This window comes from Bos indicus x Bos taurus, chromosome 25 (genome assembly GCF_003369695.1).
Source record: "Bos indicus x Bos taurus breed Angus x Brahman F1 hybrid chromosome 25, Bos_hybrid_MaternalHap_v2.0, whole genome shotgun sequence".
NCBI lineage: Eukaryota > Metazoa > Chordata > Mammalia > Artiodactyla > Bovidae > Bos > Bos indicus x Bos taurus.
This window is the reverse complement of record NC_040100.1, coordinates 1,785,233-1,903,802: the sequence shown is the minus strand read 5'-3', so window position 1 is coordinate 1,903,802 and position 118,570 is coordinate 1,785,233. Positions and strand designations below refer to the sequence as shown.

The 118,570-nt window shown below is 60.8% G+C and overlaps 4 protein-coding genes and 1 long non-coding RNA gene across 26 annotated transcripts in view; 2 read left to right on the top strand and 3 right to left on the bottom strand.

The window, feature by feature from the left end:
* Positions 1-22,372, bottom strand: part of AMZ1 (archaelysin family metallopeptidase 1) — a 22,836-nt gene extending 464 nt beyond the window's left edge. Inside the window, exons 1-7 of the mRNA XM_027527743.1 lie at positions 21,962-22,372; positions 8,749-9,230; positions 8,396-8,563; positions 5,218-5,346; positions 4,787-4,962; positions 3,955-4,131; positions 1-2,570 (exon numbers count right to left, since the gene is read on the bottom strand). The exon at positions 1-2,570 is cut by the window's left edge and continues 464 nt beyond it. Of these exons, the coding sequence (XP_027383544.1) occupies positions 2,025-2,570; positions 3,955-4,131; positions 4,787-4,962; positions 5,218-5,346; positions 8,396-8,563; positions 8,749-9,052 (1,500 nt within the window). The 5' untranslated portion in view covers positions 9,053-9,230; positions 21,962-22,372 and the 3' untranslated portion in view covers positions 1-2,024. The remainder of the gene's footprint in view (positions 2,571-3,954; positions 4,132-4,786; positions 4,963-5,217; positions 5,347-8,395; positions 8,564-8,748; positions 9,231-21,961) is intronic.
* A 3,045-nt stretch (positions 22,373-25,417) lies between these two features.
* On the bottom strand, positions 25,418-41,520 carry BRAT1 (BRCA1 associated ATM activator 1). 5 transcript variants are annotated; one of them, XM_027527900.1, is made up of 15 exons: positions 41,324-41,520; positions 34,825-35,007; positions 34,597-34,739; positions 33,192-33,346; positions 31,239-31,386; positions 30,411-30,783; positions 30,008-30,124; positions 29,710-29,801; positions 28,864-28,982; positions 28,602-28,788; positions 28,321-28,394; positions 27,683-27,785; positions 27,465-27,563; positions 27,141-27,316; positions 25,418-26,838 (listed from the first exon to the last, which is right to left on the bottom strand). In XM_027527900.1, the coding sequence occupies exons 3-15, from the start codon at positions 34,721-34,723 to the stop codon at positions 26,164-26,166; spliced, it is 2,445 nt and encodes an 814-aa protein (XP_027383701.1). In that variant the 5' UTR covers positions 34,724-34,739; positions 34,825-35,007; positions 41,324-41,520; the 3' UTR covers positions 25,418-26,163. The 5 variants fall into 5 exon arrangements, with proteins under 5 accessions (XP_027383701.1, XP_027383703.1, XP_027383700.1 ...); XM_027527902.1 differs by lacking the exon at positions 41,324-41,520 and adding an exon at positions 35,606-35,858 and having other exon boundaries at positions 25,418-26,835; XM_027527899.1 differs by lacking the exon at positions 41,324-41,520 and adding an exon at positions 35,606-35,857.
* IQCE (IQ motif containing E) lies at positions 37,455-77,970 on the top strand. Of its 17 annotated transcripts, none has more exons than XM_027527904.1 (24): positions 37,456-37,604; positions 44,800-44,847; positions 45,724-45,769; positions 49,627-49,755; positions 50,283-50,417; positions 51,529-51,599; positions 53,742-53,855; positions 53,954-54,004; positions 56,473-56,543; positions 57,751-57,823; positions 58,064-58,113; positions 59,888-60,051; positions 61,567-61,622; positions 62,753-62,931; positions 64,557-64,661; positions 65,756-65,846; positions 66,663-66,836; positions 68,079-68,102; positions 68,287-68,383; positions 69,151-69,261; positions 69,883-70,004; positions 70,594-70,694; positions 71,519-71,605; positions 74,728-74,969. In XM_027527904.1, the coding sequence occupies exons 1-24, from the start codon at positions 37,569-37,571 to the stop codon at positions 74,879-74,881; spliced, it is 2,289 nt and encodes a 762-aa protein (XP_027383705.1). In that variant the 5' UTR covers positions 37,456-37,568; the 3' UTR covers positions 74,882-74,969. The 17 variants fall into 17 exon arrangements, with proteins under 17 accessions (XP_027383712.1, XP_027383721.1, XP_027383705.1 ...); XM_027527905.1 differs by having other exon boundaries at positions 37,457-37,604; positions 74,731-74,969; XM_027527910.1 differs by lacking the exon at positions 50,283-50,417.
* LOC113883843 lies at positions 75,955-82,775 on the bottom strand. The gene is made up of 2 exons (XR_003508750.1): positions 82,429-82,775; positions 75,955-80,131 (listed from the first exon to the last, which is right to left on the bottom strand). It is a non-coding gene; the product is annotated as an uncharacterized LOC113883843 (long non-coding RNA).
* An 8,390-nt stretch (positions 82,776-91,165) lies between these two features.
* Positions 91,166-116,463, top strand: TTYH3 (tweety family member 3). 2 transcript variants are annotated; one of them, XM_027526483.1, is made up of 15 exons: positions 91,208-91,434; positions 104,993-105,162; positions 105,329-105,440; positions 105,581-105,801; positions 106,098-106,193; positions 106,350-106,422; positions 106,707-106,782; positions 107,783-107,838; positions 108,475-108,567; positions 109,219-109,311; positions 110,083-110,219; positions 110,668-110,841; positions 111,278-111,353; positions 112,005-112,105; positions 113,509-113,599. In XM_027526483.1, exons 1-14 carry the CDS (start codon positions 91,312-91,314, stop codon positions 112,071-112,073), a joined length of 1,569 nt encoding a protein of 522 aa, XP_027382284.1. In that variant the 5' UTR covers positions 91,208-91,311; the 3' UTR covers positions 112,074-112,105; positions 113,509-113,599. The 2 variants fall into 2 exon arrangements, with proteins under 2 accessions (XP_027382283.1, XP_027382284.1); XM_027526482.1 differs by lacking the exon at positions 112,005-112,105 and having other exon boundaries at positions 91,166-91,434; positions 113,509-116,463.
* Positions 116,464-118,570: the final 2,107 nt, after the last annotated feature.

The following is a 118,570-nucleotide window of genomic DNA, read 5'->3' as shown; positions in this document are numbered from 1 at the left end:
CCTGCACTGCAGAGAGTGAGAGTGAAGTAGCTCAGTCATTTCCGATTCTTTGTGACCCCACGGGCTGTAGCCTACTAGGCTCCTCCATCCCCGGGATTCTCCAGGCAAGAATGCTGGAGTGGGTTGCCATTTCCTTCTCCAGGGGATCTTCCCGACCCAGAGATTGAACCCAGGTCTCCCTCACTGTAGGCAGACGCTTTACCATCTGAGCCACCAGGGAAGACATTCCATTGCAAGGTGGATTCTTAACCACTGGAAGACCAGGTAAGTCTCTCCAGTCATTAATTCCCTGCAGAAGGAAAGCAGGTGAGATTGTGTGGCAGGTGTGATGGCCAAGCCGGCAGTGTGTGCTCACAGGGACAGGTTTCCACAAGTGTTTTCCTACTGCCCATGCTCCTCCAGAACCTCACCACTCCCCCGTGAAGAGGCGTGAGCCCTACTGGAACCGGCTGTCCTGAGAGGCCACACCTCTCCCACGGGACTCCAGGAAGTCCCGCCTTTGGCCGCCAGGGACCCCAGCCCTGGTCCTCAGCAGCCACGAGACAGCTCCCCCCACCACCATCCCTCCCCAATTGGGCCATCCCACAAGCCAGACTCTCCAGCCCAGGACCGGGGCACACCTTCCCAGCTCCCTGACCATACCGAGCCTCCTGAGTGGATAGCTACTGGGGCTTTACGCCCCCAGGTGTGAATGGTCTGCTCAGAGATACCCGGACCGCCTCCTGTTCTTGTGCCTTGCTCTCTGGGGGGGTCTGCCCCAGCACACTTCTGCAAGCCCGGCTCATCTGTCTCTCCATCAGGTACCTCCAGGTCCTCGTGCAAAACAGAATGGAGGTCTGAAGAGCTGCGGCATTGTTGCTGCTCTGTTTCCAGGGTGGAAACACCCCTTTTATGTCTCCCTGGTCTGGGACTTGCCTGGTCAGGTTACAAAGAGCCTCGGGCTTCGGTGCTTGTGGGACCACCCTCCTGATTATGTGTATCTTGTACTGTTGTTCTTAGAAAGCCTCCCCCAACTAAGCTCTGTGCAAAACGTAGGAGCTGCCCCGTTCTTGTCTCTCCCCAGACGGGAAGATAGCTGCCCCCACCTCCCGGGCCCCCCAACCCTCCCCGCTACCCATCACACCATGGGAGCCCTGCTGTTGGGACCGGAAGCATCTCCGCAGGACTCGTGAGCCACAGCCCAGGGCAGGTGAGAAGGAAAACGGTCAATCTGTCACGAAAACATATCAGATGTGTGTGTACAAGAAGGAGCCTTGGAGAACCGGGAGCAAAATCTGACAGAATTAAAGGCAGACAGATGCCTCTACTGGGGCGGTGGGTGTTTTAACATCTAAATCGCTTGTTCTCTGAGCAACTGGCAGAACTAGACCAAAAAACAGACACGGATGTTCTGAACAAAACCCTAATCCCCCTGCCCTCGTGGATGTGGGGTCCAGGCCTCCTGTGTCCAGCTGTCCCAAGAATGGAGCTGGGGTCTGCTCTGCAGGCCCCAGCGGGGCCACACCATCCCGCCGCACCTGGGACCTTCCCCACCGAGGGAAACGGCAGGTCTGTGGGCACAGGGTCCCGTAGCAGTGGTGACCACCCCGAGCTTCAGGGAGACGCCCGCGGCAAATGTCAAGGGTCAGGATGCAGTTAGACTGCAGCAGAGGACCCTTTCTATGGGCTCGTGGGGGGGGGGGGGGGCGGGGTGGGAGGGGTGGGGGTGGTCAGTTTAGAAAGAAACACAACGGCCGTGACTTCCCCTCTGAGTGGAGACCCCGTGTGCGGGCTCTGGAAGCTGAGTTTGCGGTAGCTGAGACCCCGGGCTGCAGAAGTGAGTACCTGCCGCCCCACCCACGTCGGATGGGATGGTCCTCTGCCAGCCACGTCGTGAGGCCACGTTCGGGACTGGGGGTGCAGCTGCGTCACCCTCTGCTTCCCGAGTCACCGTCCCTCCTGCCCCTGCCAGGCCTGCGGCACCCCGGCGGCCGGGCAGCGGTGTCTGGGGACAGGTAGGCACTGGACGAGCCACACTGGCCGTGCTAGTCGTCCTCCGCCTTCTGGCGCCGGAGGGGTGACTCGGCCCTGGACGGCCTGCGAGCGCTCAGCCTCCTCCGGAGGGAGGAGAACGTGTCCCCCAGGACCCTGCGCAGCCCCGCGCCGTCGCGGCCACAGGGCAGGTCCTGTCGGGAGGCCGGGAGCTGCCCCGTGAACAGGTCCCAGGGGGCCAGCGCGTCCACGGCGCCATCCACCCGCTCCAGCTCCCCCTCGCTCACGTCCCTCTCCAGGGCCTGGATGCAGGCGGCCAGCCAGCGCCCGTGCTCTGCCAGGGCCTCCCCCGGGCCCTCCGCGGCTGCCAGGGAGCCCAGCCCGTCCTCAGCATCCAGCTCGAGGCCCGCGGGGAAGGCCTGGCTCCAGGCGTCGGGGGACAGGGGCTCCGACAGGCTGCTGCCCGGCTCCGAGTCGCTCTCACAACACAGCCCCGAGTCTGCACTGCAGGGAAGGGTGTCCTCCGACACAGACGGTTCCCCCACCGCCGCTGGGCTCGGCTGCGTCCCTGCTGCCGCTTGTGTCCAGGCGTAGAGTCTCTACGAGGGAGAGACACAGGCTGAGCTGGCCTGACCGGCCACGTCCCTTGCCAGGGAGCCGCCAGGAGACCCACTCGAGGAGACCCCACCATGCCCGTGACCCCGGGCAGATGTCAGACTAGAACCTCTAAAGACAGCAAACTTGCAGGAGCTTTGCAAGCCTGACATATTATTCACAGTTTTCATGATGAATGGATAAGGATGTGTCACATATATACAATGGACTGTTACTCATACAATGGAATATTACTCAGCCATTAAAAAAAGAATGCCATTTGTAGCAACATGGATGCAATTAGATTATCATACTAAGTGAAGTGAGTCAGAAAGAGAAAGGACAGAGGCCATATGAGATCACGTATGTGTGGACTCTGAAATACGGCACTAATGAGCCTATCTATGCAACGGACTCACAGAGAAGATTTTCCATTGCCAAGGGGTAAAGGGTGGGGGAGGGAAGCAATGGGAGTTTGGGATTAGCATATACAATTATATATAGGATGCATAAGCAAGGTCTTGCTGTATAGCACAGGAAACTCTAGTCAGTGTCTTGGGATAAAGCATAATGGAAAAGAATATGAAAAAGAATACATATGTATATAACTGAATCACTCTGTGACTCAGAAATTAACATTGTAAATAAACTATGCTTCCAATAAAAGAAGAGAAAAAGAAAAGGAATCACCACCTGCCTGTGACCTGTGAATTCAGAGCCCCGTCCCCGGGTCTGCAATGGGGCCGATGACCCTGGCTCCCTGGGCCCTTCCGGGCCCCGCTCCCCGCGGCTCCTCGAGCTGGCAGCAGAGGGCAGCACCGCCCGCCGGCCCGGCCCCTGCCCGGGTGGGCGGGATTACTCGCTGCCCGCCCCTCCACGGCCGCTCTGGCTTCCTCCGCTCCCTTCTCCGCCCAAGCAGGGAGAAAGCGATGCTGCGCGGCCCCTCGGTGAGGCCGGCGCCGCCCGCGGACAGCCGTGCAAGGACGGGTCTAGCACGCGGTCAGTGCCCGGTAGAGACCGGCTCTAATTAGAGTTGCTGGGAAACAGAGGAGCCTGGCGCCCCCGATCCCCCTCCGCCGCGGGACAGCCACCAGCACCCGGCCAGGCGCCCGGCCGAGGACTCAGCCGGATCCCGAAAGTCGCCGGAGTGACAGCGCGGGCGTCCACACCGCGCCTTGCCCACTCACCGCGTACCGTCCCCGGCCCCGCCCCCTCACCTCGTTCCCGCCCCGGCCCCGCCCCCTCACCTCGTTCCCGCCCCGGCCCCGCCCACTCACCTCGTACCCACCCCGGCCCCGCCCTCCCACTCGTATCTGCCCGGCCCCTCCCACTCACCTCGTTCCCGCCCCGGCCCCGCCCATTCACCGCGTTCCTGCCCCGCCCACTCACCTTGTACCTGTCCACCAGCCTGAAGCCCAGCAGGTGCTGCAGCTTGCGCAGGCAGATGGGGCAGAGGTCCAGGGGCCGGCGCAGGGCCTCGTCCACGCGCAGCGCGCCCTGCATGAGGCACCGGAGCCAGCGGCAGTTTCCCAGGCCCAGGAGGTGACACAGCTCGTGGCACGTGACCTGAGGGAGACGGGGCCACCGCCTTGCAGCCTGGAGCCCGCCGCCCACCAGAACCCCGGGACCCCTGGGGAGGGGCACACGCTGGCAGAAAGGCCAGCTCTGGGGGCCTGGCAGCATGGAGGTTTGGACATCAAAGAGGCAAGGGCTCAAATCCCAGCCCTGCCTCTTGAGAGCCGTGTGACTGTGGACAGAGCACTTGGCATCTCTGAGCCTTAGTGTCCATACTCCCTAAAGTGACGGGTGGTCAGCACATTGTGAGGACTGGCTGTCCATGCACGTCCTTCTGTCCGACTCCACCTCCCAGCCTCTCCTGGGAGCTTGCCGAGCCCCCAGCCCTTCCCCCTTCCTGTCCCCCGTCCTCTCCCACCACCTCAGCAGCACCTGGCCCCCGGCCTCTCCCACCACCTCAGCAGCACGGCCCCCGGCCTCTCCCACCACCTCAGCAGCACGGCCCCGGGCCCCTGTCCCCCGGCCTCTCCACCACCTCAGCAGCACGGCCCCCGGCCCCTGTCCCCCGGCCTCTCCACCACCTCAGCTGCATGGCCCCCGGCCCCTGTCCCCCGGCCTCTCCGCCACCTCAGCTGCATGGCCCCCGGCCCCTGTCCCCCGGCCTCTCCACCACCTCAGCAGCACGGCCCCTGGCCTCCACACCCACCTTGCAACACTGGACCATCCCCAGGGCGCTGAAGCACACGGCCTGGCCTCCATCCTGCAGGGGCACCTCGGGGCCATCTGCAGCCACCTCCGCCTCCACCTCCACCAGGTCAGGCGTGCTGGGCCCTCGCGGCAGGAACTCCCCCGAGAACCGGGCAAAGCTGCAGACGCCCACTTCTGGGGGAAGGCAGAGAGGCGGGGGTGCCAGGCGTGGTCTCAGCTCAGGGAGCCCAGGGGCAAAGCTCCCCGCCAAGGAGCACAGGTCCTGAAGGCCCCGCCCTGCCAGGTGTCCCCATGAAGGCGGCCTGGGGCAGACACCTCCCCTCCCGGGGAGGGGCCCTGGGAGCCACAGCGAGGGGCCGACGTTCCCGAGAGCTCCAGGCCTGTGCCCAAGCCACAGGGCGGAGGCAGGGGCCCCGGGCGCTGGCTCACCGTGCCCCGGAAGGAACGTGCCGAAGGTGAAGGTCCAGGCCTCGCAAGGGTACAGGTCGGACAGCGTGAGGCCCAGCACACACAGAGCATCCCCCGGCTTGCTGCTCTTCAGGAAGGACAGGATGCCATCTGTGGAGACAGGGCCAGAGGGCACAGTGAGGCGGCAACTGGGCGCCCCCGCCCTCAGGCCATTCCCCTCTTCCCCTGCCTGGCACCACCAGCTCATCCCAAAGTCAGATATGCCAGTGACATCCCGTGAGGAACGGTCAGAGCTCAGAGCAGCCAAGGTGCACGACGTGAAGGGGGCCAGGGGCCTGGCCTCCTCAGGGACAAGAGAGCGCTCAGGGTTTCTGTTCCCAAAAGTGCTTCACAGGAAGAGCCGCGGCAGCCCTGCGCAGCTGACAGACGGCCCTGGAGACGCTGCCTCTCGCCCCCGGGACCCGCGCCTGTGGTCCTTTCGTGGCAGAAGGGACTTGGCAGATGTGATTAAATGAAAGGTCTCCCAGAGGGAAGGTGATCCTAGATTATCCAGCTGGACCTGCTGTAAGACCAGGGTCCTCCCGGGAGCAGCAGGAAGGTCAGAGAGAGACCTGGAGGGGCTGCAGGGCAACGAAGCTGACCTTGATTTTAATTCAGGGAGACTCTGATCCTCGGAGCTGTTAAGAGAATGCGTGTCATTTAAGGTGTTAAGTTACTGCTGAGTAACTACGCATAGCGGGCGTAGACAGACGAGACGCCAGAGATGGAGCTGGGACTGGTGGGGACGTGGAGGAGCCCAGAGACAATGAGCAGAGCAGTGGCAAGTCTACAACCAGGAGACGGTCTTGGAGTGATCAGAGCGAGAGGGAGCGAAAGATCCTTTCCATGAGGTGTGGCTATAAAAAGGGGCAGAGAAGGGGGCAGAGGTGAGTCAAGAAGTAGCAGCAGCTCCTCTCCGGGAGAGGGCGGAGGGCTCGGGCAGGGCCGTGATGTGGAGCTGGGCGTCCACCCGTGGACAGGGGGCTTGGGGCTGCAGGCGAGCAGCCGTGCCAAGGGGGCGTGGAAGTTCCCCTCTGCCTGCATTTCCTCCGCTGGAAAAGCAAGGTCAGAAATAAGAGGAAGGCGGAGACGTGAGGGCCCCAGGCACAGGCAGGAGGCAGATCTCGACGGCCAGAGCGGGCATGGAGCCAGGGGCTGGGCCTGACAACCTGGGACCCGTGAGCCATGCAACAGGGCACGTGGAGCGGGAAACCCCGGGGGAGGCGTTGCGAGGGAGCTGCTTGAAGCCCCAGCTACAGAGACGACCCTGCTGTCGGTACTGACGAGGCCTAGCCCGGCGCTGTCCACAGGAACACAGTGTGAGCTGAACGTGTAGCTAAGACTTGCTGCTGCTGCTGCTAAGTCACTTCAGTCGTGTCCAACTCTGTGCAACCCCAGAGATGGCAGCCCACCGTCCCTGGGATTCTCCAGGCAAGAACACTGGAGTGGGTTGCCATTTCCTTCTCCAATAGCTAAGACTTACGTTTTACTAATTTTAAAGTTGATCAGGGCTTCCCTGGTGGTCCAGTGGTTAAGAATCCACCTTGCAATACAAGGGACGCCGGTTCGATCCCTGATCCAGCAAGATCCACCATGCTTCAGCACAACAAAGCCTGTGTGCCCCCACTACCAAGCCCACACGCTCCAAGTACTGAAGCCCACACGCCCAGAGCCCGTAGCCCCCACTCGACAGGACTAGAGAAAGCCTGCATGTGGCAGTGAAGACCCAGCAATGCCAAAAAAAAATAAAATCTTTAAAAACTAAAAGATCAAATGGATTTTAGCATATGCATTTTAACCTAACATATCCAAAAATTTAATATATCAAATACTAAAAAGTTAGATTGTTTACGTCGTTTTTCACGCCGAGTCATCAACGCAGGTGTGCGTCTGTGTGCTCAGCAGCCACGCGTGGCGGGCGGCCACTGTCCGGACAGCCCAGGTCCAGGTGTGACCTGAGGCGAGTGGCCGAGGCCTTGGAGGAGAGACCGAGAGGTGTCAGGTCTTGGGGTGGTGCTGACAGTGATGCCTGTTAGAGGTTGAGCTGTGACCCCCAGAACGGGACGCGGAAGTCCTGACACCCGGTACCTGAAACCTGACCTTATCTGGGCCCTGGGTTTGCAGACGTGATGGCTTCCCTGGTGGCTCAGAGGTTAAAGCGTCTGCCTCTAATGAGGGAGACCTGGGTTCGATCCCTGGGTCAGGAAGATCCCCTGGAGAAGGAAATGGCAACCCACTCCAGTATTCTTGCCTGGAGAATCCCATGGACGGAGGAGCCTGGTGGGCTACAGTCCACGGGGTCACCAAGAGTTGGACACGACTGAGCGACTTAACTTTCAAGTTAAGAAGTCGGCGGGGTGGGTCTGATGCAGTTTGCCCGGAGTCATTATTAGACAAGAATAGACACACACAGGCTGTGAGGCAGCTTCAGGCGAGGGACATCGAGGACCGCGGCCACCACCGGGGGTGACCAGGAGGGGGCGGGGGGGCTCTGGAGCCGTCAGAGGGAGCAGGACCTGCTGACCCGGGCCAGGATTCTGGCCTCCAGGCCATGAGATGATGCAGTGCTGCTGTTCTAAGCCCCCTGGTGCTGTGCTTTGTCACAGTGTCCCCAGGAAACAAACGCAGCCGCGAAACCATGGAATCTGCCACAGGAGTTCAGCCCCTCACAAGCTCTGCGCCCCACCTGCCCCGAGCCTTCCTGGGTCCCCTTCCTTCCCTGCAGTCCGTGCAGTGTGGGACTGGGGGTGATCTATTCACCAAGCAGAGGGCAGACTTCTGGACCCCTGCATCTCGGCGCTGGGATCTCCAAGGCCCCTGCGGTGGGTGGGCGGATGCTGGGTTCCTCCCAAGTGGGGCAGAAGCAGCCACAGGCGTGAAGACGTCGTGCGGGGCAGGGAGGGGCTGGGCCAAGCCAGTCAGTGCTCAGGCCCCACTCAGACGCTGGGGGGCGGGGGCGGGAGGGCTGTGCCCAGGAAGGGGCTGAAGCTACAGCCGGAACACAGAAAGGAACACACCCCCTTGGGGTGGCACCCGCCCTGAACGCCCTGCAGCGACCGCCGGGGTGGGGGGCCCCCCCACCCCCCGGCCCCGGCCACTAGAAGACGCCGAACGAGCCGGGCTGTGGGGCCTGACCGGTGCACACATCACACGCACTCACCCGTGTGGAGCTGGAGCCTGTCGGGGTCCTGACCGGGGCGGGACGAGCAGTGGATGGAGGCGGCCGCCACCGAGGGCAGGCATCTGACCTGCAGGCCCAGGAAGAAGGCCTCCGTGCAGCTTCGCAGCTGGTCCAGAAGCACGCTGCCCGCTGGACCCTCGCTCAGACCTGGGGGCAGAGCAGCACCGTCAGCCCTGCCCAGCCCCTTGTCCCCTCCTCAGAGCCCCCACCCGGGACACCGACCCAGGTGGGAGCCAGGAGACCTGTGAGAAAGCGGCCGCAGGTACCCAGGGGCTGCAGGTTCCCATGGGCTGCAGGTACCCACGGGTGCAGGTACCCATGGGCGCAGGTACCTATGGGCTGCAGGTAAATGTGCTTCCGAGCGAGGCTCTGCTTCCGGGGCGGCAGGGCGGCATGGAAGGTCTGGAAGTCCTCAGGGGCCTCGGGGCGGCTAAGGAGCCAGTCGAAGGCCGTGCGGATGAGCAGTGTGCCAAAGAGCGTCCTCTGGGGGTTGTAGGCCTCGGCCAGGAAGAGCCTCTCGGCCGGGGAGAAGGCGGCTGTGTAGAGCTGCCGCAGGGCGGGGTCAGTGGACAGCAGCGCGTCCTTCAGGGCCCGGGGCCCGAAGCTGAACTCCTCGGCCGGCCGGCACTGCAGCATGATGGGCCTGGCCTCGCAGGGCGGCTCACGCACCGCCCAGGGCCTGGCCACCGGCTCGTCTGCAGCCTTCCTGGGGGCCGAGCGTGGCGGCCACGCGGGCTCCCCGCTCACAGACCGGGAGTCGAGGACCCGCGAGGCCTGGCTCCACCTGGCGCTGGGCCTCCTGGCCTGTCGGCGCCTGCAGGGATAGGGATGTGCTCCACTGAGCCCCTGGAAGTTCCCCAGCACCGTGCCAGCAGGGGAGCCACCAGCAGGGAGAGGGGAGGCCCTGAGCCCCTGGGGAGGCCGGGGGGTCGGACGGCGGGGAGGCTGGTGACCGGTCACTGCACTGAGAGGGCTTCCCCCAGACCAGAGGTGCGGGCCAGCGCCTTCGTGTGGATCAGAACACTGCCCCCTCCCACCGCACACCCTGCAGAGCGTCCAGGAAGGGCCCAGCTGCCTGCGCTTGACTGAGTCTCCCCAAAGACGCAGGGGTGGGGCGGGGGGAGCCTCGCCAACAGAGATGGAGGGGGAGTCGACAGAGAGAACAAGCCGGAGGAGCCGCACAGAGAACAGATCGGGACTGAGGCCAGAACGGCAGAGTCCTGATTTAGAAAGTCAGGCAGCGACGCAAACCCGCAAACCCTTCTCTACAGAGCAGAGTGGCGAGGCCTCCCAGCCCGCGCTGGAGAGACAGCAACAGCCTTGCTCTTGTGGGAAGAAAGAAGAAAGGAGCCCACACTCCTCTATGCATGTATGCTCAGTCGAGCCCCACTCTGTGCGACCCCAAGGACTGTGGCCCGCCAGGCCCGCTGTCCGAGGGATTCTCCAGGCGGGAATCCTGGAGGGGTTGCCATTTCCTCCTCCAGGGGACCTCCCCGCCCAGGGGTCATCCCCTCCATCTCCTGCACTGGCAGGTGGGTTCTTCATCACACAGACCGCCCACCTTGTTAACCCCGGTTTAAAGTGTTGATCCAGAAAAGAAACTCACACGTACCCACTCATATATGTACAAATAAATATATATACATGTATTCATATAGAGAAGAAAACTAGGTGTATGTATAATTTATAAACCTTCCTCTGGAAAATTATATATGTATGATTTTTTCCAGGGATGTTATACACATGTGTGCATATATACACACATACTCACACATACGGGTGTATTCTCTTCAGAGTTACTTGCTGGCTTAGATGAGGGGAAGGGAGCCAGGACTGAAGGCTTACTGAGATTCCTGCCAGTGGACAGCATTGCGTATTTCTCTCTGCACATACATTTTACAAATGTAACATCCAATTGTGTGTGAAATCTTACATCCTCTTGACTTAGTGTATGATGAGTGCTCTCCCAAATCCTTAAACAGCCTATTTTTTTTTAATGTCATTTTAATGGCTGGCTAAAAACCCTGCAATGTGTACCTGGGTGTGTTTCCATCTCCTCAGGAGATGTTCCTGGAAGATGCTGTGTATGGATGTTTAAGGGCTCTCCGTCTGTGCCACCAAACTGCTTTCCAGAAAGGTCACGCCAGTTTGCAGCCCCACCACCCGCCAAGTTTCTAAGTGCTCAGCAGCAAATAAAAATCATCACCAACAGCACTAAATACCCAGCTCCGCTCCAGACAGGGGGCTGGGGACAGTTACCCTCTTTTTCAAGAGGGTGAAACTGAGGCAGAATAAGGTTAAAACCAGCAACCGAAGCCATGAGCTCCACAGGCAGTGCCCCGGTGAAGAATCCATCTGCCAATGCAAGAGACATGGGTTTGATCCCTGGGTCAGGAAGATCCCGTGGAGGAGGAAATGGCAACCCACTCCAGTTTTCTTGCCTGGAGAACCCTATGGACAGAGGAGCCTGGAGGGCTACAGCCCATCGGGCTGCAAAGAGCTGGACACTGAGTAACTGAGCAGGAGCGAGCAAGCAAGCAAAGCCACACCACTCACAAGAATCAGAGATGAGACCGGGATGCACCCATCTTCAAGGGCCACAGCTCCTGTTACCCGAAGCTGCAGAGCGCCACCTTCTCCAGACCCCTGCCCTGACCCCGCTCCGTGCCGCCAGACACCAAGGCGACACTGACGGTCTGTAATGGGGTGGACAGCCTGCTCCCGGGCTGTGGGGGAAAACGCCAGGCACCTGAGGACCACAGCGCCACAGCGGCGAGTTCTCCCGGGCGTGGACAGCGTGTGAGGAGGACCCCGTGAGGACGGACCGTGTGAGCAGGAGGACGTGGTCAGCATCCCCAGGGGGCCGGGCAGGCTCCCGGGGTGGAGCCCCTGTGGCACCCTCCCTCCAGCTGACCGTCACTGAGTGGGGCTTGGCCTACACCTGTGGACAGAGCAGAGGGCCCTGGCTGGGGGGCTTAAACTCTAGAGATCCGGGGCAGACAGGAAGAGAAGATAAAAATTAAGGATTGTCTGGTGTGTTGGAAGGTGATAAACGCTACTGGCGAGGAGAGGCTGGCCGGGGCTGGGGCTCAGATGGCCGTGGCTGTGTTGCCTTTGCAAGAGGGTGACCAGTGTGGGTGTCCCTGAGGAGGCACGGCCTGAGCAGACTGGAGGGAGGAGCCGCATAGAGGGGAGCCTGGGAGAGGTCCCAAGTGGAGGGGCATGTGCAAGGGCCCTGCGGCACACGCCCGCGTGTGCACGCACAGACACACAGGGGACTCAGGGCTCTAGGAAGCCCTCCTCCCCTGTGTCCTGGGGGTGGAGAATAGCCCTCCAGGAAGCTTTAGGCATGGTCAGCGGGCTCCGGGCTCCTGGCTGTCCGGGACTCAGGGCCACAGGCACAGAGGGGCTCTCGGGAAACCCTGAGGAGGGAGTGCTCTGAAGGCCAGCAGGGCTCTGGCCTGAACGTGACCCTCTGAGCTTCAGCGCCACTGGGCCTCATTTCCTCGCAGGCACACAGGCCTGGTCCCACTGGCCTCCCTTGCCCAGAGCGAGGCTGGACCGGGCAGAGAGGAGGCAGTTCCAGCTCGCGTCCAGGGCCAGCCTGGAGCATCTGACACCACGCGCACCTCACCGACCTGCTCTGGCTTCTGGATGCAGGTCGTGGGCTCTGCACGGCTGCCCCGGGCTCTCCCAGACCCTCCGCTCACCAGTACCCGCCCCGCACGAGCTGCAGCCGGACGGGAGGCCTCGCCGCCGACCGTTGCGGCTACCCCACTGCCTGGTGTCACGGGCCGTTCAGAACTATGCTTTCTGTAACTGAGTGACTATAAACTCCTCCTGTGGGGCCGCGGGAACCTTCCGGATGCCCGGAGGGTCTGCGTCTCAGCCTCCCCCACGGAGGTGAAAGCGGGACCGAGGGCCCCCAACAGAGGACACCCCTCCTCTCAGCTCCACCGTGCTGCAAACCCCAAGGTCACTTCTGGACCCAACACCTCCTCTGAACCCACCGCTTCATGAAACAGAGCTCTCAGTAGTCACACGTCTTACAGGCGAGGGTACAGAGGCTCAGAGAGGGGAGGCCACTTACCCAGGGCCGCACAGCTCACAAGACACGGAGGCTCAGAGAGGGGAGGCCACTTACCCAGGGCCGCACAGCTCACAAGACACGGAGGCTCAGAGAGGGGAGGCCACTTACCCAGGGCCGCACAGCTCACAAGACACGGAGGCTCAGAGAGGGGAGGCCACTTACCCAGGGCCGCACAGCTCACAAGACACGGAGGCTCAGAGAGGGGAGGCCACTTACCCAGGGCCGCACAGCTCACAAGACACGGCGCTCCAGGCTCCGACAGAGGTGTAAGGCAGACAGTAAACGGCAATAAATACTGTCCGTGTCACTCTGGGACTCCCTGCCAGGACCTCCTCCCCCGAAGGGTCTTTCCTATGGCGCCCACTGCCCGTCACAACCCACGGACCCCGCTCGAGGACTTCGGTGCCAGAGAGCTCCGCAAAGCCTCAGGAAGTGAAAACCGCCTGCTTTTCACCAAAAATTCAAGGGCCAGGGGTGACTTGGGCCCACACTGTAAACCCCAGGCTCCTCCCAGGTGTGCAGAGAGGGCCAGGTCGTGCGGCCCACAGCGACCCAAGGCACAAGCGGAGTTTCCACCCCAGGAACCGGCTACAGCATCACACCCCGCGGGGGATCCCGAGAACGTTGGGTCATCCGGTTACATCAACCATCTTCTGCATCTGAACTTAAAACCAAGAACCGTGTCAAACGCAGGAACACGGCGTCCTGCCTCCGTCGGCAGCGCACACCTGGCACGCACATCCGCGCCATCGTGAAGGCGGTTTTGACCTGAGGGTCCCCTGCAGGGTCCCTGGAACAGACTGTGAGGACCACTATCGCACTGAATTCTCTACCTGGGACAGCTGATCACAACCCACGAGAACCACGTGGGCACGCCTGTGCCTGGAGCACCCACATGGGAAAACCAGGCCTGGCATGAGCCAGAGACACCCCACAACACCCCTGGGGCAGAGCCGCTGCCCTGCCAGCCACGTAGAAGAGCCTGGAAGAAACGGGCCTTAGCTGCGGACTAGTGCGGGCTGGGGGTCCAGGGGACAGGAGGCTCCAGGTCGCGCCCCAGGGTGTGTGAGATCCTGTCCGCTCACTTGGGTCCCACTCTCTCTGGGGTCCGTCCACCCATCTGCCCATACAGTGTTTCCTCTCAAGAGCCCCGGGCGGCCACATTCCCTTCCTGGGTCGCTAAGCGAAACCCTCGTGGGACGCTTCAGTCCTGCCGGGTCATCTCTGCACAAGACCACCCCTTGTGCAGAGGCAGAAGCTGAGCGTGGGCAGAGATGCAGCTGCAGGGCACTGACGGAGGGAGCTGCCACCAGAGCAGGTGCTTCCCCGCCCTCCCCACTACCTGCACACTGTTAATCTTGGCAACAGAGAATGTTCCGGAAGGGAGACCTCCAGAAACACCGGCTGTCTTTCCTGCTCTGCGACATCCATGGCTCTCCTCTGTATACACTGTCAAACGGGACCCCAGCCACCTGCCTGAGCCCCGCCCGCACCGTCTCACTCAAGCTGCACAACGCGGGGCGGCTGGGGGTGCTGATATGGTGCCCATGTCTCAGATGGGGACACTGAGGCCAGGCCCCATTTCAGAGACTTGCTTCACAATGGAGCTGAAACTTTTTTTTTTTAACCCCAAATCAATGACCTTTAATTTTAAAAAGTAACATGCTCAAATCAGCAAACTTAGGAAAGAGCCAGAACTCTTAACTATCAAGAGTTAACCTGGTTAACTCTTAACTGTCAAGAGTTAACCTGGTTAAGTCTTAACCAGGTGGGATCTCTCTGCCCTGCCCCTGTTAACACTGGGACTGTGGCCACACTTCTCAGCCCGCCTCCCCTCTCCCTGAGGCACCCACGTCCCCCTCACCTGTCCATGGTCCTGCTCAGAGGCCAGGGAAGGACATGTGTTGATTCCATTCCCACAGGAGGGTCTGCCCCAAAGCCTTCGGCCAGGCACCCACTCCCCTGCCCCCAACCGGGCAGTGCCTTAGAGTCAGAGGCAAGAAAGCACGCTCTGGTTCTTGCTATTCTGAATACGCTTTGCAAAACATCCCGGCAGCTGCAGCGAGCTATTCATCACCGCCTGCCTTCCGAGCAGCCCCGTGCTGGAGCCATGTAAAGGCTTTGGGGTTTCACACTTCTCAGGCTCCCGCCTGCTCAGAGGGGCTCCGAGGGCTTTGACTGCAGGGGCCTGGCTGGGCGGCAGACCCCTGCTTCCTGCAGCTGCGCCCACCTCCCGTCCACCCCACCACCAGGCGGACGGCTTCCTCCCTGTGACGGGCCGGCAGGACCTGTCCTCCCCAGCCCAGCCCGAAGGCATTCCCCAGTTCTGCATCTCCGCGGAACCCCATGCCCGGCTTTTCCGGCTGGAGGTGTTGCCTGTTTTCCTGGGGAGCAGCAACTAAGCCTCCTCCCCACCAACACCGAGCCGATCAGGGGGCCCCTCCCCACCCCCAGGCTCGGGGGGAGGCACTCCATGCCCACCTGGGCCGGCCAGGCAGTGCCCTCTTCCCGTGCCTGGCCCCGGGCTCTCCCACAGCCTGTGAGCCCCCATCACCAGGATGGAAGACAGCCCGCGGGTCGCCCTCCCCCGGGAGCCGAAGGCCAGGAGGGGTACTCCGAGCCCTCTCTTTCCACCGGCTCCCCTCTGCCAGGACCAGGCCGGAAAGTTCCCAGGCGGGCGCGGAGCACAGAGCGCAGCACTGCACCAAACCCTCCTGGGCGCCCCGGTCCGCGCCTCACCTCCCGCGGGCCCCGCGGACCCCGCTCAGGAGCGCGCCCGCCGCCGCCAGGCCGTCCTCGGGGCTTGCGCGGCTGCACCCGGCGCTGCGCGTTCCCGTCCGCCCGGGCGGTCTCTTCTAGGTCCTCGGGCTCCCCGCCGCTCCCCGACCTCGCTCCCGGCCAGGCCCAGGGCGCGTGGGCCACCGGAATGGGGAGGGAGGCCTCGTGACGTCAGCACCGAGGGGCCGCCCGTGGGTGCCGCCCCCCTCCCGCCGCTCTGGGGCATCACGCGCGGGCCACAGTGGGCAGGGTGCTGGCAGGGGTCCCTGGGCCTCAGACGTGGGCTTACAGGCGCTGACCTCTGCTGATCCCCGTACAGCCGGCCAGGGACGCCCCTGCCACTCGCAGAAACACCGGGGGAGGGGCGGGGCCTGAGATCTTAGGGCCACACAGATGAGAGGGCTAAACCAGAGCCACCCAGAAGGGCCCCTGGTGAGACAGGTAAACCGGATCTGCCCAGGGAAGGTCCCCAGGTGAGACTGGTACGGCGCTGGCATCAGGGTTACCCAGCGCTGCACGGCCATAGCTCCAACCAATGCCTCACAGCCTAGCCCGGCCATTACTACCCCCCACCGCACCCTGGGAACCTTGTCTGGTGGCCTCCCTATTAAAATGTAATAATGATTTTTTTTTTTTTAGTATATATATGCCAGGCATAATATATACACTAAATGCTTTAAATGTATTATCTCAGGTCTGTGAGATAACTATCCTTTTTGTCTCCATTTTATAGATGAAAAACTGAGAAAAAAAAAAACTGAGGAGAGGGCAGGGGAAGGGGCAGGCCCAGCCAGAGGCAGAGCAGCGGGGCTGAGCACCCCCAGGGGGGCGCAGGCGGGGACCCACCCAGCAGCCTGGGCTCCGTGTTCGGTGCCCCTTTACAGCTGAACGCCATGGGCCCCCGACATGGTCCAGTGGGTGTGTGTCCTGGGGGCTGAGAGCAGGGCACCCCAGGGTCACCTGGGTGACCGGGAAGAGCCTCCCGCCTCCTGGAGGAGCTTCCCCCTGCATTTTGGGAGGCGAGGAGCCGCCTGCCCGGTTTCCATAGTCTCTCCCCAAAAGGGTCCTGTCTGCGGGGGCAGGCCCCCCGAGGGAGGGGCCTGGTCCTCAGGACACGTACCTTGAGTGAGGGCCGCCATCTGTCCCGTCTCCGGGTCATCGTGGCTGGTCAGCAGCCTCCTGCCTGGTCCCCAGAGCTACCTGGGGCCACCACCCCAGGGTGGGAAGAGCCTGGCCGTGAAGGCCGGCATCATCACGGGCCCCAAGGGGGAGACGCTCCCTCCAGCTGCCCTTTATCTCTTTGGAAACCTTTACGATAAGGGCTTCCTTTGAGGCGAATGTTGCCCCGGCTCTGGACTGCCAGCTCCCAGGCCTTCCCGGCAGCCCGCCCACCCCCGCCTGCCTGGCCTCATTCTGGAGAAATGCCCCACGCGTGGCTGAGGGGTGTGTCACCGTCGTCCCCAGCATTGCTGGGGAATTTTGTTTAAGCCTTAAGAAACGATCCTATAACAATAGACATCCATTGTAGAAGATGCGAAAAGTTCTAACAAATTTAAGAAACAAAAAAGACTCCATAATCCAACCATCAAGAGGTTACTTCTCTTAACTTCCTATTAGACATGCTTCAAATAATTTTTCTCTCAGCATTTACACAGAATTTTTAAGGAATGCGCTCTGCATATTTTGCTCTGCTGGAGGCTTTATCACATGATACCTTTCCCTGTCAACTGCCAGAAATCGGAGGTTCCTCAAAAAACTAAAGATGGCTCAGATGGTAAAGAATCTGCCTGCAATGCAGGAGACCAGGGTTCAGTCCCTGGGTCAGGAAGATCCCCTGGAGAAGCGAACGGCAACCCACTCCAGTATTCGTGCCTGGAAAATCGCATGGACAGAGGAACCTGGCAGGCTACCCTCGATGCAATTGCAAAGAGTCGGACATGACTGAGCAGCTAAAACTTTCACTTTTTCCCCCCAAAAATGAAAAGTTGCCATATGATCCATCAGTCCCACTCCTGGACATAGATCCAGACCAAACTCTAATCCCAAAAAATACACACAGCCCCACGTTCACCGCAGCAGATTCACAACAGACAAACAGGGAAGCAACCTAAGCGGCCGTCGACAGAGGAGTGGACGCAGAAGATGCGGCCCTCGTGCACAGTGGAGCGCCACTCGGGCGTGAGAAAGAACGGGATAGTGCCATCTCCAGCAACAGGGACCAACCAGAGACGATCACACTCAGTGAAGTGAGTCAGAAAGAGAAGGGCAGACACCATAGGGTACCACTCTCATGTGGACTCTAAAATATGGCCCAAATGAACTTACCTACGAAACGAAAACAGACTCACAAACATAGAGACTAGGCTTGGGGTGCCACGTGGGAGCGGGGAGGGAGGGATTGGGAGCTCGGGGCTAGCGGGTGCAGACTGATATACAGGATGGTAGACAAGGTCCTCTTGTATAGCCTGGGGAACTCTATTCAATATTCTGATAAACCATGATGGGAAAGAATGTGAAAAAGAATTTATATGTATAACTGACTCACTCTGCTGCACAGCAGAAATTAGAACACTGTAAATCAACTACATGTCAATAAAGTTGTTTTAAAAGATACAAGTTTAAACATACGAAAGTAAATAAACCCAGTGGCAGGACTCCTCCTGAGAGACAGACGAGGAGAGGCACAGAGGGAAGGCCAGGGACACCAGAGGCAGAGGTGAAGGGTGAGGCCGTGAGCGGAGGGACCCCCGAACCCGGCAGAGCCAGGAAGGACCCCCACCCAGAGCCTCTGGAAGGAGGCCCTACCCTGGCTTTGACTTTGGACTCCATTTAAGAAAATTAATTTCTGTTATTTTTCAAACATGTATTTGGCTGCACTGGGTCTTCGCCCCTTCCCGTGGGCTCTTACTGCGGTGCATGGACTCTCTAGTTGTGGCATGCTGGCTTAGTTGCCCCAGGACACGTGGGCTCTGAGTTCCCTGACCAATGATCGAACCCCTTCCTCTGCACTGCAAGGCAGATTCTTAACCACAGGACCCCCAGGGAAGCCCCCACGCTGCCCTGTTTATGGTCATTTGTTACAGCAGCCTCAGGAAGGGAATGTGTGTGTGTGCGCACTCGGTCATGTCCGACTCTGCAACCCCATAGATGGTAGCCCGCCAGGCTACTCTGTCCACAGGATTCTCTGGGCAAGAACACTGGAGTGGGTTGCCATTCCCTCCTCCAGGGGATCTTCCCGACCCAGGGATGGAACCCATGTCTCTAACATTGGCAGGATACTTTACCACCACGCTGTAGGAAACGAATGGAGTTGGAAAATAAGAAGATGCTTCCTATGGTTATCCTAGGGTTGAGGAAAACATCCAGAATGCTCTCGGCACTCAGTGGCTCCTTACAGCACTCATCTGGCCGAGGCTTGGACACCTGCTGTGCTTTGGGGAGTGGGGACCGGGCACTTCCCTTCTGTCCATGGGCAGCAGACAAGGGTGAAGACGGACGTCCTGTGGGCACAGACAGGGACAGAGGGGCTGAGGGGCTCGTGCCATGTGTAATGGGCAAGATGAGCTGAGCAGGGTCTCTGGGCAGAGATGGGGTCCTGCCGGCCAGAGGGACAGCACAGCCAAAGACCTGGACGTCAGGGTGGCAGGGCCTTCGGGGAGTGGGATCTCGGTGGTTTGGAGTAAAGCAGGCAGGGATCCAGGGGGTGGGGCTCTGTGGGGAGGTGAGAGCCGGGAGGTGAGGGGCAGGGACCTGGAACAAGGGTCTCACTAGGGCTCCGGGAGCAGTGGGTTGGGGAGGGGTAGGCAGGTGATGTTCAGGTGGGCAGCAATGGGGGCTGAGTCAGGGTCCAGGCAGGGGGATGTGGGAGCACCTCGGGCCTGGAGGACTTGGGGCCCGCCTGAATGGGGAGCAGGGGTGTGGTGCCAACCTCCTCCGGGTCGTGGGCGCCCTACTCGGGCCTCAGTTTCCCCAGGCCTCCTGGGGAAGTGCCCAATGGCCATGTAAAGTGACCGTTTCCTGAGTACCCACTCCATGCCAGTGCACACGGGCACCCTGCGACCTCCCCCTGGAGCTCAGAGCTGGCTGGGGCTCCCCACAGCCTGGGGGACTCGGAGGTCCCCCACATCAGAGGCAGGATGAGTGGGCCTGACATGCAGCCCAGGCCAAGAAGGGCCCCCCATGGGTGTGGCGGGCAGAGCGGGAAGGGCCTCCACCTCCCACACCCTGCCTGTGAGGACGCCTTCAGAGCTCCGGGTCAGCATTCGCTCGGGCGCCAAGGTCTGGAATCCCGTGTCCCTCAGGGAGCAGCCAGGCCAGCTGGGCTACGGGGGTGGGCTCACCTCAGGTACCCCCAACACACACATACACCATGTACACACTCACACACATACACACTTGCACACACACACATACATACACACACACATACACATTCACACTTGTACCTAGATACACACTCACACAGACATATACACACATACACATACACACACTCACACACAGAGACATACACACACAGAGACATATACACACACACATATACACACATGCACACACACACATACTCACACACACATACACACTCATACACAGAGACACACTCACACAGATACTCACACACATACACACTCACACAGATACTCACACACAGACATACACTCACACACAGAGACATATACACACAGACATATACACACGCACACACACATACACATTCGCACTTATACATACAGATACACACACACATAGACATACACACACACTCACACATGCATGCATACAGATACACACACAGACATATACACACACGCATGCACACACACACTCACACACATATACACACACATACACATGCATACACACATATACACTCACATACACTACACACCCACTCACACTCACATACACTACACACACACATATACAGACACATACACACACACATAGACACATATACACACTCACACATACACACATGCATACACACACACACATAGACATATACACACATATATACACTCACACACATGCACACATGCATACATACACACACACACTCAGACATATACACACACCAGTGAGCCCGCCCCTCCTGGTGGCAGCAGGGGTCCCTTCCCAGCATCCACAGGCTCAGTAAAGGCTGGGGAAGGGCGTGGGGGTCCTTGGCCTCCAGAGGGCAGACCCCTGCCCCGTGTTTGCATCTGCCTCTCCTCCTGGGCCTCTTGCCCCCCCACCCCCCCATCCTCACCCGACAGTGGTCCCTGCGGGCAGGGGGGCCAGAGGCATCCCACAGAAACAGAGAAGAGGCGGGGCTCGGCGGCTCTTGCGGAGCACGCCTCGGAAGCAGCTCCCCGCCTGGCGACACGGTCCCCGCAGGCCAGTCTGGACTCTGGGAACCGGGCGATGCTCCCCTTGGATCTGAATGTTGCCTGTGCAGGCTCTGGGGAAGCTTGGCCCCTGCTGTCTCATCCCCAACAACGACAGCTCTGTCCCCAGGTGCCCAGGGCAGGGCAGGCACGGGGGTTCCCAGAACCGACGCCGCATCCTGCTCAGCGGCGACAGGGCTGAGTCCAGGCAAACGGCGGCCTCCCCTTTGCCCCACCCAGGTCCTCACCCAAGGACGTAGGCCATCCAACCCCCACCTGGGTGGTCACAAGGGCTGATGGAGCAGCCAGGACGTGGGCATCGCAGAGGGGAACACCATCTACACTCACTCTGATGGTTTAACCTGAGACCCCTGCCCAGCGCAAGTGGCCCAGCGCATGTTTGGTGGACACAGGGGGCTCGCAATATGGGAACCTGGCCAGGGATCCTGCCTGAGGCCATCTCCCTGAGATTTGGGGTGTCCTCACCCCCACAGATGACCTGAGACCCCTGCCCCACAGGGAGACCCGGGAGGCCCAGCGTCCAGTAGAAGACCTTGAGGCCATGGGCTCCCTGGGCAGGCCTGTGAGGACCCGGGGCCCTGGCCACACAGAGCCCTGCCTCCGGGGGTCCCAGCTGTGTGGCCAGTTTCAGTACTCAGAGCCCACAGTCCAGAAGCTTCTCCAGGCAGGCACAGGAGGGGTGGGGGTGGTTAGGGAAGGAGATGAGGGGAGGGTCCCAGGTGAAGGCAGAGGCCGCCTGAGGAGGCCAGGCTGCATCCAGTCGGCCCCCGAGACACCCCTTGACGGCCCCCCGCCCCAGGCCGGGCCTCCCATGGCCCGTCCAACCACACGCCCAGAGCGGGATGAAGCCACGTGGCCACAGAGCCTTTCAAGGACTCCCCGAATCTGAGGATGAAGCCCAGCCTTCCCCACGAGCCGTGAGGGTCCTGGCCACCCCGCCTGCCATGTCCCAGGCTTGCCGGCTCTGTCTGACCCAGACACCACCCTCTTTCTCCCTCTGGGGTCCCTCAGCCTAGAAGGCACCCAGCCCCTGCAACCCCGGCACGGATTCCCGAGTCAGGGTGAGCCCCAGCCTGGTGGGGGGCCACAGAGCCCGGCTGCCACTCCTAGCTGCCTCCTGTCCACCCTGGCCCCTTCTCTCCCGCCTGGTCTCACCTCCAGGTCTCTGCTTGCAGTCCCACCCCCTCGCCCTCACAGGGAGGACCCCCACCCCTCACTTAGGTGTCAGGCCCCACGGCTACTTCCTCCCAGGCGCCCTCCTGACACGCACTGCCACCAACACACAATTACCTGGTCAGTCTGTCTCCGGCCGTGAGAGCACGCTGGGGGTTTTGTGTTCCCCTGAGCGGCTAGTGCAACGCCCAGCCCATAGTGAGCGCTCAGCCCAGGCGGGCGCACTGCCACGCGTCACAGCCCAGCATGCACACCCCTGTACACACCCCACGTCCCTGCCGCACACGGCTCTCCGAGCACGTCCACACAGACATGCTGGCCTCCAGGCACACACACGCATGCACATGCATGCTTGCACTCACTCCCAGCGTGCTGCACACACGCCCCTCCACACACAGGGCACTCAGGCTGTGCACGCACGGGCACACACACAGCCGAGCTTGCTTGCTCACGCCGTCCCCGCCACCCTCACTCCAACAGGCGCCTGAGCTGCTGTTTGCCGCCTCTGCCTGCTGGCGTGTTTGCCAAGCAGTTTCCATGGCGACACATCTCAGCTCGGCCGGGAGCAGGGAAGACGGCCTCCATGGAGGGGACAGGCCTCGAGGTCTCTGCATCCACCGGCTCCACCGGCAGGCAAGGGCACGTGCTCCCCGAAGTGGAGATACCGCCCCTGCCCCAGCCTGGATGAGGCTGGCACCTGAGGAGGCGGCTCTGGAACTTCTGGGCTACATGCTCCAGGGTGAAGGTCACTCAGTCATTCAACAAACCCTGTATGCCGGCTGCACAGTCACCTGAGGCACAGGCCTGGCTCACCGAAGCTTGCAGTGAGGCCAGACCGTCGTCCCGGCATCTGGCTGAAGGCCCATCCCACAGGTCAGTGGTCCCTGAGCACCGAGGCCTGGCCACCCACCCTCCACTTACATGGGGCAAGGAAGCCGTGCTCCCCGCCCACCCACCCACTGGAAGACCAAACGCAAAAGCGACCGATTTTGCACCCCCGCCTGAACCTCCATCCTCTGTGCCACAATGCCTGTGAAGGAGGGAACCCGCCCCGTAACTGGCCTTGGCCACCGGAGGCGACAGCGACACCATGTGGGGCTCAGCCACAGGGCGGTGTGCTCCTGCCTGCTCTCCCATGGGCTCTGCGGTAGCACGAGAACAAGCCTGGGCTGGTCTGCAGCAAGGGGAGGAGACACAGGGCCTCCTGGCTGAGCCTACCACCCCCCAACCCGCCACAGAACGAGCCCAGAGCAGCAGTCCTGCCAGGCTGGCCTCAAGACCCTTCAGATACAAGAAAGCGTGGTTTTCAGTTGCTGGCCTGAGATTGCTTGTTACGCAGCAGTAGCTGACAGACACACCCTCTTCCAAGGGCCTCATGCAATCAGCACAGGCCAGAGTGCGTGGCTGTCCACAGACCCACCCTGTGCCCGAGCCTGGCGGTGGAGAGGACCACCGCTGCCTCCTGGGAGCCCACAGCACTTCAGAGAGGCAGGGTGAGCCGCCCAGGTGCTGCGATGTGTGGGAGCAGGTGGGCATGGCCACAGAGCTTGGCTGGAGCAGAGCTCCCTGTTTCCCTCCCCTTGGACACCTGTTTGCAAACATTACTTCCTGGGTAACTATGCCTCAGTTCAGTTCAGTTCAGTTCAGTTCACTCAGTCGTGTCCGACTCTTTGTGACCCCATGGACCGCAGCACACCAGGCCTCCCTGTCCATCACCAACTCCCGGAGCTTACTCAAACTCATGTCCATTGAGTTGGTGATGCCATCCAGCCATCTCATCCTCTGTTGTCCCCTTCTCCTCCTGCCTTCAATCTTTCCCAGCATCCGGGTCTTTTCCAGTGAGTCAATTCTTCCCATCAGGTAGCTGAAGGATTGGAGTTTCAGCTTCAGCATCGGTCCTTCCAATGAATATTCAGGACTGATTTCCTTTAGGATGGACTGGTTGGATCTCCTTGCAGTCCAAGGGACTCTCAAGAGTCTTCTTCAACACTACATTTCAAAAGCATCAATTCTTCGGCGCTCAGCTTTCATTATAGTCCAACTCTCACATCCATACATGACTACTGGAAAAACCATAGCTTTAACTAGATGGACCTTTGTCGGCAAAGTGATATCTCTGCTTTTTAATATGTTGTCTAGGTTGGTTATAGCTTTTCTTCCAAGGAGCAAGAGTCTTTTAGTTTCATGGCTGCAGTCACTATCTGCAGTGATTTTGGAGCCCTAAAAAATAAAGTCTCTCACTGTTTCCATTGCTTCCTCGCCTACTGGGTTGTCACTGCGGTGACTTTTCAGTCCCTGTTGCGGTCTGCGGGCTTGTCTTGTTGTGGAGCAGGGGCTCCAGGGCGCACAGGCTCTATGGTTTGGGTGCACAGGCTTAGCCGCCCCATGGCATGCAGGATCTTTCACAACCAGGGATTGGAACCGTTGTCCTTTGCATGGCAAGGTAGATTCTTAACCACTGGGCCACCAGGGAAGCCCACGCTTTTACTTCTAACACGAGTAATTTGTGTCTTTTTTTTTTTCTTAGCCTAGCTACAGGCCTTTGTTGTTTAGTCGCCAAGTCCTATCTGACTCTTTTGGGACACCATAGACTGCAGCCCGCCAGGCTCCTCTGTCCATGGGATTTCCTAGGCAAGAATTCTGGGGTGGGTTGCACTTCCTTCACCAGGGGACCTTCCCGACCCAGGGATCAAACCCTGACCTCCTGCATTGGCAGGCGGTTCTTTACCAATGAGCCACCAGGGAGGACTGGCTCAAGGCCTACTGACTTTCTTGATTTCTTCTAAGAACCAATTGTCGGTTTCATGATTTCCTCTATCAATTTCCTGTTTTCACTGATTTCTGCTTCTTTATTATTTCTTTTCCTGGCCTTACTTTGGGTTGAATTTGTTCTCTTCCTGGTTTCCTAAGGTAGAAGCTTAGTTCTTTGATCTTGGATCTTTCTTCTTTTCTCATATGTGTATTCAATGCTATAAATACCCCCTGAGCACTGCTTCGCTGCAGTCCATAAATTTTGATAAGCTATAATTTCATTCTCATTCAGTTAAAAAATATTTTTAAGTTTCTCTTGAGATTTCTTGACTGTGCAGTGTGCTTTAGAACACTGAGGCTCACCTCCAGGAGGCAGACAGTAAAATCCCCATTTCACAGATGAGGAAGCAGGTTCACCCAGGCCCACACAGCCGAGAGGTGGCAGAGCTGGGCTGAAGTACCTTCTGCCCAGTCCCGAGGACCAGCCTGGAGCTAGACTCGGCTGATGTCACAAGCAACTCCGTCGCCTGTGAGTGCTGAACTGCTACAAGGTTGGGGGGTTTGGAGACTGAAAATCTGGCTTGGTTGGGCCTGGGGTCACTTAGCCTCAGGGCCCAGAGGCCAAGGCCACACTCTCCAGCCTGAGCTGTTGGCTCTCTGACCCTGGGTATCCCTGGGGCATGGTGGGATCTAAGCAGAGGAACCCCCACCCTAGGCCAAGGAAGCACGTGCCCCCGTGCAGAGGGCCCTCCCCAGCTGTGTCTCTGAGCCCCAGGGGCCTGGACTACCCCTGGGCCGGCTCAGAGTCGTGTGACCCACCGGCACGGTCACAAGACATTTATTTTGAGTAGAAAATGAGCCATTTCTTCAACAATACATCAAAATGGGGACTCCTTGACCTTGCTGGGCTCGCCTGGTCCTGGATCCCCTGGAGGGTCCCCTGGGCACCCATCGAGACCAGAGCCGCTGGGAGGGTAGAGCCCAAGGAAGGGCCGTGGGGCCGCAGTAGGGTCCCGGGGAGGGCCGTGGGGCCACAGCAAGGTCCTGGGGTGGGCAGGGCCCGAGGGAGGGCCGTGGGGCCGCAGTAGGGTCCCGGGGAGGGCCGTGGGGCCGCAGCAGGGTTCCGGGGCGGGCAGGGCCCAAGGGAGGGCCGTGGGGCCGCAGCAGGGTCCTGGGGAGGGCCGTGGGGCCGCAGCAAGGTCCCAGGGCGGGCAGGGCCCGAGGGAGGGCCGTGGGGCCGCAGTAGGGTCCCGGGGAGGGCCGTGGGGCCGCAGCAGGGTTCCGGGGCGGGCAGGGCCCAAGGGAGGGCCGTGGGGCCGCAGCAGGGTCCCGGGGCGGGCAGGGCCTGAGGGAGGGCCGTGGGGCCGCAGCAGGGTTCCGGGGCGGGCAGGGCCCAAGGGAGGGCCATGGGGCCGCAGCAGGGTCCCAGGGAGGGCTGTGGGGCCGCAGCAAGGTCCCGGGGCGGGCAGGGCCTGAGGGAGGGCTGTGGGGCCACAGCAGGGGCCCGGGGAGGGCAGGGCCCGAGGGAGGGCCGTGGGGAGGGTCCTGGGGAGGCGCTGCTCGGCTGGTCAGTAGCAGTCGGCCTCGTTATCTCCCAGGACGCCCACAGTGGCCAGCATGTCCTGCAGGAGGGACTGGGGGCTCCTCTCCACGTGGTCACTGCTCTCAGCCAGGGTGTCCTGTAGGGCCTCCAGGTCCATGGACCTCAGCACGGCCAGGACGGCCTCGGGCGCCAGCTCCCCCAGGGGCTGACCCTGTTCACCGGCCTGCCACCTCCGTAGGGCGGCCTCCACGGACGTCACGTCGGGACCATCCCCCGCCTCCTGCGAGTTGCTGGAGGGAGTGGCCTTGGCCCTCAGGAAGAGGAGGAGGTCACAGGACTTCTGGGCCACGGGGCGGTCACAGTCAAACAAGGACCGGAAGGCGAACTCGAAGAGCTGGACCCGGCAGAGCGCCTGCAGGGCCTGGGCCAGTGCGCCGGGCGGGGCCGCCGCGGAGGGGCCGCAGGGGCCCAGCAGCTGCTCCAGGAACGCCAGTGCCAGCTCCAGGCCCTGGACGCGCACCTCCCAGTCCAGGTCCCCGCTCGCCGCCTGCAGCACTCGGGCCACAAACCGCTCCGGGTCCTCGGCCACGTCTGCGTAGCCGTCCCGCAGCCACTCTGTGAAGACCCGCATGACGGCCCGCCGGGGGAACCCCTCCGAGTCCGTGGTCAGGACAAGCAGAAGCTCCTCGAGTGGGGTCTTCTGGAAGACAGAGTGCGAGGAGGGTGGGGGGCCGTGCACGGGGGCGGCAAGGCGGACCCCCGAGGGACCCCGGGGGAGCGATGCGGCTCGGCCTGCTCTGCCTCCTTCAGGCCACGTGCCCCTGGGCCCCCCACTTGCTCATCTGTCAAATGGGGGTGACCATGTCCAAGTGACAGGGGTGTAGGAGGCCGAGCGGGAGACTCGCAGGCCCTACCCACACCCGTGGCAGACCCGCTTCACCCTGGCTATCAGGATGCTGGCCAGGGTGGGGCCATGGGGCTGCGGGGCCCACCGTGTCCTACCTGCGGGGTGGCTGCGTGCTCAGGGCTGGAGGGGGCGGCGAGCAGCCCCCAGCTGGACAGCTGCCCCACGGCGGCCACTGCGCTTGCACGGACATAGCTCTCGGGGTCTTGCAGGAGCTGCCTGGTGAGCTCGGGCACCTCCGAGGCCAGCAGCGCCTGTCTGAAGCCGGCCTGCCCTGGGGGTCCAAGAGCCACAAGCAGTGGTGACCAAGCGCTGAGTCCACGGCCCCGCCTCGCTCCCCCAAAGGCAGCCAAGGGGGCCCCAAGTTCCCACGACCGGGGGGCGGTGCCAAGGCAAGGCCAGCCCCTGAAGCCTGTGCTCACCTCCCTGGTGTCTGGTCATCTGGGTCAGGAACTCGAGGCCCGAGTCCCTCACCTCCCAGCAGGGGCTGCACAGGCGCTTCCGCAGCACGGAGAGCAGCTCTAGGATGGAGGGACGGCTCGGGGGGCGCCGACGGGCCCTGCCCGCGGCCTCCCCCACCCGCCCCGGCCCACCACCCCGCCCCGCACATCCCTCGGCTCCCCGGGGCGGCGAGGGTCACCTCCGAGGACCAGCTGGGCGTAGGGCTCCAGGTCACAGCAGCCGGGAGGTGCGGCTGAGCTCAGGAGCCAGCGGAGTGTGGCCTGGAAGGCCTTCTTCAGAACCTGGTGCAGCAGAGCAGGCAGGGGTGAGCCGGCCCCCGCCCCACCCAGCGCCTTCCGCGCCCGCCCGGCCCTGGGCTGTGCGATGGGGATGGCGTGCAGGGTGAGAGGGGACCTGGGCCCAGCTTCTGTGAGGCAGGAGCCTCTGAAGGAGGCGGACGGGCATCAACATGAGATGGAGAAGAGGAGGGCGGCTCTCCTCGGGACCCCTGGTTCCGGGGTCAGGCGGGCCCACCAGGGCCTTTTCCTGAAGGTCTGCCATCTAACCACCCCCACGTCGCCGCCTGCTCAGCGCATGAACCTCTGACCCTCCACCTCACAGCATAACAGCTCTGGGGCTGTTGGAACAGGGAGGCTCGCAGGGAACCTCAGGGAGCTTGGTCCCCGCGCGTTAGGCCCACCCGTCTCTCAAAGAGAACTCCTGGGAAGACTGGGCCCTCTCCCTGCTTCCCGTGGCCCCTCCCTCAATCTCCACCAGCCCCAGGCCCGGCCGAGCCCCAAGCAGCTGCCTGCCCACCCACGCCCACCCCGCCCGTACCGTGGGGCTGGAGTCGGGGCTCACGAGGTACTCCAGCAGGATGGCAAACACCTGTGTCACCAACTCCTGGGGGCCTGAGACGAACGTGGATGGATGAAGCGCCCAGCCTGCCACCCTGGGGCCTCCCCTGCCCAGAGGTGTCAGCCCAAGGAGAACAGGGGCACAGACCCCCTCAGGCAGCTAAATCCCGGCCCCTCCTGGGAGGAGACAGGCGAGGACAGCGGTCCCGGCACGCCACTGAGCAATGCCTGAGCTGTGCAAGAGAATGCATTCTCACTTACCCAATCCCTGAGACAGGACCCCCAGGAAATCCAGGGCAGCTCGCTGGACGCGGACGCAGCCCCCCAGCATCACGCAGAGGCGGCCGCCCGCCTCGGAGTTAGGGGCTGCTGAGCCATTGCAGAGTCGGAGTATCGCCACCACAGCTGCAAGCAGGGGTGCCTGGGGCCAGGGCGAGGGGCGCTGGGGCTGGGGCGGGGCGGGAGCGTCAGTGCCAGCCGCAAGTCCCGCTGCCAGGGCAGACGCGGGCCGGGCCACACCTACCAGGGGCTGCAGCAGCTCCAGGTGGGCCAGGGCGCTGCACAGGAGACCCACGCACGCCGACTTGGAGGGCGGGAGCGTGTCCACGGCCATCAGGTCGCCTGCGGCCCCCTCCAGCAAGCCTGGGGACAATCGGACATGGCTCCCAATGAGTGGGCGCCTCCCTTGAGGCTGCCGGTCACTGAGTCCCACCACAGACTGGGCGGGCGGCTCCGAGCAGTGGCCATGCCGGGTGACATGTGGTCTGAACCTGTCTGCAGGGCTCTAGAGTGGAGTCCCACTCTCCCGGCAGCCTGTGCAGGGGCTGGCTTCTGCTGGTCAGAAGGCCCCTCTCTCCCTCGATGTGGGGCTACTGGGCACAGTGGGCTCCCTGTGTCTAACCCCCAAACCACCATGCAACTGAAGCAAGACAAGCTGCGGCAGAGGGGACCCACTTTCCCACCACAGAACAGACAGTCTGGGAGGACGAGTGCCAGGCCCAGGCACCCGATGTGGGTCAGGAACGCTCCACGCGGCCAAGGCCCCAGGAACCACCACCGACTGCAGGGTTGGCGGCTCCGGGGCCACCCTCGATGGTGCCACGGGGTGGGGAGGGGGACGCTGCCCTACCAACTCCTAATGACACACAAGCCAGGCACCGCCGAAATGGCAGCCCACAGCCCTGCCAGCTTCACTCCTGGGTGGGGAGGCACTGCCGAAATGGCAGCCCACAGCCCTGCCAGCTTCACTCCTGGGTGGGGAGGCGAGCCAGGTACCTGATGCCCACCGGCCTGCCCCAGCCCCAAGGACACGCTCAGGACCCCAGGGTTCTGCCTTCCTGCACCCGCCCACCCTTCCCCGACAGCCTACCTGGCATTCCGGGGGCCTGAGCAGTGGCTTCCAGGACAAAGGCCAGGGGCTGGAGGAGGACGCCGAAGGCCTGGATCCTCAGCGCCTGGGGACTGAAGACAGGATAGGGTGAGGCCGTCCGACCCGGGCACCCTGCTGCCCCTCTAACACCCCCAGTGAGTCTGGGGCAAGGGGTCAGAGCCGGGGACCGGGAGACAGCGACCCCGTAGCCTCCTGACTGCACTCAACCAGGGGCAGGGGTCCTGGGAGGTCCCTGACCTCACTGCCTGCCCCGCAAAACGTGAACCCTGGCCCTTACCAGTCCTGCAGTTTCAGGATCCCCGCAGCCAGAGGCCCTGCCTGCGTGGGGCTCAGGCGGCTTAGGGTCTGTGCTGCCGTCTCCCACAGGCCAGGGTCAGAGCTCAGCATGGAAGAGCTGCAGGGAAGGCCCCAGAAGCCAGCGTCACTCCTCTGTCCAGCCCACACCACGCCCAGTGGGCAGCTGTGCCCTGTGGTGCTGGGCGTGCCCGGCCCAAGACCGGAAGTCGTTCCCAGTGTGCGGGCTTTCAGACCCCCTGAGGGGTTCCCCTGACTCGGGGCAGCCTTCTTGAGGAGCCAATGAGCTGCGGCCCTGGGTGTGATGGCCACCTTGAGACCTCAAAGGAAACAAGCAGCACCCCCCCCCCCCACCCCCTGCCAGCAGCTGCGCCCGGGGGCCTGACCGGGCCACGCTGAGGAGGAGATCCACGAGCGCGTGTGGGGCTGGCACGGGGTCCTTCTCGAGCAGGCGGGCCACGAGGGGGCTCAGCTGCACCCAAAGGCCCTGCGTCCAGAGGCCATGGCAGTGCCCGAACGCAGTGGTCAGGACGTGCAGGGCCTGCGTGACCCGCGGGGTGGCCTCGGAGCGCAGGCAGTCTTCGAGGTGACACACGATCTTCCGGGCACAGGCCGGCCAGTCCCAGGCCTGCAGGGAGATGTGCCCCTCAGCGGGTCCGCACAGGGCCAAGTCCAGGACACGCACCAGGAGCTGCCCGGCGGCGGAGGCCACAAACAGGCTGGGATCTCCCTGCAGGGAGAAGATGGTGTCAACAGCACCTGGGGGCGGACAACGGGGCGAGGGGGGAGAGACAGGGTTCAGCTGGGACAGTGCCATGGGGCAGCAGGGACGCTGGAGACACTGAGGGGCTTCAGAGCCTGAATCCCGCCCATTGGGGAGGCAGGGTGGGAGGCCCAGCCTCCCCCGGCTCGAAGGCTGGAACCAGCTGGGGGTTCCCGGGGCAGGGGCTTGAGAACCCTCGCCACTTTGGAGCCTTCTAACCAGTCTCAAAGCCACCCCAGCTGCTGAGTCTGACCTACAAACCAGAGCACACCACACAGCCTAGAGGGGCCCCTACACTTGGTCACCCCGAGTCACATCCTCTCAACAGCCCTGTGACACCATGGCCACTCTCCCGTTCAGAAGAACCCAGCGTGGCCCAGCGTGGCCCTGGGGCTCACACAGTGCGGGGACGGAGAGGGCAGAGGCGCGGGGGGGCGGGCGGGGCACTCACCCGAGTCGGCAAGGAAGCGCAAGGCACTGGGGTGCTGCGCCAGGGAGTGCAGGCCCTGGATCCAGCCGCTGCGCACGGAGGGGGCTGCCCAGGCCGCTGCCCCGAGGGGGCCCGGCTCCCCGAAGAGCCCAGGCAGCAGCTCCCCCTGCTGGAAGTGGAGGATGAAGGAGCCGAGTGAGTCCGGCTCGGCCTTCCAGGGAGAGAACTTGGGAGGGAGGGCTGGGCGTCACACTCAGGCCCTGAACTGGTCACAGTCCGCTCCAGAAGCCCCTCCCACAACAAACACTGGCCAAAACGCCAAATGACCCCTCTGACCATGACATCCTGTGCCCGAAGACCCCCGCAGGTCTCCACAGCCCACTGGGCTCTGCACTTGGCACACGGGGCACGTGCCCTCCTCCGGATGTCCCCCACCCCAGACTCCCCAGCACACCCTGTGTGCCAGGCCTGCCCTGCACATACACCTGCTCAAAGCCCTTCCGACCCAGCTGCGAGCCCACTGCCCTGAAGCTGCCCCCTGCCCCCCGCCCGCAGCAGGCAGTGCCCGACTCCCCACTCACTGCCCATCCACGCACGGGTGTCCACCTGCAGCACAACAGCATGCCTCCCTGACCCCCTGCCACGTGCCCGAGGTTCCTGTTCCCCACAGGGCCCAGTACAGTGAGTGGGAAACAGGGCCTGCCTCTTTCCCCCAGAGCCCCTCCCTGGGGCCACGACTTGCTCAGAGCCTTGTCTATCTTGACAATAAAATGCTGGCCCCCAGCCTCGAGGGACAGGGTGCCTCTAGTCATCTCAGACTCTGGGTGAGAGATCCCCGGGCCGAGGAGACGCTCTTTCAGTCAATGGAGGATGAGTCTGACCCCACAATGGCCTTACGGGCCGCCGCTGCTGGTTGTAGCCCACAGGGAGGCCCTCTGTGGGACCACCTGTCATCTAAATGGCCCCTCCAAAGTTACAGCCCTCCTGGGGGCAGTCTGTAGCCAGTGGCAGGGCACCAAGCCTCAGCTCCCAGCCTCATGTCGTCTGTCTGCATGCCCCCTTCCCAGATGGGGCTCGTGCTGAGCATCTCACTAACAAGCAGCCCTGGGGTTCTGTGAAAAGGAAGCTGAAAAGGGAACTGGAGCCCAAGCCAATGCCAGGGGCCCAGGGCACAGGGCAGGCTCCCTCTGCAAAGCAGGGCACAAACCTGCCGTGTCCCTTGTCCCCGTGTGCAGGGGCCAGCCACCAGACAGAAGGGCAGCCTGTGGCCTGCTAAGCCTCCACAGCCACGGTTGGCTGTAGGAAGGAAAAAGAGGAGATGGAGAAGAAGAGACGGGAACCGGGGAGCACCCAGGAAGTCAGAGAAGCTGGGAAAACCCACGTGATTGGGACTGAGGATCTGTTTCCAGAGAAGCAGATGGTGTGACAGACCACACCAGCAGCCCGACTTTTCAGGGTCCGCTGTGAACCCTGCCGGTCCTGTGGGGTTCCTCTACTGAGCCTTCGTTGTCTCCTCACCCGGAGACAGAGGCAATGGCTCCTGACCTGTGAACTGGCCAGGGCTCTCAGGATAACCTGAAGATGATTCTGGAAACGCTGAGGTATGTACGGAAGGATGATCAGATGTGAAGTCATTTCCTATAACAGGCTTCAGTGTAGAACACCCTGGAAAGTCTGCCCCACAGTTAGCTGGGGTGGGCAGGGCCTCGGGAGCTTGCACTGCTGATCTGAGGGGCACCCACGAAGGGTGCAGAGGCCCAAGCCCAGCTCTGTCTGATTCCAAAAAGTTCACCCTTCACTCCAATCCATTCCTCCATTTTTCAAAGGAGGACTATACCCAGGAATAAAAACCCTGTGGAACACATCAAGGTACGGGGGCGAAGCGAGTTTCAGAGACTCAGGGGTCACGACAGCCCCCACTGCTGTGCACCTGCACGGGAAGCCGGGTCATGCAACTGGGAGGCCCAGGCTCACCTGGAGGTACTGGAAGCAGTTCTCCTGGGCTGCAAATATCCCTGCGAGGCGAAGCGCAAAGGACAGGATTCTGGAACTCAGGTCCTGGGGTTTCAGCACATGGAACAGCAGCTCTACCAGGCAGGGGTGATCCTGCAGTAACAGGAGACTGGAGCCTGGGGACAGGCCCAGCCGGGACGCACGTTACCAGGGCACCATGCATGCGTCCAAAAGGGATCGTTCTTCTGGCAACTCCCAGACCTCCTCTCTCAGGCTGTTAGACTCAGCAGTCCAACCGGGAGGAAGTATTTGCAACAACTGCTTCAAAGGACTCATTACTCTAATTCAGCAACACCTCGACAACAGGCAAGGGACTTGGACAGGAAATACAAATGGCCAGCAAACCTGAAAAGAAGTTCTGGCCTGCTGATTATAAAAAAAGACACAAACAAGAGCAGCAGTCTTCGCCTCTCTAGTGGGTAATCCTCTCTTAAACGGAGAGTGCTACAGCAAAACACACAGGCAACGGGCATTCTTCTCCAGACACGGCGCCTGAAACGCCTACACCCCACAGCAGCACTGCTCACAACAGCCGAGACGTGGAAGCAACCTGAATGTCCGTCAGCAGGGGAAGGGATAAAGAATGTGTGGTTCCATCGCATACATACAATGGAATGCTGCTCAGTCATATAAAGGGTGAAACAATGCCATTGCAGCAACATGGATGGAGCTAGAGACTGCTGTCCTAAGTGAAGTCAGTCAGACAAGTATCGCTGATATCACTTACATGTGGCATCTAAAAAAATGACACAAATTAACTTGTCTGCAAAAGAGAAACAGATTCATAGACAAAGAAAACAAGCTTATGGTTCCCAAAGGGGAAGGTGGGGGGATAAATTAGGAGTTTGAGACTGGCAGATACAAACGACTACATTTAAAATAAACAACAGGGCCTACTGTATAGCACTGGGAATTATATTCAACATCTTGTAATAAACTATAATGGAAAACACTCTCAAAAAGAGTGTGCATGTGTGTGTGCACGCACCCATTGCTGTTATTTAGTCACTAAGTTGTTTCTGACTTTGTGACCCCATGGACTGTAGCCCACCAGGCTCCTCTGTCCATGGGCTTCTCCAGGCAAGAATACTGGAGTGGGTTGTCATTTCCTTCTCCAAGGGATCTTTCTGACCCAGGGTTGAACCCGAGTCTCCTGCATTGGCAGGTGGACCTTACTGAGCCACCAGGAAAGCCTATATACCCTTACCCTAACCCTAACCCTAATTTGTGGGTAAGGAAATATGAAAAGCCAGGGAGACTCTCTAAGATGTAGAGGAACGACCCCAGACAGACGGCCTCTTCCTACCACAGGGGAGCCCTGCACCCTCCAGCCTTCGGGGAGAGTCGGCAGACGCCTTCACCCTACCTGCTTCAGTGACTGCTTTAAACCAGTCCAGCAGCTTCTCCAAACAAGTGTCATCTGCCACCGGCTGCCTGGGGTCTGCCAGGACATCACAGAGAGCCGGGAGGAGCCGGGCACACTCTGGGTCCATGATGGGGCTGGGGTTCCTGCAGAGGAGATGTCAGGCAGGGCCAGACCCCACCCGCCTAGTCACAGGCAGCCCCCAGCCCCACCAGGCCCCAGGACTTTCACCTCAGGCCAGGTGATGACTCTTCAGAGGAAAACTCCTAGCTGCCAGGACTGCAGTGAAGCCTCGGCTGGGGTAGGATTGGAGGTTGTCAAGAGCAAACTGGAGCCCTCGAGTCTGGCAGTGGAGACGGGAGTCTGGGGTAAACCATGCGGCCTCAGGAGCTCAAAGGCAGCCAACTCTGGACTCTGGTGGGAGGAAACGAGCGTGAAATTGATCTAGGCTGCAGGCCTGTCAGAGCCAGGGGCGCATGCGCGTTCTGGGGCCAGCCACGTGTAGGAGGCTGGTCAGTCAGAGCTGTAAGGGTCTCAGTCCAGCTGGGAGGTGTGTGTTTTTCTGTCTGTCCCTCCCAGGGTCAGTGTGAAAGCCCTGCAGCCAGCAGCGTGTGGAGGGGAAGGCGCTCTGCTCACTGCCGGTTCCTCCGGGGACTGCAAGAGCACCTGCGAGTCTGGCCTGGGAGGGGGCCCGGGAACCCGTCGGTCCTGTGGTTAGGGAGGGTTCTCGCCGGAGGATGGCGTGGCCAGTGACTCTGTCTGCCGGGGTCAAGAGCAAGCCTGGGACGTCCGTCTGTCCATCCCTGGCCAGGCTAAGTTCTTGAGGAAGGCGCCATCCCCGTGGACCCCACGGAGGACGCCAGGCCGGCGGCTGCGGTGGTGCTGGGGCCCAGTCCAGGGGCGCGCACGTGGGCCCCAGGCGGTTCTACGGCCCGAGAGGCCCTGGCCCCTAACCTCGACCCCGCCGGGCCCTCCACAGCGACCGCGACCCCTCCCCGGGTGCGCGCCTCACCCGCTTCGCTTCCCTCAGCCGCCGCAGGCCCCGCCTCGGGCCGCGCGACCCGCCGGGACTGGAGGAGGCGAGGACGGGGAGGACGCCCCTGGAGGCCACTCTGAGAGCCCCGAAGGCCCAGGCTCAGGGAACGGGCTAAGGAGGAGCGGGACAAGCCTCCGCCAAGCCCGTTGCCTGGATCCGTCACCCGACCAGGGCGCCCAGAGGTGTGTGCACCGGAACCCAGCAGGCTTTGCGCCTGGAAGGCGTGGCTTTCGGCGGAAGGGGCGCGGCCTCACCGGCCAAAGGCCCGCCTGTCTGAGCCGGCCAGCAAAGCAAAATGCTAGCCGCACAGCAGGCACACCTTCCTCCGCTTACAGAAGGGTTTCGTCCTGACTAAGTTCAGAATGCGTTTACTGTCCCTGCCCACACCACCTGCCCGGTGTGCGGACTCCATCCGTGTCACACTGTGCGCACTTTGGAACCCGCAGCTGCTCTAAGCACTTATGGTTCTGTTCAGTTCAGTTCCGTCGCTCAGTCGTGTCCGACTCTTTGCGACCGCATGGACTGCCCCACGCCAGGCCTCCCTGTCCATCACCAACTCCCGGAGCTTACTCAAACTCATGTCCATGGAGTCGGTGATGCCATCCAACCAACTCCTCCTCTGTCGTCCCCTTCTCCTCCCGCCTTCAATCTTTCCCAGCATCAGGGTCTTTTCCAATGAGTCAGTTCTTTGCATCAGGTGGCCAAAGTATTGGAGTTTCAGTATCAGTCCCCCCAATGAACACCTAGAACTGATTTCCTTTAGGATGGACTGATTGGATCTCCTTGCAGTCCAAGGGATTCTCCAGTCTTCTCCAGCACCACAGTTTAAAAGCATCAATTCTTTGGCGCTCTGGCCTTCACAGCAGCTCTTTCTTTCCCAGAGGACACAAGCACAGAGAAGTCACTCGCCAGGCACCAAATACCTACTGATTAATCAGTTGTTGTGTGCCAGACACTGTTCCAAGGGACAGCAGTACAGTCGGAAGCAAAACAAAGCCCTGCCCCGGAGAGCTTACATTCTAGACAAGGGGAGTTCTTGTAGATAATAAAGATTGGGCTGGAAAAATACAGCAGGGCACAGGAACAGAGTAAATGCCCTTGGAAGCCTGTAGGAAGAGAAAGGGCAGATTATGCTTGCTAATAGTTTAAATGAACCTTGCAGCCCAACGGGCCCAAAGATCATGATACACACTGAATACAATGAGTGTAAACTCCGTATCTTTTTTCTTGTCTTGTGACTGCATTATAACCGTTGAGCCTAAGATCTTTTTTTTTTTTTTTTCATTACATCAGAGAATAGGCTACCCACTCCAGTATTCTTGGGCTTCCCTTGTGGCTTAGCTGGTAACGAATCCTCCTGCAATGCCGGAGACCTGGGTTCGATCCCTGGGTTGGGAAGATCGCCTGGAGAAGGGAAAGGCTACCGATTCCATTATTCTGGCCTGGAGAACTCCCTGGACTATAGTCCATGGGGTTGCAAAAAGTCAGACAGGACTGAGCGACTTTCTTTTTTTTTTTTTTTTACATCATAACCCTTGAGCCTAAGATCCGAGATTAGGAAGATGGTTTTCTCAATGCCAGGCGTTCAGAGCTAGCAGGCTGTGGACACGGCCCAGGCTCCCTGTCCCTTTCAGCGTTAACCTACTAAGTATTTGTTAATGACAGCTCTGGGGACTAGCGCGCTGTTTCAGCTCCGCCCCACACTCTGGGCGCGCAGCCGGTCGGCCCGAGGGTGTCCCCGGGCACACCTATAAGTCGGCCGGGCTCGCCACATCCGGGGCTCGGCGGGCTGGCGCGGTTGCCATGGAAGCGGGGTCGCGGCGGGCGCGCGGGCGCGCGGGCCCGCGGAGAGGCTGCGGGCGGCCCGGTGGCCTGCGGAGCCCCAGAACCCGACGGCCGCGCCCGCCGCGCCCGGGGGCAATCGGGCAGTGCCGCCGCCATGTCGCAGGGCACCGCTGAGCCGGCCTCCGAGACGGTAAGCGCGGAGGGCGGGGGCGGGGGGCGCTCTCAATGCCTCCCACGCCGGGGCGCGGGCCGGAGGGAAGGGGCGCAGGCCGGCGGCCGCCGGTGACCGAAGCCATTATTGTTACCGCATAAGAGCGGACCTGCGGCCGCCGCCCCTCGCCCAGCCTCCAGCCGCCTCTAGTTCCCCACTCGTCCTTGCCCTGGCCGCCGCTTCCAGGAAGCCTTCCCGGACCCTGCGCCCTCGCCGCTTGGCGCCTGCGAAGCCGGGCCTGAGCGGAGCCTGCGATCGCGGCCCGCCGGGGTGACGGAGCTCACTGCGTAAGTGCCCGCCCACCGGTGATTCCAGGGCTGGGGGCCTCGGACGGGGCGACGGACACGAGCCGTGCCGGGTGTGAGGGAGGAACCCCAGGCGCCGATCAGGACATGTTTTCCGGAGGAGGTGCCGCCCGCCCAGGGTCGCTCCCCCGGGTCAGAGCGGGCGTGTTCTCAACTCTTCCTTCACCCACTGTTTCTGGGGCGTCAGCCATCAGCTGTAGATACCACTGTGGGTGAATAAACTGCATTCCGGTGGCGGGGTGACGGGACTTGGGGTGGGGGTGAGGGAAAACAAGGCAAAAAAAAAAAAAACCCAAAGCGGATCGTGTCCATCAAGTCAGAAAGTGCCCTGCAGAAAATAAAACAGCCCATGTAAGAGAGGCGGGGTGGTGGGCTGCTTTAGATTGGGTGCCAGGAGCAGCCCCTGAGAAGCTGGAGTGTCCTGATGTCCCCGATGAAAAGGAGGCAGCGGGGTGAAGATCTGAGACACCGGGGCCAGCAGGTGCAGAGGTCCTGAGGTGGGAAAGTGCAGGGTTCCAGGGCGCGAAAGAGAGCTTGCTGGGATCTCACTGGGCGACCTGTGTGGATGGAAGGGAGCCGTGGGCCTTGCAGACAGTTCCGGGTCTGAATTCACTCCTGCCACAGTGGGAAGGCTTTGGAGGGCTCCAGACAGAGGGAGCTTGACTCACGGTTGCTTCCTTCACTGGGAGGAGATGGCAGAACCCGCAGGGCTGCCCGGCGCTTTCCCCTAGTGGGGGCTCAGGGCTCCTGCCCCTTGTTCCCCAAGGCACCAAGTCCTGCCTCACCTGGAAGGCCGGCCGCCCGGGCTGGTCTCAGTTACTGCTCCTTCACCTTTAAAAGTAGCTCCTCACACTGTGACTGTAAAGGTCATTCACGCCCAGAAAAGAAAGTCAATGACCCGTAATCTAACTGCCTGCAGAAAACCAGTTAGTGTTTAGTATATTTCTTTCTGATATTTTTTTCAACATTTTTTCTTCCCATATGGCTTTTAAAACTTGGGATCCTGTTTATATTGTTTTGTAATTCTTGCCGTTTAATTTACTGTTAGCATCTTCCCATACCTACGTTTTCAAAAACATGTTTTAAAAGCTAAGTTTGTGTATACGTATAACTGAATCACTCTGTTGCACCCCTGTAACTGACGCAGCGTTGTAAATCAGCTGTACTTCAGTTTAAAAGAGAGAGAGAAATGCATCAAACAGATAAAGACAAATGCTGTATGATCTCACTTCCATATGGAATCTCAAAAAGCTGAATTCTAAACAGCAAGGACTGACTGTGTAGCACAGGCTACGTTCAGTATCTTATAACCTATAATGGAAAAGAATCTGGAAAAAAGTATGTATATAACTAAATCACTTTACTGTACACCTGAAGCTAATATAATATAGTAAATCAACTGTACTTCACTTTAAAAAATTTTTAAACTCTTAATTTGGGGGACTTCCATGGTGGGTCCAGTGGCTAAGGCTCTTCGCTCCCAATGCAGGGGATCTGGGTTCGACCCCTGGTCAGGAAACTAGGGTCCAAGTGCCAGGACTAAGAGTTCACATGCCACAGCTAAAGATCCCACATGTTACCACTAAAAAGATTCCGCATGCCCTGCGTGCTGCAACTAAGACCCAACATAGCCAAAGAACAAAAGAAAAATTTTTTAAATAAATAAAATGAAAAAATAAAACTCTAACTTGTGAATTCCCCGGAGGTCCAGCGACTAGGACCCTTGAGCCTCCACTGCAGGGGACATGGGTTTGATCCCTGGTCAGGAAGCTAGGGTCCCATGTGACCTGCAGCACAGCCAAAATAAATAAATACATGTGTAAAGTCTTCACAAGTATAATTCATGCAAAAATGGAAAGATAATATTTTTTGAAATAACCTAATCAGTTCAGTCACTCAGTCGTGTCCGACTCTTTGCGACCCATGGACTGCAGCGTGCCAGGCCTCCCTGTCCATCACCAACTCCCGGAGCTACTCAAACTCATGTCCGTTAAGTCGGTGATGCCATCCAGCCATCTCATCCTCTGACATTCCCTTCTCCTCCCGGCTTCAATCTTTCCCAGCATCAGGGTCTTTTCAGATGAGTCAGTTCTTCGAATCAGGTGGCCAAAGGATTGCAGTTTCAGCTTTAGCATCAGTCCTTCCAATGAATATTTAGGACTGATTTCCTTTAGGATGGACTGGTTGGATCTCCTTGAAGGCCAAGGGACTCTCAAGAGTCTTCTCCAACACCACAGTTCAAAAGAGTCAATTCTTTGGCAGTCAGCCTTCTTTATAGTCCAACTCTCACATCCATACACGAAGACTGGAAAAACCGTAGCTTTGACTAGATGGACCCTTGTCAGCCAAGTAATGTCTCCGCTTTTTAATATGCTGTCTAGGTTGGTCAAAACTTTTCTTCCAAAGAGCAAGCATCTTTTAATTTCATGGCGATGGTCACCATCTGCAGTGCTTTGGGAGCCCCCCAAAAATAAAGTCTCTCACTGTTTACATTGTTTCCCCATCTATTTGCCATGAATTGATGGGACCAGATGCCATGGTCTTAGTTTTCCGAATGTTGAGTTTTAAGCCAGCTTTTTCACTCTCCTCTTTCATTTTCATCAAGAGGTTCTAACCTGATAGGACACTCCTGTTTTAACTCTCCATTCCCTTCCTTTTGGACTTCCCTGTTGGCTCAGACAGTTAAAAACCTGCCTATAATACAGGAGACCTGGGTTCCATCCCTTGGTTGGGAAGATCCCCAGAAGGGAATAGCAACCCACTCCAGTTTTCTTGCCTGAAGACTCTCCTGGACAGAGGAGCCTGGTGGGCTACAGTCCATGGGGTCGCAAAGAGTCAGGCACGACTGAGTAACTAACACTTCTTGCTTTTCCTCCATTGTTTTCACCTTGTGCTATTGGTAACCACGCTGCTCTAACGGTTCTTACGCACAGAAGCGTTTGTCAAGCCCCTGACACACGCTGGCTCTGAGACCACCCGGGTGCCCGCGTGCCGTGGTCCACAGGAGCGCAGTCCCGTGGGAGGGGCCAGCGCCAGCGCCCTGCTAGGAGGCTGGCAGCCGTTGGCCCTGGCTGACTGGCGGTCTCCCTGCTGAGCCGACATCTGTTCTCAACCAGACGAGACCCTCGAGGGCAGGCACTGGGAGCAGAGCCGCCTCTGGACTTGCTCGTGCACCTCACGGGGCACGTACGGTGCTGGGGTCCCCGGTGAAGGGCTTCCAGGTTCCAGAACAGGGTAGGAGCATCTGTAGAGCGTTTCCTGCTCCCGAGGTTCTCCATCACCTGCTCCAAGGCCCCCCGCTCCCGCCCCATGCCAGACCTCTTGCTTGCATCCACTGGGCTGTCCCGCCTCACCGTCCTCCCCAGCCCCACCACAGCCCTCCTCTGAACTTACAGAGGCGGCTGCCCTGAAGCCTGCGCACGCCGAGCCTGCAGCGGGGCCCTTCAGACGGAGCTTCCATCGCCTGCTGTCTCCCTGTACGACTGTAATGTCGGTCGCACTTTTCCTGTTCCTCTGTTATCTCAGTCTTTTTGTTGAAAACTTGACCTTTAGTTAATATATTACCGCAGCTCACCCCCCGCCCCCCCCACAACATTTAGATAATACATTACAGCTTATCCCACACCTCCTCCCCCCAGTTTGTTTATTTGGGGAGGGACTTGGCTGATATTTCTCTGAAGTTGTCGTCCCCACACTGTGCAGCCTGTTTCCCTGCTCAGACTTTTAAAAAATCCTTTAGCCCAACTACCTTGGGGTTACCCTTGGGGCAGCAGAGGCCACTTGTTGTCAGAGGTTGTTTCACCCCCTGGGTCAGTCAGATTTCTGCCGTTACTCATTGCGTGTGCGTGCCCCTGCGTGTGCGTGTGTGTGCAGGCGGCTGTCGCCATTCAGGGGTTTACAGCTTTGCCCACGCGCAGCCAGGAACCCGTGCGTGGTTCTCCCCCTCCGTCTCTCCTGAGGGCAGCCTTGGACATGCCGTGGTCCTCCAGCCCTCCTGGGATATCTGTCTTCATACTCCTTTTTTATTTTTTTGGCCGCGCTTCGGGCATGCAGCACATGGGATCTTAGTTCCTCGACCAGGGGTCGAACCCGTGTCCCCTGTGGTGAAAGCGCCCCGTCTTCAGCCCTGGACTGCCAGGGAAGCTCCCGTCAGTGGTTTTTAAGCCTGGCTCCCTGAGGTCTGCTCTCGGGCCAGGGGGGTCCCCCATTCTGCCAGGGTTCGGTTACCACCGGGGCTCACACCCTCTGGTTGGCCTGGGTGCCGGGCGGGGGCGGTTTCCATGTCTGCCCAGAGGCTGCACTCCAATCCTTGCCCCCAGCCTCCCTGACCCTCAGGCTTGACTGCCGCCCCAGGAGGGCGCTTCTGGGCTCTTCGACTAGCAGCTGCTCTTCAGTGAGCTTTCTGCAGCCGTGACCCCGGAGCTGGGGGCCCCAGCTCGCTCCCCACTTTGTCTTCATTGGCAAAGGAGCCAGGCGGGTGGCACTGTGCCGTCAGTCCCCCGGGCACAGCTGCCGTCCTGCCTCTTCTGGAGAAGGGCCCCTGGTCCCCGGCACAGCAGGGCAGGGGTGTCTCCCCTGAGCGGTGCTCCTTCTGGGCCGGCCCCTCCCTGCATGGAGCTCCCACCCCAAAGACATGGGGGTCTTAGCCTGCAGTGTCTGGGGAGGAGCTCACACCCTAAGCACCCAGCCCTGGGGTCTCGACTACACCCGCCCGCCTGCAGGACTGCACTCGGGTCACTTCAGTCCTTGGGGAGCCAAGGGGCCCCTGACTTAGTAGATTTTCTGGAATGAAAGATGCATTGATTATCTTCACTAACCGATGAAGATTGATTGCTTTGTGGGCTCTTCTGTTAGATGGTTGTTGGTTGAGGGGCGGGCCTTCCGGGCTCCTCACCCGACCGTCCTGGGAGATGACCCCTCTGTGAAGGCATCCCTGCCTCCCCCCCATTCACTGAGAATCAAAACCCTGTATGTTCCAGCATCTCATTCTGGACAGTATGTCTCTTCCCCCAGTGTCTTAGTTAATGTCGATTTAATGCTTTAAAATCCTGACGGGAGAACGTGTCCTTGTCACCGAGGAAGCTGAGACGCAGAGGGGTCCGTGGCGCGACCAGCTTCGCACAGCTGACGCGGGGCCACGTTGCTGCCCCAGGCCTTTTGGGAACCCCCGCACTGCCCGCCAGCCACCGCCCCAGAGTCCCCCGCACGAGGTTTGCGTGCACGCGCCTGTAGGAATCCGCGCAGGCTCCGGTCCTGCTTGCAGAGGAAGAACTGACCTTGACCCTTTTTGTTTCTCGGATACTGTGCGTGGCCTCTGCTGAAGGGATGGGTCTAGGGCTGCTCGGTGAGCTCAGGTGCTGACAGTGTTCCCCTTGTTTAGTTCCTTCGGCGGGACGGGGAGGAGCAGACTCGGGGGCTGACTGGGGGGACGCGATGGAGTGCGTGAGCCCACCTGGTTTTGTTCACCCCCCAGGCCACCTCCTTCCTTTGTTGAAATTTCAGGTCCTTGAAAAGTCATCACGGTTTTATTCAGAACAGAGTTGTGACAAGTGTTGACACGAGAAGGTGTTGCCGCTTTCCCGTGGGACTGTCCACAGCTCCCCTTGCTGGCTGGCGGGCCTGTGCTGTGACGCTGGGGCTGAGACGGCCTTCACCTCGCCGCCCTGATCCCCCCGCTTGAGCTTTCCACGTCATTCTCGTGCAGTTTGTTAAATGAAGACTTTCCTCTGTAACTGTCATTTGCTACTTTAAAAAATTTTTGTATTGGAGTATGGTTCCCATACCTCGTTGTGTTACTTTCTTCTTGCAGTAAAGTGAGTCAGCCACACCTGTTCACACGTCCCCTCTTCTTTGGATTTCCTTCCCATTAGGTCACCACAATACCCCGAGTAGAATTCCCTGTGCTCTGCAGTATACTTGTCGTTTGCCGTTTGTACCTCAGAATCCACCTGCCAGTGCAGGAGACACGGGTTCGATCCCTGGGTCAGGAAGCTCCCCTGGAGAAGGAAATGGCAACCCACTCCAGTATCCTTGCCTGGAGAATCTCATGGACAGGGGAGCCTGGCGGGCTACAGTCCTTGGGGTTGCAAGGAGTTGGACACGACTGAGAGACTAAACAACAATATAGTCTCTTAACGATAATAGTCTAGGGAAAGGATTTGAAAAGTCGTTCTGCTTTCTCTCTTTTTAGGATGTAAGCCTAAGTACATTAACACAGACACATCACCCACTTGAGCAAGTTCCCTTTTCTCCTGGACATGCTAGCATTGAGGATAGTACAGATTTTATTGTGCTCCGTGCGCCAGATTGCTGGAACCAGAGGCAGGAACCTCTGTACACGAAGATAAGGCGTGCGCTGGTGGTGCGGGGTGGCCCTGATCACTCTCACCGGGGTGCAGTCGTGAGTTCCTTGTGCTCTGATGCAACGATGGAATGCTTTTATCAAGAAACGTTCACTGGGGGAGGGATAAACTGAGAGTGCAAGATTAGCAGACCCTACTATAAGACAGAGAAAAAATGGAGGCTTCCCATATGGCGCGGGGATCTCTATTCAGTGTCTTGCAATAACCTATACTGGAAAAGGATCTTTTAAAGCAACTGTACTTCAAGTCGTCTGTCGATTCTGTGGAGACACTCTTGCTGGACTGACAGGGCTGGAGCCGCCCCACCAGCAGAGTTTGGCTTCGTGTCTGCACCGTCCCTTCGGATGCGGTGGACCGAACCGGCCGCCACCAACTCCGAGTGTTCTGTCCCCTCCTGCTGGATGCGGGGCTCTCCCCCGCAGCTCGGCCCAGCCGTTTCCACCTTGTGAGTGTGGCCGTGGCACCGAGTGGTGCCCGACGGTTTCACTGTTGCGTCTCTTCCTCCAGGGGGATGACAGTCTGTCTGCGATCACCTTTGACTCTGACTCTGACACGGTGAGTGCAGTCGGAGGGCTGGTGTTCCGTTTACCCGCCGACTCCCGCGGGTCTCCCCACAGACGCTGCATTCAGGGCCAGATCACAGGTTCCAGATGCCCTCGGCCAGATCTGTGCAGCTGAGACGATAACTTTAGGACTTCGACAGAAGTCAGTGTGAGCAGAGCGCATTTGAGGCTGACCACAAGCTCCTTGCCAGCAGTCTGGCTTTGGCCTGCACGCCCCCACCCCTGCCCCCAGCCCCTGAGCCCTGTGTGGAGGGGAGAGAGCAGAGCAGGGAGGTGTGAGAAAGAGCCCAGCGAGTTCCCGCCCCCGCAGCTCTGAGGACTCCAGGGTCCGCGGTCTGAGGAGCAGGGCTTCTGCAGAGAGTTTCCTCCTCAACACTCAGGACACGGCCGAGATGCTCCCGGGAGTGAGAGGGAGGGATCCATGGATCTGAACCAGTCTCCCGGGATCTCAGTGTCCTGAGCGAGATTTCCCGTTTGGAGTGAAGCGGAGGGTGGAGGCGTGGAAGGGGCCCCGGGGGCGAGCCTGGGTGGTGCCCAGCTCCGCGTGTGGCCCAGGCTGTCGGGGGTGTCCTCCAGATGGGCCAGCGCTGCCCCGCGCCCCCATCTCACGTCTCACCTGTGGGCGTCCCCCCACCTCCATCTCTGGGGCCTGCTGGCCACACTCTGTATCGGGGGCGCCTCCCCTGGGCTGCCCACTCCTGTGTCAGGGGCGCCTCCCTGCCCTCCGCTCGCACTCTGCTTGGTCTCTCGGTGTTGGCCGCTTAATCCACCACCCACCCGCCTCCCCCCATTCTGAGCACTCCTGTGCTGCGTGGCTGGGGCCATACTGGCTGCCTGAGAAGGCTCAACCATCTCTTCTTTCTTTCAGAAAGCAAAAAAGAAAAGTTTCCACAAACCTCCACCCACATCCCTGAGTAAGTATGACCAGCTTGGCTCGGAAGAGCTTCTCAGAAGGCCTCCTGCCCGGGTGTCCTGGTAGGAGGCTCAGCTGCGTCTGTCTTCTCTGAATATGCAGGACCACTGATGCACGTCCTTCTGCCCCTTGGCTCCGTCTCGTGCTGGGGCTCACTCCCAGGTCTTCGCCCTCTGCAGGCGTCCCTGTGGGCGGAGGCCCCGTGGGGCAGAGGTCCTGAGCCCTCCCTGCACCAGTGAGCCCCCAGCCCCAGGGCACAGCAATGGCCTCTTGTGTTCTCCTTCTTGAGCTGCCAGAGTGAGGGAAACACAGGATTTGTTCTTGAGACTCAAAGAGTTCATCTGGGCGATATACTGAATTTTATGCTTCCCAAGCTCTTTGTGACCAATCAGATCCTATGTCAGCTTTCTTTTGCTGCCGAAAAGCCTGTGGCTTTGCCTGGCTTTATTACATACTCACGTGTGTGTATTTACATTTCTTATATACATATATACAGTCAAACACACTGTCTTATGTATGACACAGTCAGAGAATACAGATGAACTTTCGTATGAGCCCAAGAAAAACATACATAGAAAGATAAATTCCTGCAAAGAAAAGAAAGCACGTTTTGTAGTACAAATAAGTATAAGCGTTAGAAAGGAACCACCTAGCGAACTTAACTGCAACGCAGAGGCAGACACGGACGTCGAGAACAGACATGGAGACCATGGAGGGTAACGGGGGTGGGATGAGCCGGCAGGTGGGCCCGACGTGTACGCACCAGCAAGAACCGACCGCACAGCACAGGCAGCTCCGCTCAGCGCTCTGTGGTGGCCTATTTGGGAAGGAAATCCAAAAAAGAGTAGATAAACGTGCACGTGGGCTTCCCGGGTGGCGCTAGTGGGAAAGAACCTGCCTGCCAACGCAGGAGACGCAAGAGACGGCAGGTTCTACCCCTGGGTCGGGAAGACCCCCTGGAGGAGAGCGTGGAAACCCACTGCAGTGTTCTCGCCTGGAGAATCCCACGGACAGAGGAGCCTGGCGGGCTGCAGCCCCGAGTCGCAGGGAGCCGGGCACGGCCGAGTGACCTGGCGCTAGTGCAGCGGCTGCGCTTTGCTGCGCGGCAGAGACAACGCGGCACGGTGAAGCGGCTCCACTCCAGCAGAAGTTAATTTAAAAACATCTAGCAGTGTGGACTTTGAATATTCTGGCTCTCCTCCTGTGGAGCAAATCGGGAATTGATGCAAAGTGAAAGTGTGGGCTTTGGTGTTTTAAAACTTCTCTTTCAGACTATTTTGTTTAAATCCTTTTGTCCAGAAGGCATCACTAAGGTAAATGTGAGATCATCTTCCATTATTCTTACTTACTGGAAGTCAAGCATTTCAAGTGTTGAAAATACTAATAATCAAATTGCTTTTTATCTTGACTTCTGTAAATGTCAGAGGTGTGTTTTGCATAATTTAGGGTGGCCAGAGCCCCCAAAGCATCAAAACCGCCAAATAGGTGCTTTCCCCCAGCCCCCGGGCCCTCCCCCAGCCACACCGGACGCCTGTCCAGGCACCAGGGCTGATCCCAGGCCCCCTGCTCACTGCAGGATGCACTGTGTCCCCTCCCCCACACCCCCCCCCATCCCAAACTCCTCAGTTCAGTTCAGTTCAGTCGCTCAGTCGTGTCCGACTCTTTGCGACCCCGTGAACTGCAGCACATCAGGCCTCCCTGTCCATCACCAACTTCCAGAGTCCACCCAAACCCATGTCCATTGAGTCGGTGATACCATCCAACTATCTCATCCTCTGTCTTCCCCTTCTCCTCCTGCCCCCAATCCCTCCCAGCATCAGGGTCTTTTCCAATGAGGCAGCTCTTCGCCTCAGGTGGCCAAAGTATTGGAGTTTCAGCTTCAACATCAGTCCTTCCAGTGAACACCCACAACTGATCTCCTTTAGGATGGACTGGCTGGATCTCCTTGCAGTCCAAGGGACTCTAGAGTCTTCTCCAAAACCACAGTTGAAAAGCATCAATTCTTCAGCGCTCAGCTTTCTTTATAATCCAACTCTCACATCCATACATAACTACTGGAAAAAGCATAGCCTTGACTAGACGGACCTTTGTTGACAAAGTAATGTCTCTGCTTTTTAATATGCTGTCTAAATTGGTCATAACTTTCCTTCCAAGGAGCAAGTGTCTTTTAATTTCATGGCTGCAATCAACATCTTCAGTGATTTTGGAGCCCAGAAAAATAAAGTCTGACACTGTTTCCACTGTTTCCCCATCTATTTACCATGAAGTGATGGGACCGGATGCCATGATCTTAGTTTTCTGAATGTTGAACTTCAGGGCAACTTTTTCACTCTCCTCTTTCACTTTCATCAAGAGGCTTTTTTGTTCCTCTTCACTTTCTGCCATAAGGGTGGTGTCATCTGCATGTCTGAGGTTATTGATATTTCTCCCGGCAATCTTGATTCCAGCTTGTGCTTCCTCCAGCCCAGCGTTTCTCATGATGTACTCTGTATATAAGTTAAATAAGCAGGGTGACAATATGCAGCCTTGACGGACTCCTTTTCCTATTTGGAACCAGTCTGTTATTCCATGCCCAGTTCTAACTCCTAACATTCCCTTAATAGGTGTACCCCTGTCTGATTTCCGAGCCACAACAGCAGGAACCCAGGCTGTCCCGTTCACTTCATAAATGTGTCTCTACTGCCCAGTACTGGCCATCTGACACAAAGAGCCGACTCATGGGCAAAGACCACATGCTGGGAAAGGTTGAGGGCAGGAGGAGAAGGGGGCGGCGGAAGATGAGATGGTTAGATGGCATCACTGACTCAGTGCCCGTGAACTTGAGCAAACTCCAGGAGAGAGTGGAAGACAGGGAAGCCTGGCGGGCTACAGTCCACGGGGTCTCAAAGAGTCGGACACGACTTAGCGACTGAACAACTGCCCACTCTGGGTCTCCAGGGTTTGTAGTCCCCGTGTGCTGAGGCTTCCGGTCCTCGCCGTGCTCCGAGGTGGCGAGGCTTCTGGCCCCTCCGTGTTCATCGTTCCGCAGCGTCAGCCACCAGCAGGAACCACCGCTGAGTCCCTCTGCTTTGCAGCTTTATCCATGGGCGTGCATCTTGTGGAATTCTCACTATTTATTGATAAACCCTGTACATTTAGGAGGGAAATGTCGTTTGTGGGGTTTTTTTCCTGATCACTAATATACCTTCATAAATATGCACTTAAATGCATGTTTAAAGTTTGGAAGACCTTCCAAATACCCTGGGAGTGAGCACAGTGGTCCTGGGTGAGTGGAAACGCCTCAGGGCCCAATGTGTCTTTACTCCCACATCCTAAATGATAAAGGGGAATTTTCCATAAATTCCATAAGCCATGGAAAAATCTTAGAAATTTTAATAACTAAATGCATTAGATTTAGAATCTCAGGACCTTCTACAGATATAAATTGCTTTGGTATTTAAGAAATATAAGCGTGTTTTATGAACAACTTGGTTTTGCATAAATTTGCACAATTTCTATATTTTATGTGAAGCAGCAAAATTCCAGATTAAAATATAATTTTAAAACCCTTCCTTTGTTTTGGTGACAAAATAAAAAAATGCCCTGGGGGAGAAAATGGGAAATTAACTACTGTAATATTGGTACAACTTCAGGCTCATATTTTAAAATCAATTCCAGTTACTTCTTTATAATAAAATTTAAAAAGCAAATGTGAGTATATAAACATAACCGTATTTTTCCGTACTTTTTTATTTTTGCCAGAATGTGCTCATCTGGGGCGGTTGTGAGTGTTTCCCTGTACCGTCTTTGTCTTTCTGAAGCACAGATGTTGGGGGGCACAGTGTTCTGCACCTCTAAAACCATGTGTTGCCTTTCTAGAGTCACCTTATCACTCTAAACCGAGGAAGGTGGCCTCCTGGAGATCTCTGAGGACCGCGGCGAGCATGCCTCTCGGGGGCCGGATGTCCTTAACGCCCCAGAAGCTGTGTCTGGGAAGCTCCAAGCAAGGTACCCACGCGCCCCTCGGAAATAGAGCCCTCCTTAAAAAGAAGGAAAGAAATAGACCCGTCCTGCTCACGAGCAGCGCCCGGTCCCAGGTGCTGACGACACAGAGCTTTGAATGCGCCTTGTCTGAAAGACTCCATTTCTGACCTTGTCAAGGACGTGGCGCCTTGAGGCGCACACTCCGAGTGTGTGCGACCTCTGACGTTTGCTCTTGTGGGTCTCGGCCTGTCTGAGTGGGGCTGGCTGTGGTGGGTCACAGACCCTCCTCCCGACAGCTTTGGGAGTCGTGTGAGCCGGTTGAGGTCATGCCGGCAACTTGGAAGGGGATGTGCTAGGCACATGCGCAGCCTGGAAGTGGGCAGGCACCACAGGGAGGGCTTTGCTGATCTTGGGGCCGGTGGCTGAACGTTGCTCATACACCACGGGTCCCGTGAGCTTCCTTCAACCCCCCGAGCCCGGTTACGAGAGGCAGCGCCGTCCGTTGTGTCTGCTCGTACCTGTCGCGTTAAAACCGTGCACGTTCAAACCAGGCAGTCTGACCCCAGCCCTGACTTCAGACCTCACCTTGGACTGTGCCTGGACCCACTTCCCCAGCAGCGCCCCCGACTTTGTGACCGAAGCCTTGAGAATGAAGAGGTCAAACCTCAGGCGTTCTGCCAGCCACGGTGAGCTCGCCGCGGTGACACGGCCACGAGGCCGGGCGGGGGACTTGGGGGTGCTCTGCAGAGTGAGGGGCGGGCCCCCCGCAGGCAGCCGCCGAGTGTCCTGAAGGTCCCTGCTGCCTCCTGGAGGGTGGCTTTCCTGCTGTGGAGGGAGACGTCATCCCTGGCTTCAGTGGTGTCTGCCTCCCTGGAGTCGTAGTGAAACGGGTTGTGCAAACGATCTTAGAAATGAAAGCTGCGAGGATGATAGACAGCCCAAATCTCACAAAGCAGGGCCGGCTGGTGTCGTGCTGCTGTCTTCCTGTCCGGCCCGAGTCCACACGCCTCCTCCCCAGCGTCCACTGCCCTTCCGTCGGCGCCGTGGGAAGCCCCGAGAAGCCTTGTCCCGGTGGCCGGGCTGGGCCCCTTGCGGCGCTGCTGGCCGGCATTGCTGTTTCAGGCTTACGTGCTTTAGAGTTCTGTCCCCATTAGGGACCGCGCTGAAGCAGAGTGCCCCGGGCACTGTGCCGACGGTGGGCGCAGGGCCGGCTGCTGGCACCTGCATGATGATGCCATTGCGTTTGTTTTTGACTGTTTGTTTGCGGCTTCAAGTCTAAAGACACGGCTTTTCTTTGTGACTCCCTCCTTTAATCCTTTTGTAGATGAACACATGGGCTTCCCTGGTGGCTCAGTGGTAGAGAATCTGCCTGCCAGTGCGGGAGACCCAGGTTCAATCAGGAAGATCCCTTGGAGAAGGGAATGACTACCCACTCCAGTATTCTTACTTGGAGAATCCCATGGACAGAGGATCCTGGCGGGCTACAGTCCTCGGGATTGCAAAAGAGTTGGACACGACTTAGTGACTTAACAACAACAGCTCCCCTTTAATCCTCTGAGTGTAATTAAGTCCTGTGTTCACATCTTTTAGTTTTCTTTTGCTTCTTCTTTCCAAATCAATACCTGTTTGGGTTGTCTTACTTCTGGGGAAAGACCATAATCAGGTTAAAAATGTCGAAATGCATTTGTTCTTTTTTTATTGTTTTTTTTAAAGATAATTTTATTAACCTCCAGGTTTCCCTTAAGGTATAGTCCAGCGTTCCTTCTTCTTTTCAGAGGGCTGTGTGTCTCCCCGCAGGTTACGTTCCGGGGAACCCCGTCTACAGAGAGAAGGAGGACATGTATGACGAGATCATTGAGCTGAAGAAGGTAGAGTTCCCGCCCGTCCTCTGCGACTGTTAAGCGGGGAGGGCCCCGGTCACGTGGATGGGGGGCCACACCTGTGCCGGGGTGTGTCCCGTGGGAAGAGCAGGGGTTGCAGGGTGACACCGAGTTTAAGCCCTGGCCGGGCGCCTGAGCAGCTGGGAGACGCTGGCTCCTGGGGGGCCACCCGCCAGCGGCGAGGGAGCCTGGACTGCGGTCAGCCAGCAAGCTCTGGGTCTCCCTGGGGGGACAGCCCCAGGGGGACAAGGTTATTTCCCTTTGCGCCCCGAGCCCTGGCGTTAGGATGAGTCTTTCTTTGGCTGTTACTGTGATCAGTAACTTCCCGTTTGCATTATTCTTCGGCACTCATGGCATTTCACAGCTCTCAGTGGCTCTGTCTCGATGCTCCCGTGAGAGAGGTGATGGCCTTGAGGCTCGTAGTGTATCCAGGGTTTACCTCTAGCAGACCCAGGATGTGCAAGGTCGCCTACCTCCTGGGGCCGCGGCTCCATTTGCATAACCCGTGCTGCCGCCCCCAGAGCGCAAACCGCCCCAAGGTGAGCGGCCTCACCCTTGTCCCCGTCTCGCCCCCCTACGCCGCGCCCGGCTCTTGGTGCCGCCTGGAGACTCGGGGGGCCCTGCCCGTCCGTGACACGGGTCTGTTCACAGGCTGTGCTCCGCCCCCCGCCAGTAGAGCTGGGACCCGTCTGGCACGAGGTCAAGCAGGGTGCTGGCGGCCGGCGTGCCCAGAGCACACGAGAGCCCGGAAGCCACCTTGGGCGAGGGTCCCCGTACACGACAGCCCTCCTGTGGGAGCTGCAGGGTCCTCACCCGGGGAGGTGACTAAGAGCCCTGAGTCCTCTGGGTGGCGACACTCAGGGGGAGCCTTCTTGGGGCCGGAAGCGGGTCTCTGAGTGGGATCACTGCCTTATTCCAAGTACACGGGCCTCCTCCTCCCTTCCGAGGGGAGGGTTTATCTTCAGCACTCTGCTGCCCCGGGGGCAGGGGCACAGGGTGGTTTTTCTCTGGCAAGTGACGTCTCAGTGTGCTGTTGAAAATGGGGAGGGTCGTAAGTGCAGCTTCATGGGGTTTTGTGAGGGTTCAACGCAGTAATCCATGAGAGGGCTTTAGTGCAGGGTTCTTAGCTATGCTGAGCAGGGTAGGTATTCCTGGAAGCAGAATTCCCGTTATCGGATTTCTTGTCTTTCCCAGTGAATGGGCGTTAACTGATTAATTCACGAAACGGGCCCTGAGGGCCAAGCATCTCTCCCGCCGGCTGCAGCCGCTGGCCGGCTTTCCCGACTGCCCGCAGTGGGTGGACGCCCGACTGTCTCTCCAGTGGCCAGGCCAGGTCTGTTCTGATGCTCAGACTCTGCTGAGCACTGTGAGTCCCTTGACAGGACGTCTCCAAGATGATTGGCTAATTCGGGTCCAGGCTGTGCTGGAAGCCGGTCAGCTCCAGTGCTGGCTGACCCCGTGGGCATTTCTGGACGAGGCTCACACGCGCTGACTTAACCTGACACTTTCCCAGCCGTGGGGTTCCCCGGACCAGGAGAAAGTTTCCTTAAGTGAGGCTGTTAGAAGTCCCCTCCCGTGAGCATTTCCTCAAAGGACCACACGTGTCTGGTGTAATAGGAAGGACATCATTTCAAAATACAGGATAGTTGTAAACAGTGAATAAACTTAGTTTTATGAAAAATCGACAGTCTTCCTTCTAAATTCACCGCAGATGGGTGGGAAATTCACCCACAGATAAACGTGTGGGGACCGGCGCTCTGACCCGCTGAGCCTTAGTTGAGGATGAGTCTTGAGCAGACGTTAGCCCGTGACCGTTTGTGACGTGAGGAACGCTCCCACGGCCCCCAGGACTGCCACTGGCCGTGCCGTTTGTGAGCAGCGCTCGTCTGCGGCGGGGGCGCTGCTCGCATTTTAGGGGGCAGGGTTCCTGGTTGCCTGGGTCGCCCTGCACCTGACGGGGTGTCTGCCCCCCAGCCCCAACCTCCACGGTAACGTCCAGACCTGCCTCGCCCTCTGCGCACGCAGCGCCCGCTTGGGAACCAGGCGCTTTGAACGCCCCCCTCCGTCTCCATGTCTCACCCGATGCTGTGTGTGCGCGGTGTGTGTGTGTGTGGCCCTTCTTTCCTTCAGTCACTAAACATGCAAAAGAGTGATGTGGATCTGATGAGAACGAAGCTTCGGCGCCTTGAAGAGGAAAACAGCAGAAAGGACCGGCAGATCGAGCAGCTTCTGGACGCGTCCCGAGTAAGTGCGGGGCCCGGGACGCGGTGCCGGATGCAGGCGGCCCCCGGCGGGGGAGGCCCAGCGCACCTCGTCTTCATCTCTCGATCTGCTTACCACAGGGCCCGGATTTTGTTCGGACTCTGGCAGAGAAAAGGCCTGATGCTGGCTGGGTGAGTATAATCTCCGGCAGCTCAGCTCATCTGTCCGCTGAGATCTGATCTTCAAATGGCCTTTAGAGACAGAGCTTCTCTCTGAAGCACTCAGAGCAGAGGAGTAACAGGCAAGCGGAAGGCCTTCCTGAAACCCTCCTCCACCGAGCGGTGGGGCTTACACGACGACACCGCGGGGGCTCTTAGTGGGAGCAGGAGGCGGGCTGAGCAGGCTGACTGCAGGGGCGAAAAGGCGCGGCAGGAGAAGGCCGTGACGGCGCGGACACCTCGGGCGCAGCACACGACGCCGCCGACTCAAGAAGGAGTCAAAGCAGGAGTAGCGTCAGGGCCTTAAGGCGCGTGCAGACCCTTCTTGTGCGCCGTGTGACAGCACTTAGCACATGAGCAAAACAGAATTACGGAGAATGGAGCCCTTGCGTGATTGCTGCTGTGGAATAAGCTGCCGCAGTCGGAGGGAAATGAGTCACAGCAAATGTCACCTGAGTCAAGGAAGAACGTTTAGAAACCTGAGATGCGATTCACTTCTGAGGGTCTTGAACACAAAATCACATTAATGATGCGATTAATGGATTTGATAACATAAACTTAGAATTTATAGTGAAAACCCATACGACTACAATTGAAAATGGATCCGTATAATGGGTGGGGGGAGATGACTGATCAGTAAAACAGATTTTATCCAGAAGATGCGAAGAATCTACCCCCGTGTATAAAGAAGGGAAGCAGCGTGCCATGAACGGACGACTCGCCCGGCTCTGTGCCTGGGCAGCTCAGAGGAAGCGCACACAGGCAGGAGGAAACCCCGTGTTGCCTGACGGCGGCTCAGCAAACGCCATGCGGTTTGCAGGGGTACAGAGTCTCGGTGATCATTTTGCAGTCGGGACTTCAGCCCCCATGTTTAAAATCAGGAAACTGAGGTTAAGAGGTGTGTCCCAAATTGGGTGCATGGTGAGTGACCGTAGGCTCTGAAGGCTGGGCCGTGTGGCTGTGCGAGCCGCCGTTTGTAACACTGCGCTCACCACTTATCCCGTGATGCTCATTTCTTTTTTTTCTATTTTCTGGCCGCGCCAGGCAACATGTGGGATCTTAGTTCCCCGACCAGGGATCGAACCCACGGCCCCTGCGTTGGGACCACAGAGGCTTAACCACCAGACCGCCAGGAAAGTCCTAATGATGCTCTTTAGGATTATGTCTTGAGAAAAACAAATCCAGCACAAAAGGCCGTTTGCACAAGGATATTTCTAGCTGCCCAGTTTGGGAGGGCAGGTGGAGGAGGAGCCATTCAAATTAGCATACCGCTCTTTCGATCCTCAGCATTTTTTTTTTTACTGCACCTTGAGGCTTGTGGGATGTTAGTTCCCCGACCAGGGGTTGAACCCATGGCCCCTGCATTGGGAGCACAGAGTCCTAACCACTGGACCGCCAGATAATTCCGGGTTTTTTTCTTTCTTTTTTTAATTAAAGTTTATTAAAAGTGGAAATCCTAGATCATAGATACGTGCCAGTTTCGCTCTGCTGCCCTTTACCAAATCACCCATCAAAGTGGCTGTGACTGAACATTTCTGCTTGAATCATCTGCCTTCCAGAAACACCTGCCCGTGTGCACGAGGAGGGCTGGCTGGGGTTTCTGTGAGAGCTTGAACTCTCTGTGAGGGTCACGAGCTCAGTGTCCGTCAGTAGCAGGACAGGTAACCGTGCTGTGCGTTCACACCTGGGAGGAATAATGCAGATCTGTAGGAACGACTCGGGTTAGGGCTCCACGGCGGTTTGTGAAGTGAGAACAGTGTGCAGGATGGTATGCGTGGGGTTGCCATTTATGTAAACAACAGCAAAACACCACCACTCAGCAGGTGTGCATACGCGTGCGCGTGTGCATAATGAGGTCTGGAGAGTGAACACATGCTATGCTGGTAACATCAGTTAGTTGACAGGGGTAAGCGCAAAGGGTAAATGTGCCCAGGTGTTGCTAGTATAACTAAAAATCACCTTAAAATCCAGTTGAAAAGTGTTTGACTCTTCAAAAAGAAAGGGAAGTCCTGTCGGGAATGCAGGGTATCATCTCCCAAAGCGCTGTGTGAGCAGAGAGCAGGAAGCACTGAGGCAGAGGGGCCTCCCCAGGACCCCAGTCCAGCTGCCCGGGGGAGGGTGCTGGGGATGGGGCTGCCCTGGGCCGCTGGGCTTGGGGTGTCCGTGCCTGGTGACTGAGGTGGTGCATGTCCCGTCCCTCCTCCCGAGGGTGGCGCCCTCTGAGGAGGGGAGCACCCTGTTTCCAGCCCCACTGCCCCCTGCTCCAAGTCTAGAAGAGACCCCAGCCATCGAATGGGGGGGACACTCCTAGGGAGTGGGCAGCGGACCCGCCCCAGGTAGGGCACAGGTCCGGCTGCGTCTCCGTGCGGCAGGGGAGGCCGTGGCCGTTGAGGCTGGGGTGTGTTCCCCCAGTCAGCTTGATGGGTGTGGTCCCCCGGCAGGTGATCAACGGGCTGAAGCAGAGGGTCCTCAAGCTGGAGCAGCAGTGCAAGGAGAAGGACAACATTATCAAGTACGGGGCCCGGGGCGCCGGGGGGCCCTGCCTGGGTGCCAGCTGGGCGCGCGCACCCGTCCTGCTCCCAGCCCAGCGTCGGCACCCGCTGTCCCACCCCTCCCCTGCCCACGTCCCAGCCTCACTTGTCACCAAAGCTTGAGCAGTGGCCTCCTCCAGACACCACCAAGGAGCCATGTTCTCCCCTCTCTCTCCTTGCTCCCGTTTCTTTGAAGACACGCCTTCTCTCCTTCACCTCCTGTGATCATGTCTTGTCTCCAGTGTTGACTTCATGGACTAGACGCGCAGGCTCTTGCTGCCTGGACACCTCCCCAGGCTGCCTCTCACCGTCCCGCACGGTCCTGTGCTGTTTTTAGAGCAGCTATACAGATTTCTTGCCTGCTCTTTTATCCCAGAGGGGAGCCTTTCCTGGTGTGTTGGAGTTTATTTAAGGAAATCCCGTGTGTCCTCTTTATACAATAGACCCCGTCTTCCTTTGTTTCTGGCCGGAGTTATCAGCTGTCTCATTATCATTCTGTCTCAGAATCCTAAACTGTATTAGTAACTTTACCTTCATTTCTCTGTAGAGCCTTTTCTCTGGAGTCTGTTAAGTGTTGAGAATGAGGAGAATTATATGGACAGTACAAGGAGAAAAAAAAAATGGTTCTCTTTCCTTTAAAAAATAATCATTCCCCTACCTTCCCCAAAGACGGCTTGTCCTTTCTAACCCTGAGGTCTTTCTTCACAATTACTCCGGTTTTTAGACACCGTCTTATTAGCAAAGAATATCCCCCAGAAGGAGGCCTTTTACCTCACCCTGGAAGGTGCCTGGTCCTACCGGGAAGGGCCCCGTAGGTGTGAGAATTCTCTGGTGGGTTTTGTGCAAGCCACCCGCCAGCTGAAGGCCCCTCAGGCTTCCCTGGAAGCTCAGTTGGTAAAGAATCCGCCTGCAGTGCAGGAGACCCCGGTCCGATCCCTGGGTCGGGAAGACCCACTGGAGAAGGGATCGGCTACCCACTCCAGTATTCTTGGGCTTCCCTGGTGGCTCAGCTGGTAGAGTCTACAAGGCGGGAGACCTGGGCTGGGAAGATAGGCCCACTCCAGTATTCTGGCCTGGAGAATTCCATGGACTGTGTAGTCCGTGGGGTCGCAGAGTCAGACTCGACTGAGCGACTTCCCCTTTCACTCGCCTGGCACTGCCACATTAACTTCGACCTTGGGTTCTTAGCAAACTGCAGACCGATGTGAAGACCACGAACCTGGAGGAGATGCGGATCGCCATGGAGACGTACTACGAGGAGGTGCGTGTCCCCTGCCCGGGGCAGGCGGTGGGCTCGGGTCGGAGCACGGTCAGTTGCCGAGCTGGGTGGTGGCCCTGCTGCTGTGTGGGACCCTCCCCTTCTAGTTTATCTTGACTGGAACACAAATCAGCAACTTAGTGCTAACTTCCTGCCACTGGGCCGACAGAGACTCAGTTTTTCAGAGGACAGTCTCCTTGGTGCTCGCTTTGTGTTAGCCGCCTTTTAACTTGGTGTTTGCAGATTCACCGTCTCCATGGTCTTCTCGCAAGCTCCGAGATGACAGGAAAGAGGTACGACCCTCTGTCTGTCTGTCTGTCTGGGAGCCCTGCTCTGCATGCTGTCTGTGTGTTCAGCGGCTGGCAGAGTAGGGGCGCTCCTTCCGTGGAGCGTGGACCCCGCCCTGGGTCTGGGGCTTCTAGCTGCCGCTCGAGCTTCAGGCTCTCGTGTGCCCTCCCTGGGGGGTCACGGATGCCCCCTCCCAGCTGCCGTCTCTGACCCCTGGCAGCGTGGTTGGTGCTCTGGGCTCCCGCTGGTGCTCCTACCTCACAGCTTCCAGCTTAGAAGCAGGAAACACTCTTTCTCAAAGCAGATCTTCCTTTTAGGAAGACATTTAGGACCGAGTACAGGATCGTCTTGCCAAATACCTTTACTGGGAGAGACGGGGCGTTTCCTCAGCACGTACATCTTCCCCTGTCCTGTCCCCAGATGATGTCAGGCTCTCAGCAGGTCAGGGAAGGAGGGGTCCCTTGTCACAAATTCAGTCATGTCACCGGCCTCCGCCGTGAATTACTGACAGTTACTCATCATCTGGGCTTCCCAGGCGGCTCAGCGGTAAAGAACCCGCCTGCCAATGCAGGAGATGTGAGTTCGATCCCTGGGTCGGGAGGACCCCTGGAGAAGGGAATGGCCACCCACTCCAGTGTTCTTGCCTGGAGAACCCCATGGACAGAGAAGCCTGGTGGGCTACAGTCCACGGGGTCGCAGAGTCAGAAGCGACTGAGCGACTAAACAACAGCAACAACAGTTAAGCCTTCACAGTTGCCAGCACGCTCTTCCCTTTTTCCTTCCCCCAGTAGCTTAAAGTGGGGGCGGGAGAGGGGCCAGAGGACTTGCAGGTGGCATCCATGGTGGGCAGCGTTGTGTTCTGTAACGGGCCCTCCGTGTGAACGGGCCCTCCGTGTGAACGGGCGAGTGATGGCCCGCCACCCCCGGGGAAGCACGGGCTCCATCCTGACACCCTCTGGTCAGCTTTCCCATCACCCGGCCAGCGCACAGCCCGCCTCCCCGTGTTTCTGTCTAAAGGCGCCTCACTTGGTGCCCATTGTTAGCTCATGAGCCCTGAGCCCTCCACCCACCTTGGCTTGAGCCTGAGCAAAGCCCCAACACACGCAGTCCCCCCGGAGCCACGTCTCAGCTCCTCCCAATGACGAACTCCGCTGCAGGGGGCTGGGGAAAGTGGTGAAGTCAGCCCAGAAACGGGAAAGACCACGTGGTCCACCCTGCTGAGAGCAGATATGAGAGCAGACGCGGGCAGTGCCTGTCCCGCCGCCGGGAGCGGGCTCCCCGAGACTCAGAGCCTCCTCCCCTCTGCCCTGGGTGGCCACGGGGATACCACAAGGCACCGCAGGCGTCGATCCGGCGCTCACAGAGAAGATTTAGCGAGCAGACAACTTGGCAGATGAGGAGTCTGTAACCAACCAGCGTTGACCGCACTTTAGACTTTGCAGAGAAGGAGGCGCGATCAGAACAGCCGTCCAAGGACAGGACTGATGGAGCAGGAGGGGCGGGACCCCTCCACGGCTCTTCTGGTGATGCTGCTCCGTCTGTCGCTGACGACTGGACGCAGTCCCGTGTAGGCAGGCGTGCCCATGAGAAGAGTGAACCCCTGTCCAGGGTGACAGTCCGCTGGTCTGGGAATCGCAGTCAGCCTTCCCCGTGAACCGCACACCTTCATGCTCAGGACACCCTGAGCACCCAGGCCGCCGTGTGCCTGCCCCTCCCCTGGGATGTGTGTTAGGCCAGCTCAGGACCTGAACCTTACCCGCTGGGTCTTGTTGCTCCTAGGCCTCCAGTGGAGAAGAAAATAGGCCTTAAAAGGCAGAAGAAAATGAGCAGTGCCCTGCTGAGCTTGTCCCGGAGCGTCCAGGAGCTCACGGAGGAGAACCAGAGCCTGAAGGAGGACCTGGACCGCATGCTCAGCAACTCCCCCACCGCCTCCAAGATCAAGGGTACCTGCCCAGGCCCCCGGGGGCGGAGGACATGCGAGGGGACCTGTTCTTCCTCGGCCACCCCGCTGGGCAGCGCTGCCCCGCGCAACCAGCCTGCCGTGGGCCGAGCACGGTCCTGGACCCCGGGTAGAGCCGTGGAGGCCTGTGCGGGAGGGGGAGGCTGCCCCGTGTCACCAGCCTGCCCTGGGCTGAGCACAGTCCTGGGCCCCCCGTGCCGGGTAGGGGAGTCTGCCCCACGTCACCAGCCCGCCGTGGGCCAAGCACGGTCCTGGGCCCCGGGCAGAGCCGTGGAGGCCTGTGCAGCGGGGGGAGGCTGCCCTGTGTCACCAGCCTGCCGTGGGCAGGGCATGGTCCTGGGCCCCGGGCAGAGCCGTGGAGGCCCGTGCAGTAGGGGGAGGCTGCTCCGTGTCACCAGCCTGCCCTGGGCTGAGCACGGTCCTGGGCCCCCCGTGCCGGGTGGGGGAGGCTGCCCCGTGTCACCAGCCTGCTGTGGGCCGAGCACGGTCCTGGGCCCCAGGCAGAGCCGTGGAGGCCCGTGCAGTGGGGGGAGGCTGCCCCGTGTCACCAGCCTGCCATGGGTCAAGCACGGTCCTGGGCCCCGGGCAGAGCTGTGGGGGTGCGTGCAGGTGGGAGAGGCTGACCTGCTGAAATAGCACTGGGAAGGGGCAGATAGGGGGTCAGCCGTGCCCACAGCCGGGAGGGGCACTCTGGGCAGCGGGCACAGAGCCCCAAGTGGGCCTGGCACTGTGAGGCAGCCAGCGGGCCCAGCCCCTGGAAGCGGGGGCCGGTGGAGGACGGGGCCTTGAAGGCCACTCAGAGGGCAGCGGGTTTGTGCGGAGAGGAGAGGAGCCCCGCTCCTGTGCTGCATGGAGGCCACGCAGGAAAGGGGGCCGCGAGGACAGCACCCTGCAGGGTCCTCTGGGGCTGCTGGTGGCCTGGCCCGGGGCTCCGCGGTGGCGGGAGGCAGCGTGAGGTCTGGCTACAGCCGGTGCGGGCAGAGGGGGGCCACAGGGGAGGCTGCGGCTGTGCTCGAGGACCCAACGGGGGTCAGGCACACGGGTGACGTCAGGGCGGGGCCCCGGAGGGAGACTTGGACCTGGGACTTACCAGGTCAGGGGACAGATGCCCAGCCCGTGAGCAGGGGTGGGGGGTGACCGCGGAGCCTCTGGGCGGGTAGTGGACACCAAGCACCCACAGATCCGGGTGGAGTGGGCGCTGGAGGAGTCCCGCTGGGTCTGGGAGGACGAGGGCCGGGGTGGGCTTGGGATCAGCCGCAGGGCTCGCTGGTGAGCCAGAGCAGGGCTGTCCTGGCAGGCGGGGCAGTCAGGAGAGGTCGCACGAGGAGCTGAAAGGAGCAGTGGTCACCGCAGAGCCGTGCCGGCACCACAGGGTCCTGGGCTGGGGGCCGTCCCTGGAGGGGAGCCGTCTGGCCGTGCCCCAGACAGGAGGTCCCGGCCGAAGGGATCCGTCCGATGGCTGTGGAGGTGTGTCCCTCACACCCTGTTGTCCCAGCAGGCTACACAGACTGGAGCAAGCCCCGGCTGGTTCGGCGGATCGCAGAGCTGGAAAAGGTGAGTGGTGGGCCCCTACGTGCCCTTCCCTCCCCAACCCTGCCGATGCAAGAGGGGCAGGTCCCAGGAAGTGGGCAGAAGGAGCCTTGCTCCCGGGACATAAGGGGGGCCGTCTGTGCCCAGGGACAGCTACGCATGGGATGAGTTGGCCAGAGGAGACTCTTAGGGTCTAGGTAGGACGCCCGGCCGTGTCAAGTCTGCTCTTGTGTCACAGACGGCAAGGCGTGGTCACACAGCACGCCACAGCACTTCCAGCTTTGGAGGTAACCGTCGGGGATGCGTAGGACCCCGAGCCTTTCAGAGAGCCAGCCTGACGGGCACCCGGGGGCTCTGTGCCGCCAGTCACTTACCAGGCGGGTTTTCTCACCGCTTGTGTAGTATCTGAGTTCACAGAAAACTGCGCATCTGCACTTTACCAACCAGGAAGTTAACAGGTCCTCGCGTCCCCCACGTGAATTTGCGAATCTGATTCTGTTGAGGTTGGTCAGACGTGTCTACACTGTTCCAGTATTGGTAAAACACAGAGTCAGAGCTCTCAGTTGTTGGAGCAGAGTCAGCCTAGAGGGGAACAGTAAAAATAACAATCGAACCTGTTTACAAAGGCAGGAGACAGAGTTTCTGTAAACTGCGGGTAATTTAAGAACGAAACCCGTCAGGAGCTCAAGGCGCCTGAAGGCAGTCCAGGAGCCAGTGGGCAGCGTTTTTCCACGTGGGGTGATGCTGACATCGGTGGGAGAGGGTGCTGGGAACCTTCAGGCTTGGAGCGGGCCTGTCTGTCCGGTTGACAGCCTGGGACAGAACATTGCAGACATCCTGGGGCCAGCAGGCCAGCGAGCACAGGGAGGGGCAGACTGGGCTCACCTTCTCCAGCTGCTGCAGCGCCCGCCCCAAGCCGGCTGGGCCTCCCTACCCTGGAGGGGGAGAGTGACGGGGTTGGGGCCCACTCCCTGCCATCGCCCCCAGGACTCTGCGGAGCTACCCTCTCCCCGGGCAGGGTCCCAGGCTTCTCGGGTCACACACAGAGGTTTCCCCACCCCCCTCGCTGGGTGGAGGTTCCCTCTGGCTGCTGTCCCTTGTCTAGGAAAGTAAAATCAGAAATAACATCTAACAGATGCCTGTGTCGCCTCCAGAAACTCAGTTCGATGGAAAGCCCCAAGCCCCAGGCTTCAGAGGCGGCGAGGTCGACCTCCCTGACCCCCTCGGCGTCCAGCCCCACGTTGCACCTGCAGGAGAACGAGCGTCTGCACGGAGCGGTGAAGAGCCTGAAGGGCGAGCGCAGCGCCCTGCACACCCAGCTGCAGGAGAGAGAGTAGGTGGCCCGCTCCAGGGCGAGGGGGGCGGGGAGGGCACGCCCGCTGATGCGTGCCGTCGCTGCAGCGGAGCTGCCCGTGGGTCTGGGGAGGCACAGGGCACAGCGGCTGTCACACAAGCCTCTGTACATGGTTATTAATCTTCTGAGGGTTTACCCGTGAGGCGAGGGCAGCTTCGGTGATACAAGGAGGCACTCACTGGCCTATTTCGTTATCAAATGCGTGGGGAGTGCCATGGAAATCTTACACGAAATTCCAGAGGGCTTTCCAAATTCTTTCTTAGAGAAGAACTTACTTTCATTGGTCTGTGTAAAATGTCGGCCCTCCATTAGAGCTCACACACAGGGGTTTAAAGATTCCGTGCTCTGCTCACGATCTCTAATCTGTGCATCAGAAAAGGCCCTGGTGGTGAAGAGCACAGAGTCGTCAGGGCGACTATGAGCATGTGGACAGCAGAGCCTTGAGGTCTGGTTTATTTCCTCTCTGCTCTCTCGCCTCTGGCTCTGTAGCCCACAGAAGACACGCCTGTCTCCTGTTCACCTGTGGCTTCTCCAGCTGCAGTTCGGAAATGCTGTTTCTCAGGCCTTGCTGCTCAGAGCGTGGCCTGGGGGCCAGCAGCCTCAGCGTCACACAGGACCTCTTAGAGGTAGAGACCCTCGGGCCCCGCCCAGCCGGGCCCTGCCCACGTCTCCTGAACCCGGCCTTGTCTTCTGAGACCCCCCTCCCCGATTCTGTGCACGTTTAGGTCTGTGGTTCACAGCAGAAGGCAAGTCATTTCACCTCCAGTGGAAGTCTAACAGTGCATCCATGTGCTGGGTTTATAAACATTAGGAGTCATTTTGCTTGTGGCTCAGCTGGTAAAGAATCTGCCTGCAATGCGGGAGATCTGGGTTCGATCCCTGGGTTGGGAAGATCCCCTGGAGAAGGGAACAGCTACCCACTCCAGTACTCTGGCCTGGAGAATTCTATGGACCTTGTAATCCACGGGGTCGCAAAGAGTCCGACACGACTGAGCGACTTTCACTTCCACTTTCTTTGGCACACTGAAGAGCATCTCTGATGATCTAAGCCACCGCGTGACGTGATAACAGTTTCTACTCATTGAGCCTTTACGACGTGACTCATGCATGCATCTCATTCATGTGAGGTCACCACCTCAGTGAGCAGTGGAACATTTTAAAGCCACGTTCTTGGCCACGTGTCACCTGTGGGGCACGGGAGAGCTTGGGGGGAGATGCCGGGGGACCCCCGTCCCCGGCTCAGGCTGCACCCCCCACTGCCAGCCCCAGGAGCTCTTATCTGAGTGCAGGTCGATCACCGAACAGTGTGACCCTGGCTAATGCCTGTGCCTGGGCTGGTGACGCCCGCGACAGCGGGGCCTGCGCCTCACGCGGCCACCCTGCTCCTGGCCGCCACTGGCACAGGCAGGTGCTCGGTAAACGGCTGAGCGGACGAGGCGGCCCCGGGCTCCCAGCGTCACCCAGAAGGGCCTGTCGGCGCCCTCGTCTGCGCAGAAGCGAGGAGGCCGGACCTGCTGGTTTTTCTGAGAGCTCCCCCTGCTCCGATGACCCCGGCACTGTGAGCCTGTTTCAGTGACGCTGAAACGTCTCTGGTTCTTGTTCAGTTTGGAGGTGAAGCAGCTGCTGCAGACGAAGGCCGAGCTGGAGAAGGAGCTGGAAAGCATGAAGGAGGGAGAGAGGGAGAGAAGAGAGAGAGAGAAGGCGTTGAGGTGAGTGGGCGAGGATCAGGAAGCCACGTGGTGCCAGCCTGTCCCCACTTCCCTGCCTGCCCCCCACCGAGGCCCACCCCCGCCCTGGGCCCAGAGCGGCTCTCGTAAAGCTCCAGCCTGATCACACGGTGGCTCTCCTGACGTCTTTCATGGCTTTGCTGCTGCCTTCAGGGTGAACACCCGGCCTCCGGGGAGAGGCCCCTCACGGTCAGGCCGGTGTTGGCTCTTGGGCTTCACGGCCCCCCTCCTCCAGCATGTCTTCCTGGGCAGCCTCAGAACACGCCCGGATTCCACACCCTGGTCAGGATAAGACCCAGGAGACAAAACGTAGAAACAAGGCAAATGTCCATCAGATTTAAAAAGCTGAAGTACATCCTTAGAGAGGAGTGAGGCCCAACCCCTGCTGCAACATGGGCCAGCCTCAGAAACGTGATGCCGTGACAGAGGCAGGCGGAGACGCTCTCAGACCGTCTGATTCGGAAATACCCGGAGCAGGCAGATTCCTCGAGAAGACAGTGGATGGTGGTTGCTGTGGGGTGGGGGAGGGAGTGAGTGTCAGGTTAAAGGGCTCCTTTCTAGGGCACGGAAGCGCCCTGGAATTGGGCAGTGATGACGCCTGCACAGCACTGTGAGTGAGAACCCACTTAACTGCACACTTCAAAAACGTGGGCTTGGGGTTCTGTGAATTTATCTCAATAACAAAGGCCCCAAAAGTAGATTAGAAATCCAAGCAGAAATATTTGGTGCTCAGAATAATTAGTAAGATATACATTACTGAAAGGAACAGAAAAATACTATTTTCAGAATAAACGTGACTAGACGTTGTCAGAAGCCTAGAATTAAAGTAAATCAGAATGGGCGGGTATGTGGTGAAGAACTGTTTTTACTTTACCTTTGAGATCTGTGGCCAGGACATGCGTTGTATCTCCCATTCCCGCTGTTTATTACCTAGTCATTGGTCACCTCAGTTCCTCCCGTGAGCGGCCGTGGGGTCCCCCGGGCCTACAGGGCTTGGTAGGCAGCCCCCTGCTGTCACTTCCAGACGCTGACACAGCGTCATGGCAGGTGAGGTGTCCTCCCCCTTCTCACCTTAGAGAGGAAGTTCAGACGCTGACCAGGAAGTTTCAGGAGCTGGAAGGAAGTAAGAAGGACGAGGAAGATGAGCCCGTGGCGGCGGCTCCCCAGGTAGGGCTATCTGTTTTCACCTCCTGCCGGTGCGGGGAGGTGGGGGAGCCCTAAGCTGACGCTCCGAGGTCCCACTTGTTCCCACACCCGCGGTTTCTCCGGAAGCCCTTGGTGACAGTCTTGTTTTACCATCACTGTCGGTTTCTGTGAGTGGTGCCATTGAGTCCTGGGCTTCTGGACTAACCGACGACGGTCAGTTCATCATACCACTTGTATCAGCTCGCCCCACGGACTTCTCCACTGAGAAGCACGTGTCTGCACAGAGCCTGCGGTCTTCCCGTGAGAAAGTCCAAATGTTTTTCTGTTTACAGAGAAGTTTCCCTGTAGATAATAAATGTGGACCCTAAAATAGTAGAAATAAGTGCGATTTTTATGGTCGTGATAGCAATTCTTGATTCTTTCCCCCTTAAAAACCAAGCTAGGGATCTCTTGCCTTTTATCTCAGAAGTCCCACCTACGTAATCCCGTACTGCACTGGAGGGAAGACCGTGACAGGACCCCCGCGAGGCGGACACTCGCGCACGGATGCCCAGGTGCACGAGCCCAGACAGGGCATCGCGGTCACCTGGGTGGCACCACGGGGCCTGCCGCCTCACGGGAGAGTGTTCCCCAGTCACAGGGCTCACGAGAGCCGGGCTTTACCGTGTACACCCGTGGGCCTCTGAGCACTGTGGACACAGTTTCCTCTAAATTAGAGAGTCTGGTCTGATAAGCGTCTCCGGTGTTCTCATATCCTGCCACCGCCTGCCCGAAGGCCATCTTCTCTGCCCCCCCGACCCCCTGGAGCTCATCCTTCTCACCTTGAATTCCCTGCAGACCCATGAAGAACCCAGCCAGCCTCCCAGCCCCACCGCCAGCCCCTCCAAGCCGGATGCTGAGCCGGACTGGAACCAGGGGGGCTCCTCCTGGCCCCCCTCCACCTGCTCAGAGGGGAGGAGAGACGAGGCCGCCAGGGTCCTGCAGCGCAGGTGGAAGGGGTACCAGCGGCAGGTGAGCGCCCCGCGGCCCTGCTCCACCCGCTGGCGGGAGGCAGGGTGTGAGCGTGGAGGGGCGGGAGGGAGGCGCGCTTGGAGGCATGTGGGAGTTGGGGGTGCAGCAGCAGGTCTGGAGGCTCTGTCACCCTCCTGGTGGGCTCACGCAGTGACGGGCCGGGTCCCCGGCTCCCTGGAACGCTGGCTCCGGGCACATCCTCTCCCCCAAGTGTGTTCCTGCCCCTCCGCAGGGCTCCTGGGACCGCGTTTTGTTAGGGGCAGGGAGAGGCTGTTGGGGGTTGGGGGGAGGAGGCGGGCCGGGCCAGGGGGCCGTGGGCCCGCACTGGTGCCTGTGAGCTGGGGCAGCGCGGACCCGAGCCCTGGGGGGGACCCCCGCGTGGCCTGCAGAGAGGGCAGGGGCTCTCTGATGGTGGAGGGCCCTACGGGAGCCCTCCGGTTTATGAAACGCAGCTCAGTCCTCATTCCCCCAGCTGGACAAGCACAACCAGAGTTCTCTGCTTACCTGAACGTTGTAAAATCTTAGCTCCAGAAAGTAGGCAGTGGAGGTTTGTTATTGTAATTTCTTCCGGACTTATTACAGAAGTGTGCAAAACACAGCAAGTTGAAAGGATTCAGTGCATTCAGTGAGGTTCTGATTCTTGCCCACCACCTCGATTCAACAAGAGTTAACATTTAGTCATGATTATTTTCCACACGTGCTGTTTTTTTCTGGAATTGTTTGCAAGTAAGTTTTAGACATTATGAGGCCTCCGTGTGTATCTTCTCTGAATAAGGACATGCTGCAAACCACAGGACTGTGGCCACACTCAAGACGCTTGCCCCCGAGATTCTGATGCGTGTTCAGGCTCAGGAGCCAGGGACCCAGAGCCTGCACGGGTTAGGGTTAGGGTGAGCGTGTCCTCCACAGAGGGCACCCTGTGCTCGGACAGCTCCAGCTGGGGGCCTCCCTCGTCCGGAGCCTCAGACAGCCCCGTCACAGCGCGTCCCCACGAGTCACTTCACGGCAGACACCCCCACCAGGCTGAGTTTTCCGCAGTGATTTGCCGTCCTGACCGTGGCCACCCGCTTCGCCCTCGCTGCTGCAGGCGTGTCCGGCTCCCCCAGCTCCACCTGCTGCTCCCAGGGAGTCAGGGAGGCCGGCACCGTGGTGTGGGTGGGGGGAGGGTGGGCTCGAGAAACAGACACAGCACTGCAAAAAGCTCACCCTCGTGTTAACTCGCCACTTTTCTCTCTCTTTCAGAAAGAAAGGGCTCTTCTGGATGAAGTAAGCAAGTTTTATTTCACCAATTTCCAAAACACATGTTTTCACTTTGGTTCCACTGCCTGTGGGGGAGGGGGTCCCTGTCTTCACGAAATCAGGCTAGACCCCAACACTGAGTCGAAACACTTGAGTGCTGCTAGCGTGCAGTTGGTGCGTGGATGATTTCACACTTCCGTCTCACTCACAGCATCCCCTCAGCACACTCGTGCGGACCTCAGTTCTGCGTCCGCGAGCTGAGGGCCCTCGGAGCACGGACCGTAAGGCAGGCCAGTCCAGGCTGGAAGGTGGGTTCAGGGCACGCCCCCGGCGCCGTGGGGCCACCGGTCCCGCCTGCCCGGCCGGGGCGTCCCTACACGGGGCCTTGAGGAGGAGAGGCCTCGCCGGACCGGGAGGAGAGGAAGGGCACCCGGGCAGAGTTGTCACGAGCGGAGCCCGCTGGGAAGGGGAGAGCCAGGGTGCGCCCGGGACGCGGGCACCTAGGCTGCCGCTCTCCCGAGCCTCACAAGGGCTGCAGGCCCATCCTCGGGCTCTGCTGTTGCTGACCGGGGCTAGAAGCGGGATCATGGAAATGACAGCACCGCTCCTGAAACCCGGCCCATTGATCCCAGAGCTTACAAAGCGTCCACGCAAGTTTCTAGAGAAAGGCGCTCAAGAGCAAGGTTAAAGGATAAATCATTCCTCTGCGATAGTGTGAGGTCACACTCTACCCTGCTCGACCACAAAGACACACACAGAATGAAGTGTGGGAAATGGAGTAACTACCTCGGTAGCAAACGCACCTGGTAATGGACTCACACTAGTGGTGAGACGGGAGAGCCTCTACCCGACGATTCGTTTGTATTCCAGGATTTGCTTTACCGTGGGGTCCAGCGTCTGGGCCGGTTCTCTATGGAGGCCGGGCATGTTTCTGGCTGGGAGAGGTCCGGGGCGAGTGAGGAGCAGGAGCCTCAAGGGCAGGAGGAAGCGGGGCGCCTTCTCTGCTGACAGGACCCCTGCTGCGGGAGCCTCGCCTCTTCCAGGGAAACTGACCTCTGTCTGTCTCTCTTGCCAGGCGGCTACCGTGCTGCAGGCGGCTTTCCGGGGGCATCTAGCTCGGGCGAGGCTGTTGTCCAGGGCAGCTTGTGTCTCAGAACCCCCCAGGGTGCCGAGCCCTCCCACCCAGGTACCATCGGGGCTGCCCTCGGACCCGAGCCCTCTCTCTCTCTCCCCATCTCTTCTCACACTCCATCCACCGACAAGCGCTGGGACCTCCCTGGCGGTCCTGTGGTTAAGACACCCCCTTCCAAAGCCGGGGGTGTGGGTTTAGTCCCTGGTCGGGGGGATAAGATCCCCCATGCCTGTGGCCAAAACACGGAAAACAGGAGCAATATTGTAAGGGATTCAATAAAGACTTTAAGATTGGTCCACATCCAAAAATCAAAGCAGGGCAAGTGCAGGCGTCTCCAGGCCCTGGCATCCTGCCTGCCCTGGGTGTGCCCCTGGCCCCTGCCCCTGGGCACCTGGCAGGGTTGAGCTCAGGCGCTGAGTGGCGTGGAGGCGCTGGGACATGGAGTACCGTCTCCACTGCAGGGTCAAGACAGGCCTAAAGTGGGATAGGAGCACCCCCAACCCTGTGAACCACAAGACATAAATTTTAAGGATCTCTAGAGTCTTAAGAATTAACCTGAGTAACGAGAGGAACCACCTGAGTCAGATTGCGCTGAGGGTCGAGAGTGACGGGCCTTACCGTGCGGGAGGGGGCAGGAGTCTCAGACGGTTCCCTCCCCCGCTCCCTGCGCCCCAGGACTCGCCCGAGCCCCGCATCCCGAGCCCTGCTGCCCAGGCCGAGGGAGACCCGTGGCAAGAGGAGGCCGTCACCATCATCCAGTCTGCCTTCCGGGCACACCTGGCACGGGCCAGGCACAGGTCGGTCCACCTGCAGGCCCCTGTGTCCAGACACCACCGGGCGGGAGCAGGCTGCCATCCAGGGAGGCACAGGGTGAGGGACCGGAGCGTGTTCCACCCGCCTCTCGCTGCTGGGGGCCCCAGGCTCCCGTCCTCAGAGGAGCCCTTCGTGGAACCGTTTCCTCTCACTGGAAGCGTTAGAGTCCATGCGGCTCTGGGAGCCACTGGTTTGCAGACTGGCTGTGGCCTGTCCTGAGACCCTGTTCCTTCCTGGAGGAGATCGTGGCCTGAGCCGTGTTCAGGAAGACGGGGGTGTCGTCAGAGCTCCCCTCATCCACCCTCACTCTTGTCCACAGCTCCCTTCCCTCTGGACAGAGCCCCACAGCCCTCGACTCGGCCAAGTGGCGTTGACTGCGGGCCAGGGGCGGAGCTCGGGTCGGGGCCCAGGCCGGGAGGTGGGGGGCACGTCTGAGGCCCCTCACAGCCCCCATCTCAGGACCTGGGCCTGTCGGGTGCCGGCTGGCCGTGCTGGCCGCGGCTCTGGGGCCCCAGCTGCCGGCCTGGGGCTGGCCTGCGTGAGGTCTGAGCCGGCAGGTGTCTCTCTCCCCAGCGACCCCGGTCCCGGGGCCAGTACTGCTGCGGTTCCCGACAGGCCGGCCCAGCCACCCCCCAGGGCCCCCTGCTCTCCACCCTGCCCTGCGGCCGGTCCCGGTAAGTGGATTTCGTTTGGGTTTCACATGGGGGTGGCTGGCCTTCTGAGGTGGACACCAAAAGAGCTGCCAGCCTCCCGGGAGCTGGGCCATGTAGTTGCGTCAGGGTGCTGGGCCCGGAGCTGGGTCCAGGGTCGGTGACCACCAGCCGCACGGTCCGAGCTTTGTGGCTTTGACTTTTATTCTCAGCTCTAACCACAGTGAGGTGGTTTCCCTCCTTTGGGCCAGTGTTTTTCCTGTTTGTTGCTTTTAAGCAAAACTGTATTTCCTTTTCTGCCTGCTTAAGACCTGCCAGCCGTCAGCGCAGAAACCCCTGGAGCGGTGGGGCGGCCGCCCGAGGAGAGGCCTGCCCCCGCTCTGCCCCGCTCTGCACTCAGGCCCTCGCGGCCGGGCCCTCCTGTGTGAGACAGAGCACGGGGCGAGACCATTTGCCCGTCGATTTTGGCCCGAAAGCTGATCCCGACTGTCCTCCAAGCCCTTCCCTCCTGTAACTGGGAAGGCTCCGTCTGTACTTGCTTGGACGTGAGGCCAGAGATGGGCAGAGGCAGTGTTTGGGGGCAGAGCGGTCACTAGACCAAAAGCGCGGTCCTCTGCCTGGCTCGGGAGCAAGGCCTGCGGCGGGAACCTCCCGAGATGGGCTTTCAGGGCTGAGCCCTGAGGTCGTGAAGAGGGACTCGCGGAAAGGGGGTCGCGGGAAGGGAAGGGCGCTTCCCATCAAGGAAAAGCTACAAAAGGAGCGGCATTTCTGACCAAGACGGGTGGGAAGACGTGTGGTGTGACCACGAGTCTGTGCAGATGACAGCCTCTGTCTGCGTGCCATCGCAGGGCAGGGAGACAGCGAGGGGAGCAGCAGGGAGACCGCCAAGGGGCCAGCTCCAGAGGACGGAGCGCCGAGGCCGCCACCCTGCTCCGGTGAGTGTGGGATCCCGTGGCCAAGTCCCCTGCCCTCCAGGCTCATCTGACCTGGAAGTCAGTTCAGTTCAGTTCAGTCGCTCAGTCGTGTCCAACTCTTTGCGACCCCATGGACTGCAGCACGCAGGCCTCCCTGTCCATCACCAACTCCGGAATTTACTCAAACTCAGGTCCATCAGGTTGGTGATGCCATCCAGCCATCTCATCCTCTGTCCTCCCCTTCTCCTCCCGCCCTCAATCTTTCCCAGCATCAGTCTTTTCCAGTGAGTCAGTTCTGCAAATCAGGTGGCCAAAGGATTGGAGTTTCAGCTTCAGCATTAATCTTTCCAATGAACACCCAGGACTGATCTCCTTTAGGATGGACTGGTTGGATCTCCTTGCAGTCCAAGGGACTCTCAAGGGTCTTCTCCAACACCACAGTTCAAAAGCATCAATTCTTCAGCGCTCAGCTTTCTTTATGGTCCAACTCTCACATCCATACGTGACTACTGGAAAAACCATAGCTTTGACTAGATGGACCTTTGTTGGCCAAGTAATGTCTCTGCTTTTTAATATGCTGTGTAGGTTGGTCATAGCTTTTCTTTCAAGAAACAAGCGTCTTTTAATTTCATGGCTGCAGTCACCATCTGCAGTGATTTTGGAGCCCAAAACAATTAAGTCTCTCACTGTTTCTATTGTTTCTCTATCTATTTGCCATGAAGTGATGGGACCAGATGCCATGATCTTAGTTTTCTGAATGTTGAGTTTTAAGCCAGCTTTTTCACTCTCCTCTTTCACTTTCATCAAGAGGCTCTTTAGCTCTTCTTCGCTTTCTGTCTTAAGGGTGATGTCATCTGCATATCTGAGGTTATTGATATTTCTCCCAGCAGTCTTGATTCTAGCTTGTGCTTTATCCAGCCTGGCATTTCACATGATGTCCTCTGAATATAAGTTAAATAAGCAGGGTGACAATATACAGCCTTGACGCACTCCTTTCCCGATTTAGAACCAGTCTGTTGTTCCATGTCTAGTTCTAACTGTTGCTTCTTGACCTGCATACAGATTCCTCAGGAGGCAGGTCAGGTGGTCTGGTATTCCCATCTCTTGAAGAATTTTCCACAGTTTGTTGTGATCCACACAGTCAAAGGCTTTGATGTAGTCAATGAAGCAGAAGTAGATGTTTCCTGGAACTCTCTTGCTTTTTTGATGATCCAACAGATGTTGGGAATTTGATCTCTGGTTCCTCTGCCTTTTCTAAATCCAGCTTGAACATCTGGAAGTTCACCGTTCACGTACTGTTGAAGCCTGGCTTGGAGAATCTACAGCCTTCTAGAGCTAACACCCAAAAAAGATGTCCTTTTCATTATAGGGGACTGGAATGCAAAAGTAGGAAGTCAAGAGATACTGGAGTAACAGGCAAATTTGGCCTTGGAGTACAGAATGAAGCAGGGCAAAGACTAATAGAGTTTTGCCAAGAGAACGCACTGGTCACAGCAAACACCCTCTTCCAACAACACAAGAGAAGACTCTACACATGGACATCACCAGATGGGCAACACCAAAATCAGACTGATTATATTCTTTGCAGCCAAAGATGGAGAAGCTCTATACAGTCAGCAAAAACAAGACCGGGAGCTGACTGTGACTCAGATCATGAACTCCTTATTGCCAAATTCAGACTTAAATTGAAGAAAGTAGGGAAAACCACCAGACCATTCAGGTATGACCTAAATCAATCCCTAAGTGACAAATAGATTCAAGGGATTACATCTGATAGACAGAGTGCCTGGAAAACTATAGACAGAGGTTCGAAGTTCGTGACATTGTACAGGAGGCAGTGATCAAGACCATCCCCGTGAAAAAGAAATGCAGAAAGGCAAAATGGTTGTCTGAGGAGGCCTTACGAATAGCTGAGAGAAGAACAGAAGCTAAAGGCAAAGGAGAGAAGGCACGATATACCCATTTGAAAGCAGAGTTCCAAAGGATGGCAGGGAGAGGCAAGAAAGCCGTCCTCACTGACCTGGAAGCCCCACGTTTGACGTCGCCCTCTGTCCGGCTCAGTCCCCCCCGACTCTGTTAGGGCCGGGACAGCCACCTTGGACATTCCCTCCCAGACCTCACTCATCAAGCTCCCCACGCCGGCACGTTTTCCTCCAGAACCCAGTTTCACTCTGATGTCAGCAGACCCCACGCTGGGTGACCTTTAGAGGCTTCGATCAGGGCTGAAGTGTCTGTTTGTGCCGCCTTTTTCTCCTCTCCTTAAACGTGTGTCATTTTGAAACGGCCGCTGTCCCTCCTGCCTGATGGGCACCTTCGCAGGTCTCTGTCAGGCCTCCTATTCACACGAGGAAGCAGTCTCCATGAAAACTGGACAGTGAGTGCCTCTCTGATCTGATTGTGAGAGTATTTTTAAAGGAAAATAACTGAAGATAACCTCAAAAACTGATGTTTTTAATTTCAGAAGCTTCCACTTTAATCATTTTCTTGGAAGTTACAGAGAAAAAGCTGGCCCGTCACAGCATGTGCAGAGCGGCTGGGCCGTAATTTCCTCCCTTCTTTTATCTCAGATCGGGGATCGGCGCCTCTTTTATTCCACTCTGCGGAGCAGTGAGAGCAAGGTGCCCCGGCCCCTCCCTCGCTCCCTATCCAGGGGCCATGGAGGCTGGAGGTGGTCTGCAGGGTGGCCCGCAGGCAGTGCCCCAGCCTCGCCTCAGCTGGGGGATGGAGAGCGTAGTCGTGTGTGGGAAAAGGAGTGGATGGTCACAGTGGTCCCCAGATCTCCCGTCCAGTCCCGCCCCCTCCTCCTCAGGGCTCATGTCCTCCTGTGGACACTGGGGCCACCGGCCACCAGACCCCTGGACTCTGCCAGAAGGGCGACTCGTGGAGAATTCCCGCCACAGCCCCGTGTCCCCTCCCTTTTGTGGGTGCCTTGCCAACCTGCTGGTGCTGAGCGTGGGGGCGGGGCTGTGCAGCGGGCAGCGGGCCGGTCGTCCACCCCGGGGCCCCGAGCGTGGTCGTGATGCCCCCTATCTCTGTTTCAGCGGAGTCCCCTGTCTCGGGGGGTGGCTGTGCAGCGGGGAGCGGGCCGGTCGTCCACCCCGGGGCCCCGAGCGTGGCCCTGACACCCCCCGTCTGTGTTTCAGCAGAGCCCCCCGTCTCGGTACTGCAGCCCATGGCACCCGCACCCGCGGAGGATGTGAACTCCGACGACTCCGACGAGATCGTCCTAGCACCGTCTCTGCCCACGAGGAAGAGCGCCTGCCTGCCCTAGGCCCCGGGCTGGCCTGCATGCCGTGACGCCCGTCAGGGACGCCGGGCTCAGAGGACAGGCTAGAGGTTGGAGAGTAATGTATCTTGTTAGGAAAAGAACGCTACCCGCTGGACACCTCGGCCTTCCCTGCCTCTCCTCTGACACCTCGGCCTTCCCTGCCTCTCCTCTGACACCTCGGCCTTCCCTGCCTCCTCTCTGACACCTCGGCCTTCCCTGCCTCCTCTCTGACACCTCGGCCTCCCCTGCCTCCTCTCTGACACCTCGGCCTTCCCTGCCTCCCCTCTGACACCTCGGCCTTCCCTGCCTCCCCTCTGACACCTCGGCCTTCCCTGCCTCCTCTCTGACACCTCGGCCTTCCCTGCCTCCTCTCTGACACCTCGGCCTTCCCTGCCTCTCCTCTGACACCTCGGCCTTCCCTGCCTCCTCTCTGACACCTCGGCCTTCCCTGCCTCCCCTCTGACACCTCGGCCTTCCCTGCCTCCTCTCTGACACCTCGGCCTTCCCTGCCTCCTCTCTGACACCTCGGCCTCCCCTGCCTCCCCTCTGACACCTCGGCCTTCCCTGCCTCTCCTCTGACACCTCGGCCTCCCCTGCCTCCTCTCTTTGCCCCTTTGCTTGTTTGCTGAAGGGACCCAAGGTCTTTCCTTTACCTTTGGGAAGGGGTCGCCCTGTTCTGACCCCTGGCTGCCCCTCCCACGGTGGTCTTCAGAGCCCACAGACTTTCTCCCCGGACTAGAGGGCTGCAGGGAGCCCACAGAGACGGTCTGCATGGCCCCTTCGGGCCCCTGTGGCCGAGACATGGGCGGCACCGTCGACGGCGCTCCATCACCCTCCGGACGGCTCTGCCAGCGGGTCAAGCTGGACGCACCTGCTGTGCCTTTTGGAAGAGCGAGTGAGCAGGAGACAGGCCTACAGTCAGGGAAGTCTCTCCATTCCTGAGACAGAACGCAGTTCCGGAGACGTCGGCAACATCAGGGCCCCCAGATGGCCCATGTGCCTCACCCCCCCACACACAGGCTCTTCTGCCACTTTCCCTTGGGGCACTGATCCCAGTCAGGGGTTGGGGGTAGGTTGGTCACTGAGTGGATTAAGCCTTAAAAAAATACCAAATTACAGTCACAGAAGCAGCATCAAGGCCGCTTCTACAGCACACAGCTGGTGCAGGGGGGTTGCTGTCCCCCAAGCCCAGCGGCAGGTGCTACAGACTCCGTGGGGCTGCCCCGCGCGCCCACCGCATGCAGACCCCAGCTCTGAGGGGCCGCAGCCTGGGGCGGGAGTGGACATGAGGGCCTTTTAGGAGCTCGGGTCTGCTTCCTGTCTGGGAGATAGCCCTGGCTGACGGGGGGAGCCTAAGGGCGTCCAGGCCCCCAACACCCAGGGCTGCTGCCCAGCCTCTCCCGGGGCGGGCCGTGCAGCTCAGGGAGGGCTGACGGCACAAAGCCGGCTCTCAGCTGAGCCCAGGGGCCTGCCCACACCCTGGGTCTCGTCCCTGCCGACCCCCAGCCCCCCCACCTACAGCTCCTGGTGTTGAACCTCAGGGGCTCCAGCTCAGACGTGTCCTCCTCTCAGGAATCTCTTGGCCCTCCTCTTGGTGGTCAGAAGCTTCTGGCTCCAGCACCGACGAGGTGTGTGGCCCAAGGAGCCTGTGTGGTTCTGGCTCATGCGTGCGGCAACCTCCCAACCCAGCCCCGTCCACCCCGGGTCACTCGGGGGACCCCGGCCCCCTTTACCGCTTAGGTATTATTCATACCGTAGCTTGAGAAAACACCGGCTGGGGACTGGGCTTGAGTTATTTTTTTCTTTATTTGGCCCTGAGCCGCCAAATCCACTGTTTTCCGTCTGTTTCCCCATTGGACTGATGGCTCACGCGGCTGGATTCCGGCTGACCTCTGCCCTGTTTCGTCCACTGGGTCCGCTGCTCCTCTTGGTGCCGGCTCAGCTGAGGCCCGTAGGAGGCACCCAGAGGTGGTGGGGGCAGTGCCCGTGGGCCTGCTCGTCCCCAGGGGTCCTGCTCCCCAGAACCCACTCAAAACCGGGTGTTTCAGCTTCAGTCCTACTTAGGAGCCCAAGGCTCTGGGCCCTGCAGCAGAGATCACCTTCAGGACACCACCACCACCGCCCCAGGGCCTGGAGACCAGGCCGTGTGCAGCAGGCTAGCCATCAGCAGAGCTGGGCGAAGTCAGCCCCCGAACCCGAGTTTTACAAGAAAATGGCCCTGAGGATTGTAAATGCGTAGATGCCTGTGCTCCTTGCGTCCGGCAATGTTGATGTAGGAAAAGTGGAGTCTTGCAGCCAGCTCAGTGAACGGCTGACCGCAAGGCTGTGACCCTCTGACACTGTGTGGCTCCGTCCCCTGGGGAATGCCAGGTGCCCGCGGGCTTGCAGGGCCCGGGGCTCAGGCTGGGGTTCTAGGGCCTGAGCGGCACAGGAGCAGGGCCTGGGCTAGAGGGCCGCCTCCCGTGGTGCCCGCCTCCCGCGGTGCCTGCCTGCCTGGCGTTGCCCCACCAGGGCGCCCCGTAGAGGGACCAGAGCGCTGGTCCCAGCAGAAAGACCAAGTGCGTTAGGAAAGGGACAGCCACCAGCTCAGGTTGACCGGGGCCAGTGCTGCAGAGCTCTGCTTCATTCTTGAGAAGTAAATACCCTCTGGGAAAGCCACATTCACCCTCAAGGTCTGAATATTTAAAATCCGCCAGAACCCACCTAAGCCAGTTCAATCCCTGCTGTGGTTTGGGAAGCAGTGTTCGGTCTCAGAAGTTCTGAGGACCAGAGGGTGGGCGTACACAGCTTCTCTGGGTCAGCCGGCTGCTGCCCCAGGACTCGGGCATGGGGGGAGTGGGGGCTCCCCGAGCTCCCCGGGGTCTGTCAGCAGCTAATAGAGCCAGGCGAGCCTCCTTCAGGGCCAGAGGTCTCACTCGTCAGGGAGTCGCAGGGTGATGCCAGCACGCAGCCTCCGTGGGAGGGCGCCATCACTTGTCCCCGGTGACGGCCGTGTAGTTTCCCGACCTTACGCGTAACTTATCCGTGAACCTTTGGAAGGGATCAGGTTTCCCTCTGCGCGGTATCGGCTTTTGTAAATAAACGTTGTTTGGCGGGTCTTTGTCTGGACTGCCCCGCAGACCTGTGGCTTTTCATGCACGACCCTCGGGGGTGCAGTCACCGAGGCTCCTGGGCTTCCGTGCACGGCACAGGCTTGGGGGTGGGGGCCCCGCATTCAGCTTCCTGCCGTGCAGCCTCTGCTGTCTCTTCGGATTTCTCCTCCTCGCTTGTGAGCGAGGGCATGAGCATCACAACGTGAAAATGAGGGGGGTTTCTCCCCCTCAGTCTTTAATTTTTGTTTTAGGAGCAGAGGAGGAATAACTTACTTAGGAATCACACAGATGCCAAGGACCCCTCAAAAAGCTGACTTCTAGAAAAATAACTTTTCCAACATTTTGTGGGAAAATCTCAGCACGAGGTGCACCTGTGTCTTGGCTTGCTCGCGGTGGCTTGCCGGGCCCTTGAACTTGTCTGAAGCCCTTCCAGGGCTGGCTGGTTGGCTCCAGCGCCAGCCCGAGCCAGTCACCCTGTGCCCTGTGGGCAAGCCGTTCATTTGGGAGACTTGGTGCTGTCAGAGGAGCGGGCTGGGCTTCAGGAGGCTCCAGCAGAGGAGAGCAGGGCTTGTCAGACCTCAGCCTGGCCACGAGCCTGCTGCACCCACTCTTGCGTGAGGCTGGGGTCCGGCAGCAGAGAGGCAGCCTCGAGGGGAGGTGGTGGGAGGAGAATGGAGTATGCCCCCCAACAGGAAGAGAGGCGGTACGCGGGTGTGAACCTGTGGACACACACGTATGCACACACACGGGACCCTCTCCTGACGCCTTCCAGCTCTTCACTTTCGAGGTGGCCCCAGTCTGGTCTGCCAAGGAGCACCTGAGCCTCGCTGGAGGCTGCGGGCCCCTGCCAGGATGATTTTAAATACAAGGTTCCTCAAAGTCACAGAGGAACAGAGAGAGGAAATGTCGGAACGCAAACCCCTGGTTTCTTTCAGCTGTCGTTGGGTCAGAGTGTGAATGTGGGGTGAGGAACCGGTCGCCAGCTCGTGGCCTCTGGCCAGTGCTGCCTGTCCTGCCTGGAGCCGCATTAGACGGTCCTGCCTGGGGCCCTGGGGGAACGTTTCCATGGTGCCGTGTCCTTTCTGAATAGGGAGACGGGGAGCCCCTGAGCTATTCGCTAATGAAGCCCAGAACAGCCCGGATTCAAAGCAGCGGGTCCAGTGTGTGCCAGGGCTCCCGGCTGCATCCAGGCGGCCTCCCGGCCCCTCCCTTCCGGCCGGGCTTACAGGGGTGAGAGCTGGCAGCCTGGGGGTAGGGGGCTGTGGGCGCAGCGCGTGGAAATGGCAGAAGGCTGCTGTCCCTGCTCACAGCAGCCTCGTCCACTGGCGTCCGTCTCAGAGGGTCTCCTGCTCAGCGTAGGGACAGCCCCCTCTCTGCAGCTGGGGACCCAGGGGCCCCTCCCCGAGCACCCTGGCCTGTACCGACCCTTCCTCCGCTTGTCGGTCAGACATGGGTGTCCCCAGGACTCTGACCCCAACACCCAGAACCCTCAGTGTGGACGTGGGCGATTGCACACACGCCTCTCCAGTGCCTCAAACCTGGCTTAGCCCAGCGCTGACTTACCTTTGCCCCTAACCTGCCCCCCGCCAGAGGCCCCACCTCAGAGAATCACAGGCGTCCCCGCCACGTCCCCCAGCCTCCTCACCCTCCGCAGTCACCAGACCCCAGCCGCTGCTCCTCTGAGGCCCCAGCATCTGCTCTGCAGCCTGGTGAGCCCCCAGGCGCCCCTCGGACCCCAGGCACCGCCCAGCTCCTGATGATGCCGTGCCCCCCGCACACCGCCGCAACAGGCAGAGCAAACACACACACTCTGACTGAAGCCTCGGGGAGCGATGCGTGTGAAGCTCCACCATTTCTCCTGAGGCGCCCACAAAAACCAACCTGAAAGTTGCGATACTTTCTATAGAGGTGAATTACACTGGAAAAAGCCAACTTGCTCATGATGCATTAATTTGGCGACACATATTTGAAATCATATAAAACAACGCAAACTTTGGTTTCGTGAACACAGAGTGACATCACCCCCGGCTTCGGTTCTTCCTTCCACGCGGACCTCCACAGGTGTCTCCCCTGGCCGAGTCTTCCTCACCCACGCCTGGCTCTCCAGCCGCCTCCTCACCGTCTCTCTTCAGATGTCTTGACATCTTCTCCAAAATGACACAGGCCTCACACCCGTTAGCATGGCTACTATAAAAACAAAAATAAAACTCACAGGTGTTGGTGAGCAGATGGGGAGGCAGGAATCTTGTGCCCTGACGGTGAGAATTTAAGATGACAACTGTCGTGGACAGTTGAATGGTGATTCCTTAAAAAGTCAAATATAGACTCCATGTATGCATGCTCAGGGGCTTCAGTCGTGTCCGAGTTTTTGTGACCCCATGGACTGTAACGCACCAGGCTCCTCTGTCCATGGGATTCTCCAGGCAGGAATACTGGAGTGGGCTGCCATGCCCTCCTCCAGGGGATCTACCTGACCCAGGGATCAAGCCTGCACTGGCTGAGTTTCCTGCATTGGCAGGCGGATTCTTCACAGGGACAGTCCATAGACGCGCCGTAAAGTTAAAAGTTAGTTGCTCAGTCGTGTCTGACCCTTTGCAAACCCACAGAGTAGCCCGCCAGGCTCCTCTGTCCATGGGATTCTCCAGGCAGGAATACTGGAGTGGGTTGCCATGCCCTCCTCCAGGGGGTCTTCCCGTCCCAGGGACAGAACCTGTTTCATATCTCCTGCATTGGCAGGCGGGTTCTCCCAGGGGAGGTCCGTAGACTCACCACATGATCCAGCAATTCCACTTCTCCACCTACACCCCAAAGAGTTGACAGCATGGACTCAAACAGGTATTTGCACACCCGTGTTTACAACATTATTCACAAAAGCCCAAAGGTGGAAGCTAGCCAGGTCTATCGAGTGAACAGACAATCTTAACAGGGTTCATCCATTCAGTGGAATATGTTTCAGCTTTAAAATGAAGGAAGGGCCTTCCCTGGTGGCCCAGTGGCTAAGACTCCGTGCTCCCAATGCAGCGGGCCCAGGTTCGATCCCTGTCAGGAAACTAGATCGCACGTGCTTCAGCTAAGGGGTCACAGGCCGGAACTAAGACCCAGCACAGCCAAATAAATAAATATAAATCGGTTATACCCCAAAACAGAAAGTTTAAAGTTTGGGGAAAATATAAAGTAAAAATGCTTTGCCAAAGTCCTTTGAGGAGCTGGAGGCTTCCCAGGGTATGAGCTATCTTGTCTGCTTGCATGGCCTTGCAGTAAAACTTTCTCTGCTCCAATAAATAAATATAAATAAATATTTTTATTTTCTTAGCATTTGTTTATTTGACTTCACTGTGTCTTACTTTTGGCGCATGGGATCTTTAGTTGAGTCATGAAAACTCTTAATTGTAGCAAGTGGGATCTCGTTCCCTGTCCAGGGATCAGACCCAGGCTCCCTGCATTGAGAGCACAGTCTCAGCCACTGGACCACCAGGCAAGTCCCTAAATAAGGATTTTTTTTTTAAAGGAAAGAAATTCTGATACTTGGTACAATATTGGATGGACCTTAAGGACACGATGCTCAGTGGGATACGCCGGACATGATGCTCAGTGGGATACGCCGGACATGATGCTCAGTGGGATACGCCGGACATGATGCTCAGTGGGATAAGCCGGACAGAAAACGACAAATACTGTGGGATTCCACTTCTTTCATTGTTGCCTCCCGCTTCTGAATACAAGGCTTCGTGGTCCACAGTGGCTGCTTGAGCTCCAGCCACAACAGATGCATTTCAGCCAGCAGGAAGGTAAAAGGGGGCGTCCTCTCACTTGAGAACACCTCCACTTACATCCCGTTGGTCAGAACAGTTGCACATCCAGCTACAAGGGAGCCTGGAAATAGTGTCTTTGATTCTGGGTGGCAATGCACTCAACACAAACGAGAGTGTTACTAAGGAGGAAGAGAAGGATGGACGCGGCGGGTGGCCGCCCTCCCCTCCCTGTTCCTCCAGCGTCAGGCCCTGTGATCCTCCTCCCCACACTGCCTCTGTGGTCCTCAGTGTAAAACCCAGTGTAAACACACGCCTTTCCCCTCCCAACAGACTTGCGTGCATTCCACGTTCCACGTGGCGCCCCGGATCCCCTCTACGCCCCAACTCGGCCCACCACTCCCGCCCTTTCCAGAAACACGAGGCCCGTCCCCGCCTCCAGCCGGCCCCTCATTTGGGCTGTTTCCCAGCCAGGAATGTCCTCTCCACCAAGCCAAGCCCGCACTGCTGAGAAGCTCTCAGGGATCAGCCCCTCCCTCCTTTGTGCTCTCACAAAACGAGTTCATTCCCCGCGAGTTAAGATTTCCTGCACGCTTGCAGCGTGCTGGGCGCTGGGGGGGAAAGACACCTTGTGCTCGGCATCAAGGTGGATTTCATCTGCAGGCAAAGTCTGCCTCTCACCCGGGCTGGGCTCTGGGGCGGCTGGAGTACCCCCCTTCCCCACCCAATGCCTACCTGCCCAGGTGCCAGGTTCCAGGTCGGCAGGACTTTGGCTGAGCACTCCTCAGCAGGGCGGCGGGGGCCCTGGCAGGAGAGACCTGGGGGCACAGCGTGGAGGGGGCAGTGGCCAGGGGGTCAGTAACATGCTGTACCCCCCCAACACACACCCAGAAGAGGAAGCGAGGGGCTGAGGCTGAGCAGGTGGGGAGGGCGTCTTCCTGCTGAGGGAAGCATCAGCCCGCCCCCCCCTCAACCCCAGAGACAGAACTGGCAGGGGGCAGCTGGAGCAGCGGGGGCCACGCAGAGGCTGAGACGGTGGGGTGGAGGGGGGCGGCTGGCACACTTGCTGAAGAGTTCAGCCTTCTCCCTGGGAGCTGGGAGCCGTGGGAATGGGGAAGGGCTGTTGGCAGAACAACGGGGCTGGATTTGCATTTCAGAAGGTGGAAGGAAGGCTGGCTGCCGGGAGGGCACACAATGGCCCCAAGGGCTTGTGAGGAGCCTGTGAATGCTGCCCACCCCCGGCCGAGGCCACCGGTGCCCAGTGAAGCTGCCTCCTCGGCAGGGAGCAGGAGGGTGGGGGCGTCTGCGAGCGGAGTGAGCCCAGAGGGCAGGGGGAGGCCCTGGGCAGCAGGCGGGCCGGCCTGATGGGACCCCCAGCTCTCCCCCGCCCCCCGCCCACGCCGCAGAACCAGCTGGGGTGTCTGGGGAGGAAGGGGCCGCTGAGCCCACAGGCAGAAGGCCCTCAGCCGAGGGTCCCGGCCGTCCTGCCCAGTGACCTGGGGGCGCTCAGCTCCCCCATCTGTAAGAAGGGGTTCTCCTGGGTTCTCAAGGCAAGAATGCCCGAGTGGTTTGCCATCCCTGCTCCAGTGGGCCACGTTTTGTCAGGCCCCGACTAGCAGGGACGTGTCCTCCAGCCGCTCCACGTAGCCGGACGGCATGCCTGGCGCCCTGGGTGTCCGGGCGCTGGTCCTCGTTGAGTCGGGAAAACTTCACCAGCCGCCCCGGAGGTCGGGCACAGGCGCTGCTGGAGCCGCCGTGTCTCTGGGTGGCCGTCAGCCTGGCCTGTACGGGCCTGCGCCGGCCAGGGCTGCTCTCTGAGGCCTTGATGGTGTCGATTCTGGACACACACACGGAGCACCTATCCCAGAACATGTCATCCCACGACATGTGGTCATCCTGTGATAGGTCATCATCGTGGAAGCCGTGGCCTTGCTCCTTGCCTGACCCCGCCCACCAGGCCCTCTGGGAGGGATGAGGCAGGAGAGGCAGGTGTGGGCGACTTTGGTTCTGAGGCTCAGGAGCCAGGGAGGGCCCATGAGAGAAGGGCATGGCTCCACCCTCCGCAGAGACCCAGTGGTGGGAGACGCTCCCGGCACGTGGATGAGCACCCCTCCTGTCTGAGCTCTTGGTGGCTGGAATGGTGGGGGAGCCCTCCTCTCCTGAACCCAGGCTGGGGTCACATGTCCCTGAGGAGCGGGCGGCCTCCAGGGCTCCCCAGGAGAGGCACCCGTCCTGGGGACGTGGGGGGAGCCTGGCTCACCGTTGAGTCCCCAGGCCCCGCCCTGGCAGAGAAACAGGCCTCCCCATGTGAGAGGGAAAAAGCTCTGTCTGGCCCAGCTTTGGATCTGGGGACCCAGGTCCCCCCCAGCATGGAAGCCAGTGGCCTGCGTCTACCAGGCAAGGCCGAGACCTCCTGGCCGTGGGGCAGCCCTCCCCCAACCAGTGACTTAAGCTGGTCCCTGGGGTGGGGGGGACCCAGTTTACAGGGAGGGGAGGAGACTGGGCCAAGCTCTGAACAGTCCCTTCCAGCAGGCCCCTGGGACCCCTGGAGAGCTATGGACTTCTGCAGACGCAGAGGCCGAGGCTTGGAGAGCTGCCGGTGGAAGGGTCTCTGCTCTCAGAGTTGGGAGAGTCACCAAGCTGGGAGCAGCTGGCGGCTCCTGACGGGGAAGTGTGGTCGGCCGGCCCACGGCCCCAGGCAGGGGTTGAGGCCTGGGATGGGGGCGGTGAACTCCAGTTCTGCCCGCCCACCCTACTGGGCCGTTCCCAAAGTTCAGGGCCGCGGGAGGCACAGTCCCTGTTTCCCCGCTGGATCCCAGCCCATGAGGTGGGGGTGGGATGGCAGAGAGCCCCCCTGCTCCTGGAGACGGAGGGAAGTGTGGGAGGCTGCCAAGAGGAGCCCGCGTGCACCTCAGCCTCCAGACCCCCTCTCCCAGCTGCTCCCAGAGGCTCCCAGGGTGGAGCGGAACAGACCGGCGACCGAAGACCATCCCGCAGAGCGGCAGGACTTGACAAAGTCCTTCCCCATTTTGGAGAGCCCCGAATCAAGGCCGTCCTAGCCGTGGCCCTGCACCCACACCCCGATCTGTCCTGCTCGTCCTGTCCTGACCGCCCCTCGGCACTGCGACTGGCTTTGGCCAACGGAGCATCACAAAAGCGGACACGAGCAGACCAGACCTCGGGCCTCTGGCTTGCACCTTCTGGCCTCCCTGAGACTCCAGGTGAGGGTGCCCGAGGTCGCCAGCTGGAGCCGTGGGAACCGCTGAGTCAGCACCACCTCCCGCTGAGGCCGGCTGAGCGCAGCCCAGGGCACCTGGGGCTCTGGGGGACGCAGCCACCCAGCGGGCCCAAGCTGCCAGCCCCCGGAGCTGAGAACAGATACGGTGCTGGTTGTCTGAGCAGTAGGTAACCCATGTGTGTGCACGCTCAGTTGCTCAGTCGCGTCCGACTCTGAGACACTACAGACTGCAGCCTGCCAGGCTCCTCTGTCCATGGGATTCTCCAGGCAAGAGTACTGGAGTGAGGTGCCATTTCCTCCTCCAGGGGATCTTCCTGACCCAGGGATCAAACCCACGTCTCTTGCGTTGGCAGGCGGATTCTTCCCCACTGAGCCACCTGGGAAGCCCCCCTAAGGTAACCAGTACCTCTGCCTTTTAGAGATATGTCTCTCAGTGTGTTGCACTGGAGAGAATTAAACCAGAAATAAAAAAGGACGGAGGGTTCCATCTTGTCTCTGCACCCAATTCTCTGAAGTCTCTATTTCCTTCTCTTTAAACAGAGATGGTGGCCATCTGCCTGCTGCAAGAATTCAGTGAGACTCTGGGCACGAAAGGTGTTTGTACAAATGCGTGTGTGCGCGCACAGTCACCCTCTCCTTCGAGTAAGGAGACCTCCTGAATACAGCTCCTGCATTCTCCTGGGTCAAGGTTGTGGCCTGGAGCCTGAGCCTCCCAGCGGCAAGATGGGGAAGCTGGGTTTGCTGGGCTCTGAGCCCCTGAAGGCGACAGGGCTTCCCCAAGGGTTCAAAGTGGGTGGGCAGAGCCTGGAACGAGAGCCCAGACCCGTGACTCCTCACTGCGGTGCTCATTGCTCTTCGCACCTCCTAGGCTGCCGCGGGGCGGGAGGGCGGGAATGAGAGGCCTACCCTGGGGAGGGGCCTCTGCAAGTCCTTTTCACCCAGTGCCAGTCTCTTCAAGTCACTCCGGGGCTACCTCCCCCGCAGGAGCTGCTTCTGGTCTGCCTTGGGCTTGGGCCACAGAGACCAGCCTTGTGAGTACTGTGTGTGAAGTAAGAGTAAGTAGGCGCCGAGCGAGAGACCGTGATGCGGTCGTGCTGGGCTTTGCACAGCATCCCTGGCCACTCCGAGGGCACCCCTGCTGATTTCCTGGCTCCCAGAGGCCCTCTGGATAAGCCAGGCGGCTGGCTGGGGGATGCTGGGCAAATCTGAGGTGTGCACCTGTCGTTCTGGCCAGGTCTGGCTGGCGGGCTGGCTCTGTGGCATCTCTCCCAGCCTCCAGAGCCACAGGGCACCTCCGCCGCAGCCAGCTTGACAACAGCGCTCCTGAGGCTCTGCTGTGGCCAGCGGACTGTGGGGACCAGGCGCTGGGCTGGCCGAGCGTCCGGGCGGGGGCTGGGGAAACCCAGCCTCGCACTCTCTCCTCTCTCCCCGCCTGCTCTCATGGAAAATATGAACCGTGCTGGACGGGCTCCAAACACAGGGGATTCCATTGTTCTGGCTTCCGCCCCGGCGTCTGGGGACCCAGCCCCTGCCTGGCCTTTCTCCCGGTGCCTCCAGGTCTTGGGACAAACCGTTCAAGAGCCTCAACCCTGCCACCTTCCTGGCCTGGGAGACAGACCCTGGGGAGCTTCTGGCCGGGCGGCCTCCTCCTCAGCTCCGGATGCTCCTACCCGACACTTCTGAGCAGCTCAGCCCTCAGAGTGCTCTCTCTGAAGACTTTATCATCACCGGCCTTCCCTCACAAGCTCTACTTCCCAGGGAGGGGGAGGGGAGGGGGAGGGAGGGAGAGGGAGGAGAAGGAGGAAGGGGGAGGGGGAGGGGAGGGGGAGGGGAGGGGAAGGGGGAGGAGGAAGGGGGAGGGGGAGGGGGAGGAGGAAAGGGGGAGGAGGAAGGGGGAGGGGGAAGGGGGAGGGGGAAGGGGGAGGAGGAAGGGGAGGGGGAGGGAGGGGAGGGAGAGAGACGTGGTCCGGGGCCATTGAGCGAGGCCCCGTCACATGCAGCCGTTTGTGCCTGCGACAGAGCATGCAGAACCCTTTCAACCGTATTTTAGTGTCAATTCAGTATCACTGAGTTTGTGCCGTGTTATGCAACCATCACTATGTATTTCCAAAACTTTTTGTCGCCCCGAAAAGAAACCCCTGGCCTTCCCCCCCAGCCCTTGGCAACAGCTCCTCCTCCTCCTGTGTCTGTGACCTGCCTATCCTGGATCACTCAGATCGAGTGGAATCCTGAAGCTCCAGGATTCCAAAGTTTTGGTCTGGCTTCTTTCACTAACCACGCTGTTTGCAATGTTGTACCAGCTACCAGTGCTTCGAGCCTGCTTCTGGTGAGTCACAGTCCACCCCATGGCGGTGCTTTCTGCTGATCCCCTCACCAGCTGACAGGCGTCTGGGTTGTTCTCAGCTTTCTGCTGTGGCGAATAGGGCCGGGCTGCGGTGTCATGTTAATACTTTACATATGCCTCACGTCCCCGTGAGCTAAGCAGGACTCTACCCACTTTAGCCATGAAAAGGCTGTGGCTCAGAGGACCTCGGGGCTTCCCTCATAGCTCAGTTGGTAAAGAATCTGCCTACAACGCAGGAGACCCTGGATCCGGAAAATCCACTGGAGAAGGGTTAGGCTACCCGCTCTAGTATTCTTGGGCTTCCCTTGCGGCTCAGCTGGTAAAGAATCCGCCTGCAATGCAGGAGACCTGGGTTCAATCCCTAGATTGGGAAGATCCCCTGGAGAAGGGAACAGCTACCCACTCCAGTATTCTGGCCTGGAGAATTCAGTCCATGGAGTCATAAAGAGTTGGACAAGACTGAGTGGCTTTCACTTTCAGAGGACCTGTGACTTAGAATAGGAAGTAGTTAATTTTAAAAGAAAAGAAAGGAGATGACCTGGACTTTGGAGACGAGAAGATCTGACTGAGAGCAAGAAAAGAACAGCGTCCCAAGATGGAACCTCCCGGGAGCTGGCGCGCACACAGCCTGGAATGCACAACCTCCGCAGGAGGCAGGACTATTTTTAGTCTTATTTCAAATAAAGGAAACTGAGGCCCATCTGCCTGCCACTTAATGTGTCCACTGGGGGCAAATGTCTTCGTTTCTGAACCTTGAAAACCCCTCACCACCCGCTCTGTGATGTGAGAACCTGGCTGGGGGCCAGAGGAGGTCATGGGTGCAGGTGCTCAGCATGGCTCAGCTGGTCCTTCCTGCCGGCGCAGGCCTGGCCCTGCTGAGTTCTTCCGGGCTCCCCAGCTCCGGGTCCCCATGGTGGAGTGGCTTGGAGGCCATGGCTCCTTATTGCGGCCTGGACTGCTTCTGTAGCCAGGGGAAGACCAGCGATTTCCCCATCAGCCGCCTCCTCCTGAGTCACACTGCAAGGTCATTGAAGGCTTGTCCCTTGGCATCCTGGCCAGTGGCCAGCACTGCACACCAAGTCCTCTCTGACTTCTCAGGCCACTGGAGCCCTATTTCAGGTCATCTAGTCTGTGGCCGACAGCATGAGGCTGAACCTGGTTCCTTGACTGGGTGGTGATTCTTGTACTCCTTCCCAAGCAATGGTGGGGCCTGGGTCTCAGTTGCCTCATCTGTAGAGTGGGGTTAAAGTCAGTCTCCCGTTGCAGGGGTCCCAGGACAGGCAGAAAAACCACAGCAGCTCCAGCCAGTGAGCACCAGGCAAAAGGAGGGTGGGGAGTCTCCCTTGTGCTCTCCCCTGCCACCTGGCATTCTCTAACCCTCGCCCGGCTGGGTGCCTGTTTTGCAGATCAAAGAGTAAAGAGGCTGGGATCCCGTAGCTGCAAGCGCCAGACCCCAGAGCCCCCGGAGCCTACTTAGCCCTAGGAAAGCACAGTTTCTCAGGAGCTTTTCAGTTCCACGGGGACTTTCTCAGCAACACCAGACCTCCTATGTTGAGGAGGTCTGAACCTGAGTCCCAGGCTCAGGCTCCACTAGGAGAGGCCTTGGCAGCGCTTTCCCAGAACTGCGTGTTGAGGGTTCCTCCTTCTCTCTACCCTGGACCTCCTTTATCATTCCTCCTCCATGGATCCCCTTGGGAAAAGTGTTCATGTACCAAGTCTATTGCAAGTATTAATCAGTGACAAGCCCCTCTGCCATTCTGTGCAACCAGAGACCTGGAGTGCCTGCCCACCGGAAGCTCTGAAGAGCCCGGTGTATGCGTTTGCTGTGGCTGCTGTAACAAGACCACACGTCGGGCAGCTTAATCCACAGAAAGGTCTTGTCTCTCAGTTCTGGAGGCTGAAGTCTGAGCTCACGTGTCACCAGGCGTGGTTCCTTCAGAGGCTGTGAGAGAGGATCTGCCTCACCCTCTCTCCCAGCTTCCGGTGGCACCAGCAGCCCTTGGGGTCCCTTGGCTTGTGAACGCATCACCCCGTCTCTGCCTCCGTCTTCATTCTCTCCGCATCACTGTGTCTCTGAAGTGTGTTCAGTTTCCCTCTAATAAGGACACTGTCATTGGAGGAGGGCCCTCCATAATCTCATCCAACTTCATCTTACCTCGATCACATTTGCAATGACCCCACTTCCAGATAAGATTTCAGTCACAGCCACCGAGAGTTGGGATTTAGATGTATCTTTTGTGGGGACAGGATTCAACCCCACACACCCAAGTTATCATTTATACAACGTTTGGGTCTGGTTTTCTGACACTACCAGAGAAAAATGCATAATTTTGTGATGTTTCTTAGAAGGTAGAAAAGAACTCAGTGTGTGTGTGAGAGGGTACTTCCTCATGGTCCAGTGGCTAAGACTCCATGCTCCCAATGAAGGGGCCTGGGTTCCACTCCTGGTCAGAGAACTAGATCCCACGTGCTCCACCTAAGAGTCCGCATGCAACTAAAACCCAGTGCAACCAAATAAATAAATATATGTTTAAAAAAAGAAAGGAACTCAGGGACCTATGCCTCCACATGGGGACCCTGGTAGGCCTGCTAGGATGGTCTGGGGGCTTGGGAATCACAGTGGAGCCAGGGTTATGTGAACATGTGACCCGCTGCTTATAACAGGAACTAGAATCAGACTCTTTGATAATGGAGAATGTGACCTTCTTTCTGACCAGCTGTTATTCCCCAGTTGGGTGGCGTCCGTGAATTACCGGAGAGCAGAAGCCATAGCGTTGCAGGAGTCCCACTGGGGCTCCCCAGACTTATCACAGGAAAGCGGGCAAGTCAGGGCGGTCAGGTGAACAGACAGACAGGCCCCTTGGGAAGCCACCGCCCAGAACTGTCCTTGCCTGCAACAACCCAGCCCAGCTGCAGAGTCGGCTGAGCCCAAGCATAACAGACAGCAGAGTCCTGGGTGTGGAAACCTGTTTCTCAGAACACAGCAGGTCCAGAAGTGGTGCCCCAAGGTGGTGACAAGCCAGAGCCAAGAGGAAGCACCTGTTGCCCCCGGGGTACACAGAGAGGGGTGTGCAGGGCCTGGCACTGCCGCGCTTCCAGCCTGTCTGTTAGGAGGTCCCTGTCTCAGTAACAGACATGACGACGTCCTCTGGGAAGTGTGGCCGTGTGTGTGGCTTCAAAGTCCATGCTCAGCCCTTTCTGGCAGCTGCCTGAATCTCCAGGCTCAAGAATACCAGGATAGGGCACGGTCTTTCTTCTAGGTCTTGACAAAAGACCCAACTGTCCCCAAAGGCAGGCCCAGTAGGGACTGAATTTAGCCGCTCCCCTCACGCGGCCACTTACTCCCACTGGATCGCACTCTGATGCTCTGAGCCTTTTACAGTTATCGTATTCCCTATTTACAGACACTGATGGACAAAGAGGTTAAGTGACTTGCCCAAGATCACTCGGCTGCAGGTCACCAAACCACGAAGACAGGCCCCTGGGCCCCCTGCCTGGCGTTGCAGCCGGCGTGTGAACGTGCACTGGTCCCACCAACGGGCGCGCGCCCGGGAGAGGCGCCGCTCCACGTGCAACAGACGGAGGACCCGCGGCGCGGGATGGCGTGAACAGACCGCCTTCCCCGTCCGGGGCCCTGCGGCCGGTCGGAAGGGAGGCCCTAGTGGGCGGGGCCTTGCCCAGACCGCCAATGGCAGCCCGGGGGCGGGGCGCGCAGTGGGGCTAGCGGGAGGCGTGGCCGGCGGGCGACGGGCCAATGGCGGTGCGGGGGCGGGCCCGGGCGGGCGGTGGGCGGGGGCGCGCGGAGGCGGCGGCGGCGGCGGCCGCGGCGGCGAACAAAGAGGCGGCGGGCGCGGGCGGCCGAGCGGAGCCGAGCGCAGCCGAGCCGGGCCGAGCCGGGCCGAGCCGGGCCGGGCCGGGCCCAGGAGCGCGCGGGCGATGCGGGCGGCCAGGCCGGGGTCGGCGGGCCCCTGATCGCCGTTCCCCAGGCCAGCCAGGGAGCCCCGCGACGGCCGCGCGCCCCCGCGGCCGGCCCGCCATGGCCGGGGTCAGCTACACGGCGCCCTGGTGGGTGAGCCTTCTGCACCGGCTGCCCCACTTCGACCTGCACTGGGAGGCCACCAGCAGCCAGTTCCGGCCCGAGGACAGCGACTACCAGCAGGTGACGCGGGCTCCCTGGGTCGCGGGTCCGGTCCCGGGTCACCGCCCCTCCATTCCGAGGATCCCGGCCCCCCTCCCCGCGGGTCACGATCCCCCTTCCCAGGGTCACGGCCCTCGCTTTCTGCAAGGTCTAAAGTCTTCCTGTCACCTACCGGCGGTCACGGCCCCCTCCTCCTCCGCGAACCTTGGGCCCTCTTCCCCCCGAGTGTCATGGTCCCCTCCTCCTTTAGGGTCTAAAGGCTCCCCCCGACCCCGCATCCAGGATTATGGCCCACACCTCCTTGTGGGGCACAGCACCCGGTTCTTCTGGAGAGTCTCCTCCTGGTCACGGGGTTCCCCTGCTGTAGAATCTAAGGGGACCCCCCCCCAGCCCGCATGGAGGGTCCACAGCCCTCCTCCCGATTCTAGCCTTCTCCTCTGGAGTCGCTAAGACCCTCCTTCCTTGCTGGGGTAGGAGGAGCCGCCTCCCTCCCCTCCATGGAGACCCCTCTGCCTGCTGTCAGTGTGTCTGCCCAGGCCCCTGAGCAGGGGCAGTCGGTGGGTGTTGCCCGCAGAGCCCCTGACCCAGAGGACCCAGGGCTCTGAAACCACGTCCATGCTTGAGAGCAGTGGTGCAGCCAGGAGGGGAGTCCTGGCCCCCTCAGCCCCAGCCGGGAAATGCCACTCACTGCCAAGATTTCAGTGGGTGAGTGGTCTGCGTGGATGCCAGTCCTCCCTGGCTGGTAATGACCCCCTGCCTGGACCAAGCTATGGAGTGTACACACAGTGCCTGCCCGGAGATCCAACTGCCTGTAGCCCTGAGGGAGGGACGGAGGGAGGCCTGGCCACAGGGACAAAAGATGGGCCTCAGGCTGGGAGGCTGGAAAGGGGCTGAGTCTGGGCAGAGCTTGTGGGGTGGGGGTGGGCACAGACCCTTTGCAGCCCTCTCCCTGAGGAACCAGGCTCTACCAGTGGAGCCCTAGGTCTGGGGTCGTGCCAAGCCCCACTGCCACCCCCACCACTATGCCAGTGCCATTGAGTGCGGGCCAGGGCACCAGGCTGTGGACACTTCCTTCCTGCCTGGGGATCCGGATTCCACAGGCCCAGTGACTGGGGTTCCTGGTCACCCAGAGCATGTCTGAGTTCCTCTTTGGTGATGAATGCAGAGCCCTAGGGTGAGTAGGGGGAGCGGCTTTGCTCGCAAGACGGCCCAGGCGTCCAGCATCCGAGGCTCGAGTCACCCCTGTTCAGAGCTCTGTCTTCACAGCCTCCCTTGCCCAGAGGAGGAGAACCGGAAGCACCCCAGCTCTGCAGGGAGCCTGCCGCCCCACACACAGCGCTTACCCGGTGCTTGGCTCCCCAGCCCTGCTGATCTGTTTCTAAGCAGATTAGAAAGGGGGCGAGGGATTGGCCTAGGCATGTCCAAGGCAGCAGGATTCTTACAAAACTGGACGCCCGTGTTGTAGAAGGCCAGCCCGGTGGGGCTGACCAGGGTGGGGTGACTGCTCCTGCACACCCCCAGAGCTTCCCCTGGGGTGACTTTGCCACACCTGTCCCCGAGGCTCTGCTGCCACCTACTTTAGGAAGTTCTCTGCCGGTCGTCAGTCCTGAAGCTCCAGGGGCACTGGGGTGTCTGTGAGCCACACAGCCTTCCCGCTGGCCCGTGGGCTGCCACCTGCACACGCTGTCAACCCCGGCTGACCTGGCCGCCATCCCTCCTAAGGGTGCCCCCTGAGTTGCCTGGACCTGCAGTGGGAAGTGAGCAAGAGGCCGATGCCTCTGGCCAGTGGAGGCGTTCATGTGGTGGCCGGGCCCCCCGACCCCCACTGAGCCTGGCCTCCTGCAGGGCCCTTTGCCCCTGAGAGGACCACGGCTGGTGCCCCGGCCTCCTCCGAGAGCGCTGTTCCTGCCCTGCTGTGGGAGGGCTCTGACTCACTCTCTCTCCCGCCTCCTCTGCGAGGAGCAGAATTAACCACTGAATAATTCACGGTGTGGAAACCAGCCTGTCTCCATCCCCCGCCACCTCCACCGCCGGCTCGGGGCTGTGGAGCGAGCTGGGCCTGGGCGTGCGGCCTGCCCCTGCCCTCCCATGCCATCCTGAGATCTGGGCAGGGGCGCCTCCTTTGCAGGGTTGGGAGGGATGTGAGGGCCCCACGCTCCCACTCTGTGCCGGCTGTGCTGCCCACGGAGCTCCCCTCCTGGGCAGGTGGGCAATGGTCTGGCGAGGGCCGCGCCTGGGGCCTCCCCCTGCCTCCCCTGGTGGAGCACTCGTAGCTGTGCGGGGACAGCTGCCCTTGTCCCGCTGGCAGACGGGGAACCCCTTGTCCTCCTGACTTGGGGTGCCCCACTTAGCCTGGGGGCCCGTCTGTGCCTGGTGCCCACCTGGGCTACAGGGGCCTGGTGTCCTCTTCTTGCTGTGCAGAGAGGGGCCTCTGCTTCTGAGGCCATCCAGGGGGAGGGTGGGGCCTGAGGCAGGAGCGGGGGTGGTGTGGCCTGGGGAGACCAGCCTTTGTGCTCTGCTGTTTCCACTGCCAGGAGCCCGGTGAAACCCACTGGAAACCCCAGGGCCAAACCCTGTGTGGGGGTGCTCACTGGGGCTCTCATTAGCCTTTTCTCATACAAGCCTGGAAGGTGAGCATAACTGTTTCCATTGTGCAGATTAGCAAACTGAGGCTTAAAGAGGAGATTGGCCCAGAATCACACACCGAGTGGGTTGTTGTCCAGTCGCTCAGCCGTGTCCGACTCTTTGTGACCCCATGGACTGCAGCATGCCAGGCTTCCCCGTCCTTCCCCATCTCCCGGAGTTTGCTCACACTCATGTCCAGTGAGTCAGTGATGCCATCCAACCATCTCATCCTCTGCCCCTTCTCCCCCTGCCCTCAGCCTTTCCCAGCATCAGGGTCTTTTCTGATGAGTCAGCTCTTGTGAGTGGTAAGTGGGCGGTAGACCAGAATCCTGCCTCAGGCCTCTTGTTCCTGCCCCTCGAGGAGCCAGAATCAGATCGGATTTTGCACCCTAAAATCTTGCAGTTACTTTGGGGACTGAGGGTCTTGGGCTCCCATGTTCCCAAGGCCTCCATCCCGGAGAGGAGGGACTCTGTGGCCCGTCCATCTGCCTCCTAGGGGCTCATGATGTTTGCTGAGTGGACAGACTGCAGGAAGGTGGGTTCTCTGGGGACTGTTGGGACGGGTGGGCTGGCAGGCGCTGGGAGTGGGCGGAAGGGACTCTGGGGTCTGCTCTGTGCTGCTCCACCCCACAGCCTCCGCCTGCCTGGCTGCTGGTCTGACTCCCCAGGGGCTGGGCTATTGCCAGGGTGCCAGGACTCCCCAAACCCCGGGGGCAGCTGCTGGTGGGATGCAGGGGGAGGACTCCACCCGGAGGAGGGAGGAGGCCTCCTGGTGGTTGCACAGCCCGTGACCTGGAGTGGCCTGAGGCCGATCTGGAGTCCACAGTGAAGGCCAGGGCTGCAGGCGGGGGCGGGGGTAGGGCTGGTCTCAGAGCCTGCCTTCTCTGCAGACTAAAGTGGGGGTGCCTGGCTGGGGGTGCCAGGCCTGGGCCCCAGCTCTGTAGCTTCCCACCTGTGTGAAGGTGGACCCACTTGGGTGGCTTTAACCATCTCTCTGGGCTCTCCTTGGTGGCTCAGATGGTAAAGTGTCTGCCTACAATGTGGGAGACTCTGCAGTCCCTGGGTTGGGAAGATCCCCTGGAGAAGGAAATGGCAACCTACTCCAGTACTCTTGCCTAGAGAATCCCATGGATGGAGGAGCCTGGGAGGCTACAGTCCATGGGGTTGCAGAGTCGGACACGACTGAGCGACTTCACTTTCTTCTTTCTTTCTGGTTCCAGTTGGGGGGAACTGCCCCCTTAACTTATACCAGCCCTTCCCAACCCCTCTCTCCCAAGCCTCTCACACCCGCTGTGTCCTGAGGTAGAGTTCAAACCCACTCTCTGCCCTCTGTCCCTCTCATTCTCGCTCACTGCCTCTGCTAGTTCAGGAGAGGCTCGAACCTGTGAGCTAGAGAAGCCTGCAGCCTGGTGTGGTGGGGCTGTGATCAGGTCGACTAGGCCCGCAGAAGCCCGGCAGTCAGGGAAGGCTTCCTGTAGGAGGAGCTCCCTCTCCTGGAATACCCAGAGGGTGAGGACTCACCTGGAGTGTGGTATGCAGTGGGCACACCAGCTCACCTTCCAGGCCAGCCCAGTGTGTGGGGCCCGTTTATCTATTAAAGCCCTGAGTGCCTGGATGTTCCTGTTGAGACCCTGAAGATAAGCCTGAGATGGCTGAGACCTTGGGGAGGAGTGTTCTAGGCACACGCAAAGGCCTGGAAGCAGAGAGAAGCCTGGGCCTCGGCCCAGGGAGTCCCTTGGGTCTGAAAGTGCTGCCCCTGAGCTGGGAGTTCTCTGTGCCCAGGGTAGTGGGGGGTGGGGGGTGAGCCCAGCCTGGAGGGCCACTTGGGGGCCCCACTGGGGCTGGTGGTCTCCTCAAATAGACTACAGCACCTTGGTTTCATTCCTGACTCAGGCTGGGTCTGCATGTGCCCGCGGGCGAGGCTGGCCCTCTCTGCATCGTCCCCACATTCAGAAGGAAATTTGCTTTGGTTACAACCTGCGTCTCTCGCCTCTCTTCTAGTTTATGAAACCGAGACACCTTCGTGGAATATTTGGAGAGTAGGAAAGAGCATGGAGACAGGGAGAAGTCCCTACAGCTGGAGTCTGTCCCTGCCTTAAACCCGGGGAGGGTGCCGCCTGAGACTAGAAGTTGTCACCTGCTTTTAAACATCGAGCCTGGGGACCGCATCCTTGGTCCTGGGTTCTTAGCTTGCCCAGCATGCCATGACCTCTCAGGTCAGGATTCTGAGGCTGCAAGTGCTGGAAACATCCCCAAAGGAATAGCGCCAAGGGGGGTGTGGAAGCTGAGTACCCCCTGTGTGGACAGCATCTGTGCGCCGGGCTTTGGGGGTGCAGGGCCCATGCATGGGGGGTGGGGTCGGGAAGCCCCTGCCAGGTGAAACCGACTCTGGCTGTGTGCCTCTTGGCCAGGGTCACGGTGCTGGGAGGGGCGGCTGCCTCTGCCCAGATCTGCGCCTGCTGAGGGGCCTGGTGTTGTGCGGGTCAGGGTTAGGGTCTGCACTGCTGGGCCCCATCTTGGGGCTTTTCGGGGCTCCTGGTTCTGTCCCCAGCACTGTGCTGCTTGGCCTCGGGGACGTGGAGGGAGGGCGGGCAGCTGTCTTGACTCTGACCAGGGGCGCTGGATCAGACTCTGGCCAGGTGTCCGTGACCCTGAGAGGCTCGGGCTGTGTCGTAAGCATGTTTCTGGGAAGCCACACGGCCTCCCTGGGGGTGGACCCCATTACCCCTGCAGAAGCGAAACTGAGGCCTCTGGCCAGCCAGCATCAGAAGCAGGAATCCACAGGCAGCCTCCGGCTCCAGCCTGGCACTCCCCTGCCTGCAGACACAGCCCTGTGTGTGGGTCCCAGGCTCTTTGGGTGGCTCCCTGGCTCCCTCCACTGACTCCAGTTCAGGAGGACTCAGGAGCGGATGGGACCAGACCCCCACTGGCCACAGGAGCTCTGCCGAGCCCTTGGCTGGGGAAGAGGAACCGAATCTGCATCCAGGGACTGGGTGACAGATGTGGAAAGCACCCCATGTGGCCCCCGAGGGATTGGGGGCATGTGACCAAGGGCGGGGTGGGAACAGCAGGACCCTGGAAGAGCCCAGCTGCGCTCATGCCGTCTCCCGGGTTTGCAGGGAGCCCGCCCCAGCCCTGTGCTGCGCGGGGACGCACCCATGGCCCTCAGGGGCTTCCCTGGGTGCTGGGGGGTGCAGTAGGGCTCCTGCTCCGCACGCGAGGCTCAGATGACGCACCCCAGGCACCGGTGCCCAGCGCGGGGAGCCCCTCACTGCTGGAGGACACCCCCGAACCGAGGGCCCTGGCCTGCCCCGGGGTCCCTGCTGCAGACGGGGATGGCACACGCCCCCCAGAACTGCGTCTGCGGCCTGCCCAGCAGGACTCCTGAGGGCCCAGGCAGTGGACGTCTGCCGAGGCAGCGCGTGTCCCTCGTGCTGTGGACACAGCTGCGAAGGCTGCAGCGGGCCCCCAGGCCTCCAGCCCAGAGTCCGAGGCAGGACCCGGCCTACGTCTGGTGCCGGCTGCCCATGAGGCCGCTCTAGTCCTTGCCCAGAGCTGGGCAGGTGCCCGATGTGAGGTGTGCCTCAGGGAACAGGGCAAGGGGAGGGTGGAGTGACCCCCTGGGCCAGGCCTGAGGGAGCAGATGGGCCGGGTGGGGCCTTATGACCCCCCACCCCCGCCCCATCGCACCCTCCCTACTCCAGGCCTGGGCTCTGCATGCCCACCCATGTGCCCCAGCCCTTCCTGGGTCCCCTCACTGGGGCTGGTGGGCTCCGGAGGGCAGATGCGTCACGGGGCTTGGTTTTTTCTGCAGGGCCCCCCTTGTGGCTGGGTATGTCCCGTGTGGGCTGAGAGCGCAGGGTGAGGCCAGGCTGCCCAAAGCCCGCGTGACCCCTTCTGTCTGCCTCTGAGTGCCAGCCGCGGTGCCACCCTCAGGCTCCCCTGCTCTGGCTGCGCTCACCCTGACCTGGGTCCTGACCACCGCGGGCACCCCTAGGGGCTGACGCGGGCCCGGGGTGGGGCGGGGCGCCCAGGGCCGCGAGGGCTCCGGTCTGGCCCCGCTGGTGCGCCCGCCCGTCTGGCAGCTCCTGACCGCGTCTGAGGCCGGCGCCCGCAGGCCGGCTGGCGGAGAGCGCGGAGTCTCTGGGTCGGGAGACGCGTTAGGGCGCCGGGACGGAAATAGACGCACTCGCGGTTCCGAGGGCAGCAGCGCCGCCAGGTTCTTCGGTGTCGCCTCCGCGAGCGGGCGGGGCGAGGGCGGGGTCTCGGCCTCCCTGCACGTGGCCCCAGGCCTGGGGGGCGCAGGAGGGGTCCTGGGCTGGGCGTCTCTCCGCGGCTTCAGCCCAAGCCCCTCGCTGCTGGACCTCTTCACTGCCGGTCCCCAGGCGCGGGCCGTGCAGTGAGTGAGGAGGGGAGGTGCCGCTGGCAGCCTGGACCTCAGACCGGGTCGGGGGGCTCGGCCGAAATCTGGGCCCCTCCCGCGCTCCCGGCACGGCCACGAGCTCACCATCCTGGAATTTGTGAAACCCAAGCCTGGTTTGGTGGAAAATCTGTTTTTAATTTCTGGCCAGCGTGTGGGAGCCACAGTGAGTGTGCTGGGGGTGGGGTTGCCGCACAGGCAGCTCAGCTCCCACCCAGCCCGGCCCAGGAGGTGAGGGGGGCCTTTTCCAGAACTTTCCCCAGGAGGCCTGGGCTGGCTCCGGGCCTGCCTCCGTTATGTCAGTGCGAGGGGCCCTGGGGGTCCTACTGGCCCCAGGCCCCTGGGCTAGAAGATGGGCCACCTCTGCCCCAGGTGGTCTGGGGACCCACAAGGCCATGGGTACAGCTGGGCTGCCAGGGCACTCAGGCCCAGACCCTGGGGGAGTGGGCAGTGCCAGGTGGCCTGGGGCCTTCCCAGCAGGAGACCCCGTCCCCTTCCTCCCCAGGCCAGGGCTCCAGCCAGGACTTCTATGGGTTCCCAGATGGCGCCTGGGTGTGGGGTCCGGCCAGCCTCCTGGACGCCCTTACCTGGCCTCTTGCTCTGGAGAAGGGCCTTTGGCAGTCCCAGGGCCAGGGAGGATGACCCCGGAGGCGTTGGAGAGTCCCTTGGCTCCCCCCACTCCGCCCGCATGCCCCGACCTCGTCCCACAGAGCCCTCGCTCCGCTGTTGGGGATCCCCTGCCTGGTCACAGCTGCCAGGGTCCCTCCTGGGTGCGGGTTTGCAGCTTGGACCTTGGTTGGCTCTCACTCACTGTCCCTTCCTGGGAGTGCTCACGCCTCACCATGCCCTGCTGGCACCCGCCACCCCCACGATGGTGGTTGAGGGGACGCCCCCTGAAGCCTCTGTGCCCCTCCCCTGCTCTGTCTGGCTCCCACAGCCTCAGCCCTTCTGCACTGCGGAGATCTGGGCAGATGCCTGCCCAGCCCAGCAGAAGCTGTGTCTGGGGGTCCCATGCCCCCAGGGCCAAGGCCCGGTGCTGGACACTTGTGTGCTAGTTTCTGGGGACCAGCTCTGGGCCGAGGGCCCAGTGTGTGCTGAGTCCAGCCTCCCTGCCCCAGGGAGGCAGGTGTGGCCAGCGCGTGGACACGTGAGCTCACAGGCCCCTGGTGGAATTTGGACTTGCCTCCTCTTGGGAGCCTTGCCCTTTACCACCTGGTCATGTTACCTCCCAGAGAGTGTTGGCATGAGGGGGGGCAGGGCCCGCGTGGTGGGGGGCAGGCCGGCTGGCTGTGGCCTTCTCGGGGGCTCCAGCCCAGGGAGAGACCCTGACCCAGCAGCAGTGAGGCCTCAGGCTGCAGTCATACTCCCAGGCTGAGATCCTATCCCGCCCACTAGCCACGTGACCTGGAGGACGTCCAGAGCCCACCCGGTCTCCCCTGGATGCTGGCTGCAAGTCTCCCTTGCCGTGCCCGCCCCGGGGTGCTCACTGTCTCCCCTAGGAGGCTGGCCAAGGGGCAGGAGCTGGGATGGCAGGGTGACAGGGATGCAGCCTCAGGGCCTGCAGGCGGGGCGCTGCAGGCCCCCACTTCCCATCAGAATGCCCGGGAGGGTCTCCCAGCCTGGCTGCGGGCCGTGGCGGCTTGCAGAGGGCTGAGCGGGCCGGCCAGCTCTCAGGGTCAGCTGCCGGGTGGCACAGTGGCTGTGTGGTGGGAGGACCGGGTGTTTCGCCGGCAGTTTGTCCGCGGTTCCGCCGAGCTCACCGCGTGGGGCGCGCCCCCTCGCAGGCCTCCAGGCCACGTGCTACCAGGACGCCCAGCTGGACCTGCCTTGTGTGGTGACACACAGAAGGGCTGCCCCAGGGTGGCGCGCCGGCCCTCCCAGCCTGCTGGCTTGGGGCACCTCAGTGCAGCTGGGCCGACGCTGTGAGCCTGTGTCCAGGCTGTGCCGAAGGAGCAGGCCAGCGGCAGGCAGTGGACGGGACAGGCCCGCAGCCTCGTGCTCTCCGTCTGCAGTGGAGCTGAGCGCCATGCCAGGGGCTTCTGTTATTAACATCTGGTGGCACTGCGTGGCCCTCCCCTCACAGGCCTGGCCGGGGTCCCCCCACTTGCAGCCAGCCGGCCTGAGGCTGAGCTGGGGCTCCCTGCACCCTGCTGGGACCACCCACCTGCACACACAGCCCACCGCTCCCTGCGGCCCCTGGCCCTGCTCCCCTTGCTGCGCTGGGAGGACTTGTTGGAGGTGGAGGCCTCATTGGTTCGCCCAGTAGGCCTCAGACATGGGCCTGGGCCTGCCCTGGACGGAGTGAGTTCAGACCCCAAGCACCGGTTCGTCGGGCGTCTCCAGAGCGCGTGGGGGCTTGGGGGCCCCCAGCCCGTGGGACATGTGGACACAGGGCCAGGCCCAGGCCTCCTTGGTGGACACGCCCCATGGTAGGGGCTGCAGGGCCTTGGGAGGGGCCAGGTGGTCCAGGGCTGAGAAACGGCAGCTGCAGGGCCTGGAGGAGTGGGAGCATGTGTGTCCAGCCGAGGCCTCGCAGCGAGCCTGCGACGCTCCAGGCGCTGACACCAGCCCTGTGGCCCGCGGTCAGGACAGGATCCCTAGTGCCTGGCCGCGTGCTGACGTCACTTCCATCACAGATGGAAAATTCCATTTGGTCAGAGCCCAGATGCTGACCAAACATTTCCCATTCAGCCGGGACCCTGAGCGGTTTGGAGGGGAGGGGCACCCGCGGGAGTGCCAGCGGAAGGCTGTTCTCTGGGAATCTGGCCTCAGGATGAGGGCAGAGGGCAAGCTGGGACCCTGGGCTGGAGGAGGCTGCTGCCCGGGGCCAGGCGCCCCCGCCCTGCCCTGGCCCTTGTACCCACGTGGGCCCGGCTTGTTTGAGTCAGGGGCCTGGGACCCTGAGCCCCGAGGGCCGGCCCCACCCCGTGTCAACTGGAGGATGCTGTCACCTCCTTGAGGGGACTGAGGGGGGCTGTCCTGGCCTCGGCCCCCGCAGCCTACCTGCTGGGGCCGCACAGGGGGCCCCACCAGCAGCCTGGCGGGGGGGGGTCATGGTTTAAGGTGAGCCCCATCCAAGGGGAAACTGGCCTGTCCGAGCTTCGGGTCGGGGGCAGGGGCCTCGTGTTTCTGAGTGTCCACTGGAGGCCAGGCCTCAGGCCCAGACGGAGCAACGCCCCAGCCAGGCTGATGAGCTTAGCGAGGCCGTTCCAGCACCCAGCGGGGGCGGGGGGGAGGGGGCTGTGGGCAGACAGACCCAGCGCAGAAGTGGTGGAGCGCCCTCACCCAGGAAGGGCCTTCTGGAGCTGGGCAGACGGACAGGAGGGCAGGGGTCGGCTTCCTTGCGTTGGGCTGAGGGGGAGACTTTGGCCCCCGGGGTCTCTGCTGTCCCCAGGGAAGCCTCTGGAAGTCAGCCTCCTCCCCAGCTGTCCCTCTCTGAGCCCCAGGACAGGCGCTCACTCTCACGGCCCAGACCAGGCCTTCCTGGCGCTGGAGGTGGGCTCCGCTCTGTGACGTGGGGCTGGGCGGGGGCGGGAAGCGGCTGTTCCCCCAGGGCTGTGGCTTGCAGGGCCCACGGCAGGCAGCTGTGCCTGTGACAAGCATCCAGGCCCGTCCACGCTCACAGAGCTTCCAGTGCAGGCTGCTGCGCCCGCCGCTGCTGGGGCTCAGGACAACGCCTTCACGTGCACGTGTGTGGGTGTGAGTGTGCGTGTGTGGGCACGAGGGAGCGTGTGCACCTGTGTGGCCATGGACGGGCATAAACGTGCGTGTGTGGGCGTGAGCAGGCACACACTCATCTTGTCCGTGAGCGGCCTGGACTCCTCTCTGGCAGTGGGGACCCAGCCTCCCGGGCGGCGTTGGCGTGGGAGCGGCACCCCGGGGGGCTCCCCGATGGAGGCGCTGCTCTCAGCCTTTACACCTGTGAGCTCACGCCCTCCTCGGTGCTGCCCTGCCTCTGTGTTACTCACAGGGTAACTGTGGCATAGGGGCACTGACTAGGTCAGCTCCTGGTACCAGGCGGAGCAGCGTCTGACCCCAATACTCGGGGCCCCTCGGGCCCAGCCGCTCACTGGCCTGGGCAGGAGCTCCCCCGCCCCCCACTCCACCCTGTCCAGCAGCAGGCGGTCCTCGGCCTCCTGGTGGCGACTCCCAGGGCGTCCCTCCCCTTGACCTCTGCTCCTGGGGCACTGCAGCTCCAGCGCACACCGCCCGGCTCCCGCGATCACGTGGCAGCCAGGGAGGGCGCGGGCATGTCGGTCCCCAGGAGGGGAAGCGGGCCTGCGGGAGGGAGGCGCGCTGGGACTCACGCGGCGGAGCTGGGTGCGGGCCAGGCGCCTCCCACGCCTGGCTGAAAAGAGCTACTAACACGTTTCTGGGTTTGTGTTGTAATTATAAAGGTAGTACGGTTCGTGGTTTAAAAAGGAAAACCAAAAAAAGGAAAAAAAGAAAACCAGTAACAACAATAAAAAAGACAAATCAAAGCCTAGGAGATCCCGGAGCGCTTCCTGAGCGCCCGGCCTGGCACAGTGCCCTCTGGGCGGTCAGCTGTGGCGGCCTCTGCCCGGAGCGTGCTTCCCTGGCCCGCTGGACTGGGCTGCGTCCACGCTGACCTGCGCTGCTGCTCCCGCTGGGCCTGCTTCCTGGGTTTTCCATAGTCCCCGGCTCACACCCTGCAGGCCTCGGCGCCTGCTTCCTCCACCAGCGTGGCAGCCCCGCAGACAGAGGCTGTGTCTGCTGGTGGCCCGCCAGGCCCTGGCACCTACCACGTTTCCCACAGGAGCGGTGCCCCCTCACCCTAGCCCCACCCCAGGCTCGTCCCAGGTGCTGGGGTCTTGCTTGGCCAGTCACGCTTATCACAGGACAGACAGGAGTGGGTGGTGCTGGCTCCGCCTGAGCTGTGGTCGAGGCCTGCGAGCTCTTTGATGAGTCCTGATGACCCTGTAGACACTGGCTTCGCTCGCTGCCAGGCTGGGTGGTCTCAGGGCCCCAGCTTGGGCGCCCCTTGCCCTGCACCCCTGATCCCTGGCTTCCTCACCCCCGGAAGGATTTCCTCGAGAGGACGTGTGTAGATGTGCTTATTGGGGGTGGGGTGGGGTCAGGCAGGAGAGGAGGAGGTACGAGGTCGGTGGAGCAGAAAGCTGGCCAGAGGACTGCTGGGGACCAGAGGGTATCCTCCTGCTGGGGGAGGAGGGGGTGGTGGCTGCTGCCAACGCAGGGCTGAGTTGGGGCTGGTCATCGGGGCCTGCAGAATCCTGGGAGCTGAGGCAGGCAGGGCGTGGGGTCGGGAGCTCACTGCCGGCGGGTTCTGGTTGAGGATTTAGGGGAGGAGCCTGCAGGCAGGATGGAGGCAGTGACCCATCTGACCGGTGAGGAGGGGGCCTGCAGGATCCGCGGCCCCTGTGCCTGGTGCCCAGCTTGTGCATGCGCGGGCAGAGCCCACCCACAAGACTGCTTTTCCAAGCACCCTTTAGTTTGCTGTGGGCAGCGTTGGGCGGGGTGGGGGTTGCAGCCGATGCTAGGCACCTTAAGATGAGCACTCACCCCCGTGACTGGCACCTGTCTCTCTGGCAGGCCCCTGATGGCCACCAGAGGCTCCCTGCTGTGGCCTGGCTGGTGTCCCCGTGTGATCTTGAACACAACTTACCCGCCTGGCCTCAGAGTCCCTCTAACGTGAGCCCCCAGGACCGTGATGAGTGGCGGCCCCTCTGGAGCCAGCACACAGGCTGCTTCCTGCGCCGCCCAGCCAGTGAGCAGGTGGTCAGGTCCTGTCAGGCCCACCCACCTATGCTGCAGTCTCACTGGTGCCCTGGCCTCTCCCAAGAAGGTGCCCATTCTGTACTTCATAGGGAGGACAGAGGCCCCCAAACAGCACAGCAGCCCTCAGGGACCACGGCCGGGGGTGCAGGGGAGAGCCCTGCCCTGGGGTGTGAGGGTCAGCCGGGGTGCTGGGCCGGGCAGGAGGCCTTTGGGGCCAGCTGGCTCCTGGGAGGGTAGGGAGTGCCATCCTCCATCTGTTGCCTGGCAACCATCTCCCGGGAGACAGTCCCTGCGCACCAGGGCTGTGATCCAGCAGTCCTAGTGCCTCAGTGGCTGAGCTTCTGGTCTCAAGGGGGCCTTGCAGGGGTGGGTGGGCCTGGGGCATTCCACCCCACAATGGCTGCCCAGGCTTTCTGCCACACCGCTGAGAATTAAGAGATGAGAAAGGTGTTTCCAGGTCCCCCTGACGGCTGGTTGTCTCTGCAGCAAGGGCAGCCAAGGGGTGTCCAGAGAAGGCCTGGGAGGGGTTAGGAGAGGTGATCCCATGGTCTTGCCCACCTGACCCCTGCAAGTGGGGCTTCGACCGTGCCCAGATGTCTAGGAACAAAGACGTTGAGTCTGGGGTCCCAGGTCAGGATGAGCACAGGCACATCACTCAGGTGCTGGGGACCTGTGGCCCCTGGGCCAGGGACACCGGTGGGATTGGCCGCTCCTGGGGTTGGGTGCAGAGTCAGCCTGGGACCCCCTGCTCCAACACTGCTTCCCCACCACTCTCAGGCGCTGCTGCTGCTGGGGGCCGCTGCGCTGGCCTGCCTCGCCCTGGACCTCATCTTCCTGCTCTTCTACTCCTTCTGGCTGTGCTGCCGGCGGCGCAAGAGCGAGGAGCACCTGGACGCAGACTGCTGCTGCACCGCCTGGTGCGTCATCATCGCCACGCTGGTCTGCAGGTGAGCGCGCGGGGCGCAGCGGGGCCATCGGGGGCGTGGTCCGACTGGAAGGGGCGGGGCTGTCGGGGCGTGGCATGGGCGGGGCCAGGCTGGAAGGGGCCGGGCAGGCCGAGTCCCGTGGGGAGACCCCAGGCCCGCGACCTCACGCGGCCCCATCCTGTCCCAGCGCCGGTATCGCCGTGGGGTTCTATGGCAACGGGGAGACCAGTGACGGCATCCATCGGGCCACCTACTCGCTCCGCCACGCCAACCGTACGGTGGCAGGGGTCCAGGACCGCGTGAGTGGCCGCATGGGTCGGTGGGGGTGGCCTCTTCCTGCTCCTACACCCGTGGATGTGCATGTGTGTGAGACCAAGACGTGGGCGTGTGCCGGAGAGTGCGGGAGCCCCGGCTCATTGTCTCCTCCAACCTGGAGCAGGTGTGGGACACCGCAGCCGCCCTGAACCGCACGGCAGAGCCCAGCCTGCAGAGCCTGGAGCGGCAGCTGGCCACGCGGCCAGAGCCCCTGCGGGCGGTCCAGCGGCTGCAGGGCCTGCTGCAGACACTGTTGGGCTACACGGCGGCCATCCCTTTCTGGAGGAACCCAGCCGTGTCGCTGGAGGCGCTGGCTGAGCAGGTGGATCTCTACGACTGGTATAGGTGCGTCCCCCTCTCCTGCCTGCCCCCGCTGGTGTCCGATCCTCTCTCTGGGCCGGTCGGCTTCCAGCTCCCAGTGCCTGAGGTCCTGTTGGGGGAGGGGCTGGGGCCACTGGTGGTCACCGGCAGGAGTCCCCCATGGGGACGTCTGTTACAAGGTCAGAGGCCAATCTCCATACCCAGAACTGCCCGTGGACGCTCCTCTGGGCCCCAGGCTGTTGCCCAGCTCTGCCCAGCACCCCCTGCTCCTACCCTGGGACTGGCCCCGTGCCCAGCCCAGGCGTGCTGTGTCCCTGCAGGTGGCTGGGCTACCTGGGCCTGCTGCTGCTTGACGTGGCCATCTGCCTGCTGGTGCTGGTCGGCCTCATCCGCAGCTCCAAGGGGATCCTGGTAGGGTGAGTCAGGGCCCTGAGGCGGGGGCTGAGGCAGCTGTGGCACCCATCCCCCAGGTCAGCCCTGACCCGCCCTCCCTCGTCTTCGGGTCCAGCCTGGTGTTGGGCGCAGCCCTCACCCCAGCCTGGAGAGTGCCAACCGACTCTCTCTGCCCCAAGGGTCTGCCTGCTGGGGGTACTGGCCCTGATCATCAGCTGGGGTGCCCTGGGCCTGGAGCTGGCTGTGTCTGTGGTAGGTGACGGAGGGGCGGGGGTGCCTGTCTGCTGGCGGAGCATGGGGATGGGGTGGGGATGCCACATTCACCTCCCTGCTCTCTTCCGCGGGACACCGGGATCCTGAGAGGCAGGGGATCGGTCACACGCACACAGCGAGTCAGTCCCCACCCCCAGCCCCAAAGAGCCGCACCACCTTCCTGAGCCACACGCAGATGCTGGGGGGCCAGGCTCCATCCCTGAGAGCTGAGGGCTCAGGGGCCCAGCTTGGTATCCCATCCTCTTTGCCTGCCCCCACCCCAGGGCTCCAGTGACTTCTGTGTGGACCCCGACACCTACGTGACCCGGATGGTGGAGGAGCACTCCGTGCTGAGCGGGGGTGAGTCTGCGGTCGAGTCCCAACCACTCGCAAGTGCCCGCTCCTGCCCGCGAGCCACAGGCCGTCTGGTCAGGCCACGTGCCGGCTCCCTGGACAGGCGGCTCACGCCAAGCGCGTGCTCGCTTCTGTTTTCCAACATGAGCTCCATGGGAGCCCAGACCTCAGGGCCAAGTACAGATGCGGCATGGAGAGGCTGCCCTGGGCTGTGCCAGGCCTCGCTCCCAGTGCCCGCCCAGCGCTGGGCCCCAGAAAGCCCCCCAGAGGGGCCAGAGGGCACAGCGTGGGGCGGGGCCAGGGTTAAGTGGTTGGGGTACAGATTTTCTTCAGCTCTGGCTGGGCTCAGCACCCCTAGGTTTGCAAAATCAGAATTGTGCGTGAATCCCCGTCTTTGAGTGTTGGACACGATGGACACCTGTTTTAATGGGGATGAGCAGGCAGGCCCCCTGCACCCTCTTTGGGGTGACATTCTGGCCTAAGAACTGTTCTGCCCAACTGGTCTGTGAGCAGATGCCTGCCCAGCTGACCTCTGACTCCTTGCCCCCCACCTCCCACCATGGCCTGTCTGCTGCTCCCAGGGAGGGGAGGGATGAGGCAGCCCTCCAAGGGAACTGTGCCCGTTGCAGGAATACGGCTCAGGGCAGAAGGGTCTGGGCCCTGGCCCCAGGCTCCCTGGAGACCACTTCCCTCTCACAGCTGCACGCTCACACAGACATGGACACGTGCACAAGTACGTGCAACACACGTATACAGTCGTGCACACGTAGACATCTGTGTGTACAGACAGGAGCATCTGAGTATAGGTATACCTACACTCGGACATGCACACACAGGCACATGCGTACGGATACACGCATGCACGGAAAGAGACAAGCAAGCACACGTACATTCAGCATACACTCAGACGTGGACACACACACACGTGTACACAGATGGGCATGTAGACACACACAGCGCATGCAGACAGCCGGAGTCACTGGGCCGCCTTCACCTCTCTCCGCAGACATCTTGCAGTACTACCTGGCCTGCTCACCTCACGCCGCCAACCCCTTCCAGCAGGTGAGAGCTCAGCCCTGCCTCTGCAGAGCATCTGGTGCCCTGGCCCCCACTCCCAGACGCCCACCGACCGCGAGGCCCCCCACCTCGTCAGGGCCCCTGGGGTCCCCACTCTGGTGGGGACAAGCCTTTCAGGGTGGCCTGCTTAATGCCTCCAAGTCCCTGGGCACCTTGCATCTCCTGGGCTGCCCTTTACGACAGAGCCGGATGCCTCCCGGGCAAAGCAGGAGCCTGGGAGTGTCCCATGGCAGAGGGGTCCTGTGCCCACCGTGTGGAGTCACTGTCTGGGCCGATGTGGATTTGAAGGGAAACCACATAGCCCACTGCCCGTCACCCCACGTCCCCGTGTGGCCCTCTGGGTCCTCTGGACTGCGTATCTACTTTAAAGATGCTGTACTTTCCTTGGTCTGTATTGTCTCTGTGTGCTCATCCTGGGGGCTGAGGAAAGGTGTCCCACAGAGCAGACTGCTGGGCACAGCCGTCCCACCTCAGGAGCTCGGGGCCCCACGGGCTGGACGGCCCTGGGCTGCGGGAGCTGCTGGCACTGGAGCCAGCCTGCCCCGTGGGGGGTTGGGAACCTCGGGGAGGAAGACGGGCCGCCCCACCCGCACGGGACTCAGCAGCCTCTCTGTGGAGCAGAAGCTGTCGGGCAGCCACAAGGCGCTGGTGGAGATGCAGGACGTGGTGGCTGAGCTCCTGAAGACTGTCTCGTGGGAGCATCCTGCCACCAAGGTGAGGGGCTGGGGGCCAGCTCTGGAGCCGGCGAGCTCCCTCCCGTCACCTTGAGAGGAAGGCAGGTGCAGTCACTGCTCAGGTGCTTCCTGGGGGACCCTGCCGGGGATCTGGTCCTCCCCTCCTTCCATCCTTCCCTTCATGCCCCCAAGGACTTGGGTAGGTTTAGTGATGCTCACACACACACACACACACACACACACACACACTATAGCACCAGGGTCATACTGCTCAGAGTATTCTGGATAATGTTTTGTCCTTTAAGATACTGTGAAAATTTTCATTGTCTTAAACTGTTCCTTAAAACAGTCTTAAGGTCCGTGTCGGGAGACGCATGCGTATTTGCTGTTGCTCCCGTTACAGTGCAGGCCCGCAGCGGTGGCGTGTGCACAGGCGCTGTGGGCCCCACGCTCCCCCCTGTCCTCACGCCTTCAGCCTCCCCCCAAGGCCAGGGCACAGATTTGGGGGGTCACCTTTTCTCAAAGCCCTCAAAGCTTTTCTCAAAGCACAGGGTCCTCAGGGCCTGTGCCAAGGCTGGGGGGCAGTCAAGGAGGGGTTCTTGCTGGCAGGTGAGGGGTGGAGGGACGCCTTGGCTGGCTCGCCACCCTTTCCTGAGCGCTGTGCTGACCTCTCGTGGTGCCCACCCCCCAGGACCCCCTGCTTCGTGTTCAGGAGGTGCTGAACGGCACAGAGGTGAATCTGCAGCATCTCACTGCCCTGGTGGACTGCCGCAGCCTGCACCTGGTGAGAGCCTCCCAGAGCTGTCTTTGGGCCGTGTGGGGAGCAGCTGGGAGAGGAGAGGGAGCAGCTAGGGGAGGGGCAGGAGGAGGGGGGCAGCTGGGGGAGGGGTGGGAGGAGGGGAGCAGCTGGGGAGGAGGGGGAGCAGCTAGGGGAGGGGCGGGAGAAGGGGGAGCAGCTAGGGGAGGAGAGGGAGTGGCTGGGGGAGGGGCATGAGGAGGGGGTGGCTAGGGGAGGGACAGGAGGAGGGGGGCAGCTGGGGAGGAGGGGGAGCGGCTGGGGGAGGGGCGGGAGGAGGGGGCAGCTGGGGGAGGAGGGGGAGCAGCTAGGGGCGGGGCGGGAGAAGGGGGAGCAGCTAGGGGAGGAGAGGGAGTGGCTGGGGGAGGGGCATGAGGAGGGGGTGGCTAGGGGAGGGACAGGAGGAGGGGGCAGCTGGGGAGGAGGGGGAGCGGCTGGGGAGGGGCGGGAGGAGGGGGCAGCTGGGGGAGGAGAGGGAGCAGCTAGGTGAGGAGGGGGAGCGGTTGGGAGGGGTGGGAGGAGGGGGAGCGGCTGGGGAGGGGTGGGAGGAGGGGGAGCGGCTGGGGGAGGGGTGGGAGGAGGGGGAGCGGCTGGGGGAGGGGCGGAGGAGGGGGAGCGGCTGGGGGAGGGGCTGGAGGGGGCAGCGGGGGCGGGGCGGGTCACGGGGCCTCTGCCTGCCTTGGGTCTGGCATGGTTCAGGCCCACGCGCTCCATCTCACCCTGTGCGTCTCCCGCTCTCTCTCCCCCGCCCGGCCCCAGGACTACGTGCAGGCCCTCACTGGCTTCTGCTACGACGGCGTCGAGGGCCTCATCTACCTGGCCCTCTTCTCCTTTGTCACGGCCCTCATGTTCAGCTCCGTCGTCTGCAGCGTCCCGCACACCTGGCAGCAAAAGAGGTGAGTACTCCTGGGCCCGCCTGGGGGGCCGCACGGCGCCAGGGGCCGCGCCTCCGCGACTCCCCAAGGTGCAGTCCCCGCCCCTTGACGCTCCCGGGGCTATGCAGCCACCACTAGGCCGATGGGTCTGAGGTGGGCACTCCCTCTTCACGCCCGGCCTAGAAGGGCCCCCAGCCTGGGAGACGGGTGAGTGAGCAGCCGGCGGGGGCAGGGTCCCTGCCTGAGCCCCGTCCTGCAGACTGGGGCTGTCCACGGGCACCGGCCCCTGTGCCCCCCGGACAGCCCCGGCCCCGCCTTTTAGTAGGCAGGCAGCACCCCCGTGTCCCGGGAGCCTTCAGCCCCGCGGACCCAGGACTGCAAGTAGGCACGTCTGCCCCAGAGGGGGCCTCTGGCCTGTGGCCCCGCTTCAGCATCAGGCCTGATCCTGCGCCGGTGTCCCTCCCTGCAGAGGCCCCGACGAGGACGGGGAGGAGGAGGCCGCCCCAGGGCCGCGGCAGGCGCACGACAGTCTCTATCGTGTCCACATGCCCAGCCTGTACAGCTGCGGGAGCAGCTACGGCAGCGAGGCCAGCATCCCAGCCGCGGCCCACACCGTCAGCAACGCCCCGGTCACCGAGTACATGTGAGTCGGGCGCGCGCAGCGCGGCGGGCACTGGGTAGGCAGCTCAGGGTGGGGCCGCTGCCCTGGGGTGCCTGGGCGAGGGGCGGAGCCAGGGCAGAGACGGTCCTGCACACGGGGCAGGGCTCCCGGGCTGAGTGCTTGCTGCTGCCACATCCTTGGGTGGAGGCCACAGGGACCACTGTTAGACGGAGAGTCTGTGGTCAGCACGTGGGATCCTGTGGCCAAGGGCCCCAGGCCTGGACACGTGGTGGGCTGGGGCGGGTGGGCGAGGCTCCGGCCGGGCTGGGGCGGGCAGAGGCGGCCGTGCGTGTGCTCGCAGCCCCTCTCTGTGTGTTAGGCTCAGGACCCCAGGCGCTCACTAGCGGGCCATCTGTGGGATGGGGTCTGCCTGGTTCCCAGGTGAGCGCACTGACCCAGGGCCCTCTCCTCACCTCAGGAGCCAGAATGCCAATTTCCAGAACCCTCGCTGTGAGAACACCCCCCTCATTGGGCGCGAGTCCCCGCCGCCTTCAGTAAGTCTCGGGGCAGAAGCTGGAGTGGGGGGTCCGAGGCCAGGGTGGGGGCTCCGCCCCGCCGCTTCATGCCCGCGGTGGCTTCCCGGGCGGCATGGGCCCCATTGGCTGCCCGGAGCCTTCGGTGCGGGGCTGCAGGGGGAGCCCCAGCCGGGGCCCTCAGGCGGGCCAGTGGCCTGTGCGTGCGAGCTCTTCCAGGAGGCCAGGGCACCTCCGCCTACCTGAGCCCTGTTCTGCTTTCTCAGCTTCCTGAACTCGACCCAGGTCTCCCCCCAGGTTCTTCCAGATGGGCCTGGTCTTGGGTTCTTCTAGCTTCGCTTCTGGTCTTGGGAATGAGATGTGAAAAAGGGGTTAGGATGGTTTGGTGCCAAAGAAAGCCCCTTACGAGGCCAGGGGTCCTGGAGCGTTTCCTGGAGGTGGCAGGCCTCCAGGAACAGGCTTGAGAACCTAACGGCCATCTGGCTTCAGACACACACGCCCCCTGGTGCAGTGGCCCCACTGGGCCCCGCGTCACGGCACTGACCTCGGGCCTGCCCTGGCCCCGGGCTGCGCGGGCTCCCGGCGGCCCGCCCCGGGCTGGTCCTCGCCTGGCGTTGAGGCTGCCCTCTCTCTCTCTCTCTCCTGCACTCCTCCTGCCCCGCACTCTCCTAGCGCTATCTGGCCGCCCTGGACTCTGGCGGCCACACGGGCTGGCAGTTTAAGCCCCTGAACAGTGCCTGAAGGCTGTGGTGGCCGTGTCCTCAGAGTGACAGGTACTGACCCAGCTGGGCCCCCCGCCCTGCGCCGCCTGCCCGCCCACACCTCTGCACCTCATGCCCACTGCTCACTGCCACCCGCTCCGGCAGGCCCCAGGGCCAGCGCAGGTACATGGGTCTCAGTGACCCTGGCCCTGGGCTGTCACCCTCACTCCAGGGGCAGCGAGCCTCCTGCAGAGCCCCTCTTCACGCCTGGTCCGGCTGCAGGTGGCCGCCGCCCATGCCGTCCTCCGTGAGGAGGAGACCGTCTCCCCGGGCCTGGGAGCATGTGCTCGCCAGTGCTGGGTGCCTGGGCTTGGGAGGCCGAGCGCTGGAGCCCCAGGTGGGGCAGCAGACCCGGCCCTCGAGGCGTCACCGTGCGCGTGCACAAGCACGCATGCCGACGGCCACAGCCACCCTCGCCCAGTGCTGGCGCCCGCCACGGCTCCTCCCATGCTCTGAGCTGCCCCCCAACCCCCGCTGCATGTCCCTGGAATGATGACACGGCTCCCAGTGCCCGCTGCTCCTTCCCCCTCCAGCTCGCCTCCGTGGCCACCCACCAGGAGTCCTGGAAGGGCTCCCCGAGCCCAGGGGCAGAGTCCATCCTGATGCCCGCACGGTGGGCACCTGGGGCTTGCGGGATGCGTGCCCACAGGGCCGGCTCCCTCCCGCTGGCAGCCTAGGCACACACCTTGGCTTCTGTCCCCACGATGGGCGTGTGGCCCTTTGTACACCGCCTGCTCTGAGCACACATCTCTTCCACATGTGTTCATTCTGAGCACACGTGTGCATATGTGTGTATAGCAAGAGAGCCCTTCACACTTCAGGTTGGACATGAGGGCCAAGATGGGTGGGCTGTCCCCACCCCCAGCGGCCTCCGTCCGTGCCTGTGGCCTGCCAGGCCCCACAGTCTGGCTCCCACCTGAGTGGGTGGCAGTGTCACCCGGGCCCCAGGGGCCTTTGTGGCTTTCCGGCTCCTTCCCTGGGGGCCAGGGCAGAGCGGCTGCAGGTCCGCCTCTCCAGTGACTCTGACCCTGGCGATCTGGGTCCTTGGGGACTGTCCCACCCTCCCTTGGACACAACCTGGCCCCGCCTTTGCCGACATGCTCCTCCCAGCCGCCCAGCTGCGCTATGGGGCCTTCAGGTCCTGGGCGTGTGGGGTGCAGGGGGCACCCCCACGCTCCAGCTCCATGCCCGAGATGGGGGTCGGGAGCTGATGGGCTCCCCTCGCTGGGAGAGGGGCCGGTCCTCCTCCTGGGCCTGGGGAACGGGGCTCCGGACGCCTACCGTGCCTGGACCAGCAGGCTCCCCAGAGCCGCATCCCCTGGGGCTGTCCGCTCTGCCTCTGCGCCAGCCCGTAAGGCCCTGCCCAGCCGCACCCAGCGCTCGCTGACCGGCGGCCTCCCCTTCTCTCCCTCCAGTACACTTCCAGCATGAGAGCCAAGTACCTCGCCACGAGCCAGCCTCGCCCCGAGTCCAGCAGCAGTGGGCACTAGACGCCCGGCCGCCACCCGCCCCACGTGCCAATCGCCCCGCTCCTTCCCGTGCCAGCCTCCCTGCTTGCACCCATGGCCACCTGCCGGACCCTCCCCGCGTACGCCGGGCCCGCCGTGGGGGCTTCTGCCGCCACTCGACCCTGCCCTCCCTTCCTGTAGGGGTGCGGAGACAGACACCTGGCCTGCCTCCTGGGGCAACGCGGGGGCTCTGGGCCCGCATCCTCTCCTCCGTCACAAGCCTGGACACCTGGGGGTGCTGCTCGCGCTGCCTGGGCCCCCACGCGCCTCCGCCCTGCTGGCGCCCGCCCCCCCACACAGCTGGGCCGCGTCTGCCCCCTCTCCTTCCACAGGCTGCCGGGCACGGTGCCCCCCTCGGTGCCGGGCGTCTCGAGCGATGGCGTGTGCGCCCGCCTGCTTGTCTCCCGTGTGCAGAGTCCCCCGCGGCGCCCTTGCACACCTGCAGCGTCTGTCCTTCCTTCTCTCGCCCCACCCCAGGCTCCTCCGCCTCAGTTGCCAGAAGCCTCCCAGGGGGTACCCCCTTCTCTGCTTCCCTCCCCGCACCGCTCTCTCCCCGCAGCAGCCCCCGCCTGTGGCATCTGGCCGTCCGTGGTGGCAGGAGACAGGTGCCTGCCGAGCCCAGGCTGCTGACCTAGTACCGGCCGCCCTCCTGGTGCCAAACCCCCTGCCACCCACCCCCACCCTCACCCCCGGAAACTCGGCAGCTCCGCCCAGTTCGCTCTTTGCACTAACCACATCTGTCATCTCTAGGGCGGTTGGGGCTGCAGGCCGGCTGCCTCCCCTTCCCGGTTCCCTTTGCATCCAGGACAGGCCGGCCTGGGAGCTGCCCCCGAGCCGGCTGTGACGGTGCCCTTGGCCCCCGCCGCCCCTCTTTGGACTAACCACTAACCTCACTCCAGCCTCCGAGAGAAAGATCGCCCTGGGCACCCCACGGTCCACGAGCGTGAGGCCAAGTCCAGGCCGGAGATGAAGCCCCAAAGAGCTGGCTGGGTTTTGGGGTGGAGAAGGCATTTCTTCTCGGGGCGCTGCTTGGGGGGGTCAAGACCAAGAGGCAGCCCGAGGGCCTGGAGACCCCTCCCTGGGCAGGTGTTGCCCCCGAGGGACCATGTCCTCAGGAATGAATGTCCCTTCGGCTGTAGGACCGAGGCCCCTGTGGCCTCGGGCTCCTACCTGTGAAGTGGGAGCAAGGCTTCCTAAGGTGCTTTTGGCTTCGTGTACAGTGCTGTGTTTTCCTACCGCAGAGGGTGGGGCCGTCCCCAGGTCAAGGCGGGGAGATGCCTGCCCCGCCCAGCCAGCTGGCCACCGAGAGGCCAGGTGCGGTTCTGGCCTGTGTCCCTCCAGAGGCAGCAGAGAGCCACAGGGCCGCCCCTCAGGGGCACAGGCCGCCGGCGCCCGCGAGGCCCGGCAGTTTACAGACATTGTGGGGGGCTCCCCCTGGAGCGGCAGGGCAGCGCCCCTTCCCTAAGGCGGCCCGCAGAGAAGCCGCCTCCCCTCTCTCCAAGGTCTCTTCTGTGTGCTGGTGTCTGGGACCAAAAGGATGGGTGGGCCCAGGCTAGACTGCAGTGGCCCCTGGCCCTCTAACCACAGGGGAGAGGCTGCCCGGGAGAGGGGGCAGTGAGTGGGCAAACAGAGGTGCCCCCTGCCGCGCATCTGAGCCCTGGCGCATGGCCAAACCTCACCGAGGGGCTTCCAGTGCCCTGTCCTGGGCCCCCCACAGGCCAGAGCCACAGCCCAACTGCCCAGTTTTTCTCTGGGCGCCCCTGCCCAGGTGGAGCCTCCCTGCCTCTGCCTCGGCCCGAGGGAGCGCCAACTGTGCTGCCCCGGGGGCGGCTCAGAAGCACAAAGGCCGCGAGGCCACCGAAATGTGAATGTAGAAGCTTGAGAGCCGGTGGCGGACCTGCTGGAGTAGCTCTGCGAGTGCGCGTGCGCGTGCCCGCCCGCCCGAGTCCCCGCCCAGCTCCTCCCAGTCACCAATGGTGCACAAAGGAATACGCGGACGTCGAAAGGGCAGCAAGACCAAGCCTCGGTCCTGAGCGGGTGAGGCGGGGGGGGCCTCCCGCCCTTGGTTTTCTTCTTGCTCTGTTTTCAGGCCCTTCTAACCAGTCCGGGCCCAGGGCCTCCACATCCCGCACCTGCGGTCCTCGCCCCGCCGCAGGCCCTGCTGCTTCTCGGGCGGTGGTCCCCGACCGCGTGGATGAGAAGGCGAGGGCCCCGGGGGCTCCGCGGGTAGGAGGGCTTCCAGGCCGGTCCCTCCTCGATGGGGCTCCGCGGGCAGGCGCACGTTCCCGGTCCCCAGGTCCCCTGGCCTGATCGGATGTCCCCTCCATGTCCACCCCATCTCACTATGCAATCCCAGTCCAAGCGCCAATCCCTCCCCGTCCCAGGACCCCTGCCCAGCCGGGGAGCGGGTGCGTGGGTGATGGTCCCAAAAGGGGGACGAGCAGGGGCCGGGGCCTCTTGTGCGGGATTTTTTTTTTAAACCATAATGGTTGTGTGCCACACCACTTTATACTTGTTACATATATCTCTCCAAGTTATTTTGTTAAGACTCCCCCTCCACGGTCCCTGCCCCCACCACCCAAGATCGATTTAGCATTCTGAGCGGGGATCGAGGCCTGAACCGCTTGGCATTCTCCAAACTTCCATAGGGCCATGGCTGTATGTGCTGTCGCTGTGTTTCTGGGTGTGTGTGTGGTTTTTTTTTTAAGCTTTTTTTTTTTTTGTAAAATGGTTTGGGGTTTGATTTTTATTTCGCTGGGGGTTTTATTTTTCTTGGCAAATACTAAAACTCGTCAATGTAATTTCTGTGGTTTCTATTCAGCTTGGGTTTCATGTTTTAAAATAAACAAATTTTAAAAAACAGGCCTCTTATTCCTGAGTTGTTTTGGCACCCTCCCAGGTTTGTGGCCAGGCGGCCACGTGCGGGAGCCACTAGGGCCTGGGGGACCCTGGTGGGCGGGGCCTCGCGGGGAGCGGGGGCTGGTGGGCGGGGCCTCGTGAGGAGAAGGGTGGGGCGGGGCCTCGCGGAGAGGAGCGTCTGGTGGGCGGGGAGAAGGGCCTGACGGGGCGGGGCCCCCTGGGAGGAGGGCCTGGTGGGCGGGGCCTCGCCGGGAGGCGGGCCTGATGGGGCGAGGTCCGATGGGCGGGGTGTGACACGGGTGGGCGGAGCTGCTGGCGCAGGGAGCGGTGGTTTCTAGTCTTGAAAGACCTATTTGTACATCTTGCGCTGGAGAGGCCTTGAGGAGACTAGAATTGCTGTGCGGAGGGTCCCCGTCTCCGGTCACCAGGAGAGGTGACAGAGCTGGCCCTGGGCAGGGCTGCTGGAGGAGGGCAGAGGCCAAATGGTGTGTCCCCAGGAACATCTCCTGAGTCCCCCGGTGTAACCCGAGGCGGGGCTCCGGTTCCTGGGGCGCCTCCCCAGAGTCCTTATCAGTGGCCTGAGCAGGGACCCAACCCCCGCCCTCCGAGGTAGGAAGGATCATTCTTGTTCTCATTTGAGAAGCCGGCTGGGGAAGGCGCAGTGCTGTCCAAGGGCACATGACCCAGGGTGGCAAGACACACACCCCCACCTCACAGGAAGATCGTCAGGGCCTGTGGAATTGGGGGAGGCACATTTTCCCAGGAGAAAATCTGTCTCCCATGCCGGGTGCACCTGTAGGCAAAGGGAGCCGCGAGGCTCCATGGAAGACACCCAGGTTCTGGCTCTCACCCCCGTGGGTGCCTGGGCTGGCAGGGCCACTGGGCAGAGCCTCTGCCCCCAGCACACATCAGCAGCCTGGTCCAGTGGTTTCCGATTTGCCTGATTCCTGGGGAAAGAGGCCCAGGTTACATAAGCTCTTAAAGGTGAGGGAACACATCTGAGGCTCTGTGCTTCTGCAGTGCCGTGGGGGGACAACAGGAATTGATTCTCCTCTTGAGTTTAGCTGCAAGGCAGAAAAACCCTGCTATAGCTGGAGGGGGCATGGCCCAGAGAAGTGTGTGTGTGTTTGAAGATGGGGAAATGCTATGATGGTGATGATCTCGTAGGCAGAGGAGATGGCTGCACTCGGGAAAAGGAAAGAGTTCTTTGGAGGAGTGATGTTCCTGAGTTACCAAGAGGGGCTGGGACCTCGGTCCCAGTGAGGGGTTGGCTGCAGACAGGAGTGTGGCCCCTCCTGCTGGGCCAAGAGCATATGGGCAGCTTGGGGCTGGGGTGCAGAAGGTCTTACGAGGTAGAGGAGGCTGGAGAGGAAGTGGGGTTGCTGTGTGAGGGGCAGTGGGCCTCCCAAAGGCCCCTGAGGCACTTGGTCTGGAACTCAGGTGAGACTCACCAGGCTGGAAGGCAGCCCCTCCAGACACCCAGGTGTGGGTAGTGAGCGGGCAGCGGGCCGGATGCAACAGGTCAGAGGCTGCAGATTTGGCCAAGAGAAGATGTGGAAGCAAGAGAGGCCAAGGGAAGTGAAGGTGACTTCAAGGGCGTGATTGAACCTGGAGATTTCAGCCAGGAGAGGACAAGCCCTCCAGGGGCGAGGAATCTTGGGTCCCGTGGGGTCAGGAAATGGGAGCTGGACAGACAGCAGGCAGAGGCAAGGTAGGATGCTGCGGCCACAGGGTAGGTAAGGTCTGGGTGGAGTGGCAGCCAAGACCGGGTGGGCGTGTGGCTGCCTGCTGGTCGTTGGGGAAGGAGATGCCAAGGATACGGGAAGGGTCCCTGACACCAAGTCCCCAGGAGCAGTGTGGGAGAGTTTGGCCATGAAATAGGATTCCCGATCGCCCCAGGACGAGGGGGTCTGTGGATACCCACATCGGGGAGGGGGCGGCAGAGGTTGTGAGCCTGTTTGGAGCAGGGGCATGGGCTAGTGGCGGCAAGGGCATCCTCAGGAGTGAGGACAGCAAATGTCCAGCAGGGGGCGCCGAGTCCTCGGAGGATGAAAGACAAGGGCAGGACAGATTGCTGGAGGAGCCCGCCCGGGAATCGGCATTCCCACCA

Coding starts and splice junctions, on each gene's coding strand:
- IQCE (XM_027527904.1), top strand. CDS start 37,569: ATGTCGCAGGGCACCGCTGAGCCGGCCTCCGAGACG. Junction 57,824..58,063: donor TGGAGACGTACTACGAGGAG/GTGCGTGTCCCC, acceptor TGGTGTTTGCAG/ATTCACCGTCTCCATGGTCT. Junction 60,052..61,566: donor CACCGCCTCCAAGATCAAGG/GTACCTGCCCAG, acceptor TTGTCCCAGCAG/GCTACACAGACTGGAGCAAG.
- BRAT1 (XM_027527900.1), bottom strand. CDS start 34,723: ATGGACCCAGAGTGTGCCCGGCTCCTCCCGGCTCTCTGTGATGTCCTG. Junction 33,347..34,596: donor TAAAGCAGTCACTGAAGCAG/GTAGGGTGAAGG, acceptor GCCTGTCCCCAG/GCTCCAGTCTCCTGTTACTG. Junction 28,395..28,601: donor GGTCCTGTCTCAGGGATTGG/GTAAGTGAGAAT, acceptor CGTTCGTCTCAG/GCCCCCAGGAGTTGGTGACA.
- TTYH3 (XM_027526482.1), top strand. CDS start 91,312: ATGGCCGGGGTCAGCTACACGGCGCCCTGGTGGGTGAGCCTTCTGCAC. Junction 106,423..106,706: donor TGGAGCTGGCTGTGTCTGTG/GTAGGTGACGGA, acceptor CCCCCACCCCAG/GGCTCCAGTGACTTCTGTGT. Junction 109,312..110,082: donor ACTGCCGCAGCCTGCACCTG/GTGAGAGCCTCC, acceptor GCCCGGCCCCAG/GACTACGTGCAGGCCCTCAC.